This window comes from Brachyhypopomus gauderio, chromosome 21 (genome assembly GCF_052324685.1).
Source record: "Brachyhypopomus gauderio isolate BG-103 chromosome 21, BGAUD_0.2, whole genome shotgun sequence".
Lineage (NCBI taxonomy): Eukaryota > Metazoa > Chordata > Actinopteri > Gymnotiformes > Hypopomidae > Brachyhypopomus > Brachyhypopomus gauderio.
In genome coordinates, this window is record NC_135231.1 from 5,674,063 (window position 1) to 5,818,241 (window position 144,179).

General features: G+C 43.0%; 7 protein-coding genes and 1 long non-coding RNA gene across 21 annotated transcripts in view; 3 read left to right on the plus strand and 5 right to left on the minus strand.

Moving 5' to 3' along the window:
- LOC143485204 (protein kinase C delta type-like) overlaps positions 1–1,924 on the plus strand; it is a 5,373-nt gene extending 3,449 nt beyond the window's left edge. Inside the window, exons 7-12 of one of the 3 annotated variants that reach the window (XM_076984539.1) lie at positions 194–285; positions 407–469; positions 578–716; positions 844–1,032; positions 1,201–1,329; positions 1,490–1,911. In XM_076984539.1, the coding sequence (XP_076840654.1) occupies positions 194–285; positions 407–469; positions 578–716; positions 844–1,032; positions 1,201–1,329; positions 1,490–1,648 (771 nt within the window). In that variant the 3' untranslated portion in view covers positions 1,649–1,911. Of the gene's footprint in view, positions 1–193; positions 286–406; positions 717–843; positions 1,033–1,200; positions 1,330–1,489 lie in introns of all 3 variants that reach the window. The other 2 variants (XM_076984540.1, XM_076984542.1) reach the window with 2 other exon arrangements.
- Positions 1,925–7,995: 6,071 nt separating this feature from the next.
- Positions 7,996–13,442, plus strand: LOC143485046 (protein kinase C delta type-like). 3 transcript variants are annotated; one of them, XM_076984192.1, is made up of 12 exons: positions 7,996–8,161; positions 9,462–9,557; positions 9,800–9,895; positions 10,218–10,295; positions 10,846–10,976; positions 11,226–11,399; positions 11,638–11,729; positions 11,851–11,913; positions 12,022–12,160; positions 12,268–12,456; positions 12,627–12,755; positions 12,917–13,278. In XM_076984192.1, exons 1-12 carry the CDS (start codon positions 7,999–8,001, stop codon positions 13,073–13,075), a joined length of 1,509 nt encoding a protein of 502 aa, XP_076840307.1. In that variant the 5' UTR covers positions 7,996–7,998; the 3' UTR covers positions 13,076–13,278. The 3 variants fall into 3 exon arrangements, with proteins under 3 accessions (XP_076840307.1, XP_076840308.1, XP_076840309.1); XM_076984193.1 differs by lacking the exon at positions 7,996–8,161 and adding an exon at positions 8,686–9,006 and having other exon boundaries at positions 11,851–12,160; positions 12,917–13,442; XM_076984194.1 differs by lacking the exon at positions 7,996–8,161 and adding an exon at positions 8,686–8,953 and having other exon boundaries at positions 9,800–10,295; positions 11,851–12,160.
- A 2,788-nt stretch (positions 13,443–16,230) lies between these two features.
- g0s2 (G0/G1 switch 2) lies at positions 16,231–17,327 on the minus strand. The gene is made up of 2 exons (XM_076983958.1): positions 17,222–17,327; positions 16,231–17,011 (listed from the first exon to the last, which is right to left on the minus strand). Exons 1-2 carry the CDS (start codon positions 17,310–17,312, stop codon positions 16,656–16,658), a joined length of 447 nt encoding a protein of 148 aa, XP_076840073.1. The 5' UTR covers positions 17,313–17,327; the 3' UTR covers positions 16,231–16,655.
- Positions 17,328–20,961: 3,634 nt separating this feature from the next.
- camk1gb (calcium/calmodulin-dependent protein kinase IGb) lies at positions 20,962–32,302 on the minus strand. 6 transcript variants are annotated; one of them, XM_076984199.1, is made up of 14 exons: positions 31,184–31,309; positions 28,715–30,533; positions 28,519–28,630; positions 24,670–24,795; positions 24,484–24,558; positions 24,234–24,372; positions 23,984–24,107; positions 23,816–23,891; positions 23,409–23,521; positions 23,228–23,306; positions 22,884–22,971; positions 22,264–22,610; positions 22,048–22,149; positions 20,962–21,911 (listed from the first exon to the last, which is right to left on the minus strand). In XM_076984199.1, exons 2-13 carry the CDS (start codon positions 28,752–28,754, stop codon positions 22,083–22,085), a joined length of 1,386 nt encoding a protein of 461 aa, XP_076840314.1. In that variant the 5' UTR covers positions 28,755–30,533; positions 31,184–31,309; the 3' UTR covers positions 20,962–21,911; positions 22,048–22,082. The 6 variants fall into 6 exon arrangements, with proteins under 6 accessions (XP_076840314.1, XP_076840312.1, XP_076840315.1 ...); XM_076984197.1 differs by lacking the exons at positions 28,715–30,533; positions 31,184–31,309 and adding an exon at positions 32,123–32,302; XM_076984200.1 differs by lacking the exons at positions 28,715–30,533; positions 31,184–31,309 and adding an exon at positions 31,567–31,729.
- Positions 32,303–35,854: 3,552 nt separating this feature from the next.
- mical1 (microtubule associated monooxygenase, calponin and LIM domain containing 1) lies at positions 35,855–57,353 on the minus strand. Of its 4 annotated transcripts, none has more exons than XM_076983726.1 (25): positions 55,929–55,946; positions 55,136–55,177; positions 50,159–50,461; positions 49,833–50,040; positions 49,527–49,640; positions 49,334–49,429; positions 49,075–49,230; positions 48,847–48,947; positions 48,257–48,514; positions 47,820–47,935; positions 46,485–46,611; positions 46,315–46,402; positions 45,862–46,009; positions 45,344–45,540; positions 44,084–44,178; positions 43,560–43,625; positions 43,044–43,227; positions 42,223–42,317; positions 40,736–41,585; positions 40,207–40,331; positions 39,925–40,032; positions 39,442–39,535; positions 38,856–38,946; positions 38,210–38,283; positions 35,855–38,006 (listed from the first exon to the last, which is right to left on the minus strand). In XM_076983726.1, exons 1-25 carry the CDS (start codon positions 55,929–55,931, stop codon positions 37,804–37,806), a joined length of 3,942 nt encoding a protein of 1,313 aa, XP_076839841.1. In that variant the 5' UTR covers positions 55,932–55,946; the 3' UTR covers positions 35,855–37,803. The 4 variants fall into 4 exon arrangements, with proteins under 4 accessions (XP_076839841.1, XP_076839840.1, XP_076839842.1 ...); XM_076983725.1 differs by having other exon boundaries at positions 35,857–38,006; positions 40,207–40,334; XM_076983727.1 differs by lacking the exons at positions 55,136–55,177; positions 55,929–55,946 and adding an exon at positions 56,861–57,353 and having other exon boundaries at positions 35,858–38,006; positions 40,207–40,334.
- LOC143484802 (uncharacterized) lies at positions 44,128–49,077 on the plus strand. Its single transcript, XR_013122720.1, has 3 exons — positions 44,128–45,154; positions 45,847–46,031; positions 48,244–49,077. It is a non-coding gene; the product is annotated as an uncharacterized LOC143484802 (long non-coding RNA).
- Positions 57,354–57,581: 228 nt separating the features above from the next.
- Positions 57,582–89,638, minus strand: src (v-src avian sarcoma (Schmidt-Ruppin A-2) viral oncogene homolog). 2 transcript variants are annotated; one of them, XM_076983813.1, is made up of 13 exons: positions 89,236–89,638; positions 68,601–68,877; positions 68,030–68,129; positions 65,360–65,377; positions 64,247–64,345; positions 63,239–63,342; positions 62,125–62,274; positions 61,844–61,999; positions 61,506–61,685; positions 61,305–61,381; positions 60,907–61,060; positions 60,645–60,776; positions 57,582–60,478 (listed from the first exon to the last, which is right to left on the minus strand). In XM_076983813.1, exons 2-13 carry the CDS (start codon positions 68,866–68,868, stop codon positions 60,270–60,272), a joined length of 1,647 nt encoding a protein of 548 aa, XP_076839928.1. In that variant the 5' UTR covers positions 68,869–68,877; positions 89,236–89,638; the 3' UTR covers positions 57,582–60,269. The 2 variants fall into 2 exon arrangements, with proteins under 2 accessions (XP_076839928.1, XP_076839929.1); XM_076983814.1 differs by lacking the exon at positions 65,360–65,377 and having other exon boundaries at positions 89,236–89,636.
- A 2,711-nt stretch (positions 89,639–92,349) lies between these two features.
- Positions 92,350–99,076, minus strand: kcng1 (potassium voltage-gated channel, subfamily G, member 1). The gene is made up of 2 exons (XM_076984577.1): positions 98,273–99,076; positions 92,350–93,645 (listed from the first exon to the last, which is right to left on the minus strand). The coding sequence occupies exons 1-2, from the start codon at positions 99,074–99,076 to the stop codon at positions 92,866–92,868; spliced, it is 1,584 nt and encodes a 527-aa protein (XP_076840692.1). The 3' UTR covers positions 92,350–92,865.
- Between the last annotated feature and the right edge of the window lie 45,103 nt (positions 99,077–144,179).

Here is a 144,179-nt window from a genome sequence, read left to right on the forward strand (position 1 = left end):
TCTCAGTCAACAGTAATGGGATGTCCAGCAGGACTCTTTTGTATAGGCAGTAATAAACCACACCAGGCATTGTCACAACTTTTTTTACTGTAACTTATACTTCATGGAATCACTGTAGTATTTAAATGATTGTTGAGTCAGTAATTCCGCTTGTACTCATACCAAAGTGTTTATGGCATTGTCTGCGTGTTAGGAACACTTGTTCTTTGTGATGGAATATTTGAATGGAGGTGACCTGAACTTCCACATAGAGGAGAAAGGACGCTTTGACCTCTACAGAGCCACGTGAGGCAACACACACACACACACACAATGATGTTTTTTTGTATGTCTTATATAAATATAAACGTAGGTGTGTGTAATTATAGTCCGGTCTGATGGCTCCTGGTTTGTTTCTTCCTTCCAGATTCTATGCAGCTGAAATCGTGTGTGGACTGCAGTTCCTTCATGGAAAAAGCATCATCCACAGGTTACACACACAAACAAAGCTAAATGGACATTCTGTACTTTCACCTTTACTGTTCTTGTTTACTAAACCACATTTTTGCCACATTTTTGTATTTCTCTCCTGCATTAGGGATCTCAAGTCGGATAATGTTATGCTAGACAGAGATGGTCATATAAAGATAGCTGATTTTGGCTTGTGTAAAGAAAATGTTTTTGGTGACAATCTTGCCACAACCATCTGTGGGACACCACAGTACATGGCCCCTGAGGTATGAGATCATCAAATGAATTTGACATTGAATGTTCTCACCTGTAGCAATGTCAATGTAATTCAGTATGCCCTCTTGGAGACCAAAGAATGTGTGTGTGTGTGTGTGTGTGTGTGTGTGTGTGTAGATCATTCTGGGTGAGGAGTATTCATTTTCCGTGGACTGGTGGTCATTTGGTGTGCTCGTATACGAGATGCTGATTGGTGATCTTCCATTCGATGGAGATGATGAATATGAACTTTATGAGTCCATCCTTAACGATACACCTCACTTCCCTCACTGGATCACTGTGGATACCAGAGACATGCTAAAACGAGTAAGTATGCACAAAACCACACCTGATGACATTAATAATAGTAATAATAATAATACTTCACAACCAAGACAAACAGAGCTTTGCTATTATGCATTTAGAAAGGAGACACACTGAGATATTTCTATTATAAATAATATTCTTGCTTTTGGTTTTCTTCCATGAACAAAGCTATTTGAGCGAGACCCTTCTCGTAGACTGGGTGTTGTGGGTAACATCAGAGGTCAGTCGTTCTTCAAGTCCGTTGACTGGTCTGCTCTGGAGAGGAGAAAACTTGAACCCCCTTACAAGCCAAAAGTGGTATGAGCTTTCTTTCCATCTCTTACAGTCCTCTCTCATTCCTGTTTTTTAATTTTTTTACTTTTCATACTGTATGCTTATAGAGCAAATTGCAAAAATACAGATACTGAAATGCAGCCTGTTCATCATGTGATTTGCTTCCATTCTCCTCCACCCACAGACATCACCCAATGACTGCAGCAACTTCGACCAGGAGATTTTAAGTGAGGAGCCCCACCTGTCCCAGTGTGAGGAAGGTTCGGTTGACGCAATGGACCAGAGTGCCTTTGCTGGCTTTTCCTTCATGAACCAGAGCATGGAGCATCTCCTGCAGAAGTGATGGTCAACCTGCTCCACGTCCACATTTGTACTGCATCTTTTTCTGCCATGTTATGATTAAACGATACAGCCAGTGTTTTTGTGTGTCACTGACATGTGTCCACTAGCTCCCTCCCTTCTCAAAACAAAACCTGTATTATGGGCATGGATTTTAGAATACACACAAGATCAGGGGTGATTCACAGAGGTGTCAACTGGCCATAACTGCTCCTCCAGGTTATATATTCCATTTTAGGCAATATTTGATAAACCCTTGCCAAATCCATGTAGATTTTTTGTTCCAGTAACCATTCATTATTGTAATTCAAAAACATTAGATAATCGCTCATTGTGTCCATGAACACCACTGATAACACCTTTAGAGTATGGGTATAAATATATAGATTATGTACAGTTGAAGTCAGAACATGCATGTTATACTCTCTTGCTTTGTATTGTGAGTTTGCATGGGTATATCTAATTTAAGCATATGTGCATATGGTGTAAAAAGTTTCATTTTTGTGTGCATAAAGCTTAAAAAGGAAATAAATACAATGCATTTTAAAATCTATTGTAATGACACAAACGCTGAGGCGAGCAGGGTTTAATAGCTGGAGTGTTAACATAGAGGGTACGAGGGTAACTAGGCATACTAATTAAAATACAACTAACACAAATCAAGAACTAACAACCAGACAGGATAACTCGGATAACAAAAGACAACTTACAAGGCAGGAATACACACACAACCAGGATTACCACCACAATGACTTCCAAAGAGGGACTGAAACACAGGGAGTACAAGTACCAAACACATCAAGACAAACTAGAAACACTTGAGCTGAAAGCAAGGAAGGAGGAAAAGACAAGACAAGGTGAAGACACGGACCGGACTCACTGGGGAACGGATCTAAACAAGGTTACACAGAAGACATGGACAGGACTGAAATGTGCCATATTTTGTCAATTGTGATTTTTACACCCCAATCAAAATTTGTCCTCCGCTTTTAACCCATCTGTGCAGTCAGAACACACACACACACACTAGTGATTACTAGGGTGGGCAGCCCTAGCCTGGCACCCGGGGAGCAGTTGGGGTTAGGTGCCTTGCTCAAGGGCACCTCAGTCATGGCCTGTCTGGGAATCAAACCCACGACCCTCCGGTCACAAGACCAGTTCCCTAACCGCCAGGCCATGACTGCCCGTATATATGTGCACTGTGTGAAACTGACTGACTGCAGGGAACACAGACAGGGGTGTGACAGACAGAGGGAAAGCATAGAAACAGGGCGGGATAAACAGACAAGGAAAACACAGGCACATGGAACAGGGGACCGGAGTGACAGCTAGAGAGGGGGGCGTAGCCCTACGTGACATGTATATTAACCATGCATATTTGCACAGGTTAACATTTAAATAAGTGTAAAATCTTTTTGTCTTATACTGTATATGTGTATGGTGTATAGTGGAAAGATATATATATATTTGGTATAGGCTCTCTTGGCTTTAAAGTCAAAGTCAAATTTATTTATATAGCGCTTTTCACAACACACGTTGTCACAAAGCAGCTTTACACTCGTATAGGTCCAGATCCCTAATGAGCAAGCCAAAGGCGACAGTGGCGAGGAAAAACTCCCTATAGCAGACGTACTCAACTGGCGGACCGCGGTCCGGATCCGGACCCGAACGCAGTCCTGTCCGGACCCAATCTCATTCCTGATTAACTGGATACGGACAAAAAAAAAACATATTTATAATTTATGACGGGAGAATTCATTTTAAACCGGAGCATTTATTTCAGGGCTATTGAAAAAACACTCCGTCACGAGTGTTACGTTCAACGCCCCCCCCCGCACAACAATTTACGTTCGCCAACCCCGCCGCCCCGGACCTCAGGTCACAGTTATCTGCCAAAATTGGACCGCGGAAAAATTTAGTTGAGTACCCCTGCCCTATAGGGTGGGGATTAGGAAGAAACCTCGGGAGGACCAAGACTCAAAAGGGAACCCATCCTCCATTGGGCATCCTCCTGTTGGCTCCCTCTGGTGGCCGGTGGTGGTATGGCACTGCGGACAACCCTTACAACTTTAGGGAGGACTTCATGAAATATTCTAATGCTTATACCTCATATTTCCATCACAAAAACAAAAAGCACAACTCCAGGGACATGGGAAAACCCGTAGCATTTGATAAAGTTGTTAAAGGTATAAAAATTAATTTGGGGGTAGACTGCATTATGTTTAACATTTGAAAAGTGTTACCTATTTCCGTAGGATTTACAGAATTTATATTGTTTGCATTTTTGCATAATCAATATAGTGATGAGTACTGGGGACGCAAAAGACACCGAATTGTTTGAACGACCCTATTACTGTCACGCCAGGCCGGCCCAGATCCTCTGGGGAGGAGCCCATCTCACGTCACTGTTCTTGAGCTAATCTGAAGACCACATGAAGTTTGGATGTTTGTATTGTTTGACTGCAAAAAGTTGACGACCTCTTCGCACTATACGCTTCAGCATCCACTGACCCCACTCCATCAGTTTACGTGGGATACCACTTTGTGGCTGAGTTGCTGTTGTTCCCAAACACTTCCATTTTCTTATAGTACAGCGGACAGTTGACTGTGGAATATTTAGGAGTGAGGAAATTTCATGACTGGATTTATTGTACAGATGGTGTCCTATCACAGTTCCACGCTGGAATTCACTGAGCTCAGGAGACTGACCCATTCTTTCACAAATGTTTGTAAAAACATCTGCATAGGTGCTAAATTTTATACATCTGTGGCCATGGAAGTGATTGGAACATCTGATTCCAATAATTTGGATGGGAGAGTGAATACTTTGGGCAATATAGTGTATTTTTCCACATGAGAAATACTGTGCATTGTATTAACATATCTGTTTGCATAGTCAGTTGTTAAGGAAGCAATGAAATTAAGAAAATGAACTTAACTACGCTCTTGCAACCTTAAGACAATGAAATGAATATTATGATTTAACATTTACTTTTTCGTATACACACTGGTTCCTACTACTACTAATTCAGAACCAGTTTGCTTACACAACTGATGAAGGACCTATGTCCAAAATGTCCTGTTTTTTTTAAAGTTTGTGTACTTCACAAATTCTATCATAATCTATCAGAACATATCATGATCAATGATAGGGTGTGTGATGAAGGGTGATGAAGATCAGAGAAACACTGTCTGAAATCTTCTGTTTCTCTGGAAACCTTTAATTCAGTTGGCAAGAAGTAGAAATTAATTGGCTAAATATTTGAGAGTATATTGTAGTACATGTTAAATAGATTTCAGTGTATATGCATTTCTATACTATGAAGTTGTAGAGCTTTTAATCCTTATGGCTAGGTTAGAAATTCAATAGTAAAAATGCACTTTATTAGAATCATTAAAACACATTTTTAACAGATTCAGTTCTCATTGTGTTCCGTACTGTGTTCTACGTGGTTGTGATAATAAAGATCTACTTGACTAAAAGATTGACAGAAAACCGTTTGAGCAATTAAAACGTATTTAGTTGCAATTAGCACACTCTGTAGACACTCAATACATTCACTATAAATAATGTTCACTCAGTAAAAAATCATGACATCACCTTGACAAACTTACAAGTATCCTTTGATAACACAGGGCTTCCAACGCACCCAATATCAGCTGCTCAGCAGCATACGATCCCAACAGACACCTGCCACTTTCTCTCTGTCCGGCTTGCAGTGCAAAGGCAAAAAATTCAAGGTTGCTCTTGTATTTCCCCAGCTAAGTACATGTTGTGGTGCAGCGTGTCTTTAGGAGGCATGTGCTCTGAAGCTCATGCGTCGCTGTCTCAGAGCAGACATCTCCTTGGCTTTGACCTCTGTTTCAGCCTCCATGTCATCCGACTCGGGGATGGCTGTCTCTGGCTCGACAGTCTGCTCCTTCACTGGTACTGGTTCTTCCAGCACTTTCTCCAGCAAGGGTTCTTCCGGTGTAACGACGGTGGTAGGGACGCACACACCGTGTTAGAGAGAGCGAGAGAGAGGTGGAACCAAGTGCCACAATAAATAACAGAACTAAAAGGAGCGCCTGAATAAACACGGACTGCTCAACGCGTAAAAAGAAATAAGGCAAAAACAAGGACGTCAGGGGAAGGAGCTGACTAATAGCAAAAAGGCTATTCAAACAAAAAACCCTTCCCATACGAACAGCAACGGGATAGGAAGGTAAACAGGTTGAGGAAAACTTGAGGGAGGTCAGTGAGGGACGCAGGAGAGGACTTGAAAAAAGACAGAGAAGAGAGATAGGTGGCGAGACACCTAAAGAGGCAAACGCTGCAAAACAGAGTAAGAGAGAGGCTGAGAGCGTAACGGCATAACCACAACGAATCAGCAATGATCTGTCTCCACTGGCTTCCTTAAGAAGCCATGGCAACAGGTGAGACAGATCATTGCTGATTGCGTTGCCGGAGTCTAGGACTGGCTCGGGTGCCCCTTGTGGATGTAGACGGCACGGCATCCGAGCCAGCCCTGACATCCGGATTACGGAAGAGTGAACAGGCAGCCTCCACCAAAAGTTCTATAAAGATTATTATATGCAATCTTCATGTTTGATATTTATATTGTCATTTTTAAAACATTTACCAATCCTTTCTCACATTTCATAAAGAACTCACTTTTTAGCATCTGTGAAGTTGATGTATAATAAACAGGCAATAGAATCGTATCATATTATTAACGAACTAAAACTTTCAGATTTTTCAGGTTTTTTTTTCCTTCCGTCATTGATGTTTATTTATAATATATATATATATATATATATATATATATATATATATATATATATATATATATATATATATATATATATGCCATTTAAAAAAAAAATGAGAACGCCAATGAGATTTCCCGCAGAACGCCACATCTCCACTCATCCAATCACAGCGCACCACCGGATATGGAAACATCATAGAACGCGACCTGTTGAGCCGCCCGGCATTTCTTGTAGCCTACTTTGTTAAAATATATCTCGTTTTTCACTCTCAAAGTCTGCTAAAATGAACGGTTTTGATGGTATAGAGGAGCCTGTTCGTATAGCAGTTATACTATTTATGTTAATAGTTATACTATTTTACTATTTATGTCTGTAACGGGTGCGAGGGAGTCGAGGATGCAAAGACGAGGTGCGTTCAAAGGCTACGTGTATTGAGCTTGACGATGGACACACTCACGGCATCTTGAAACAGCTGTCAATCACACTGAACAGTAAACGCTCACGGCGCATCATAACACCAGTAGAATACACTACACAGTACACACTCACGGCATCTTGAAACAGCTGTCAATCACACTGAACAGTAAATGCTCACGGCGCATCATAACACCAGTAGAATACACTACACAGTACACACTCACGGCATCTTGAAACAGCTGTCAATCACACTGAACAGTAAATGCTCACGGCGCATCATAACACCAGTAGCACACACTAAACAGTACACGCTCACGGCTTGCTGACACGGTTTAACACACACAACTAATGTCACGTTAAATACGAGCACCAAACGATACAAACACACACACTATATACACGTAGCCTAACAAGCACCGCGTGAAACACAAATGTCTAACGAGACAAGTGAACACACACACACACACACACACACACGGACGTACATACAAAGACACGGAGAACATTAACACACGCTCGAAGAGAGGGGTTCAGGGCTGTAGCGTGACAATGTCTTGTTCGTTAATGAAATGTTTTGAAATTTGTGTTTTTAGGCCCAATGGTCAAACTATTATATTAAGATGTACAATTTACAGTTATGTGTTATTGTATTTTGCACATTTTCAGTCAAAATACAAGACAAGGATATACAAGACATTTTGAAAAAAAAACATGGCATGGATTTATTGCGTTTTGCGAAAAAACAAATTGTTTTTTTAAAATAAATCTTTAAATATTAACATCTTGATTTGATTTGTTTGTGTTTTTTAACCTTAGTATGGTATTTGATAGTTTGAAACAGAAAACAGTGGATTTCAGCCTACCACTTTCTTGCTAAAGAAAACATTTTTACTCAAATTAATCAAAATGGATATATAGCGTTTTGGAACCAAACTCTTCATTTGTTTTATATTCTATATTTTAATATATTGTAATAACCTGCTATGGTCTACGTTCAAACTGGCAAAAGCACTTTATCTTGATGCCATGTTTGTTGTAATTGTTTTTTTTTTTTTTTACTTCAATAAAAAAAAAAATTCACATAATTCCACATGACGTCATAATACCTGCTCTGTCGCCATGACAGCGTCATAACAAATGGGGGTCATTGCATGTACAGTATAATTCCATTCAGTCTGTATATCGATGATGAAGTGGAAGGATATTAAAAGGAGTTGTCTCTGGTGTTGGTGCTGTGGAGGCACCCAAGATGAATCTGACACAGAGGAGGAGCCCAGAAGAGACAAAATTAAAAAGAAAAAAAGAAAAAACAAAGGACAACCAAAACAGGAGACCGACAACACCCCAAGTGAGTAAATGAGTACAATGGCAACGACTTATTTGGGGGCATGCAGGGCTTAATTTGAGCCGGAACAGGATCCGGGAAGTCTTTCATTTTGAAGAAATTTTGTCTGCGTTGAACCAATTAATTGAACAAATAATTATATAAAAGACATTTTTTAAACACAAGATCCACATTCAGGCTTCCTAAATCACAATAAGAGCTCTCCCTTTTAGCAATGCCTTTCCGCGTCTCCCCCATAAACCAGTTATACTTTCGCGCGTGATCGTAGCGCGCGACTCCGCCCACCTCGCGCGAACCTCCGCGAACGGCGGACGCGTTTATGAGCGTTTATCCTCTGACCACATGACTTCGCACTATTACAAAGGTATTATGTCTAAATATCTAGTTAGGACAAAACTAGAGTGCTCAATGTACTAAGTTATAATCACTATAACTCCCGAATATCTTCTGTAGCGTCTTTAAACGTGTGCAAACGAGGGGACTCGGAATTTGGCACAACACATGATGGTTTGAAAAAAATTCTCCATCGTGCCTGCTGGTTGCATGTGCTAAATGAAAATGAGCACTTTCTTCTTTGATTTACAACTTTAACTACCACCTGATTAACTTTCTGCTCCACTTTCTGCTGAAGAAACATCTACAGAAAAGCCGCACCTCAGTATAAGTCGCATGGTTCAAAGCGTGAGGGAATAAGTAACGGCTTATAGTCCGGAAAATACGTGTAGCAATCGCGGGGGCTCCGCTGTGGCGTGTCGAGGTCGTTCCGCTCTTCAGCGCTGTGTTTTGCGCTGTTATGTTTGTAGGGTTCATCAGTTTTCAAATTCAAGCACTTGTACAGCAATTTCAAGGTCCATTTTCAATATTTTCCAGCACCTTCAGCTTAATTAAGTTACATATTTATACAAATACACATATGGTCGAAATGATTAGAAATAATTCGTTTTTTGTCACAATAAAAGAGATTAAAAATAATAATAAAAGGTTTTACATTTTTACTGCAACTGTCATGCTATATGATTCATTCACTACTTTAGTGCTACCATTTGAAAACCGATCATGTGAGGTCATGCAAATCTGTATTACATGTAATACTTCGGTGGAGACATTTTTCCAGGATTTTGCTCAGGCTTCCTGGATTGTGTTGATTCTACTAATTTTACCTGGATTGCTAATTAGAAAATCTAGCAAGCTTGAGCAAAATCCTGGTGAGGACTTTTAATCTCTGAACCTGGAATTGACACCACTAGTTATTATCATATAGTACTTAATTAATGTATGTTGAAAAAAACTTTTGTTTTTCCAGAAGAACTTGTGAGTAAAAGTGCTCTGGATGAGGCCTGTGAGGAACTCCTCCACGTTCTCCTGAACGAGACTGAGGACTCTGACAACCCATCTCTAGGTGACTAAGACACATTCATACAGAATCTCAAGCTGCTAACATGTTGGGTTTTAAGACTTGTTTTAAAAATGGGCAGTGAAGGGGCTTGTCTAACATGCAGTGGTAGGTTGTTCCATAATCTAGGAGCAGCGATGGAAAAAGCTCTGTCCCCACTGAGCTTAATTAATTAATTAATTAATTAATTCATACATTAATTAATTAACTTAATTAATGTATGTTGAAAAAAACTTTTGTTTTTCCAGAAGAACTTGTGAGTAAAAGTGCTCTGGATGAGGCCTGTGAGGAACTCCTCCACGTTCTCCTGGACGAGACTGAGGACTCTGACAACCCATCTCTAGGTGACTAAGACACATTCATACAGAATCTCAAGCTGCTAACATGTTGGGTTTTAAGACTTGTTTTAAAAATGGGCAGTGAAGGGGCTTGTCTAACATGCAGTGGTAGGTTGTTCCATAATCTAGGAGCAGCGATGGAAAAAGCTCTATCCCCACTGAGCTTACGCTTTGACCTCGGGACCTCCAGCGACAGCTGACCTGAGGCACCGAGCGGTGGTGTGGGGATGGAGCAGCTTGGCGTAATATAAGCTTATATTAACACAATTAAGATGAAAAACTATTTGTATGGTGAACAAATGTATGATGAAAAAATATTTGAAAAAAGGTTCTCAGGATGATGTCTTCAAGGACCTTGACGACATTCAACTGGACTTCCCTGTGGTGTCTTGCAACCCACCTCTAGGTGAGCAAGAGACATTCTATTGATATCAATGCCTCATAATCCTACATTAACACAGGTTTGATAGAAGTATCTGCCAACAGACTATTGAAAACTCCACCTCCTGCAGCCAAATGTCTTTGGCCGTAAGCATGTCCACCAAGTTCTGCCACTTAACTTCTGGCGTCTCCTGCCACAAGGCATATGGTGTCACATGCATCCCTGTAGGGAAGAGCAGGGCTGGCTTTGTAATTCACTGAATGATGGAAAATATTTATTACAAAAAAAAACTATATGCACTTGAACTTACAACTATTAATATATTTTGATTTAAGCTTCACTTCAAATGTTTCTTCTTGGGGATTGAAGTGTGAGGGTGAGTGAAAGATTACGTGCATGGGTTGGGTTAGAATATGCGTATGTCTTTGTGCTTCTGATTTGTCAAAATGTCCTCAGACTGTGGCATGAATGTTCATCACAAGTGCCAAACTAAAGTGACTAATGTTTGTGGCATCAACCAGAATGTCAGCCAGGTGAGTCTGGATGTGTAAAAATGTACTGTACATCTCTATAGACGCGTCTCCATGTGGCCATCTGTGTGAGGGTTCGAATTCTCGCCCCCCGTCCCGGATCAGCCACCAGACACGCATGACTGCCGAGCACTTCACGTTCCACAAAGTACTGGGCCAGGGAGGCTATGGCAAGGTAGAGTCTTCCCCTTCCTCCACACACGCACTGACTCTGTGTCTCTCTTCGCTTCTCCTGACTATTCACTTATCATTTTTACACGTCTGTCCTTTTGCCCTTCTATTGTTAAATACTATCTCCACAGGAATAGACCAAATAAGCACTATTCCATCAAATCTTCATATTTCATGGGTGTGTGTGTGTGTGTGTGTGTTTTTCTTTCACTCTGGTCTGTTTGTCTATTTCTCTCCCTTGGTCCCTGCTCAGGTTTTTCTGGCTGAACTCAAGTGCAGTGGGGATTGGTTTGCCGTGAAATCCTTGAAGAAAGACAAGGTGCTGAAGGATGATGATGTAGAGGACACCATGGTGGAGAAGCGGGTGCTAGCACTGGCGTGGGACAACCCCTTCCTTACTCACCTTTACTCCACCTTTCAGACCAAGGTAGCAAAAAACAAATGAAAGGTTATATTATACAGTTCCTCCACCTCTCAGTCAACAGTAATGGGATGTCCAGCAGGACTCTTTTGTATAGGCAGTAATAAACCACACCAGGCATTGTCACAACTTTTTTTACTGTAACTTATACTTCATGGAATCACTGTAGTATTTAAATGATTGTTGAGTCAGTAATTCCGCTTGTACTCATACCAAAGTGTTTATGGCATTGTCTGCGTGTTAGGAACACTTGTTCTTTGTGATGGAATATTTGAATGGAGGTGACCTGAACTTCCACATAGAGGAGAAAGGACGCTTTGACCTCTACAGAGCCACGTGAGGCAACACACACACACACACACAATGATGTTTTTTTGTATGTCTTATATAAATATAAACGTAGGTGTGTGTAATTATAGTCCGGTCTGATGGCTCCTGGTTTGTTTCTTCCTTCCAGATTCTATGCAGCTGAAATCGTGTGTGGACTGCAGTTCCTTCATGGAAAAAGCATCATCCACAGGTTACACACACAAACAAAGCTAAATGGACATTCTGTACTTTCACCTTTACTGTTCTTGTTTACTAAACCACATTTTTGCCACATTTTTGTATTTCTCTCCTGCATTAGGGATCTCAAGTCGGATAATGTTATGCTAGACAGAGATGGTCATATAAAGATAGCTGATTTTGGCTTGTGTAAAGAAAATGTTTTTGGTGACAATCTTGCCACAACCATCTGTGGGACACCACAGTACATGGCCCCTGAGGTATGAGATCATCAAATGAATTTGACATTGAATGTTCTCACCTGTAGCAATGTCAATGTAATTCAGTATGCCCTCTTGGAGACCAAAGAATGTGTGTGTGTGTGTAGATCATTCTGGGTGAGGAGTATTCATTTTCCGTGGACTGGTGGTCATTTGGTGTGCTCGTATATGAGATGCTGATTGGTGATCTTCCATTCGATGGAGATGATGAATATGAACTTTATGAGTCCATCCTTAACGACACACCTCACTTCCCTCACTGGATCACTGTGGATACCAGAGACATGCTAAAACGAGTAAGTATGCACAAGACCACACCTGATGACACATTAATAATAGTAATAATAATAATACTTCACAACCAAGACGAACAGAGCTTTGCTATTATGAATTTAGAAAGGAGACACACTGAGATATTTATATTATGAATAATATTCTTGCTTTTGGTTTTCTTCCATGAACAAAGCTATTTGAGCGAGACCCTTCTCGTAGACTGGGTGTTGTGGGTAACATCAGAGGTCAGTCGTTCTTCAAGTCCATTGACTGGTCTGCTCTGGAGAGGAGAAAACTTGAACCCCCTTACAAGCCAAAAGTGGTATGAGCTTTCTTTCCATCTCTTACAGTCCTCTCTCATTCCTGTTTTTTTTATTTTTTTACTTTTCATACTGTATGCTCATAGAGCAAATTGCAAAAATACAGATACTGAAATGCAGCCTGTTCATCATGTGATTTGCTTCCATTCTCCTCCACCCACAGACATCACCCAATGACTGCAGCAACTTCGACCAGGAGATTTTAAGTGAGGAGCCCCACCTGTCCCAGTGTGAGGAAGGTTCGGTTGATGCAATGGACCAGAGTGCCTTTGCTGGCTTTTCCTTCATGAACCAGAGCATGGAGCATCTCCTGCAGAAGTGATGGTCAACCTGCTCCACGTCCACATTTGTACTGCATCTTTTTCTGCCATGTTATGATTAAACGATACAGCCAGTGTTTTTGTGTGTCACTGACATGTGTCCACTAGCTCCCTCCCTTCTCAAAACAAAACCTGTATTATGGGCATGGATTTTAGAATACACCCAAGATCAGGGGTGATTCACAGAGGTGTCAACTGGCCATAACTGCTCCTCCAGGTTATATATTCCATTTTAGGCAATATTTGATACACCCTTGCCAAATCCATGTAGATTTTTTGTTCCAGTAACCATTCATTATTGTAATTCAAAAACATTAGATAATCTCTCATTGTGTCCATGAACACCACTGATAACACCTTTAGAGTATGGGTATAAATATATAGATTATGTACAGTTGAAGTCAGAACATGCATGTTATACTCTCTTGCTTTGTACTGTGAGTTTGCATGGGTATATCTAATTTAAGCGTATGTGCATATGGTGTAAAAAGTTTCATTTTTGTGTGCATAAAGCTTAAAAAGGAAATAAATACAATGCATTTTAAAATCTATTGTAATGACACAAACGCTGAGGCGAGCAGGGTTTAATAGCTGGAGTGTTAACATAGAGGGTACGAGGGTAACTAGGCATACTAATTAAAATACAACTAACACAAATCAAGAACTAACAACCAGACAGGATAACTCGGATAACAAAAGACAACTTACAAGGCAGGAATACACACACAACCAGGATTACCACCACAATGACTTCCAAAGAGGGACTGAAACACAGGGAGTACAAGTACCAAACACATCAAGACCAACTAGAAACACTTGAGCTGAAAGCAAGGAAGGAGGAAAAGACAAGACAAGGTGAAGACACGGACCGGACTCACTGGGGAACGGATCTAAACAAGGTTACACAGAAGACACGGACAGGACTGAAATGTGAAATGTGCCATATTTTGTCAATTGTGATTTTTACACCCCAATCGAAATTTGTCCTCCGCTTTTAACCCATCTGTGCAGTCAGAACACACACACACACACACTAGTGATTACAGAGGGAAAGCATAGAAACAGGGCGGGATAAACAGACAAGGAAAACACAGGCACATGGAACAGGGGACCGGAGTGAGAGCTAGAGAGGGGGGCGTAGCCCTACGTGACATGTATATTAACCATGCATATTTGCACAGGTTAACATTTAAATAAGTGTAAAATCTTTTTGTCTTATACTGTATATGTGTATGGTGTATAGTGGAAAGATATATATATTTGGTATAGGCTCTCTTGGCTTTAAAGTCAAAGTCAAATTTATTTATATAGCGCTTTTCACAACACACGTTGTCACAAAGCAGCTTTACACTCGTATAGGTCCAGATCCCTAATGAGCAAGCCAAAGGCGACAGTGGCGAGGAAAAACTCCCTATAGCAGACGTACTCAACTGGCAGACCACGGTCCGGATCCGGACCCGAACGCAGTCCTGTCCGGACCCAATCTCATTCCTGATTAACTGGATACGGACATATTTATAATTTATGACGGGAGAATTCATTTTAAACCGGAGCATTTATTTCAGGGCTATTGAAAAAACACTCCATCACGAGTGTTACGTTCAACGCCCCCCCCCCCGCACAACAATTTACGTTCGCCAACCCCACCGCCCCGGACCTCAGGTCACAGTTATCTGCCAAAAAAATTTAGTTGAGTACCCCTGCCCTATAGGGTGGGGATTAGGAAGAAACCTCGGGAGGACCAAGACTCAAAAGGGAACCCATCCTCCATTGGGCATCCTCCTGTTGGCTCCCTCTGGTGGCCGGTGGTGGTATGGCACTGCGGACAACCCTTACAACTTTAGGGAGGACTTCATGAAATATTCTAATGCTTATACCTCATATTTCCATCACAAAAACAAAAAGCACAACTCCAGGGACATGGGAAAACCCGTAGCATTTGATAAAGTTGTTAAAGGTATAAAAATTAATTTGGGGGTAGACTGCATTATGTTTAACATTTGAAAAGTGTTACCTATTTCCGTAGGATTTACAGAATTTATATTGTTTGCATTTTTGCATAATCAATATAGTGATGAGTACTGGGGACGCAAAAGACACCGAATTGTTTGAACGACCCTATTACTGTCACGCCAGGCCGGCCCAGATCCTCTGGGGAGGAGCCCATCTCACGTCACTGTTCTTGAGCTAATCTGAAGACCACATGAAGTTTGGATGTTTGTATTGTTTGACTGCAAAAAGTTGACGACCTCTTCGCACTATACGCTTCAGCATCCACTGACCCCACTCCATCAGTTTACGTGGGATACCACTTTGTGGCTGAGTTGCTGTTGTTCCCAAACACTTCCATTTTCTTATAGTACAGCGGACAGTTGACTGTGGAATATTTAGGAGTGAGGAAATTTCATGACTGGATTTGTTGTACAGATGGCGTCCTATCACAGTTCCACGCTGGAATTCACTGAGCTCCTGAGAGCGACCCATTCTTTCACAAACGTTTGTAAAAACATCTGCATAGGTGCTAAATTTTATACATCTGTGGCCATGGAAGTGATTGGAACATCTGATTCCAATAATTTGGATGGGAGAGTGAATACTTTGGGCAATATAGTGTATTTTTCCACATGAGAAATACTGTGCATTGTATTAACATATCTGTTTGCATAGTCAGTTGTTGAGGAACCAATGAAATTAAGAAAATGAACTTAACTACGCTCTTGCAACCTTAAGACCATGAAATGAATATTATGATTTAACATTTACTTTTTCGTATACACACTGGTTCCTACTACTACTAATTCAGAACCAGTTTGCTTACACAACTGATGAAGGACCTATGTCCAAAATGTCCTGTTTTTTTTAAAGTTTGTGTACTTCACAAATTCTATTTATCATGATCAAAATCTATCATAATCTATCAGAATATATCATGATCAATGATAGGGTGTGTGATGAAGGGTGATGAAGATCAGAGAAACACTGTCTGAAATCTTCTGTTTCTCTGGAAACCTTTAATTCAGTTGGCAAGAAGTAGAAATTAATTGGCTAAATATTTGAGAGTATATTGTAGTACATGTTAAATAGATTTCAGTGTATATGCATTTCTATACTATGAAGTTGTAGAGCTTTTAATCCTTATGGCTAGGTTAGAAATTCAATAGTAAAAATGCACTTTATTAGAATCATTAAAACACATTTTTAACAGATTCAGTTCTCATTGTGTTCCGTACTGTGTTCTACGTGGTTGTGATAATAAAGATCTACTTGACTAAAAGATTGACAGAAAACCGTTTGAGCAATTAAAACGTATTTAGTTGCAATTAGCACACTCTGTAGACACTCAATACATTCACTATAAATAATGTTCACTCAGTAAAAAATCATGACATCACCTTGACAAACTTACAAGTATCCTTTGATAACACAGGGCTTCCAACGCACCCAATATCAGCTGCTCAGCAGCATACGATCCCAACAGACACCTGCCACTTTCTCTCTGTCCGGCTTGCAGTGCAAAGGCAAAAAATTCAAGGTTGCTCTTGTATTTCCCCAGCTAAGTACATGTTGTGGTGCAGCGCGCCTTTAGGAGGCATGTGCTCTGAAGCTCATGCGTCGCTGTCTCAGAGCAGACATCTCCTTGGCTTTGACCTCTGTTTCAGCCTCCATGTCATCCGACTCGGGGATGGCTGTCTCTGGCTCGACAGTCTGCTCCTTCACTGGTACTGGTTCTTCCAGCACTTTCTCCAGCAAGGGTTCTTCCGGATTAGGGAAGAGTGAACAGGCAGCCTCCACCACCCCGCTCACTATGCCCAGAAATGCGAAGGTGCTGCCCACCAGGTACACCTTCATGGAGCCCTTCGAGGCTCCGGCACTCAGCATCTCCCTTGCAAATGGCATGATCTCCTGAATAGTCTCCATTTTGCGGTGAGAAGTTACCCCTGTATGGTTGGAAGCAAAGGTTGTAACTATGATAAACCATTTTACTGTTTGGTTAATCAAAATTGTTATTGTTATTTCAAGACTTGTATTTAGTATCAGTATATCATTAAGGAGTTTAAGCTACTCTGAAAGACCACACACATCAGAAATGTTAAAATTAGAATGCAGAAAAAATTGAATCAATTAATCTGTACAGAAAAAGTACTTACTTATGAAATGTAAAGACTTCTGTTTAGTGTATCTGCAGGTGTCAATGCTGAACTCAGTGTAGACTCGCTCCCTATTTAAGGACGGTGGCATTTGTAACCACACCCACTAAAATAAATTATAAAATAAATATATTGCGTGTGTGCAATGTTCCCGGCTTGGTCAGACAGCGTGTGCCAAGTCAGTAAGAGACCTCTGCTCGGGGTGACTTCGTTTATTCATAACGTGACCTGTGTTCCTCCACACTAGAGATCTGCGCGTAACTTATTTTTTAAATCCTGCTCATACTGAAAATAGAGAACATTTGTCCAAATTGTCCCTCTCACATCCCCATAACATTGGAAATGTGACATACTTTATTCATAAATAAATTATCCTAGCGAAGTCAGGCCTTCTGACTTTATAAAGATGTTTTCTGTAGTTCTAAAAAGCCCTGACAAAAGACTGTGTTAAATGTTCCTGCTGACGAATTGGACTCATTTTTCTGTCATCTCCTTCAAATCATAAGTCACTTTCGTGGATTTAGGGGTGAACTACAGTTTTTGTTTCCACCTGGGCACAACATGTCTCCTTCAACAGTGGCACACTACGTCTATAGCGACGGTACACCAACAGCTCCGCTTTTAACCGGCCTGTCTCGCGCATGTAACGGAAACGCAGTCACGCGCCGCAGTCCCGCGGGTTTGCAGTCCTCTAGATCTAGTCCCTGCAGTGCGTAAGCAATGTGCGTATAGCAATTAATCAAATGTTCCACTCGAGAACTTGACGATCCATTACACTGTTGTTAAGGTACTAAACTTGTTCACTAACATTTTTTTGGTAAATATATTGTTTGACCACATTTTATTAGTTCCACATGACAGGAAGTAAACGGAACACTGACCATGCAGCATGGTCCTTAACTTTTTAAAAGCTTGCACCTTTTCTATCTACTATTTACTACTGATAACCTCACCACTACATTCTTGTTCAATAATATACCAGACTGCTGATTTGACACGCCATGTCAGTATTTTAGCTTTTTCCTGATTTATTTTCAGCCTAATGATTGTTTGGTTTTAGGACATTTTTTGAATGCAAGTCTCTATCAAGATTTAGCCATTTTTACATGGGATTCTGTGATTCAACCAAAATAGACTGAAATACCTTTAAATAAAGCAGACATTCTTTACCAACTTTAATTTAACTTACACTTTTGTTTATTTCATATTCAATATGTTGGTGCACAGAGCCAAAACAATATATTGTCACTGTTTCTTCAGGACTGTGCTAGAAATGTTTGTTACACTGTCTTACAATCTCTTAATGATTTCTTACACACATGCTTTTCCATAAAATCCTGTCTACGTTGGAATAATTAATTTGTGTATATACTGCTGTAGGCCTATATCTTTATACTGGCTCTAATATTCCTTTAGGTTATTTGGGGGACTGTGTCCTTAGTGTGTTAAAAGTCCTTTACAGGATTATTTTCAGTGAAACATAATTCATTACAGTCAGAAGTAGTAGAGAGTCGGCCACTGGCCTGATGTGCACCAGTGAACCCTGTTCCACTTGGCCCTCTGACAACAGTCTCAGTACCAATACGCCGTTGAAATGTGAGACAGTATTTTATACTGGGAGCAGCAAAATAGATATATGGCGGTTCCTGGGAAATAAGAACATCATTTTAATACAACAAAGGCAATAGGTACACCAACTATGACCAATTTAATTACCTCTGTAACATGTGAGAATTTCAAAACTTGGTAATATAGTACTCACAGTCCTCACAAAATTCACATATACCTGTTGCAATTTGCATTTGTTTGGAAACAAATGAACTAGCTTATGCTGAGAATGTGGACACCATGTTTCAACTTCTTTGTGCATTATAGCATTTTAACATCAGCCTGGTGTAGTACTTTTGAGACATTTTGCTGACCTTTTTTCAACTGTCTGTGTGACTGTTTTGCGAGGTGAAAGAGGAGGGTGATGTTGAGCAACAGGCTTTGTTTGACTCACTGTAGTCCCAGGTCCTGCTGCGGGGCCAGGGGCCACTCCAGGGACCTCTGACCCATATCTGCAGCTCTGCCCTGTCCCCTGGATGCACAGACAGCATTGGGAAACCCGTTGAGTGCCGCCTGTGTGCAATAGCAAGGCCAGGCAGCACGTAGCAAGATACTAAAGAGCTCCACTGTAAACGGCATTGTTTACAGTGATCAGGCGTTTCTGGTGTTCCTGCATTATTTTAAATTATTGGTAATAATAAATCCTCTTCGGTTAGTGTTCTAGCATTTAAAGGTACTCTACAATCTTTCAAATGCTTTTTGTACCTTGGAATAGATTCCCATGTTAATTATGCTGACATCGCATTTGCCTTTGAGTCGAACACCAGTAAACGGTCACTATGTACAGAGGTCACGTACTGGGTAGCATGAGTTATGGTGGCGTGTACTTGGATATATGAATTCAGATGACAGTGTTGGTAGTTTTGCCTTAATCTTCTTTCCAGTCAGGTGACCCGATGGTAGCCATTTCACCTGCAGACTGCTTGTGGTACACTTGGTATTCAGCAATAACGAGGTCAGACATGTGCCTTTGAATATGCTTACATATTCCCCTGGAAAGCTATGATGTGTAATGCCATTAAAGTACATTTTAAGTGCACCACTTATGGACTGTGGGATGTTCAAATGGCATGCTGATGAGACACTATGCTACTCTGCACCATTATTTCAGGAATAATACTGCTAAACTATCATTATTTGTTTTCTGCCCCATATCATGTTAGACAACAATGTTGCAGCAGAATGTACTTCTTACCAGAAAGAGGTTAGACCACAGTAGCCAGACCTCCCTGCCCTAGAATAATACCACTCCTAGACAAGTGTGCTAATTGGACTTGTACTTGCTCTGGTCTGGTGCCATATTTCTTATATATCTTTTTTCTTCTTCTCTAAATGTGTAACTCTTTAAACAGATAAATTAATTAAAATGAAAAGGAAAAAATGATAAACTATTAAAATACACAACAGTAATAAAGCAGTCAACAAAATCAACAAAGACAAACATTAAGGTGGTGGTGGCTTTGGTATGTCCTCTCATACCACCTCTGGACATTCTATGCTTATTAGGGCCTGGAAACACTTCATAAACTAGATTTGCAATTCCTGAAGGAAATATGAGAGCGCTTGAAAAGTTGTGCCCTGTTCTGACTAAGGTTATGGCTAAGACCCTTGAGTGAGGATGCATCAGGTCTATGCCCTGCCTGGGACCAAGATTTGAGAAGTGTGTGTAGAGTCTAGTGTGTATTAAGCTGTGAATGGTGTGGGAATTTATGTGGTGTGTATGAAGGTGTGTGTGTAGTATGTATTTTGTGTATGATGTGTGTGTGTAGAGTGGGTATGAGAGAGATGTAGGCATGTATGTGTTCCGCCATTCATTCTTATGGGAAGTTTTTTAATTTTTAAACTTAAATTTAAAAGCTACAAATATGATCGACTCTAAAAATAATAGCACAAGTATCAGAGCCGAGACCTTCAACATGCAGTTTGAGTATTTTCAAGCCCTCTAATAAAGGAATAAAAATGTAACAATGTCTGAAAATATTTCTTTTTATAAAAAGTGATGTCTAATATATGCAATGGGAATTTGACAGTTAAGTTCCAACATTTTGTATTAGACGTTATAGGTCCTGAGAAGAACTGTTCACTCAGCATTCACTCAGATTCAAACCTAGCTCCAAAGAAAACTTGCAGAATTGGTTTTTGGGTTTTTATTTGTAAAAGGTTATATAGTATAATGCACGCTGAAATTATTAGTCTACACAAACCTAAACTGTAGCTGGAAGCATGATTGACACTTCATTATAGTAACCTGTTGCAAGAGTGTATTTACAGGTACAGGTACATTGGCAAATTAGATAAGAATTATTTTATGGTGGTAAAAGTACTGGCCAGTTTCATAAAACAGAACACATAAGTCTGCTTGTACAGAATATGTATATATTTGTTATAAAAATAAGGCTTGGCTATAAGGTTAATTAAAATGAGAAAACTACCAGAAAATTAGACAAAATATCTAATTAGGATCTTATAGATAGAATTCCAGCCATTCAGTCTCCCCACCTGGTTTACTGAGAATAGCATCCAGTGACATGTTGAAATATAGCATATATTTATATTTATATGCAAAATATATTAAATAATATATAACATTTTCACTGCACACCATCACAGGCTATGGAAACTGAATATAAATGAGAAAATAATTTTTAAAATATTTTGCATCACCAATACTTTGAAGGTACCCCAAAGGTATGAAGCTTTGGATGACAATGAGTGATATACATGTAATACAGGAATGTGGAGTTACATCAGTTCTGAGGAACAGGCTACTCAAGATAAAATACAAAGTCTCAAGTGATGCCTTGTATCATTCTAGTGAGTTTGTGTGCTTCTAGAGGGATATCGGACATTAAGATGTGTGTGTCTGTGTGTCTGTGCGTGTTTGAGTACTTGAATGTTTGTATGTTCTTGTGTACCTTTCTGTGTTTGTGTGTGTGTGTGTGTGGTGAATTGGAGCCACTCCTCTGAGCCTCTGCAGTAGCAGAATGGGCAACAAGCTACAGGTCTGTAGTCCCGTAAACGTCCCCGTTAGGAAGAGCAGGACATGCCCAGACCAAGCTGCCAGTGAGATACAGACCCCGACCTGCAGAAACACACACAAACACACCGCTCACAACTAGAGCATTTTCAGACAATGTAATATAAGCCTCATATTGATGGTAGCTGCTATTGGAATATGAAGTTAGCACATTGCGATATTGTAATTGTATTCATTTTACCTATTGAATTTAACTCATAATGTCTCTTTCACTGGTCACATGATGGAGCAGACACCTGTCTGAAAGTTTTCACCATTGTGAATTGTGCCTCTCTTTCCATATCTGCCCGTTTGGAAGGAGATGATTTTATTATCACATTAATGAATGAATGGATGATCGACAAACTTTCCAACAAGTTCTTAATATCAGTTCTGATGTAATGGTGAAGGTCCATACCCATTTAGATTAGCTGGTTCAGAATGGTATGCCTGCTTGCCCATCTGGACCGCTGTGTGGGTCCCAGCGTGGCCCACCTCCCTGTGGCTGACCTTCAGGGACAGGTATTGACCTCTCATATCTGCAAGACCAGCTGACAGGCTCATGTGACCTCCAGACAGTAAGCTGTTGGCTTCCAGATTGTCGGCAGCCATGTTCTTGTGCTTGTGTTCTTCGGGGCTAGATGCAGAGGTGACTTTGATGTCTGGCAGCGAAGACGGAGCCTGGATGTGTTTGACAGATGCCTCACAGTGGGCAAGCTGTAGCTTCTTCATGTGGTTGATGGCAGCTGTAGCATTGAACGCTTGCTGGAATACACAATATAGGCATTTGGTTGATATTTAGCCTCAAATGACCTAGCGCAAGATCATGCTAGTTCACAACTAACTGAAACAGGTCTGGACTGGAAAGGCGTGCAAAGGGGACGGCACATGAGACTACCAAATGGCCATCGCTGAAGCAGCATTGTGCAAGCAGACGGTTGGATGAATTATTCCACTGAGAATAGGATGTTGGAGGCAAATTCTAGAACAGTCTAAAGAGGCGAAATCGTAAGATGTCGAGTGTCTTTGGAGGCCTACCTTCCATTTGGACTTGGCAAAGTTCTTTTGCATTTGCATCCTGACAGACGTGTAGATATCCTGGCTTCGGGCTGTGTTTCCCAAGATCCTGCACACAAATCCATAAACATGTCTCCACATTTCTTAACCGGCTTTATCCACGGTGGTAAACAAAGCCTAGTGCCTACTACAGCAGACAAAGACAGCTTGCAACTTGCATTCTCAATATATTGTATTGTTTCGACAATTATATTATAAGTTGAAAATTTGTTAACCTCATACTGCTTAAACATACATGAATACAAGCAAACATTAAAATGGTATATCCTATTTATTAGAGGTAATGAAGTCAATAAAATTCTTACCAAGAATGACTAAGAGCTTGCTCTGCTGTGTAACGCAGTTTGGGATTTTTCTGCATCATGTTGTGGATGAAGTCCTTTGCTAAATAAGTAATAGCATACATGAAATAAATGCAGGCTTGGTGCTACCATTAATGTATCACAGTGACATAAAAATGTTTGCCAAGAGACGACAGGCATATACCAGACTCGGAGATGTCATCCCAGAAGGGAGAGTCAAACTCATACTGGGCTTTCATGATTTTAGAGAAGAGTTGAGTCTCAGACTCCTCGTAGAAAGGGGGATAGCCGCAGAGACTAGAGGAGAAAATTATGCAAGAATACACGTTCAAGTTGTATAGCGACAGTTACACCGCTCATCCACTAGGTGGGGTGCTTTTCACTGTTTACAACATCATGGCAGTAAACACTGGAGACTAAACTGAGTGATCAGTTATTTGCACAGTCCTTCAATTATTAATGAGTCTTTAATCCCTGTTTGTAACTACCGTGCTGCACTGCTGCCAAACCCTGATCTTACACACATCAGTCATATCCTGCACTGAGGGGGGCTAAGCTTTTGAATACAAAAATAAAACACACACTCCTTACAGAATGTAGGTGATGACGCCAACAGACCAGCAGTCCACTGTTTTACTGTACGGTTTCTGAGCCAGAACCTCGGGGGCTGCAGCCAAGAGACATCAGTTGGTTACTTAATGAATAACGAGATGTGGACATTCTAATGGAGATGGGCCTGTAGGCCAAATGTCTGTTTACCCACGTATCCCGGCGTGCCACAGGCTGTGGACATGATGCCGTTATCCTCCATCTTGGAAAGGCCAAAGTCACTGATCATTATTTTGGAGTTCTCTTCCTGACTGTAGTACAACAGATTTTCTGGCTGTGGAGTGAAAACAGATATTCACTAATACAGCAGATCATGCGTCAGACATGACTTGAGCAAACACTGAAGGATATTTGTGTGTGTGTGTGTGTGTGTGTGTTGAGGTCTTTTACTACTCTGTACCTTGAGGTCACGGTGCACTATACCATTCCTGTGCAGATAGCTGACACCCTCCAGAACCTGTCTGATAACTAGACTAGCATCTTTCTCAGAGTACGTGCCCCTGTCCAAGATCCGGTCAAACAACTCACCACCTGAAACACTGGCGGGATAAAAGCATGAAAAAGGAAAGACAAAACTTAGTTAAATAGTTGCTTTGAATATTAAACATTTGCATTTATGCAAATTAACAAATAGCAATGCTACCACTTACAGTTGCATGACGAGATAGTAATGTGTCAGACTTTCATAGAAATCTTCCAACCCCACAACATTCTCATGTTTGATCCTAAGATATTATAATAGAGGGATTTTTATAACAAAAATTGCTGTGATACATTTTGCTAACTATTTATTTTTATAGCCTTTATAGATTTCTATGCAGACTGAGAATTTTTACCTTTGCAGTACAGCGATTTCATTGTCCAGGCTGACATCCCTTTTGTTTTTTTTCTTCACACACTTCATGGCAAAAAGCTTCCCAGTTTTTTTCTCCTTCACCATGAAGACCTCAGAGAAAGCTCCTCTATACAGGGAGGGAGGGAGAGAGAGAGAGAGAGAGAGAGAGAGTAGATTGGTAAAGTCATTTTCTGACACACTTACTGGTATTAATAATATTAATAATAGATCCACTCCATGTTTGCTATTATTTAAATTGCAGAACAGGGTGTCTTCCTGAGAGTAAAACACTTTTTAATGAGAGTGGCCCTTTAAACCCTGCACTCTGCAGCCCTGCATGAAATCTGTTTCATAACATCTAGAACCACTTGTAACTGAAATTTCTTTAAAGCATAAGGACAAAAAAACCCTTAATGCTTGATGGATAATCAAATGCCCATGAATGCTTCAAATGCCCATTCAAACTTCACTGAAAGCGGTCTTTGCACTGCTTCAAGTTTGAAACACTCAAAGTAAATGTTATGAAATATAACAGCACATGTAAAGAAGCATGCTCTGTTATATCACTCATGTGGGAGGAATTGGTAGCTAATCACTTAATGGATGGTTCAATTGTGGAAAAGACGATCAGGCTTAGAATGTCACGGCAGGAGCTTAATTTCTTGTTCTCTGCAGCTTTCCCACTTTCTAAAGCCGTGACCTGGAATAGCTGTCCTAGCACAGGGATTAGGCCTCGAAAGCCCTTACACAACGGAACCAGTAGTGGCACAGGCATTCAGGTGTGGTCTATCCCTTCAACCAGGGCACTCAACTCTCTGGTGCCCCCTGGCTGAAATCACACACTCCAGCAGCTCCTGCTGGATATACTTTATTTCAAACGTTTATTTTATATAAGGAAAAAGAGACCGGGAAAAAGATTTTTTTAACTACTGTAGAATTAATCTGTTAAGCAACCATATTAGGACATGAATTGTGTGTAAAAAGGTACATTCAAATTTTCTTTTTTAAATTCTGCCCTGTTTCACGCTGTCATCCGCCCCTGAACTCCTACATGCGCATGCGATTGTGTAAATGAGACTCAGACAGTGAGGCTCATTTGAGCTTTAACAGCGATCTGACAGTAGGATCAGAGATCATCTGCTAGGCAATGAACTGTATTCACACATGTGGCTCAGTGATATATGGGAATCGTATTATAACATTTTGCATCTCATAAATCCTTCTTGTCAAAATCATTAATTATGCCAAATTTTGAAGCTTTGTTTTGCAATGGTAACCCCCACCACCACTCCACCCCGTTCCCCTGAAGACTTTCCTAAGGGAAAGGGGGATTTGGTGCAGGTTGTTTTTGCTACAGGAAGCCAGTAGTTCATATTCCCTAGGCAAAACATTTCCCACTGATCCATGTTTCCATTTGAACACCAACTAGCAAGAACACCAAGCGGTGAAAAGCATTTCAGAATGTTGTAGTAAGCTAACGAAGGCCACATGCAGAATGCTAATGTTTCACTTCTTGCTACATCGAAATAAAAAAAATTCAGACTAAAATAACATCTCAATCAAAAACATACTAGAAAATATCCATAGAAAAGAGACGTGTGTTGCTGCTCCTGCAGTTTCCATATAGATTATTGCAAAGCTCTCTCCATCCAGTTAACCATTCTGGAGGTCGTCCTTGCCCCTGTCTGCCACGGTGATTAACACGCTCAGGCCATCTAAGTATCAGTCTTAACCTTGTCTAACTCCCACACCCCTGACACCAGCTCCCATTGTACTGTGAAACTGGGTGTTGTGGCTCTCAGTGAGAGAGGGGAAGTTCATCTATGCCCTGCCCCAGACCCCATCACCACCATCACTCCCTGCCCCAGACCCCATCACCACCCTCACTCCCTGCCCCAGACCCCATCACCACCATCACTCCCTGCCCCAGACCCCATCACCACCCTCACCCCCTGCCCCAGACCCCATCACCACCCTCACTCCCTGCCCCAGACCCCATCACCACCCTCACTCCCTGCCCCAGACCCCATCACCACCATCACTCCCTGCCCCAGACCCCATCACCACCCTCACTCCCTGCCCCAGACCCCATCACCACCATCACTCCCTGCCCCAGACCCCATCACCACCCTCACTCCCTGCCCCAGACCCCATCACCACCATCACTCCCTGCCCCAGACCCCATCACCACCCTCACTCCCTGCCCCAGACCCCATCACCACCCTCACTCCCTGCCCCAGACCCCATCACCACCATCACTCCCTGCCCCAGACCCCATCACCACCCTCACTCCCTGCCCCAGACCCCATCACCACCCTCACTCCCTGCCCCAGACCCCATCACCACCATCACTCCCTGCCCCAGACCCCATCACCACCCTCACCCCCTACCCCAGACCCCATCACCACCCTCACCCCCTACCCCAGACCCCATCACCACCCTCACCCCCTGCCCCAGACCCCATCACCACCATCACTCCCTGCCCCAGACCCCATCACCACCCTCACTCCCTGCCCCAGACCCCATCACCACCATCACTCCCTAGAGTTTGGCTGGTATTAATCTGGTGGTGTGGTCTCCCAAGAAAGGCAACAAACGGTTTGTTGCACACAGTTCCTCGGTTTCTGATTGGTCCACCTTGGCCTCCCGCTGACGCCCCCTGACTATCATCACCTGCTCCTGTTCTCCTTCATGTTCTCATTAAGACTCCCCTACATACCCCTGTTTACTTCAGTGGTATGTAGTCTTGCCAGTGTGCTCCTCCTATGTCCCTGTTTTAAAGTTTAACTGTCTATCTTTAATTTCATCCTTATCTAACACACACACACACACACACACACACACACACACACACACACACACACACACACACACACACACACACACACTGTAACGGAAGACAGCTTATCAAAGCAGCCTTGCATGTTTTTCTAAGAATAGAGGGAAATGAGAGACTCACAAGGTGTTTAAAACGCCTGCAGTTTCTCATGATCCCAAATATACAGAACCTGAATTATTAAAAAGTGACAAATATGCAGTCTGTAAATGCATTTAATGAACCTTTGAAAAATATTTATGAGCGCACAGGAAAAAATATTGATGATAACATAGTGTACATTCATTTGATTTCACAAAAAGCTCCAATCCAAACCTCCTCAATGTTACCCAAAGACTAGTCAGGTAATAGTGTTCTCACTTCTGTTGTTACCAATACAGCTTGACACAACAGAAAAACAGAAAGAAGACTAAAGAACATCTAGCAGCTAATTTGCCACTGAATTGGAGCTTATTACCCGCTTAGCCAATGAGAGGCTTGGCTATGGAAAACAATATCCTTATTGGAAATACATTCAAGCTATCCTAGTCTAAGAATTCATTAAAAATTTCCTGACCATCAATATACCTAACAAATATCCTAACAGAGCATTCACTGCTGTGCTTGCATTGTGTTTAATCTAAATATGGAGCTATTTGTGAATTAAACGGTAAACTCTGTGAACTTGAAGGCAATGTGTTTGCTTCTGGAGTCTGTGTACTCGCTGGAGCAAGCATGCCAGATTGGACGAATTACAATCATGTCTAGTAATGTGTCTACAGTAGATGAGATCATACTCAAGTGGTTCTGATGTGTTTATAACATGATACAGCTCCCTAAATGAAGTTCTCAATTTATATTTTCATTATTTACTTATATGCAATAAACTATAAGCTGTATATGAATATTACTCTCTAAAGCTTATCTCAGTAGCTGATACATTGTTATTTTATAGTATACTGTTTAATTTTGTAAGCTAATTATTAAAAAAGTTGATAATTATTAGGTTAAATTTTATGGAAGGACTGTACTTACGATCCCAGCACCTCTAAGAAGTCGAACACTTCTTCGATATTATCGGTGCTCTTCTTCCATTCAAAGTCAGTCTCTTTACGGCCCATTTTAGCGTGAGCTTCTACAGGGATTTCTACAGCACAAGAGAAACATGGCACAAAGAATTATAATGTGATAACACTTGCTGACTCACGTTAAGCAGACAAGTCAAATTCACCTTTGGGAGTAAAGACGAGTCGTAATATTCCTGGAGCCATGAGGCTCAGAGTTCAAACAAGACTCAAAATTCAAATTCTCAGTAAGTATGAATTCAAGGCTAAGTTGTTCTCTGTCGAGTCAATTTCCCAGCCTGAAATGTGATGTAAGCTGTGCAGGTCTGTTCTTCAAACTCATCAAGCAGCTGATGTCAAGTCCAGAAACGCTCCTGTCAGGTGTTGTTTGAACAGCCACAGATAATTCCAGTGTGTCCCACAGGCTATCCAACTGCAGACTTACCCAACACATTACTCAACACTAATTCCAGGAACACTAATTCTAAGACCATTTTAATTTGTTGTCTATTCAGACGCTAAGGGAGAATTTGCTTTAGCCTTTAGGGGCATCGTGACGGGCACCAAGGTTTGTTGTGTTAGATAGAATTAAGTGTCTGAAAAGTGATTTTCTAGCATCAAACACACATTTTAAACAATGTTTGACTATTAATGGCAACCTTTTCATTAAGTTCATAACAAAAAAACCACACTACAATGGTGTGAAGGATGAACGTGTTAGTAAATAATATGCAGTCCATGCGTATGGACACGAGTTAGCCTGTGAACACCTGAAAAGGATTACAAGTCAATAAACATCCCATAAGACTTAAACTCTTTCCCCTTATATAACAGGGTAATGATTCTTGATCTTTAACAGGTACACAAGTATTAACCCACACAGTTCAAGAGGTATGTTACAATTATAGGAGGTCAAAGAAAATGGAATATGGATAATGGAATACTAGCTAATTATTCTCAATCATGTAGATATTCGGTTTGGATAATGTACATATATTATTCTTCACAACACAATAGAAAGCAAATATCCTATATAAGTACAATACTTATCAAATTAATATAATGTTGTGCAACAGGTAACGGCAAATGTAACACTGGTTTACAAGGATTTTGTTTCCTTTATAATTTTGGTGTGCCAGATAGGTATGCTGATTACAAAAATTACATTGAAACCGTCCCATTACATAGGGGTTTTGATAAATGGCATAGGTTCGTATGATCACAGGCCTGTCTGATCATGAGTCTGTCTGATCACAGGTCTGTCTGATCATGGGTCTGTCTGATCACGGGTCTGTCTGATCACGGGTCCGTCTGATCACGGGTCCGTCTGATCATGATCACAACTTCTTTGGTCATACTCCAGCACGCCTGACCTCAGCTATGATCGTTGCCAGCATTGCCTAATTCCAATAGCACTAATGAGTTCTACATAATCTAAATGTTTTTCATTCAATAATTCATTAAAATGAATGAATTAATACTAATTAATTAATTCATACTACCCATACCCATTGGAAATGCAGTTCATATGAAAGAAATGACAGTGATTATATGACATACTGATGTGTGAGTGGGACACATTACAGAGTCACATTACATCAGAACAACCTGACCATCCTGCAAGAAATAGGCTCCAGGATAGAAGAATGTACACCATTGGTGGATCCAAAGAAGATATTTCTTCTGCCACTGCACATCAAACTTGGCCTAATGTAAAAATTTGTAAAGGCAATGAACAAGGAAGGCACAGCATTGGCCAAATGTTTCAGCACATAAGTGCACATGATGAACTTTGAAAGCCTTCTGTCGGGTACGGAATATGTCAGAAGGGCCAGTCACTCTCCACTCTCCACTGGACTTTTTCCGATACAATCTCGGAGCCGTCAGTGATGGACATGGCAAAAGGTTCCAGCAAGATGTTGGCAGGAGGAGACACCAGGGACGTGGAGTCCATCTGGGCTGGGTGATATTGTTGGACTCTGATCCCTGAAGCATCAGACAGTCATTATAAGTGAAAATCTGCAGCAAAACATTTTAAATTTTGTCTCCTGTTGTGGCAAACATAATGTCGATAGATAATGTCGACATTGATAGATAATCGATAATGCAATATTGCCTATTTCTCAGAAACCCTACATGATATAGATATTTTGAGTATAGGCTATATGCATTCAGCACATTAAGATCTATATGAAAAAAACAAAAAGGAAACAAATATTTGATTGGGGAAACAAAAATATTTCCCAAAATTTGTATACCAGTGATAATTTGATTTACAACAGAATGTTGAAATGTTGAAATACTGTGACTACTCACTGATATTTTCTTTTTAACACTTCGTTTAAAGTTGCAGAACTGTGAGCTACGTGTCATTGGACCAGTTCAGCTGGATCACCTCGTTAACGTACACGCTCGTCTTTCCTATAAGCTTTTGTACCATGCAAACCGTCCGTGCATATTTGGACATTTTGCACCCTACCACCACACATAACTACTCATCTGCAACCTCGTCAGGGTCTTCTCAAATAACCAGCAAAAGCGCAAACGGCAAGGTTAGACGGCCAGATTAGAGGCCACCTGCCCCGCACTGGACGGCGCACTATAGCGCATATGTATATTAATTCGTTTGACCTTACCTTCGGGTCGGTAACAACTCCAACACGGTCTTCGTTTCTTACGACAACTACTGAGATTGAGGCAAGGGAAGCAATGGCAGAGAACAGCGCGGCGCCGATGCGCTGATCTCAAGGAGACGGACATCGGTGACGCGTCCGATTAGAAATGCACACATGCCTGTGCAATACTATCCTAGTCGAGGAATCGCCAGGCACTAGAAACTCTCTACACATTAAGGTTATACTGAACGTCAATGACATTCATGCGGATAAGTAAACTAGTAACTGGACGTGCACAATTGCTCTTGCAAAGGAAATATTAGTCCAAGCGTTTACACACTGGAGATGTCCTTATGAATGGGGTGGGAATCAGCTTAGTCATTCTGTCCTGTCCTTTGACTTACCTAGAGACAAGTGCGCTATAAGATGCTCCGCTCGGACTGTCCTGCCAAACACTCGCTGCGGTCTGGACAGATTAGTTTGTGGTGAGGCAGAGAAATAACCACTGCTGTAAATTACACACCCTCATAACTTAAGATGAGAGCACGCCAAACGCCCAGGTGCCTTTACGCTAAAACAGCGTGGCTTCTCATCAGCCAAAGGTCTGTGGACTCCATTATCCTTTATATACATATCCTTAAATCGGTTAAGAAAACCCCTGATGCCACATATTTACTATGTTTGTGTGATTTATTAAGTTGTTTATTTATATTGCTGACTAAGGTAGACCCTTCAACACTTGACAGGTTGTATTCTCAGAAGATGAAAAAGTCTTCTGAACTTATATTAATGGCAAAGTCAAACATTCAAAGGAAGTGCACAGTCATTATGGTAGGAGCATTATCTGGCTGATTACTGATCCGGTCATATTTGTATGCTTCTGGTATGCTGTTTATATGGTGGAATCAATAAAGTACACAGATAAATGAAAGATAAATAAAATACACAGTTATCGCTTACCTTGATAAAAATGTCTTCTGCTAACCACTATTCCACATGTTTGAATAATATATGACCCCATCTCGGCAAAAAGCTTTCTCTTGTAGTATTTATCTCTTCACCAAAAACGGGTCAGCAGGAAATCACAAAGGTTGTGATCCTTCTATCCTTGAAGAGTCTCTGGTGAGGTGAGTCTGCGAGTGAGTGCCTTCCAGACAACGTGTTAATTACAAACCTGTGGTTGATGTTTCCATGGGAAGGAGAGAGGAAACACTGCTGGTGTCCTGGGATGGAGATCTCTAGATAATTCTAGCAATGCTGTCATGCGCAAGTGGGAATAAGAGTGGTTCTAGATATTCCATGTTGACTTGGAAATACAGTTTGTAGGTTTCCTTGGAAAAGTATTTCATTATCTACATTATACTCATAGAGGCTCTGGAAGTAGATTACAGTATTGTAATGAACTGTGAAGTGTCTAACATCCATATTAGAGTGTAAAGTTATTGTACATTTTGATGAACAAAATGATTAATTCTGATATAAATAATAGCTTCAATAACTTAATACTTTTGTATCTTTGCACATCCTTGCCTGTTGTTAGTGGAACAAATCCAGAAAAAAGTTGCAATCTGATAAAATAGCATGTCTGTCATTACCAGTAAAAGGTGTCCTCAAGGATTCAGTCTTGGTCCTATATGGTTCAGCTTCTCATCATCATACTGTATGCTGTAGCAGGCAGAGCCCATTTATACAGATGGCAGCATTTTTTATGGCAGCACAGTTGTTCACAGCACACTTGCAACTTGCCAACCAAATAAGAATCTGTTCTCAAGTAGTTAGCTGGTTCTTGCATAAGGTGTAAGAAATATTTGTAACTGCATTATTTATTACCCTTTGTTATTGTAGTTATTTTTGCAAATACTACTAGGAAGTTGGTCTATTCTATTCATTCATTACTCAACTCTCTCTGGATATTTTGTACTAAACTTTGTGTAAGGGGCTCTTGTGGAATTGCAACTGCTAAGAAGCCCTCAGGACTATGGTCCATCTGAGTGGATCTTAACAGACTAGATTACCCATAGACATTTAGATTATATTTTTATTTTTAAACAGGAGTCACACTCCTACACATCCAAAACAAATGCTTGAAGTATTCATTGCTACACTTAAAAAAACATACATCTTTTCAATTTTTGGATATAATTTAAATGATTATTTGTAAGCAGTGTGCATCCAAAAATGATTCTATATTCCATCAGTAAACACACTTTGTAAAGTCCACTGTCGCTCTACACTAAAAGGGCAGGGCAGTAAGGTATTCAATGTACAGATTAAACAGACTATTCTCTACACACACACACACACACACACACACACACACACACACACACACACACACACACACACACACACACACACACACACAGCTGGGAAAGATTGGCATTTACTATGCAGCTGGAAACTGATGAATCCGCATGTCTCTACCACATGCCTGTATAATAATCTCCAAAGCTAATGTCCCTCTCTGGCGTATAAGTACAGCAAATGTGATTAGCCTTGTGGTGGGATTGGTCAGCAAGACAAAAGCCTTGTGATCAACTATAATACGATTTTAACATGGACACTAGACAGAATGTAATGTTCTGAAAGAGATTATAACTGTTATTGTCATGCCTTTATTATAAACGACTATCATAAATTCAACAGACTGTGAAATATCTCTCCATGTCTTGTAATAGTTTAATGGAGATCTGCAATTAATGAAACTAATATTACTAATAGGCTAATAACCGTGATCATCCACAGGGCTGTTCGACTGCTCCCAGATCTCCCAGACGGTGCTTTTTGTACAGTCACTACTGCAGTACGTAATTAGTGGTGTGCAGATCCTTTAACTCTCACATGCTGCCTCTGTGCTGTGGGCTTTAATATCATGGGAGTGAGGGGGAAGACAGCAGGCTATTTAATATGCAGTCTGCCGGGAGCTAAAAAGTCTTTTATGCCAAGCAAAGGATGAAAAACAAACTGATGATTCTATTATAGTCATTATCATTTCATTTAGTATAGCACCAGAGCACCACAGATGTTTTAAATTTGAGCCCAGAGGAATGCAGATTGATGTATGATGTAGGGTATTGCACAATTCCATGCAGATGTATGCCATCCCAGATAACCACGTGCAGACTTGTTTGATTAGTGTTGGAATTAAACTCTGCAGGTTTGATGCTGGTCATTACAAGCAAGGTAGTGATCTCTAGGACCAGGCCTGGGACCTCCTGATTAAACGTGGCTGCACTCCCAGTACTCATATAACTCTTTCTTTTTTATTCATTTAGTTAGCAGTGGAAACCCACTCTGTATTAATGGTCTTTTCATCATCTAAATCCATCTGGTAACACGCTTATTTGAAAGGTCTTTTTCCAGATTACCTAAGTACGACTTCAGAGTCGCTCACCCTGAATGTACAGTAAGCGTGGTTAACATGGCATAAACTAACATTCTTTTAGCATAGCATTTGGTTCGTGTGTATGCCTGGTCTCCTTGTAATGTTGTCATGGCATGCCCTCTACTGGAGCTGTAGTGCTGTGCAGTTAAATACTGTTTACCACAGTCCCAAAGGTTTTGACCGAACACTTTTAGATGTGCTTCATATATGCGGATACGTAAATCATCTTGAACTGGTTTCTTGAACACGACAATGAGTTCACTGTACTCGAATGGCCTCCACAGTCACCAGATCTCAGTCCAATAGAGCACCTTTGGGATGTGGTGGAACGGGAGATTCACATCATGGATGTGCAGCCGACAAATCTGCAGCAACTGTGTGATGCTATCGTCTCAATATGGACCAGACACTCTGAGGAATGTTTCCAGTACCTTGTTGAATCTATGCCATGAAGGATTAAGGCAGTTCTGAAGGCAAAGGGTGGACTAGCAAGGTGTACCTAATAAAGTGGCCGGTGAGTTTACATGATCAGCACTTAACAATGCAACCCTAACGATGTCATCAGCAGCACAAAAACACTACTACCAGCATTATGCTAATAACCGTGATCATCCACAGGGCTGTTCGACATCTCCCAGATGGTGCTTTTTGTACAGTCACTACTGCAGTACGTAATTAGTTGTGTGCAGTGGTGTGCAGACCCACACTCGCATGCTGCCTCTGTGCTGTGGGCATGTGAGGGGTAAGACAGCAGGCTATTTAATATGCAGGCTGCTGGGAACTTAAAGGTCACCCTGAGCTCACCATGTAGAGGAGAGCAAACAGACTGAGCTGATACTGTTTGGAGTTGTAATTTGGGAAAATGTATTAAATTAACGTCATTTTAACAAATGAAATTCCCATCTGGCCGATACTGGCTGCAGAGGTGGTTTCGCGTTACATCAGCTCAGACGATATTAGGACAACTGAGCTCAGTTTGTGTATAGGCTACTACAGAAAATGGGTTAATAGTTAGACCTGCACTAGATCGCTTGCTTTTCTTTATTTTAGATTATTTTGAATGCTTGGGTCAACACGAACACACACAGAAAACTTGCTTGGCATTGATTGGTTAAAATGTTCTAGACACCATTTTAATTTGTAGTACAAAATTCGATTCTTGGGCTTGTATGGTTAGTACTAACCATAAATAACAAGGGATATTAATTTATTAATGCAGCTTTAATACCAGCACCATTAATATATTTATATTTTATTAATATATATGACACAGACTTTCCAACAAAATAACAGACATAAAACTCACATTATAAGGTCTATAGTGGAGGAGAGAACAGGTATGGGTATGAATATACAGCATTGGGCATCAGTAATAACTATATGAGCTCTAGTTCTTGATCTACCTTAATCTTCTCTAAAAGTACAATGATCAATCACCTCATGATGCTGTGTCGGCAGTATTGGGCCCTGTTAATAACAACGAGACTCCTCAGTCTCACCTCCTCCCATGGCTTTCCATTCTGATCTAATCGCGGCAATTCACCAATACGACATCCAGTTGTCAGAGTCAGCATTTGAGACCGCCTTGCTCACAAGGAAGAGAGCGCTTCATCCAGACCGAGATCCAACTTACCGAGCCTTCCTGCCATCTGTGTCATCCTCCATGTTGTCATTTATATACTATGCATTTTACTTGATCTCCCATGATAAAACGGCACAACCCCTTAGCGGCACAGCGCACGCAGGAAACCACGACTCTTCCAATTCACACAGCTAGAATTTGCAGCAATTCCTTAACAAATATTACAAAAGATTCAAGGTATATGGATTTTTTTATTCAACAAAAAATATTTACCTCACAGGTATACAATAAAGATAATGGAAGCATTTTTGGAGAATAATTTATAAACCATCTACTCATGTAAAGCCAGCAGGAATAGTATTAATCATGTTAGGGTAAACTGGATTAGACATAGGAATGGCGTTCAATAACAACACAAAAGGTGGTAGCTTTGTCCATCTTCTACATCAGTTGTTAGCCAGTTTAGCCTCCTGTATGTTTTAGGTTATAACAGTATAAGCTCAGCTATGAATGTCATAGACACAATGAACTCTTGAGTAACCATGAGCAAAGCTAATAGCATTCTGCAGCGCTGTCCTTCAGCCAAAATCATACTGGCACACCATAATGACAAAGCCATGCACAGCCACCGTTTATGCATCAAAGACCAATCCAGCTACATGCCATATCTTTCATATACTGTATTTATTGTTTTTACAACAACACTGTGCATTTCCACAGTAAAAAAAAAGACAATGGAAAATACCCCCCCCAACAAAAACACTACATCTCCATATTGTCCTGCTGAAGCACACCGCTTCACCACAGGTCATCTGCAGTCCTCACTCCATAAGCTGTATGATCTAATCCAACATTTGTAAGCCCGTCTTCCCATGGACACACAGCTATGCTATTTAATGGATGTTGACTCCGATATGGAATATCATATCGGTCCAGATCATGTTACCAAACCCTGAGTTTCAAGACCACCTCACTGTGATGATGATGATGACAAATTATATTTTACATGACGTAAGGAGTATACTCTGATGTGACAAAGATTAACAAACACGTTTAACTCGTATTTCTTTAACAGTGTTTGCATGTATGTTTTTTTACTATGACATGGTATCAATGAGCAGCAGCAAATGGAATCAAATACCACCTCCAACAGATAAAACATTATAAAGAATTTTTATAATGCCACTATTAACCTTCTGAACATTGTTGTGCTTTGCAGACAACCCTGATAAATATGAGAGATATAATAGAGGGAAACAAGCTCAACCCTCCCTTTCAGGAACTTACAGTGTGGGATGGACATGGTGGAACCATCACTGTCCCAAAGTCCAGCTCTCTGATGCAGTGTCCGGTACACAATGTGCGCAGGGGTTTAGCTACAACAAGAAGACCCCACTGGTGTCTCTTTAGGCTGTGACAGGGCAGTGAAGGCTGGGGTGGTCTTATTAGAAGTTCCAGATCTTTCCGGTACGATCCGTCATAGGTAGCCTCAGCACTGTATGGTTTGAACCACACCGTGTACTGTCAATGTTCTAACCTGAGCGTGTCCATGTGCACACAGTAACGAGCCCCACCTCATGGGCTTAGAAGTCTTTGGTTTTGCAGTGTAAGAGTGTTGGCAGAAGGCTGTGTGTGGGGTGTGTGTGTGTGTGTGTGTGTGATGTGCGTGCTCCCTCATGCCCAGTGTACCTGAGCTCCTGAAGCAGAGCACCTCCTGGACTCCACAACCGAGGAGCCCAGCTGCTCCTCCTCACTCATCTCCTTAAGTCTCTTCTCCTCCAGGAAGGCCACAAGAGAGTTCCTCATATCCACCACATCCAGCATCTTCTGCAAGATCTGCTCCTCCTCCGCCTGCTGCTCTGCCGTCTTCTCAGAGTCTACACACACACACACACACACACACACACACTTTGAAGCATTTTGGCACGTAGGTGTACCACACAACAGGTCTTGCCTACTGCAAAAAGTGCTCGAGCGTGTAATCAGATTCCGAAAGCACAAATCACGACACGAGCGGTAAAAACTCCACTCGTACTCCGCAAACACAAGTGTGAAGAACGGGAGGTGGCTCGGCCCGTACCGTCTGTCTCCATGCAGTGGCGCAGCTCCAGCTCCAGCACGCACTGCTGATCCTCCAGCTCCAGTTGTCTGGACCTGCGCACCAACGGCAGACATCACAGGCGGCTTGTCGCGTACGCTGCCGCGGCAACACCACGACGATGTGCTGGGCGATGTGTGTAGTATCGTGTGTGCGGAGGCAGGGGTTTGGGGGTTGAGCCACCATTACAGATTGCAAATTTATGCTGAACGCACTCCATTTCAAAGGGTCTTAAATGCAACCTGCCAGCTCCCGTATTCAGCGTAATAAGTGTATATATTCAAAGACACTCAGAACAAAAGGTTGCCAGTGGCAACAGCGGAGAACAAGATGGCATGGATTTCATTATTGCAGAAATGACCGCCGTCCCCACCAGTCACCACGCCACACTGATATCATGAACAATTTCAGTTCAAATCCCTCACTAAAATAAAATTACATCCCAGTAAGATCTGAATAAAACTTTTATAACTGCTGATTATATTAACCACATCCGGTTCGACAGATGTCTCCAAACCTGAGAAGCACACGGCAAGTCTACAGGTGTTTACAGCACACGGCAAGTCTACAGGTGTTTACAGCACACGGCAAGTCTACAGGTGTTTACAGCACACGGTTCACAACTTACGCCACCATGAGATCTGACTCCTCAGAAACCAGCGCGTTTTTCTGTTGGACCAGATCAATCCACTGGTCTATCATCACAGAACCATCAGAACCTTAGAGAGAAGCACAGACATGTATGTAGCGAGGACAGTATGGAGGGAGATGCAGTTAGTCACCACATCGCTTTGGTAACTGGTTAATCAGTACTCCTCTGACTTACCCTATGGGAACAGGCGGTGAACAGATGGTGAAAACCAAATATTTCAATTGGTGATAAACTCTCTAAATAATAACCACGGGATGTCTGGCATATTAGATTCAGTAGCCGAAGCAAATGGTTCAGATACTAGGACCATTTTTTTGGATATGAAACTCTTACAGGTGACAAAGCGCATGCATGACCTTCAAGAAGATGGAGACTTTTGGTCTTTTTTTTTTGGTCTTGATAACCATGGAATTCCATATTAGCGCTTGAAAAGCACAAATGAACTGCACATGAACTTAGTCATGTGCAGTGGATCAAAAACACTCGAGTGTAGTGTTATATGTATATATATATGTATATATATAGTTATATGTAGTGAAAGTGTAGTGAAGCCAGCTCATACCAGGTTCTCCTCTGAGAGATCTCTCCAGCACCACTCCCTTCTCCTCCAGGTCCTTAAACGTCACCTCGATCTCCTCCAGCCTCCGCTGGATAGACTGCAGACCCAACCCACCAGCCATCAGAGGCATTAGTGAGAGAAATTACTGGTGCAAGACTATACATAATTAGCATAACCTAGTCTAGGTGATGTTGGAGCACTGATCTAGGAACAGTTTTGGTCACAGATTCTACCAAAGTCCAAAGGTGAGGTGTGTGGGAGAGCAGAGCAGTAGCACTATTTTCGCTCCACGACACTCCGTACATGTGAGTCCAGGTGTTAAATACTGCTGCAGGGTGAATCTAATCTTAGTTGGTCAGCACTGGCAAAGTGCCAGAAAAAACAGAGAAGAGAAAAAAAATAAAAAGAGAGGAAAAGGAGACCACGGCAGGGGTTAAATAAATGTACAGGAACGTGTCGACACGTGCAGGGGGCGTGACCTCCGACCTGAGCTTTGCGGAAACGCTGCATCTCGCTCATCTTGGCCCTTCGCTCCAGAGTCCTCATCTTCATCAGCTCCTGTCTCTCTGCTTCCGACAGCTTCAGCTGCACAGCCTGGACCCAGGAAAACGGTTCAGAGCATTCAGGCCCAAACAAGCCCGGGGGGCTTGAAGTTCTACATTCAGCTGGTGCCTCGTTGGAGGGAGCTTTTCATCTCAAGGGCTTAAATACAACTCCACCTTCTCAGTGGGACGTGTGTGCGAGTGCCGTTTTGTTCCAGCGTCTAACCTGGCCGTCTACGTAATGATCCACAGACACAAGATTCTCTTCATTCGCTCCGTTCTCTTCATCATCCTCATCATCAACGGCATCGGTTTCATCCTCTTCCTCCTCGGAATCTGGCTGAGGTGACACTGCTAATAATCCAATCATAAGCATCCGTCAACAGAGATGCCACACTCCATTTATAAGGGGTCACAACACTGCAGAGGCTGGGCATTTTACAGCCTCAATACAGTTTTTGTAGCCTATCCACAATTTGGCAAATCTTTGGTTACATAGGTGTGGTAAAGGATGACTTACTCTAAAGATCATTTAATGGGAACTGGAGGAGAAAAATTTCCTATAGGATTACATTTTTTACCGTTTCTTCTAGTTCATTTATCATGAAATCTTCCCAACATGTAATATGGCTGATTAATAAAAATTAAATGTGTAATGCGTACTTATTAAGTTTGCTTATGACAACCCGGCTTTGAACGAAACGTGCTTTTCTTATCAATGAAAAGCCACAACAGCTTGAAGGACGTGGTCCTACCTACGCGATGGACCTTCAGGACGCTGAATCGTTGCTGCAGACGTGGCGAGGACAGGTTCCAGGGGGAGAACTTGGATCTCACCCGGCCCTGCAGGCTCTGAGCAGACTGCTGGGGCTCACCCTTCCTTCGAAAACACCGCCGGTTCTTCTTATCACGAATATGGCCGCCGCCACCGCTCCAGTAGCCCTCCTCCTCCCCGCCGTCGTGGGGTTTGGAGGACGAGGAGGTGGAGGCGGCCGACGACGACGCCGGTGTCTCCGGGTCAGAGTCCTGGCTGAAGCTCAGGTTCACCAGCTGGGTCTTCTCCTCGCTAGTGAGCTGGAGCTTCCGCAGTGACTGCTTGGGTCTGGAGTCGGCCTGCCCGGGAGAACTGCCGAGCTCGGCCTGGGAGGGCGGGCTTCCGGGCTCCGCCCCGTGGCCCACGGCCAGGGTGGGGTCAAACACGGTTGAGGGTACCACGTTGTGGATAGTGCGGGGTTTAGGGACTGGGGTGGTCGACCGGGAGCCACGAGGGGCCGGCACGGGGGCGGCAGTGGGAAAAAAGGGCTCCGCGCCATCTTGTAGGCGATCAGCCTCACTCACGGGTAACTGCCAATCACCACACAGTGCTGACGGTTTTCCAGGATTTCTGGGTTCCTGGTCACCATTGGCTGCGAGTTGCTTCTCTTGGTCGGCGTGAGAGTTGGGCTCTGTCATTTCAACACAGTCTGGGTCTATAGAGATTTTATAGGAGCCCTTTCTCCTCACAGAGCGGCGCGTCTGAAGAGGCTCGTTCACCTCTTTTTCTTCATCGTTTTCATTTTTACTCTCATTACTTTTCTCCTCCTCGCTGTGCGTGCTCCCACCATCCTGTATGAATAGCAATTAAAAACAGACCTAAAGGTACTTCGACATTGCGTCAATAATGCTTAATAGGTTTGTCATTACCAAACCTTTAGAATAATTTGGGAATTATGAGGGAATTATTACAACAATTATGTGCACTGTGCTGTAAAAAGCATGCTTGTGAAATACACACAGTATTGCTTCAGCTTTGAAGGATCTTGTGATGAAAGAAATTCAGTGCTACAGGCAACTGATCCACTTCTTCTTGAGCCACTTTGCATACGCACACATGCAATATCTCTCTCTCTCTCTCTCTCTCTCTCTCTCTTTCTTTCTTTCTCCCTCAAGTGCTCTCAACTGGTGCTAGATTACACAATCATCAGCAAAACAAAGCCCATCATTGCCCAAAAAAACAACCCAACTGTTTCCTCCACTGTCACTAACTGAACTGGTGGCCTGTCAAATTGGCCCTTATTGCAGAAGCCATGCTTTCCTTCCGGTTCCTTCCGGTTCCTTCTGGGTTTCACTTCAGGGCAACTCCCCCAGAAAGATGCACAACATACATACATTCACATTACCCCAGTCAACACCGTGATGCAAATACAGTGCACTGCCATCGCACCTTAATGCATAGCACAACTAACTTTGGCGAGATCCATACCTGCGTGCCCATGGCCCGATCTGCTTGTACCGGCTCGGACTTTTCCTCCCCGTTCTCCTCCATGGCTTCAGAATGCTGCTCACAGAAGAACTTTCCTGTGAAAAAAGGGTTAGACGGCAAACGGTGAAAGACCCGCCTGCATCGCAAGGCCCTGGCGAGCTTGATGGGGAATCTGTATTCGTTTTTCATCTCTGCGGTGAATAATTTAGCTAGTCCCGTTTTATTCCGAGAGATAGAATGAGGCTCTACAGGCTAAACAGCTGTTGAGGAACAATGGGGATGTTTGGCACACAATGGTGTCTACAAGCTAAAGCATTAACTCGGGGTGTTGGTACGTACTGCTCCAAAACAGCATGCTGCATTTCAAGCATTTGTATATGCATTAGTGTGAATCTGGAATCCATATTTCCCAGATACATTTCCTCTTCTGCAGTAAATCAATAGATATATTCTGCTTTTTCACATGGATAATAATCATACACAGTAAAATCTTCTTTTCACAGTAATATCAAATCAGCTGATCTCAGTTGTGTTTGGCCTTTAGCACACGTGTAGCACATGTGAACCCAACACCACCATAACCCAGGGCGCTTTAGGCGAGGTGTATGCTGGCATGTTCATACATATCGCAGTCGAGCCAAACGTTACGGACATCTCTGCAGTACAATATTTCCTTCTTGTTCGAGCCTGGCTGGCTCCAAAAACAACATTAACCCAGCAATCCTAGGTACCATATACCCAGCACAGGCCCGCATCAGTATTACAGTACTGTAACGCTAGTAGTAAGGCTTGTGGTTCGTCTACGGAGGGCGGGGGCTCACCTGTGTCGGAGTGGAAGGCGTAGCCACCCTGACGCAGCGTGACCCCGCACTGCTGGCAGGTGAAGCAGCCGCGGTGGAAGAACTTGCCCTCGGCGCTGCCCCGCTCCACCACGTACAGGTGCTTGTGGCAGAAGTAGCACATTTCGCTGGTGCCAGCCTCCGTGGCGGGGGCAGAGGGGGCGGGCTACGGGCACAAACATGCGTGGCACGGTCACACCGCGTCGGGGGGGGGGGGGGGGGTGTGGGGTTGGCGCCACACAGACTCCACAGTAAGAAACACTAAGGCAGGGACGCACACGCATGGCTGTGGCGAACCGTATTTATCAAAAGAACCCGTTTGCGGAGAGGTCGTCCCCGTGCAGGTACGTCACGCATAATCATGAGCATCATCTCCGTCTGAGCCACCCGGCGGGCAATGGAGATAGAACAAGAGTGGCTAGCGCTGTGGCTAACGCTCGTCTGCGGCTACACGCGCGTCCGCCTCGCTGAGGGGGGAGACGACGTCGCGCTACTCACGCGTTGGCTGTCATCTTCCGCCCTCATGTTTTGTTCCCTTTCTTCTTTCTCAGCTGCCAGCCGCTCCTGAGGGGTGCAAGTCACATGACCTTGTTTACCACTCATGTTACGCAACCGGGCCAAAAATACACAATTTGTCTCACGGCCTGCTGTTGTTTGGAGGCATTGGTTGGGGGGTCGGAAAAATAATTGTGGGCAATCACTCACTGCATCGTTTATTTTCATTCCTCCCCCCATCCTCTCCGACTCCCCCTTCCCTTCTAGCCCTTTCATTTCCCCTTTTGTGCCTTACCCAACAGCAGTATGAGGTAATTGGCAATTGCAAAACGTGAATGCGCGTAATGAGGCTGTTGAAAGGTGCCTGCTCTCTAACTGCCCATTGTAACACTGCTGGATCAAAAGCACTTCACGCTGAGCTCGGTTCCGCCGAGCCCCGGCCGCCCAACACCTCTGGGAAGCCCGCAGCCCAGTTAGCACAAGAGCCGGAGGTGGGTGACCTGGCGGGGAAGGGGGAGGGGACCCACCTTGCGCCTCTGGAGAGAGTTGTGCTTGAGCTTGTTCAGGAAGAAGACAGCAGATCGGGCTCTGGCCAGGGACGCCGACTTGGAATTGGACCGCTCTGTGGAGGACAGAAGATAGCACATGAAAATTAGCTCCCCCCCAGAACCCGGCTCTCCAACGGGTTCACGTTACCAGAAGCCATCTAGTGGGTGAATTGGACTCTCCAGAATATGAGCTGCAAGATGAGTACAGTAAAGCAAAGACAATTCTAGCAGGTAAACGTAAAAAAAATAATAAAAATTACTTCGACTGGAAATAAAATTCAATAGATTCTGAAATACATCAATCCAATTTAAACTAAAACACACTACTAGAAGGAACATTTTAATGTGATAAAAAAAAGTTTTATATTGAATATTGAATGCATCACCGCAACATTCAAAGAGTATTACTACATGACATATGCCCCATGTACTCAAACCTTTGTTTATATGTCCAGCATACATACGGGAAATTCTTTACACCTCACGTTTTCTTCTAAATAAATAAATTAATTAACAGAACAAGCAACAAAACGGCATCCGCATTCAATAATGGGCTCGAGGCGACTGGAGAAAACAGCCCATGGTGACAGGCAGCATCCTGTTTCCCGCAACACACACATCCACACGAGCGTCTGCTCGCCCTGTCTGCACATCTGGCCGAGAGTCCCCTCCCTAGCAAACGCAGCATCAGAACCCCCGAAAGACGCAGCCAGTCCATCACCCAGCCTCCGAATACTCCTCCTGCTCCCCTAATACCTTTTCCCCCCCGCGACGTCTGCTAGACCTCCCCCAGATTGGGATTAGCGCGCGGATGTGGGCTGCGGCCGGGCTGGGAGAGATCCCCGCCCTTAGCCCCAGAGACTCATTCCTCTCCCCAGCTGTGTGTCGCCTGGTGCCGTGTGACTGAAGCAGCTCCGAGCTCCAGAGAGCAGAGTCGAGTAACGGAGCACTGCCCATTTACAGCAGAGCAGTCTGGGAAAGGGCTCTTAAAGGGACAGCAGCACTACGACCAGGATCTGCCTCCCATCACAACTACTGCTGCTTGGAAAGGTACGGGCTACATAGTACTAATTAAAATCATGCAAAATGAACAAAGTAATGCGAATAACAAAGTCGTACATTTGCATATGCACATACACGCATGAACTGTTGTGTAACAATATGAGGAACATCACTAAATATATTCAGTAGAGGTTAGTTATGGGGAATGTGCAAAGCAGAGTATAGATTTCTGTTTACCTGTCGGTGGTGGCGTCTGAGTAAAGGCGTTGTGGACCTGGGTGAGGTAGAGCACCACAGACAGCTGGTCAATCTCCTTGCTGGACGCCAAGTCACTGGCAGACATGATTGGCTCGATGCCAAACTCTCTCTGGAGAATATAGAACGCCAGCTGGTTGTTGTCCACTGCTGTGTTCTTGTCCAGAGAGGACATGTCTCTGTGAAATGACACAGGTGAGCAAAAAAAATAAAAAAGGTGAATGGTGCCAGATGTTGGAGCCTGGGCCTTTACAAAACTAAAGTACCAGAGATAGCAAGTTGGCATAAATGACCATAAGTGACCCAAAACTATCTGTGCTTCTAAAATTCTGCACAAATTCTGCACTTTTGACATCAATATAATAACTGACATATACGACACGGCGATCCTGGTTTGTCTGCAATGCTTTCAAGCTGTAGCACCACTTTCAGATGTCTAACAGTAATATCAATGTCTTGATCAACATGACCATGTTGAAATGTAGTGGAAGGAGCCTTACATGAGACTGGGTCTGAAGTGGTGGATCAGAGCACAGAGAGCCAATCCGGACCTCCAGGACTGACTGAAGTCCTTCACCTCGACCCTACCGCACCAAGCCGTGTGCTGCTGACACCAGCTCATCAGGTCTGCCATGCGTGTCAGGGAGTCTACACACAACACAAGCTAAAGGTGTGACTACTATCAATTGATGAATACGTTTGTAAAATTAACTAGTACTATGGAGGCAACTTATATGCCTGAAATATGGCAGCAGGATCAATTGAACCTTTAAGAAAACTGCTATAGTTTAAAAGGATGTAAAGTCGGGCAAAGGCAAAAAATTTTAATCACATAGTATGATAAACACTGAAAACTATATTGTAATATAAGCTATATTCCATTCCTGTGTCTACCCATTTATAGAAGGTCCTAAAGTCTTCAAATGAGACTGTGGTTGTAACATCTCTCTGACCTTGTTTTTTTGAAGGAAAAGGGCCTTTCTTCTTTTTTGCCAACACGCTGCCATCCGAATGACTGTCAACATCATACAGATGTTTCACCTACAGAACACACACCAGCACACACTTTTAACTTGATAAGAAACTATAGGAAGGAACAAATAAATGTGGTTCTTTAGCTTACTTGCTTGGGCTTGATGGAGAACATATTGACGTTGCGGTAACGTGATCGGGGATTGATGCTGTACGTAGAGTAGTTCTTACTGGTGTTCTCTGGAGTGGTCTGCGATAGCAACTGATAAACACTTTCCCTGTTTTATTCAAAGAGGGAGGAGCACATGGGAGGATTCAGCCCATTTCCTCCCAGACAAGGAGGAACAAACCCAGGCTCACCGCATACTGAACCAACATACATACTGCACCACCATGCATACTGCACCACCATGCATACTGCACCAACCTGCATACCACATACTGCACCAACAGACATACTGCATACTGCACCAACATACATACTGCACCTACATACTAGGGTTGGGCGATGTCTCCTGTTTACAGTGAAACATCGCGGTGGACGATGATATCATGGGGGGGGGGGGGGGGGGGGGGGGGGGGGGGGGCTCGTGATACTATATAAAAACATAATGATTATAAAATAAACCTAGTGTAAAAAAAGCTATATGGTGATAATTCTACCCAGGCTTTAATGTGTAAGGAGATAAAAAAAACCTTCCACTGCCTTTGAATGGCCCAGAGCAGGTTTCCGCTAATGGCATGCTTTCGCTGAAGTTGAACGTCATACTTCGGCTGACAATGAACAAGTTTCCTGACGCACAATGAGCAGGCTTATTCTATTAGCGTGAATAACATGAAATGTTTAAAATTAATACAGACATGTAGAAAAAAACGAAGACAAGCTATAACCTAGATATAAATAATAATATCCTAATAATAAAAAATAGAATAATAACAGAATAATATAATAATATGCCAATTAGGCATATTTGTAGTAGTAGGGTATTTGTATTCCCTGACTCTAATTCATATAAGTCTTATACCTGATTTGATCATTTTACGTACAATCCCTGCTAAAGTTTTAGGTGAAGGAGACCTAAAGAAGGTCAGTGTTTGTGGTAAAACAAAAAAGTGGGCGTGGCATCGCAATGGTTACCATACATCGCGATGGTGGGTCATAAAAGGGTCATAGGCACAACCCTACTACATACGTACCGCATACCGCACCAACATGCATACCGCACCAACGTGCATACCGCACCAACGTGCATCCTGCATTCTTCTCTACAATACCAAACTGTTCTAAAACTTTTACTGTTTTACTGTTTTTTGGCCTGGAAATCTATATTTGAGCGACAAATTATTATATTCTTTTCAATGGGCTGCACAGACACAATCTACAAAAGCAGGCTTTAAATGGAAGGATTATTTACTAAAGTAATTAGAACCATTAGCAGAGGCCATTTGCATGTAGTGTGGTGTGTTGAGTGTTAGGGGGCGCTACCTCTCGGCGAGAAGCTGCAGGTGGGGCACTCCTTTTGCCCAGCTCCGCACCATCCACGCCGTGTCAAAGGCAGCCAGGAAGCCGCGGGCAATGCCTGTACCCAGGGGCCAAAACGGCTACGGACAACAGCAACATCGTGAACGACCGGCTCCGCCCCTTACAAGTGTCGCCCATCCACTCATGGCTTATGTGCAATCATGCTTATTTAGTTTTAACAAAGTACGTCTTGACTGATCGAGTATGCTTGCCAAACACAATGGGGACCACTGTGAATCTGATTTTTGTAACAATGTAACAAAGACATATTTATTTAGGCTTTCAAGGATTAAGGCTTGTTTGGAGTAGTATGATGGTGTTTTCTGCAGTGTGTGTGTGTGTGTGTGTGTGTGTGTGTGTGTGTGTGTGTGTGTGTGTGTGTGTCCAGGTGCATCACACACCTCCACTAGGCAGTCTCCGACCAGGCCGATGAGAATCTTGTGACCGTAGCGCTCCCTCACCATCGAGGCGTTCTCAGCGCGGTGCATGCTGGTGAAGTCGAACGCGGCCACGTCCGGCTGGCCCTTGTGGTCCAACGCAAAGTCCAGTTTGGGCAGCTGGCCCCCGGTCGAGAAGTGAGCCGCGTCGTGCGCATACTGTAGCAAAGCCTCCTGGCTAACGTTAGCAGGAGCCAATAGCTGTGCAGCCTCCCCATAGTCCTGAACCGTGGAGAGGAGCAAATGGGGAACCTGTGACACCGCACCAATCTAAACCACCACTAGATAAAGCCATCACGCTGAGAGCACCACAAAAATAACCAAGCTGAGAAATACAGTTTTTCCAAATAAAGAAAATATGACTGCAGGAAAGAGCCACCCATCAGTCATCATAAGTGACTATATCTCTCATTAACATCCCTGGCTGTCAGAAGCCAGATGTCACTCCATCTTAAGGTACTTTGCCATAAAAGTTATTACATAAGAGTGTCTGCTAAATGTCCTAAGTGTAAATGTAAATCTAATCTGCTGTGGTGTGTGTGTGTTGTTCTTACCTGTTTAATGACCCCTTTCTTCAAAAGGCTGTGCTTCTTGGCAGTCATAACAAAGTAGTGAGTGTCATCTTTATAGTAGACAATATTCTCAAGATCAATGCCTGATAATGAGAAAAACAGAAGAGTAACAACGTTACCTCATTGGCTGTAACAGAGACATGCGGGTACGTGTTTGTGTACATGTCTGTGTGAGAGGGTAGGTACGCCGTGTGAATCCTTTCCCCATACCCCTTTCTGTGTGGAGATTCTGGAAGAACTTCTGGTTGTAGATTCGGGCCACACCACTAATCTCCTGCACCTGGGCTTCAGCTGCGCTGTGGTGGTTGATGAAGTTTGCAGTGATCCCGATGGCCAATTTCCCTCTCAGCTCCTTTATCTTAAAGCCTTAAACACAGACACAAGAATTCTGGGTAATATGAATCAAGCAGCACATTCCATCGGAATCTGCAGACTTTAAAATGTGCAGTGGGTGTGCGGACTGGTCTACCATCAGGAACAAATCTCCCTCCGCCCGCAGAGATGAAGACGTCAAAGCGATACGAGGCAACAGGGTGGGACGGGGGGTGAAGCGAGGCCGTCCAGCCTGGAAGAGAGAGACAGTTAGCCGACCCGGGTCCCAACGAGGCGTCCCGATGGTTCTCAGCACACAAGCACAGAGCAGAGGCCCAAGCACTGCCTACCTGTGGCCCCGGACTCCTGGGGCTCCACGAGGCCCTTGAAGGTCACTCCCATGTGAACCTCGACCCCCAGAAGCAAAACCAGTTTCAGTAGGATCAGTTGCAGCTGACGGATGCCTGCACACACATATCTGAATGCTAACCATCGCACACGTCTTACCACACAAACCACTGCACACCTACATAAAACACATAAATTAACACCCATGTAATACAGAGACGCATTTGGCAAAGAGCTGCCCATATTTTGTGTAAATGATGGAAAATGTATTTGGGATTCAAGAGGAAGAAAGACTAAGAGGAACCCACTGATGTGGTCGAGAGAGCCAGAGCAGAACCGGCCGTAGAACTTTTTTGCGCCAAGGTTGCGTAGGTCACGGATGGTGTAGGGCCACAGGTGCAGAACGTTGTTCCTAGAGAAGGACCTTCTCTTGTCCAGCAGGACAACCCGCGCACCGAGCAAGGCCAGTTCGATGGCGGTCCGGAGCCCACACGGACCTGCTCCCAGCACTAAACACTGAGAGACCGGACAACACAAAGGCAATGGACACCAAGAGCCAGAGATGGGAGCAGCATGGCTGCAATAAAAGTGGCAGGACTAAGCGTATTGGTTCAAAGCTTCGGCAGGATCGTACCTCCGTCGTGGCGCAGGGCTTGCCCTGTTCGTAGTCAGGGTGGGAAGCCCTCTTGTCAATTTTCTGCCACAGCTCTTTAGCTTTCCAGAAGTTGAGTTTCTCTTTTAGCCTGCCGTAGAAGTGCCGGTAGTCCTTGGGGTCCACCTCTAGATGGCGACAGAGGTCAGCGAAGGTCTGCCGAACATCCTTGCACGTCTGAGCGGCCACAAAGTTTTCGAACAAGGCATGAGCCTGGTTGACATTCTTCTGCTGGTCAGCCATGCTGACAGGGTGCTGGGCTGGGCCTACCAGCCTCTGAACTGTCTGGAGGAGAAGAACAGAGAGAGAGAGAGAGAGACATCACATTAGCGTTAGCATATGGATATATGCTATACTGCCTACATGTGTAATGACAATAACATTGAATCCAATCTAATCTAATATTAACACTTGTTTAGTGGCATGTTAACAGGGTTTAACGTCGTCCTGTTAAGGTCTAGTTTCAAAATCAAAATGATCAGTATGGAAAATAACGGCCATGCTGAATAACCATTCTGTGACCTAGGCCATCTTGTCTGTCTTTTTCATTCTTAAATAAAGACATTACTTACACAAAATTATTTTAATCTTTCATCTATACACTTTACATGTATAATATGAACCCTCAGTACATTGATTTTTAAGTTTTAGTTCCTAGATTATTTCAATCTTTCATTTTGACACCCATGTGTAATTTGTTCTTCTTAATTTTTAATGCTTTTCATTTCATTTCAAATTAGTAGATGTATCTATACAATATTTTTTTTCCCCTAAGGTAACAGATTTCAGCATGAAAGCCTATTATTTAACAGTTATGTGAAGCACTTTGAACTGTCATTGTGCTATGTAAACAGGCTCGTCTTGACTTGCCTATGAATTGTTTCAAGGCTTTGTCTGATTTGGTCAAACCCAATTTAATATTGTAGTATACACATTTTTTAGTTTTATTCCCCTGTCCCTAAACACAACCACCATGTTTTCTAAATCTTCTTTTTCCTGGACCTTTGAACTGTGGGACAAAGACATGGCAGAAATCATAATCATCATAGCACTACACATCGTAAAACTACACATAAATGGCCCTACCGGCTTCTCTGAGCACCTTCACAAAGGGCGCAAAGATTCAGAAGTTCAAAGGTAAAGTTCCCATAATTGTACTGAACTGCACAGTGTTTTCTATCCAAACAGATTTTATCTGTAGCCACCAGTTTACTACATGACGTTAAAAACGTAAACCGTCCTTTAGCGTACATAGGTCATGAGTACATGGCTCTGACAAATGATGCTGTCTTCTTCTGTCTGAAGATTTCTCAGAGGGCATCTAAAAAAAAAAACTTCAAATTTGAACTGCAAATACGCACTGTCATATACAAGTTCCCTAAACAATTTGTTTTTATCATGTTCAGAACAAGTTCCCTAGTGGCTGTACTCAACGTTCAGAACGATGAATTTGCAAAACGCCGACAGCTAGTTTGCACATGTGGTGTAAGCGCCTGCGATCGCAGGGATCCAGCGCCTCCCAGCCCTACGCATAAAGCAGGTTAGGACATGAACTGGAACAGCTTTGGTCACCACATCTCTGCTCAGGCTGAAAGAGACAGCCCGAATCTCTGTAAACAATGCTACGTTCTTGGTGTACGATGAACCTACCTGTGATGTCGACAACTGCACAGATCTGCACGAATCACCCAATGGCTGAACGCCGGCAAACCTTCCTGCTTAAATCTCTTCCATCTCCACTTCCTGTCCATGATTAGTTTGGCATAAAACAGCAGGGGCTCCAATGATTGGCCCTCTGTGCTGGTTTATTATTCTCTTAAGCTAATATAAGCTGGAAAGAATCAGCAGGAGGTGGGGGAAGATAAGAGGTCTCTTATGAGTAATGAACCAGAGAGGGCAGCTGCTTTTCCATGGAAACAAAATTAGACTTGTCCAGTAACCCCGTTTAGTGTTGACCTGATGCAGGAAAGCATGCCACATATAACCAAACGGTCACAGCAAAGACACAGACAGGTAGTGTTGAGATGGTCCGAGTGCCTTGTGCTTTAATCCTGGCTTTGTGTCATTACGTAGCACATCCATACTCCCATCCATTAAATAAGATCAGACAAGAAACTGAACAAGAATAGCAAAAATGCTTTCGGTGCTTTCAAATACAAGAAGTTCTCCAGAACGTCTGTTGTTAGATGTTTTGTTTGGGGTCAATAATGCTGGTTTGTAAGAGGCAGTGTTCTGTACTTGGAAAAAATATACCTCACCCCTTCTGGCAACACACAGCAAATGTCCGGAAAAGCTTTCTTCAAACTTACTAACCCAGGACTCCTATACACCCTCTTCAGTACAGATGCCAATTTACCAGGAGTTTAAAACCAGACACAAGAAGGCTATTCTAGATGACAGAGAGTCTGATGACCGAGATAGTGGGAAGTGTCAACATCACCAGTCCTAGTCAGCATCACACAGTTCTGCCTATCAAGCACAAGCTGCAATAAATAATAATAATCTCAAAATAAACATTATTTAGGATAAGGTTAAAACAACCAATAAACACTGCTCTATGTAACAAATACATGCAGGAAATATGGGGTGGAATGTGCACTTGTGGCACTGTAGGTACTCCAGTTAAAATAAATTACCAGTGGAAAATGAACCGTGTGTGAACAACACACAATCTGCTGCCCCCTGAGATCAAAGATTCTCATTTGCTGCGCTGCAAATCCAGCTAGCTTTAAAAAGTGGCCTGTTGAGGGTGGTCCATTTGACTTGCGGGTTGACCATGTTGGACATTTGGTCAGTGAAGGTGAACGGTCATTTGTTCCTATCTGCACTCCGATTACCATTAACACCCACGACATGTGGGTGATGTTGTTAACAGCTCAGAGTCAACAAAATATGGGGCGTGTGCTGCTTACTTCAGCTGCAAGGCACATGGTTTGCAGCTGTGTGCACATAACTGGTCAATCAAAATTTTCCAGATTTCCTTTAGACAGCTTATAGCATTGCCTTTGAAGTGGTACAGGCCCTTCTTAGTATTATTAATTCCATGTTTTTATTTTACAAGTTACATTTATATAGCGCCTTTCACAAGCCCACGGACGGTTTACATAAAAAACAAACAAAAAAAAAAAAACTATAAGGAAACTATAAGACTATAAGTAAAAGTAGGAAACAAAAAGAAAGTTTTGAGTTGAGATTTGAAGGAGGAAAAGGTAGAACAGTTGTGAAGGATCAGATTTAATGTGTGGGACAGCTAGCAGAGCAGCATGTGTGGATCTACAGGGGCCAGGGAGACAATAAACCTGAATGAGTTCAGCAAGATAAACCAGAGTTAGACCACGGAGGGCCTTGGAAGTGAGAATAAAGATTTTATCATTTATCCTGAGCAGGTAAGCAGTGCAGCTGATGCAGGACTGGTGTGATATGTGCAGAATGATTCATAGATGTAAGGACTCAAACCTCAGAGTTGGGGATGTATTAAAGACAGTTTAATTAATAACTTCAGAAATGCACTAAGTGTGTGACCAGAGACTATAGGAGCGAGAGAGCTGATCCGAATATCATCTGCATAGCAGTGAAAGTCAAGGCAATATTTCCTAAGGATCTAGTCTATTAGAGACATGTACAGTATAAACAGAAGGGGTCCAAGAATAGAGTCCTTTGGTACACCTTGAGCAACAGGTGCAATGGCAAAACCTGATGAACAAAACCAGTTTAAACAAAACCATTTCCCAAAAGTCCAAACTCTCAGTTGTCTCTGGGGTGAGGTTGTCTTATTAGTAGTCTTTACAGCATGCAATAAAAACGTATTGCTTTTATCATTTTTAAAAAGAGCTATAAAAATTTAATTTGTTCCTCATCTTGCGCCTTTCGGTTTTGCTCAGTGTTTTTTTTGGTTTTCACCTGGTAACATTAAAAGCACAAGATGAAAGAACAGAAGTCACTTTTCTACATGTTGCCTCTATTGCGCGAGGTACCTACATCCCAGTGGTCAACATCTACAGCATTCTCTACTTGGGACATATGAAGTATTTGATTATATGAACAGGAGGTGTGGTTGCACCCCTTTACACCTGCTTGAAATCTGTGTTTCTGTCATTTACAGGTTCAAGGTTCTTTACCTTTAGGTTAAATATAATCTAAAACATCATAAATATCAGCTAGAACAGAAACAGGGACCAGAATACCTGGATATGTAATAAACGACTTAAATCTGATGCTTTTTACATATGGCTTTCCCATATCCTTTATTCTGTTTGTGTGTGTCCTGATGTGTAAGACTGATGGAACTTCTCAAGTTCAAGATGCAGGCTACTCAACTGACTCATAAGGCTGGTGAGCATGAGCAGTAGAGGAAGGAAATGTGATGCACATGGAAATATTTAATGTGCATGTGTGAGAGAGTCTGATGGACTAGGACATAACTACACAATCAAATAGGAGCATACATCTGCCCTCCTCTTTGTGTACAGTGGAAGGACTCTTGGAACCTAAGGTGCAATGCACCACATTTCACTTTCATCACACCTTTTGCAAATAATGAATTGAAGCTCATGTTAACAAAGAAAGCAGCTAAATGTCGTAGACTCGCTATAATGTAACAGTTCTACTCAAGTCCTCTAATTCCTTCAGCCCTTACTTACATCATATAGACTTCAGTACATATTTTAGTGCTTTCTTGCCACTTAAGTTAGAACAAACCACAAGGCTGCCACAATATAACTAGTTACACATCTACTCGTCTCAGTAATCCAATACGTAATCCTCCCCTACCTCATAGAAACCTTATTTGGAAGAAAGGGTTATGATAGAAAAAACTGAATCAACTGCAGTGGACTGCGTTTCATACCGATAACCCTTCTATGCTTCCTTTCATCCCATTTACACACAGAGCTAATTTAGTATTAACTTTTTACTTTGCTACGGTGTTCATATTTCTTGCTCAGACATAAATGTACTCACATATAGACTTCCAGCTTTTTGATGTGAATGATAGCCAAGAAGCTGTTAGAGGAAGAGGCCAAGAAAACAGATTCAACATTCAGAGTAAACAGTAGTCCTTGTCCATTTTGTGTTCCTGTTCTTAACTGCTTAAATAGAAAACCTTTGGTTAAAACATAACCTGTTCAAATGCTCATGCAAACGACTGAGACAGGCCCTTAGTGGCACAGCCCCACTATTTGGGCCAGGGGGGAGAGGATGGGGGTTATTGTCTACCTAAACGAGGCCTTTATATATGCTATTGTGTAGTCTATTTAAAGCCCTTTGCCCTGTTCGTACAAGTGTAGTGTTTTGACACCTAACGCTGCTTCTGTGAAGAAACCAATGGGGCACTGAATGAGAAGACGATGAATGACAATGTTGATGAATTAACGACCTCAGGAATATTAAGTGTCTGGAAAATCTTTGGGCCTCATTCTGGACGTACTGGGGAAAAGTTACGCCGAGGCCAGCATTCATGATCCAGATATGCAGACTGGCGCGGCCTGGTCTAACAGCCGTCCGTGAGCGCGCACTGCATGTGCATGTCATACGTGCACGAGCGTGGCTCCTCCTGCACGGACACTTCACATCTGCCGTTACCGCAGACGGAAGAGTGTTTTACACAGTTTTCGGCTAGTTTTGAATGCTAAATAGTTAGTTGGGAAGGTGCTACCTGGCTGGTACATGCTTTAATTAGCAGGTCAGTGATAGGAAGTAAATGCACACGTTTTCTCTCGCAAAAATAACGTAATCGGTGGTTAAAAGTACGCACCATACGTTCGCCATTTGACTGAGTTGTTCATTCAAGCAGTGGCCTGAGAAGTTCATTAAGGATGACAAAGTCGGATGACTCGGGCACATTAAAGTTTTTTTTAAACAACGTGGAACTACAAACCAATACGAGAGTAAAACACACTCACCAAATACAAGAGCGCCAAGGAACTGAGACAATCCGCCCAAACCAATCAATGAGATCTTCAAACTTCCGCAATAACGTTGCTACATCTTCCTTAAAACACAAATACTCCGATTTGATCTGCGGTACGGAGCAGTCACACAAGATGCCGATTGCTTATCGTTTCTTGTTAAGAAAATGCAGCAACAACTTGTTGCTTCTACAGGGAAGTAGTTAACAATTTATTAAAGTGCACTGTACATGCGTGAACACAAATATGTTACTGAAATCCTGAAAAATTATTCGAAGGTTTCGCGAGTATTTAATCAATGTAATCGGGGAAATTTCATTCGATTAATCGACAAAGCATCGACAAATAAAAAGATTCGAAACAACGAAAAGTGACCTAAATTTACAAACAAATCTTAACAGTTACACCTGCTTAGGCGACACACCCCAGTTTTAAGAGATTTTTAATGTAGCTGACCAGATTGTGTGCGATGTGACTTGCATCTTGGAGGGACTGGAAGCATTTACATTTCATTTAGTCAACAGGATATTTATTAGGCTACTCGCCATTTATAATCTCAACGTCACTTATGTCAACACCAGCAGCTAATATAAATACAGGCTACACAACACGCCAACGTTGTTATCAACATGTTTGTAACATTAATGTTCTTCTATGCCTGACTCAGGAGAGAAAATACAACCTGGCTGAAAAATACCACAACGTGTCGACACAGGTAACGCCACCCGAATGGCTGCCACACGTTTCTGTTAGAACCTCGTCCGAGTCGTGGACCTACCTAACTCTGAACTCGATTCCTTATATCCCACAAGCAAAACGCCACCTGTCTTCGAGATGTTCTCCTTTCGTCGGCGCATCAGCGTGTAATCATGATCGTTCAGCTCCAACTCTTTCGTGCCTCCACAATCTTCCGCTCTCAGGGCAACCTTTAAAGCCTTGCATGCACGTCACATACAGTAAGTTATACCGGTATCCGTCAGCAGTGTAAACTGCTACAAAACCCTTAGTTACTACTGATACGTCCATAACCTGCTTAATTCACTAAAAAACATACTCGACACATGGAACATATAGTTCAGATCTTTGACAGGTCGATTATAACATATATATTGTCCCCTATCATAACACCCATGACTCGTGCTTACTTCAGACAATAAACGTAGTATAAGACCTTCTGTATTAAATAGCTATAGGCTATGGATATGATGTCCAATTAAACGCTGCAATGTAGCGTACTTCTTAATGAATTAACGAATGAAGGACGGCATGTAACCGACTTCCGAAAGGCTGCTGTGGTTTTTAAGTTTTCAGTTTCATAAGTCAGTAAAAAAGAAACTTTTGCAAGGATCCAGTGCCCCCTAGAGGCCAAACACAAAGCAATACAAAGTGGTATTAAGTGCTGGTTTAATCAGCAGTGCATGCTCGTGATGGTCAGCATGGGGATACAGTACACTTCTACACATCAGCGTTGTGTTTAAAAACACTCATTCATCCTTAAATCCAAACTTTAAAAATGTAGTTTATTGCACTTACAAAAGATAACAACATATATATTTTAAGTATTCTTCTTGCAAAGTCGTCTTCTTAATTTGAAACCAGTCATTGCAGAACTGTACAATATCATGTAAGCAAAAGAAGAAGAGGAAAACAGTTAAAAAAGCAAAGCCAGGAGTGGAGATTGCATAGGCTGGTTGCACCAACAGGTGAAATGTTTACAGAAAAGAAAACGGTGTGTAGGTTCAACCATTGGAGATCATTGATGCTTTTTTCATGCAGTTCCTCACTAGAATGTAACTCGAACCACAATCGCCAAGCCTAACAATACATTAATTACACCTACGATCCATGAGAGAGACCACGCTGTCACCTCTGGAATGGTCTTACATGACCAACAAGTAAAAGGAGCAATTACCAAAGAATAACTTACAGGAAACTAAAGCAAAACAATAAAACTTGAAGGGTCAAGAGTACAACAATAACAACTAACAAAAAAAGCAGGAAAAAGACCAATTATGAGGGGGAAATATAGTGAGATTGGTACAACTGCCATAACATCTCTTAGGTATGTTTGATACCAAACAGCTTCTGAAGGATCAGTCATATTAGGTCACTGTTTCAGACTCTAAGTGAGTCTCATCCTATTCTCCCAATTAATTCTCAAACAGTCCAAGATTTGAATGGAAATCTGGAGAACCATTCCATTATGCTTGAGGATGATCATAATGTTAAAGAAAATTAATAAATAGAATATTTACAGTAGGCTAAGTGGTATGCAGAAAAAAAGGTATTTACAGTAACCTGACCAGTTTCACAAGATTTGTCCTCTACCAGCAATACTACCACTCAAATGTCATTACAACTGTAGACCGTGTGAAGTGCGTCAGAGAGCACCAGTTTATGCTAGTTCACCTACTCTTCACAGTTCTGATTACCATAATTATGACAAAAAAATCCTACGATTCTTACAAGCCTCAATTTTATATATAAGCTTTGTTTTTACAATATTTTCCCTCCTGTAACAAAACAGGGAAAATATATAAGAGGAATGTAATTCTTCTTTTCGATTATTTATTATATTTTTTTATTATATATGTGATTTGAGATCTGGTAACCTAGCCAACGACAAATGTGAAATACAACGTGCAAGGTTTCCAGGCAAAGTTCTTACAGATTCCTTTCGTTGATATGTGTTTAGTACCAAAGTGTTCTACAGCCCTGCAGTACAGTGTATGGTTGTTTGAGGTGTTAATGCCCACTGTGTTATAACTAATCAGCAGGACACTGCAACACCCCAGAGTAAGGTCAACATATTCACTGTTTTTCACGTGTGCAGGCTTAAGCTAAGAGCAGTCAGCAAATATGAGAATCTGTTAAAATGCCAAAAATGATGTACACAAAGATGAATGCCCAGAGCTTAGCATTTGGAGATTTGAGTCACTTATTCAAAACACAACAGTGATATTTATACCTCACAATTCAAATTTAATTATAAAGCACACCCACCCGTTTTGATGATACCAAAAGATCACATTAATAAAAATACACTTTATATATAATAAAATGTTACAAAAAAGTTTCCACTATTGGCACATACAGTATAATCACAAGACTATACAGTTGTCCCCATGTTAGAGACTTTATCAGTAGTTTTGTTTTGGGTCATATCAGGAAAAAAAATTATTCAGTAATGTCAGAAAAGTAGAATGAGAGCAATAAATGAAAAAGTCAGGGAGAGATTTCTGAAACTACAGTCCATCCATTTTGCCTCCACGTGACTTGTGACATTTTGTCTTCTCTAGCATCACGTGACGGTGTTCTGTCTATAACAAAGCCCCATCACTGTGATGTCATCACTGTGATGTCATCACATGACGGTGTTGTCTGCCACAAAGCTTCATCACTGTGATGTCATCCATCATCTCAAAATAAAATACAGCCACTATTTTTGACAGCCCCTTTTTTCCAGTTAATCCAGGCTTCAGGAAGGGGAAAAACGTACCTTATCTTCTTTCAAAAAGTGGCATGAAATACTTTGAGGAGTTATGTTAGACGAGACCCTGGATGAATTTTGGAAGACAGCAAGAATTTATAAGCCTACCCCTCTCATCGGGTCTCAAATGTTTCTTTTCAAGTCAGTCTCATACAGCGAACAGTTAACTTCCTGTGGCTGTCCGACAGTGGCAGTCTTGTCTCATTCGCCAGCTTTCTGCCCTGTGAGACCACAGTTGGCAGGAAGGAACCATGGGCTCCTTGATGAAGGTTGGGGACTCCCAGCCCTGTCTGCCGGGGTACAGAGGGTGGGGGGAGGGAGCGCTTAATAGGATTGGAGCAAGGGGTGGAGGGGTGGGGCATTAGCAAGGATGAGTGACAGATCTAGAGCATCCTGGAAAGGAGTTCAAGACAGTTGAGGCAGTAGCACAACGTCAGCGGCTAAAGACGAATTGTTAACTGATCTATAAAAGGAGCTCAGGAAATAAGAAGTGACATGGTGCATCCATCCATTGTTTTTTTGTCTTTTTGTTTTGTTTATTTGGGGAAGAGATGTTCTGCAAGAATATATATGGCTAATACAAAAAAAACCCCAGTTTTCTTTCTCCTAGAACTGTGCAACTGAGCTGTCACTCTTTAAAGAATATGTGCCTCCACCCTCTGCTCTCTTGAGCCCACGCTGGCTTCCTGGGCTCCCTCTAGAGGTTCTCCCCTGGCTGGTACTGTGGCTCGGTGGAGGTGAAGTAGTCCTCCAGGAAGCCCTGCAGGTACTCGAAGGTGGGGCGCTCCTCAGGTTCCTTCCTCCAGCAGGTGAGCATAAGCTCGTGCAGAGAGTCAGGGCACTCGGGCGGACACGGCATCCTGTAGCCACGCTCCACCTGGTCCAGCACCTCCCGGTTCACCATCCCTGAGAGTGTCAACAGAGGAGAGGCAGGTCGTGAGGTGTGATGTGGCCACCACAGAGTTCCCACTTCCAAAATGTAGCGAGAACCCCTGCTGAATTGTAATTGTAATTAATATTAATGAATTAATTAAATATGTAATATGGTTTCATTCCCTCGGGCACAACGGACCTGGATACGGCACCCTGCCTTTAGTAGCTAGCTCGGTCAGCAAAACCCCGAAAGACCAAACATCAGATTTGATGGTGAATCGACCGTAGAGAGCAGCTTCCGGTGCCGTCCACTTTATAGGAAACTTGGCACCTGTTTCAAGGAAGAGATGGTGTGTGTGATGGGGCCACATGCTAACAGGAGCAATTATATATAACATTTCAGAAATTCCCAGAAAGAGAGAGACCGAGAGAGAGATAGAGACCTTCCTTGTTGTGCTCACCCTGTCTGGCGGTATATTCATTGTCCTCTATGAGGCGTGCAAGGCCAAAGTCGGCCACTTTACACACCAGGTTGTCCCCCACCAGGATGTTGGCAGCTCGGAGGTCTCGGTGCACGTAGTTCATTCTCTCCACATATGCCATGCCAGAAGCGATCTGAGGACAACACGACCCCAGACGCAGCACACCAAACACACCGAGATGAGCTTGCGCACGCAGCCTCATTCCTGTGGCCATCTACGACTCGCTCGTGTTTCAGCACACGACACGGTTATGGGATGTGGGTCACATGCAATTATTTATTAGCAGCTGTTCGGCTAAAATCAAAGCCCACAGGACGAGCGACATATTGACGCGGTGATTTAATAATCGTAACAAACGTGGGTGGAGTGTCACACACCTGGGCAGCCATGTCCACCAGCTGAGGCAACCGCAACAACTTCCCCATGTCGCCTTTCAAGAAGTCGAGGAGACTTCCTGTGTTGAACCACATTAAAACATCAGCCTCGCATTTACCCGTGTTTGCTTCATGGGAGCATTTCACAGTTTAATCAGCTTCTGTCCGCAGCTCGGGGAAGGACAGCGGCAGGAAGTGCCTCACCTTGACCCATGTACTCCGTGACGATGTAGATGGGCTCCTCAGACACCACGGCGTAGAGCTGCACCAGCTTCTCGTGTCGGAGTTTCTTCATGACCTGGGCCTCCTGCAGGAAGGCCTCGGGGGACATCGTGCCCGGCTTCAGGGTCTTTATAGCCACGCGGGTCGTCCCGTTCCAAGTGCCTGCCCAGAGCGGAGAGGGGGTGGTGGGGTGATGTTGGGTTGCCATCTTTTGCGGAATGCCACTTTACGCCAAGTGCTGCATCTCTTAGGCCAAGTGAGACTGCATCTCTTGACCGGTCTTGCATCTTGAAGCAGATGTATGATGAGAGTGTTCTTACCCATCCAGACCTCTCCAAAGCAGCCCTGACCCAGTTTCACATCCAGCCGCAGGGACTCACGGGGGATCTCCCAGGCATCCCGAGCCAAGCCCTGAGTCTGGGGCTTCAGCACTGGGCACACGTCGGTCAGGCAGTGGCACAAGCCATCAGCGTGCTCTGGGGGTGGGGTGGGGTAGGGTGGGTATTGGGGAGAGAGAGAGAGGGAGGGATTTGGTTTATCTCAATTTGGTTTATCTCAGCGTGTTGGGGGGGAAGGCGTGTTGGGGGAGGAGCTGACTCACTATGGTAATGGCTGACCAGCTGCTGCAGGACGCTGAACTGTGTACGGGACGTGATGTAGAAGCCACCACTGTCCAACTTGCGGATCTTGTAATGTTTCACATTCAGCCCCTTCACGTTGTCGTAGTCCAGCACAGACAGACAGTACGCGCCTGCAGGAGGAACGGAGACAGGAACGAGACCCTTAAGATCTGCCACACCACACAAGCTGAAAATAGGTTAGATTGAAGCCCCAACACTTAATAGAAAGAGACCACTGGGACCTGTTGAGCAATTTTAAAAAGACACTTGTTACATGCTTAACAAAATGTTGTATTGGTCACAAAATACTTTGTAAAAATACATGCATCACTCTAAAAGAGCCAGTAGGGGGCAGTATTCCAACAACGAAGTTCTATAGTTTTGTCTACCAGACCACACACACTGGCTCAGCCATTCATGTCTTATGGTTTCATGACGCCTGCCTCATTTTAATTTCCTGAATATCACCCCATATGTTTCTTACTCATTCTCCCTCTTCGTCTTTCTGTCATTTCTGATGGTATAAACTGGGTATAAAATGGCTGCTGCTGCTTCTGATGACGTGTTGCCCCACTTCTCCCACACTTGTGCGTTGTGTCTCCTCCTTTGTTCACCTTCAACATTCCCCTCCTACTCCTTTTAATTTAGGCCTCTCAGTCACAAAGCGCAACCATACACCCACACCAAAGCACCCCCCCCCCCACACACACACACACACACACACACACACACGGGTAGAGTCAAGCAGCAACATGCTGACAATATGCGAACAGGATCTTTTATGAGAACCGTTGCCCCTAGCACCCGGGACTTCTTCAGAAGCGAGAATAAAGCTTTGTTTAAACCTGTGATCTGCGTACTGTGGTATGTGTTTCTACATTCGGCCTATATATACACACACTGTTTGAGCCACACTGATTCTTGCTACTAGGATTATATACTGAAAAGGTAAGACATATGTGATGATTACGCTAAAACATTCACTAATACTTTCTGTCAGGAAATCTAAAAATACATATATGCAAACACGTGTGAGTGGGTAAGTGGTTGGAAGGCTTTTTGTGGATTTTTTTTGTGCAAGGGATGTTTATTCACCTTTGGTGGTCTCACTCTCTCGAACCAGGAAAGTCCCCCTTCTGTTCTCAAGATTCAAGAGCAATCGTTCAGAGTCTCGACGGGTTATTTTCCCAAAGTACCACCTAACAGCAACACGGACGAGAGAGTTAGATTAAATGTTGAGAATGTGTGTGTCCAAGCAGCACAGGGCAGGCAAGAGTCACGGAGAGAGCGATCACCTGGCCTTACCTTCTCTACACAGTCAGGCTGATATCTGGCAAGACAAAGCTGGGTAAAGTGAGACATTACAGCAAAGGCTTTTGTCTGAGAGAACCCGTGTTTGTCTCTGAGAGAACCCGTATTTGTCTCCCCGTGCACGTGAGACAGACTAGAAGTGTAAGGTGTAAAGTGTAGGATTACTGGCACTTCTGCATAGTACTGCCTCGTGTGCCAGGAGACACGGACACATCGGAAATCAGTGACTCCCTCTGTGGAGCTCTAATGGTCTGCATGGTGATGAACAAGCCTGATCCGATCATTTTGGACACTTTCAAAACTTTGTGCTGTTAAAGCAGTTCATGTGTGGTGAAGCGGGTTCAGAGGAAGCATGCAACTTCAGTCAGTGCAACATACACAGACATACACAGACACAGACACACACATTCAATGTGTATGTGTGCGTGTGTGTTTGTGTGTGTGTATGGAGTGAAAAGGCAAGTAATCTCGGGACACTGAGTAATGGATGAGTGGGTGGTGAGGACTCGGCCTTCAGGGAGAACTCTCTGCCATAAAGGAGGATGTGACAGCTCATGGAGCAAAGAACGAGACAAGCCTTCATGGAGAGAAACACTGTGTGCAGGTCAAGACGTTCAGCTGAATAAAGCTTAAAAACAGACTTGAGGAGGGAGTTGAAGAATGATGGGGAATGTACAGAACCAGGAAAGGCACTAAATACCAAACAGGGTACAGTACAACAGGGGAGGTGAGGGGAGAGATGGAGGGGAGGTGAGAGATGGAGGTGAGGGGAGGGGAGAGAACGATCTTTACTCTTCAGCCTGGATGGAGTCCGATGGAGCGACATAGTTGCTGGGGATGTAACCACTTTGTCCTGTGGTGAGGGAGCGGGCCAGCCACCAGTCTCCTTCCCTAAAAGACAAAGACGCGCACACACACACACGCACGCACGCACGCACGCACACACACACACACACACACACACACACACACACACACACACACACACACACACACACACACACACACACACACACACACACACACACACACACACACACACACACCAAAAAGTTGTAGTTTTTACAGGCTCACTTCAACACCCTTTCATCACTCTATGGTAAAGCCAGAATTCTTAATGCTGGATTATTGCTACTTATCAGGGTCACATAGTTTAACACCACTGACTGGTCTCATGGAAACTCTTACCTGAAATGAACTATAATGTGTCTAAAAGGAGAAACAACCCTTTGTTTGAAATCGATCAATCTCTGCAGATGCTGAGCAGACGTATTAAAAGCCTGAGCGAGTTTCTCCCTCCCTCACTGAAGTAATAACGCTGGCGTCTTTACACCACCCAGACATGCTGAGTCAACACGCAACCTCACAAACCCAGAACTCCCTGCTGTCTCCTTAACACTCTGACATTACAACGTGAACACTGAGGGGACACACACACAGACACTTGTCTGAACACGCATAACCCACATGCAGCATTCATTCACAGCATGCTACCTGAAAGGCATTAATGTACGGATTATTTATGGAAGGGTACCGAAACAGTTAATCTTGATGACGTGTGGATATCAAGCAACACTGACAAACAAATTCAGTGCTGGATTCCAAACCTTCTGAATCAGAATGGGGTTGGAAAAAAGTGAAAAAGATGAAAAATTAAAACTTGGGGACTACAATTGTGCAAATGGGAGTGAAATGAAGACACAGAAGGAGCAGAGCGTGGACGTGAAGGACAAAGTGAAGATGACTGCGCCTGGTCCAGTTTTCCAGGAGACAGGAAACTATTTTTGTCCAACGCTCTCAGGAAGCCTAGACAGATCTCTGGTGGACAGGCAAATGATGTGAGAGGCCCGCGTGAAGGCCACGAGGGTGACGGGAGACAGGAGGGACAGGACAACGTCCACTAACCTGCAGTTCAGCTTTCTCCTATATTACACAGCGACCGCATGGGACAGGAGAAACAGAGGAAAGAGGTGTGAAAAGAGTTCAGGGTTAAGAAAGTGTGCACAGCAGGAATTAGTGCACAAACCATGTAAACACAACAACTAATTCAATTCATGGACACATTCAATTAGGGCTCCATTTTAGCTGTTATTTAAGATTTTGGAGAAAACGGATTGCTGTAACCAAACACTGAATACTGAAGAGTGACATCAGTAAGGATCCGTTCTATATTTTTATTAACTCAAATTAAAGCCTAAACACACACACACACACACACACACACACACACACAAACGGTGCTCTTTTCTAATGACAGTACCACACTGCTCCAGGAAGTGATGGTCGCAGCACACAGGCAGAGAGGGCCTGGCCCACGCCCCCAGACCGGCAGTGGAGGCGAACACACAGCTGAGCTTTAGAGAACAGGAGGCTCAAAAAAGCAGCGGGAAAAAAGGCATATCCCACAAATCTAGAGCCTTCTGAGGGGAGCCTGTTCCTATGGTTACCAGTAAGGGGGGTGGGTGCTTAATGTGGCCCAGCATCCAGTGCACACAGCCAGAACCCAGACAGGCGAGTGTGTGCGTGAGTATGTGTGTGTGCGTGAGTATGTATGCGTGTGTGTGTGTGTGTGTGTGTGTGTGTGTGTGTGTGTGTGTGCGTACACATGGGGCAAAAGGTGGGCGTGTTTATGATTACAAATGTGCAAATGGGGCAAGGTGGGTGTTATGAATAAGTGTATCACTATGTGTTTGGGGTGGAGGTGGGTGTTATGAATAAGTGTATCACTATGTGTTTAGGGTGGAGGTGGAGGTTATGAATAAGTGTATCACTATGTGTTTGGGGTGGAGGTGGGTGTTATGAATAAGTGTATCACTATGTGTTTGGGGTGGAGGTGGAGGTTATGAATAAGTGTATCATTATGTGTTTGGGATGGAGGTGGTTGTTATGAATAAGTGTATCACTATGTGTTTGGGGTGGAGGTGGGTGTTATGAATAAGTGTATCATTATGTGTTTGGGATGGAGGTGGTTGTTATGAATAAGTGTATCACTATGTGTTTGGGGTGGAGGTGGGTGTTATGAATAAGTGTATCACTATGTGTTTGGGGTGGAGGTGGTTGTTATGAATAAGTGTATCACTATGTGTTTGGGGTGGAGGTGGGTGTTATGAATAAGTGTATCACTATGTGTTTAGGGTGGAGGTGGGTGTTATGAATAAGTGTATCACTATGTGTTTGGGGTGGAGGTGGGTGTTATGAATAAGTGTATCACTATGTGTTTGGGGTGGAGGTGGGTGTTATGAATAAGTGTATCACTATGTGTTTAGGGTGGAGGTGGAGGTTATGAATAAGTGTATCACTATGTGTTTGGGGTGGAGGTGGTTGTTATGAATAAGTGTATCACTATGTGTTTGGGGTGGAGGTGGGTGTTATGAATAAGTGTATCACTATGTGTTTAGGGTGGAGGTGGGTGTTATGAATAAGTGTATCACTATGTGTTTGGGGTGGAGGTGGGTGTTATGAATAAGTGTATCACTATGTGTTTGGGGTGGAGGTGGGTGTTATGAATAAGTGTATCACTATGTGTTTAGGGTGGAGGTGGAGGTTATGAATAAGTGTATCACTATGTGTTTGGGGTGGAGGTGGGTGTTATGAATAAGTGTATCACTATGTGTTTGGGGTGGAGGTGGGTGTTATGAATAAGTGTATCATTATGTGTTTGGGGTGGAGGTGGGTGTTATGAATAAGTGTATCACTATGTGTTTGGGGTGGAGGTGGAGGTTATGAATAAGTGTATCATTATGTGTTTGGGGTGGAGGTGGGTGTTATGAATAAGTGTATCACTATGTGTTTAGGGTGGAGGTGGAGGTTATGAATAAGTGTATCATTATGTGTTTGGGGTGGAGGTGGTTGTTATGAATAAGTGTATCACTATGTGTTTGGGTGGAGGTGGAGGTTATGAATAAGTGTATCACTATGTGTTTAGGGTGGAGGTGGTTGTTATGAATAAGTGTATCACTATGTGTTTGGGTGGAGGTGGAGGTTATGAATAAGTGTATCATTATGTGTTTGGGTGGAGGTGGGTGTTATGAATAAGTGTATCACTATGTGTTTGGGGTGGAGGTTATGAATAAGTTTATCACTATGTGTTTGGGGTGGATGTGGAGGTTATGAATAAGTGTATCACTATGTGTTTGGGGTGGAGGTGGGTGTTATGAATAAGTGTATCACTATGTGTTTGGGTGGAGGTGGGTGTTATGAATAAGTGTATCACTATGTGTTTGGGGTGGAGGTTATGAATAAGTGTATCACTATGTGTTTGGGTGGAGGTGGAGGTTATGAATAAGTGTATCACTATGTGTTTGGGTGGAGGTGGGTGTTATGAATAAGTGTATCACTATGTGTTTGGGGTGGAGGTTATGAATAAGTTTATCACTATGTGTTTGGGGTGGATGTGGAGGTTATGAATAAGTGTATCACTATGTGTTTGGGGTGGAGGTGGGTGTTATGAATAAGTGTATCACTATGTGTTTGGGGTGGAGGTTATGAATAAGTGTATCACTATGTGTTTGGGGTGGAGGTGGGTGTTATGAATAAGTGTATCATTATGTGTGAGGCCACATGTGCTTTTCTTACGTGTTGTTGACGATCTGAAGCCGCTCTCCTTTCCTGAATGACAGATCGGAGGCCGTGCGTGACTCATAGTCATACAACGCCACAAACGTAGTCACGCCTCCTACAGGGAGAAGATCAATCGCAAGCAGACTCGCTTTGATCAAATGTCACTCTCACAACCTAATGACAAGTTTCATCTTCCCATTATAAACATTATTCAATTATCATCAACAACCAAAAGCACTCTCCTGGTAATAATGCAGGCACGACTATTCTGTAATAGTGGGTTTTATTTCAAATGTCCTGGTTCTGATAGAAACACAAATGCAGTGCCATACGTTCATCAGCTGGTTCTGAACTCTGCGGTGATTGGTGTTCTGAACTCTGCACTGATTGGTGTTCTGAACTCTGCACTGATTGGTGTTCTGAACTCTGCACTGATTGGTGTTCTGAACTCTGCACTGATTGGTGTTCTGAACTCTGCAGGGATTGGTGTTCTGAACTCTGCAGGGATTGGTGCACTGCTCGGTCCGTGCTAGCCCTCGTAGGCCCTCAGGTGTCTGCCGACTCAAGCAGAAGGAGCAGCACCTACCTGCTGCCAGCGCGCTCCAGTGGGGGGAGGTGCCGCCGCTCATGGAGGAGTCCACTCCTCCGAAAGGGGTGAGCTCGGTGCTGTTGGCGATGGGCTGTCCGCTGCGCTGGCCCTCCCCTGCCGGGTGCCGGACAGGCGTGAGGGTCTGCTGGGACGGGTTGAGGTGGTGCCCTCCGGTGCTCCCCCCTCCGCCGCACGGACCCGTGGTTCCGTCCACGCTGCGGGAGCGCTGGCCCAAATCTCTGGGTTTGCTCTTAGTTGCCCCCATGGCTTTAGCCTATAGACACACATGCATGGAATGACACACTGGCAAAACATACTAGTGAAAATACGGAATGTGTTTATACATGAAACAATAACACTGCAAGATGTTTAGAAGCACGTATTACAAATGTTATCTATTGAACAGCTTAAATATGATTTAAGCAGATATTTCTTTCAGATAAAAATAACATTATATTATATAATTGAATGACTGAAATTGAACGCTTCCTTTTGACTTTGTGATGTTGCTTTCAAATGAATAAAACTGAATTCGTGTGAACCACCAAATAATGAACAAAAAATAAATCAATTATGCCTCCAGAATCCAACTCAAACCATATTCACACTGTCGTGCCATTATAATAATGAATGAACACTCTGTGTACATACATCTCAAGGCAAGACTGTAAAAGGACAACGGACAGATAAGGAAGTAATGGGCCATGGTGTGTGAGACCTCTAGCAGTTCCGGGTTGTGTTCAATACAGCCCTGCCATACTGTAAAATCTGCCAGCTGCTTCCTCTCACACTGACAGGTGCTGCAATCAGATCCTCACGCTGTTCTTTTTCTCCTCCTCACAAGCGCACACACACACACACACACACACACACACACACACACACACACACACACAATCCCTATAGCATGTGCATTCCATCACATAATAAGACGGTGGTCTGCAACTCAAACTGCAAACACAGACACATGTACAAATGCACAGATGCATGCACACGTGTGTGCGCATCACACACTCTCTCTCTCTGTCACACACACACACACACACACACACACACCGCCCCCTCACTTCATTTTCCCTGGCCTCTTCACTCAAGCAGTGTTCATCACTTGCTGTCAGTTCAAGTCCCTGCTTGCCAGAGGGACTGTAGTCCCAGGAGGCGCGGGACGTGACCTCTCAGGACCTGCAGCTGAGTGGCAGCTCCGTGCCTTCCTCCACCTTCCCTTACTGGAAACAGTGCAGGCCCAGCCGCCTAGAATCAACGCCAGCACAGCAGAGTAAAGGCAGGTCTGGGCGCAGCTACACACACACACACACACGCCGTCCAGACAAATGGAACTGCAGTCAGAGTGTTACACTACTGGAGCAGTCGTGATGGTTTTACTATTCACCAGCATTTTGCCTTTGACTACTGTTCTTTATTTAAACGCAACTTCTAAAATGAGCTACATTTGATCTAGAATCACCTTTACTTCTCGAGAGGAACGTCCATAAGAATAAATAATAAATAAGCTCCATCCTGTGATTAACATGGGTTACATGCGGGTGATTGAGTTACACATAAAAGTAAATGCTGCTCGTTATTTTCTGACTAGCTTAAATATGTTGAGTGTTAAACGGTCATAAAACGGTCATAAAACATTAAATGGTCACATGAAACTGCATAACAAAGAATACTATTTTGGCTGCAAATTCAGTAGCTAAATATGGAATAGATAAAAAAATTACAATCATCATCACCCTTTTTATTAATAATAATAAAGTATATTAACTAAATAGTAGTTTTATAGCTTCGTTAATTTTAGTGGACATCGATTTGCAGTCGAGTTCAGTATATTTTCTGCATCACTGTCCTTAGTTCAAGCTACTTTTAACCATAACAATCTAGATCACAGGATCTTAAAGGGGTAATCCCCTTCTTTAACCTCATTATTCCTGAAAAGGTGTCGACGCTTTAATCCGTAGCTTACTGTACACAGCAATTGATATCACTGTAAATATGTAAGGATGGAGAAACACTGTAGAGCGGAGGCCAAAACCCACAATGGCCAAATTAGCATTTTTTATTCAACCATATGCTCACCATCTTAATAATTCATTGACTATGTAATCTCCCTGGAACATTTGCATGTGACCCGCACTGAGGGAAAACACCACCCGTCCACATCACGGCGCACAGCTGCAGTCTGGTGCAGCACCGTCCGGGGCAGGTGGAGGTACGTAGAGGGCAGTCCTGGCCTCCTGAAACGGAGGCGCGCTGGTTCACCTCGCGCGCACGCGCTCGGCCCCGTCTGCCTGCGGAGACCGTGTGCTCGTGCACGGCTGCAGCTGGGACGGAGCTTCACGCGCACGTTTGGCATGCAAACCGCGACGGAGACGTAGGCTGTGTTCGAAATAGACTACTACATACTGGATACTGCATACTGGACTCAGTATATACTGGATACTGCATACTGGTCCTCATAGTAGTATGCAGTACAGTTTCCAGTATGCGACAAAAGCAAAGCACACTACGGGGTCACGTGAACGTAGCGTTGCATGATGGGATGCAGTACACCACGAAGATAGCTCTGTTCGCGTACTGGAATATTTTGCGGAAGTAGTAGGTCATCCGGGTATGTTTCGCGTACTGGAAATTTTAATTTTGGTCACATACTGCATACGACATACTGATTTGGGGCTCGATCAGTACGCCAGTAGTATGTAGTAGACTATTTCGAACACAGCCCTTGTGTGTAGAGCACCGGCGCGTCGCAAAGCTTAAGTCTGCTACTAGAGGGTTGATCAGATCATGCATTTTCACGGGATTTAACATTAAACGGAACGGGGGGAAAAAAAACTGCACACGGGTGAATGCAGCTAAATGCGCAGTCTTAGAAAGGCATTTCGCCTGCACGGATTTAGATTCCTACACAAGGCGCTGCTCTATGAACGTATTTCATTATGTTTTCAATTTAAGTTTGGAGGAGGGGATCGTTACGTTAATCCACACTCCTATCAGGACCTCATATATCTCAAGCTTCGCACACACGGGGCTTATTTGCGTGCCTCTAATCTGAGGACAAGATAGAGTGGCCTCCCACGTCCCTTCTTTAATCAGCTTCTGGTTACCAAGTGCATAAGGAAGTTAGTCATTTGAGAGCTTTATCTCAGTGACGCACTGTGCGAGCCCAGGGAAAAACATTCTGCTGAGCTTGCATTTTTGGGAATCATTAAAGAGCAATAAGTTTTAAATTCCTGACACACGCAGCCTCTCAGCAGCGTTAAGTGATGCGCTGTCAGCTAACCCAGAGGGGCATGGGGAGAATGCAGAGGAAATCGGAGCCGTGGCTTTGTGCCGCCTGTCAGGCGGGACAGGGCCTCCGTCGCGTGTGGGAGCGTCCTGGGAGACGAGAGCACAGGGGCCTCCTCTCTCTTGTCTTCAGGCTGAGGAAATTCCTGCGGATCAGACGCGCTACTGGCACGGATCGTCTGTCAGCCAGCTGGAGCGTCATGGCTCCAGGCTCCGGTTTCGGGGGCTGTGGGGTGCGGGGGCATGTTTCTCAGGTGCCGTGACAGGCAGCCATCAGGATTGTGGGGAAGGGGGTGTGTAAGGGGTGTGGGGAGATGCTCAGACACTTATTCATGTACACATGGACAGAGTGACACACATGGACAGAGTGTGACACACATGGACAAGGAATACAGTCATGCCAGAATAGAAAGAAAGGAACACACCCATACAATGGCTCCGACTATTTCCCACACACACACACACACACACACACACTTTATTATTTCCTTCACACACGCACACATATTTTATTAATTCCTACACCTACACACACACACACACACACACACACACACACACACACACACACACACACACACACCCCTAATTCCAATAATTTGGATTTGTGTGCGAATACTTTTGGCAATATAGTGTATTTGGTGCCTAATGTATCATAGCGTATGTACTAAGACCACGCCTGGAGACATGCAGTGTATTTTAAAGCTTTCTGTTAGTGGAGTCTCCATTAGTAAAGGTGACATTTATGCACATAGTCTAGGAAACAGCTTCATTATTGTTTTCTGACTCACAACAAAGCAAATATGGACCCTGATATTAATAATAAGGTTCTCTATGAAGCAGAACGTCCTTTTCTTTAATTTGACCTAAGCCTAAACAAAGTCCTGCCTTGCCCTTTTCAAAATATGTCGCACAGACGGGTTAGACACACAAAGTGCATTCAGGGCACAGCTGCAGCTAGCATGCTGCTAAAGCTAACAGACAGGTCTGCCGCTGCATACAATTGCGGTAAACACATGCTCTCAGTGCAGCCAATCAGAGGCCAGGGATGGGTGGGGATTTGCTTAATTATTCAAGAGATGAGCCAGAGGATCATAAATCCCCCATAATTCCCAAGAGCTTTGGCAGTAGTTTCAGCTGAACAGAAATAGTCCATCAGGATTTCATTTGTTTGTTTGTTCATTTCTCCCCATATTTTTTAAATGTGTATATTTGCGTCATGTTACAAGATGAAATTGGTCAGAGGGCAACAAATAGAATATCACACTTTCCATACACACCCATTTTTCAAAGCAGTGCTTTCATTTCTCGCTCTTAGCAATACAGAGATGATGGTGGGCTTGTTTGATCGGTTTCTGCAACTGTCACCATTTTGAAGGCAAGAATGTTGGCAGGCCTTGTTATTTAATATGGGCACATTAAAACCAAGTGACCCCAACCACTAAACCATATCTCGAGCTGATCATAGTTCTTGCAAAAAAATAAAAAGTATTTCTTTATACAGTGTTGTTCAAGTGCTTTTTAAGGTGTCTCGCACAACACACGCATAGATAAACACACACACGCACGCACCCACCCACACAAACACTCAGAAATGCACACAGGCAGAACACAGGCACACCAAAGTGCCACTTGGACTCCCTTAGCCTGAGTACACTGGGCCTGTGGCATCTTGAGTAGGACAGACCAGCACCAGCACCAGCACCAGCACCAGCACCAGCACTCGTCCCAGTCCCAACCAGGGCAGCAGGTGCCAGGCTGCTGCAGATAGCCATCTAGTCTCTTGCATTTGCATGGGCCGACATCAAATGTCGCGCTGGGCGTAGATAAGCCCCCGCCGCACAATCTGTCCGGTGGTGGCCGAGTTGGAGGAAACATGGATGAAAAGCCCTTCCAGTGTCCCGTGCCTCTTTACAGCGGATCTGAGGGGGGATGTGGGCCGGCGGGGGAGGGGCGCGAGCAGGCTGGCGGGGGAGGGGCGCGAGCAGGCTGGCGGGGGAGGGGCGCGAGCAGGCTGGCGGGGGAGGGGCGCGGGCCGGCGGGGGAGGGGCGCGAGCAGGCTGGCGGGGGAGGGGCGCGGGCCGGCGGGGGAGGGGCGTGGGAGGGGCGCAGGCTGGCGGGGGGAGGGGCGCAGGCTGGTGGGGGGAGGGGCGCAGGCCGGCGGGGGAGGGGCGAGGGCCGGCGGGGGGAGGGGCGCGGGCCGGCGGGGGGGAGGGGCGCGGGCCGGCGGGGGGAGGGGCGCGGGGAGGATGAAACGGCGACAGTAGTGCGCAGTTGGCGAGTGGGGCTTGTGTTACATTACTCACTGTTTAGCCTGAAGCTTAGCGTGGCATGCTATAATGGGTCTTACACATATCTGGGCCAACAGGATACGCTATAAACACACAGAATGGACGATAGGAGAACGCCAGCCTTGAGAGACGAGGGCTAGCCTACTTGTTGACCATTACCCAAACTGCTCGGGCCACTAAATGGATGCTGGGAGTAAAAACTAAGGGTGAGAGTGTGGGCACGGGACACGGCCTTATCTTGAAGTTCAGGCTGCCACGACAGGGAGGGAGAGGAGGGGGCGTCGATCTGCGTCACTGCACGGCAGTCTAATCCAAGCTCTTGTTCTTAAGTGAGATTATCAACATCATTTTCATAATCACATACAGCAATGCTGTGATGACGTTCCATCTGGGGCACGGCAAAATACACGAGGGCGAAACTGCCGGAGGACGGAGTCCAGCGGTCGGGTGCGACCGGAGCGCTATGCTTCTGGTACAGCTTGTATAGGAAGGAGACGGGAATGGTAAACAGACAGCATGTTATGCGCATAACATGGTGACATCGTGTGATTTGAAATGATAGATTTGCATGCAACCATGATTTCATTCATAAATTAATGTTCGCACACGTTATACTGAAGCAACTGTTGTCACGCTCAGTTGTACCGGCCTTTGGATCAACAGTTGTGCAAACGTGCTATATAAGTAAATGTAACTTCCTTGTTATATTGACAGCCAAACATAACAGGATTCGACCAACAGAAAAGCTTTTGAGTTTACAAGAAAACAGAGAAAACTCCCCTACAAATTAAAACTGGCACTACAGCATCAACACATCTCATACATCTACATGTACATACATCTGATACATTTAAATCTGATATTCATTAACTGGATTTACTAAATAATCTTCTATTTATGAGGGATGTTTTGAGTTACACTGGTGTGATATTGCAGTTAACACCTGCTATCCATATATAGTGCCATTCGATCATGCTTCATCAACCCTCTTCCTGATGGAGGTGTTCCAAACAGAAAAGGAGACACTGCTGTTGACAACCACATCCATGTCCCACTCACTGTGGACAGGTGTGTGGAGAGACCCAGATCAAGGTGTATTTACACCGTCACCCAGGGAAACGCGACAGAGAGCATGACTCCAGCTTTCTGTTTACATACTGGCTGCCTTCAAAACAAACACATCGATGACGGGGAGCAGGGCCGTGCGGACTCCGATCTCAGGCACCGTTTAGTCATTAATCTGAGGCGGAAAATAATGGTGTAAGCAAGCAAGGCCATGACGTTCTCGCAGACCGCACCATATCATTATTCTCCGAGGTTTCTAGAGAATACAAACTGATTGGCAGAGTGCTTGTGGACACAAGTTGAATTACGACGATGTGTATGGAAAAACACGCTGAACTAACCCAAAGTGATCTGAACGCCATTTCGACACTGGCGCGAAGTAACGCTACAGGCAGCACCGTGCGGTCGACAGCAGCGTCCGTGTGACGGGCGAAAAGCCGAACTGTCCGGCCCACGAGGTCAGCTGTGCCGAGAGGCGTCGCGGTCCGCGTTTACTCCGGCTGACATAAGCGGGTCAGGGGTCAGCATGGAAGAGATCCCTCGCATTCCAGGAGGTGAAGGGATATGAGACCCCGGGCTACGGGAGGTGGAGCAGGGATCGCGGTAAACACTCGCGCTCCTTGGCCACCAGACACTGTTTAGCACGGACACAAACGAGGAGGCTGCAGTCAAGCAGCAGAAGACCTGCAGGTCTGGAGACGCACATTCCATCCCTATCCAGCGCGCGCATTCTTAGCTCACTGCATCACCGGAGGATTATGAAGACTCCACGTCCCCCTTTCACACATATTTTCGTCTCAAAACATATAGTTGCAAGCCAAAAATTATTTGAGATCTCACATTAGAATGAAGCCACACTGTTCTCATAAAAAAAAAAATAAAAAAAAACGTAACAAATTTTCCATGGAAATTTTGTTATGTGCAGCTAATATGGCATAAATTCTGATGGCTTATACATTGCATGTGACTGCTGACAGAAAAATACATAACAGCCAGAGATCCAAGCTTCACAGAGTTTCTGCAAATATTCTGTACTTCACTGGCCACTGACAAACATAAAATCTTGCAGGCTTTATGGGCGATATCTAGGCCACTCGGTATGCTGGAAGCCCATGTAGGGACATGATCTTCTCTCCAGAGTGTCCATCAGTGAACACAGGCCAAAGAGGCCGTTATTCCAACGCTTCCATCACGCTCCAACTCAATGAGCCGCACATGTATTGCTGCATTTGCAAGCAAATGAACGCACATCAAATCACTCACTCACTCACGCTTGGTCTTACCCCACCCTTCCCAACCTCAACATGGTGCAAATCTCTGCCACTCGCTCAGCGAAGAACCTCACTCGGATGCCGCTACCAGAGCGAAGTGGCTCTTCGCCTGTGAGGATCAATATTCCAATCACGGCAATCGATTTGATCAATGGAAAGGAAGAGGGCTGGTGCAGTTTCATCAATATATGCAAAGTGGATGGTATATAATGCGATAATATCTAATGCGATGGTATCTAATTGTAGGCATGAATGGATAGCACCAAATTTAACAACAGGGTGTGGAAAATGGATGAAATCAAAGCCTATATTTCAATTTTGTAATCCTGGGAAAATTAGTATGGGTGACATCACTGAATGCCTGATCTTCAGCCAGATGAAAGCATGACAGTGCACCTATCTGTTCTACATCAGGAAGGCAATACCAAACACCAGGAGCAGGAGAACCTGAAAGAACGCTTAATGGCTAACTAAGCTTGCTATTGCTCAACAGTAGGAAACTACATAAAATATATAACAGTCAGTACACTGTGCTTTTGTATTTCCCTGAGCCTTGCTTAAAGAAACTTTACATACTAAAGTACTTTTTACTGCACCAAAATATCACCAGAGAGAGGTCACAAATAAAAACAAATTCCTTTGTGGTGATAGTGAAGTCTTCAGTTCAGGGACATGCATTTGAGGTTTTCAAATTCTGATTAGAGCAGTATGGCAAATAAAAAAAAACACTTTGATAAGGTTAAGGTCAACATTTAAACATTTAAATGACCGTGGGACCAAGAATGGTTCCCAAACTCTGTCTGGAAAATGTGCTTCTCTTGTTGAGGAATTAAAAGGAAGTGGAGGTTATGATTCACAAGCACCACAGGAGTCACTCACCACACCAGCTGCCTGATAGTCCGTTATACCAAGAAACCATGAAATATCAAATTAACCTGAGATGTCTGAGGAATCCAAAAATACCTCAACACAAATGTAAACTGGTCACAGACAGACCTGTAATAGACATGTGTCAAGGGGTAATGGTCAGATTTACATTCCAAACCATCTCCAGCGGTGCCAGGATGTTATCCAGGATGTAAAAATGTGCAGGACATAAAACGTTCAGAGACCCTCCTGGCCTCTCTCTGAATTCATTACCTGTATGACCAAGAAAATAGAGCAGTGCTCCGGCATATTCCGGCTAATAATAAATGGCCTGGTTTACTACAGTCCTCTACTCAACCACAAAACAACGTTAGTCAGACGCACCGGTAAAAGTCCCAAGCCATCATCTGTAAATAATCATACTAGTGCTGTTCCTCTTCATCTAAATATGGTCATGGCGTGTCCAGAGACTGCTGATCAGTGGTCATGTGTATTAGAGGGGGGTAAGGAGCTGAGAACTGAAAGGGCAGAAGAAGGCGGAGGGTTAGAAGTAGGAAGATAATCCCCAGTGTTTTGCCTTCTGCTCTTCTCAAGTTCTCTCTGAACCCCACTGAAGACGTCCCTGGGGTTAAAAAAAGGGAGGGGGGTCCATTACATTTCTTGAAATGGCATGAAGGAAAGAGACCCCCCCCCCCCGATACATGTGACTCATTAGACCCTCCCCCCCCAATACACGTGACTCATTAGACCCCCCCCCCCCCCCGATACACGTGACTCATTAGAGCCCCACAATACACGTGACTCATTAGACGCCCCCCCATAACACGTGACTCATTAGAGCCCCACGATACACGTGACTCATTAGACCCCCCCCTGATACATGTGACTCATTAAACCCCCCCCCCTGATACACGTGACTCATTAGACCCCCCCGATACACGTGACTCATTAGACCCCCCCGATACACGTGACTCATTAGACCCCCCCGATACACGTGACGACATTAGACCCCCCCGATACACGTGACTCATTAGAGCCCCATGATACACGTGACTCATTAGAGCCCCACGATACACGTGACTCATTAGACCCTCCGATACACGTGACTCATTAGACCCCCCCGATACACGTGACTCATTAGACCCCCCCGATACACGTGACTCATTAGACCCCCCCCGATACACGTGACTCATTAGAGCCCCACGATACACGTGACTCATTAGAGCCCCACGATACACGTGACTCATTAGACCCCCCCCCCGATACACGTGACTCATTAGAGCCCCACGATACACGTGACTCATTAGACCCTCCGATACACGTGACTCATTAGACCCCCCCGATACACGTGACTCATTAGACCCCCCCGATACACGTGACTCATTAGAGCCCCACGATACACGTGACTCATTAGACCCCCCCCGATACACGTGACTCATTAGAGCCCCACGATACACGTGACTCATTAGACCCTCCGATACACGTGACTCATTAGACCCCCCCCCCCCCGATACACGTGACTCATTAGACCCCCCGATACACGTGACTCATTAGACCCTTAGATACACGTGACTCATTAGACCCCCCCATACACGTTACTCATTAGACCCCCCCTCCCCGATACACGTGACTCATTAGACCCCCTCTCCCCGATACACGTGACTCATTAGACCCCCCCTCCCCGATACACGTGACTCATTAGACCCCCTCTCCCCGATACACGTGACTCATTAGACCCCCCCCCCGATACACGTGACTCATTAGACCCCCCGATACACGTGACTCATTAGACCCCCCCGATACACGTGACTCATTAGACCCCCCACGATACACGTGACTCATTAGAGCCCCACGATACACGTGACTCATTAGACCCCCCCCCGATACACGTGACTCATTAGAGCCCCACGATACACGTGACTCATTAGACCCTCCGATACACGTGAATCATTAGACCCCCCGATACACGTGACTCATTAGACCCCCCCGATACACGTGACTCATTAGAGCCCCACGATACACGTGACTCATTAGACCCCCCCCGATACACGTGACTCATTAGAGCCCCACGATACACGTGACTCATTAGACCCTCCGATACACGTGACTCATTAGACCCCCCCGATACACGTGACTCATTAGAGCCCCACGATACACGTGACTCATTAGAGCCCCACGATACACGTGACTCATTAGACCCTCTGATACACGTGACTAATTAGAGCCCCCCAATACACGTGACTCATTAGACCCCCCCCTGATACACGTGACTCATTAGACCCCCCCCCCCCCCCCGATACACGTGACTCATTAGACCCCCCCGATACACGTGACTCATTAGACCCTCAGATACACGTGACTCATTAGACCCCCCGATACACGTGACTCATTAGACCCCCCCTCCCCGATACACGTGACTCATTAGACCCCCCCTCCCCGATACACGTGACTCATTAGACCCCCCCTCCCCGATACACGTGACTCATTAGACCCCCCCCCCCCGATACACGTGACTCATTAGACCCTCAGATACACGTGACTCATTAATGGGTTCAATTTTGCAACATGGCCAAAAGAAAAGCCAGGTACATTGAGATGGTGAATAACTCCCAGTAACCCCTGCTCAGGAATGCCGAGCTGGCCAAAAAAGACGAGTCCCGACATCTCTCACACACACACACTCCCCTCACACACACACACTCCCCTCACACACACGCCCACAGATGATCTGCCAGCAGTGTTCAGTGGCAGCCTGCACCAGCCTGGGCCGCAGGGCATGAATCTTCCCCAAAGGTCTCCCACTGCACCTTTCAACTCTGCGTCTCCTGTCAGCGAGCAACAAACAGGGTGTCTCGTGTTGTCGAGGGAGACGCGAACAGCAAGCGTGAAAGTGCAGGGACGGGCCCCTCACCGACGCCGCTTCCCCCACCATCGCCATGGCAGCACGTGAGCGCGTGTCAGCTGACTGCAGGTCGTCATCATGGAAACATTATTAGTCTGCGACCTCTGGACTTCCTCTGAACAGAAGAGGAAATGAACTAGATACCACTGGGATCCCGTCTACACATAATATATTAAATCTATGGAAACATACGGAGGGGGGTGCGGTGTGCACACAGCACGAGATATTGATATGGAATTCATCAGCTGTGCTTTTAACCTGCTGAGACTTGAATGGGCTCTTTGAGTAAGAACTTTACAAGCAAGGCTGAGGTCTGAAATGTGTGTAGCGTACGGATGTGTGGAGGACACTACGGCCTATCAGGTATAAAAGCAGTTTTAAGAGCAGCTCATACAGCCAGTGTGCGTGTAGTCCGTGTTCTCCAGAACTCTCCAGATCCATCCTGAAGGAGAAGCACCATTTGCTGGAACATTCCAGCTGCCCCAACACGCAAGGAACATGCACCAGCCGCACCCAGCGAGGCAGCGTGTAAGAGGGACAGACAGTACAGACCTGGCATCACACCCCTCTACCACAGCAACAAGAAGACCGACCAGTTAAACAAAAGCAACACACCATGACCCATAAGGGGAAACTGTCTAATGTAATGTGGGGAGCTGCAGTCAAATACCCAAATGATGAGGTCCTCCTGAGTGACGTGTCCGGTCACGTATGGTCACCACACTCAACCACCTCACTCCCCCAGTATTTTCATACCAGTTTAGGTTGCCAACCAAACAGTTACTCGGTTTCCATTGTCGTTCAGGCTGTTCTTTGAATATGCAAATGACCCTGTGATTTGCCACAGAGAGTCCAGCTTCCTTCAAGCTGACATCTTACTGATAGATTTTAGTCTTACGCACCAGAGACAGATTCACAATTGTAGTGAAGTACACAAGATTTCCTGAGAAACAGGCAATTTTGGACAAATACATTTGCATATATTATTTACTTTTACTACAAAATTACTCAGTGTGATCAGCACAAAAATGTGGATGAAAGGTTTGATATTTGAAAATACCTGTTTAGTATTTGGAACTACAGAAAAGCAAGTGAGTACATCTCATGTCAATTCCTTCCAAAAGATTCCCTCCAATCTTGTCCCTTCCATTGAAGCACATGTTCAAATGACAGTAAGTTTTGATCTGCTGATCAGACGTTCAATGTTTACTAGTTGTCTATTGTGAAACAATCCCAATTACTGATGAATCCAAGATTGAGATCTGGGGCAGTAACAGGTGAGTTAATGTGAGGATAAATAAATACCACAAAGCATCAGCAGCAAAGCATGATGTGGGTATATTCAGGTCCTGAGCACATTGCCTATGCTGATAGACACCTGTACAGAATCTTGACAAAGGAGCACCAGCAGGTGTTCTCAGATTAAAATACAAATTGCATTTCATTTGGAAAGCAAGGTCCCAGAGTCTGGAGGAAGAGTGGAGAGGCACACAGTCCAAGCTGCTTGAGGCCTTGTGTGAAGTTTCCACAAACAGTGATGGTTTGGGCAGCCATGTCATCTGCTGGTGCAGGTCCACTGTGTTATATCAAGACTAAAGTCAGTGCAGCCGTCTTTGTGCACTTCATGTTTCCCTCTGCCGACAACCTTTGTGGAGATGGAAAATTCATTTTGGCACCTGTCCACACTGCCAAAAGTACCAGTACCTGGTTTAATAACCACAGTACTGCTTGATTGGCCAGCAAACTTGGCTGACCTAAAGTCCAAAGAGAATCTATAGGGTATTGTGTCTCTCATCTTCCTCTTGACCAGACCCAACAACACAGGTGAGCTGAAGGCTGCTATCAAAGCAACCTGGGCTTCCATAACTCCTCAGCAGGGCCACAGACTGAATTGCCTCCACGCCACGCCACATTGATGCAGTAATTCATGCAAAAGGAGCCCCGACCAAATATTGAGTGCATTTTACTGTACATGCATTTCAGCAGGCCAACAATTCGGAATTAAAAATATTTTTTTCAGTTGGTCTTATATAATACTCTAATTTTCTGAGAAAATGATTTTGGATTTTCATTGGCTGTAAGCCATAACCATCAACATTAACAGAAATAAACACTCTGTCATGAATCTATATAATATACCCTCATCTGCCACTTTATTAGGTACACCTGTCCAACTGCTCATTAACGCAAATGTCGAATCAGTCAGTCATGACATGGCCAAGACGATCTGCTGTAGTTCAGCATCAGAATGGGGAAGAAAGGTGATTTAAGTGACTTTGAACGTGGCATAGTTGTTGGTGCCAACAGTCTGGTCTGAGCATTTCAAAAACTGCTGATCTACTGAGATTTACAGAGAATGGTCCGAAAAAGAGAAAATATCCAATGAGCAGAAGTTCTGTGGGCGCAAATGCCTTGTTGATGTCAGAGGTCAGAGGAGAATGGCCAGACTGGTTCGAGCTGATAGAACGGCAACAGTAACTCAAATAACCAGTCGTTACAACCGAGCCATGAGGAAGGGTATCTCTGAATGCACAACACGTCGAACCTTGAGGTGGATGGGCTACAGCAGCAGAAGACCACGCCAGGTGACACTCCTGTCAGCTAAGAACAGGAAACTGAGGCTACAATTCACACAGGCTCACCAAAATTGGACAATAGAAGATTGGAAAAACGTTGCCTGGTCTGATGAGTCTCAATTTCTGCTGCGAGATTCAGATGGTAGGGTCCGAATTTGGCGTCAACAACATGAAAGCATGGAGCCATCCTGCCTTGTATCAACGGTTCAGGCTGGTGGTTGTGGTGCAATGGTGTGGGGGATATTTTACTGGCACACACTGGGCTCATAAGTACCAATTCAGCATACCTGAATATTGTTGCTGACCATGTCCATCCCTTTATGACTATAGTGTACCCATCTTCTGATGGCTACTTCCAGCAGGATAATGTGCCATGTCATAAAGCACAAATCATCTCAGACCGGTTTCTTGAACACGACAATGAGTTCACTGTACTCAAATGGCCTCCACAGTCACCAGATCGCAACTCAATAGAGCACCTCTGGGATGTGGTGGAACGGGAGATTCACATCATGGATGTGCAGCCGACAAATCTGTAGCAACTGCGTGATGCTATCATGTCATTATGGACCAGACTCTCTGAGGAATGTTTCCAGTACCTTGTTGAATCTATGCCATGAAGGATTAAGGCAGTTCTGAAGGCAAAGGGTGGACCAACCCGGTACTAGCAAGGTGAACCCTAATAAAGTGGCCAGTGAGTGTATGCATTTCACTTTTTGTATTGAATTTACTTTTTGATGATATTCTAATTTATTGAGATGCACAAGTAGATAACTACATCCACCTCCTAGAACTTGAGAAGCAATTTGCTTGCCAAGCTGATGAAGGTCTGAAGCTTTGCATACTTCACTATAATTGAATCTCTCCCTCACTCCATTTATTATAGACACACACACACATGCAGACACGATACTTAGTGCATATGTGTGTTACAGCTTTTCATGCTGTGCACCTGGGACAACCCAACATACAGTGCAGCACTGTTTATTGTATTGTCGATACAATACATACAATACAAAAGTATAATGGTAATGCAGTGTGCATCAAACTGGAAAAGGTTGATGGACAATAATACGTTCAAGTGAAGCTCCCTTGACAAGATTTACACCAATCCGTCTCACCACCATTCTGATTGACTTCTGCATTGCGCACCAATCCGTCTCACCACCATTCTGATTGACTTCTGCATTGCGCACCAATCCGTCTCACCACCATTCTGATTGACTTCTGCATTGCGCACCAATCCGTCTCACCACCATTCTGATTGACTTCTGCATTGCGCACCAATCCGTCTCACCACCATTCTGATTGACTTCTGCATTGCGCACCAATCCGTCTCACCACCATTCTGATTGACTTCTGCATTGCGCACCAAGCTGTCTCACCACCATTCTGATTGACTTCTGAATTCCTGAGTATTCCTAAAGGATTTTGAGCTGTCTAAACCTCTGGAGAAGAGACTGAAGGAGTCCATTAAAAGACTGACCAAGGTGTAGGTTGATAACACATTTAATATTAATAAGGTCATATAATGAGAAGGACATGGGTATCTTCAGCTACTCTTTAGCTGGGATAAACTGAGCGAGAACGATCTCTTGTACACCTCCGGTCTTTACAAAACCACTTCAGTTTCCCATGCAGGAGGATGTGAAATTAAACGTGTTCAAATTTCATGTCTTTCAAATCCCTGTTTGCATCTTGTGTAGGCACAAAGACAAAGGTGACAGTGAATGACTGGCGGTGGTGAGAGGAGTGAGTTTCATCCACACCACAAAGACCATGTGAAGAGGCGAGCGCTCATCCAGATACTAGTTTGCATCTAAAGTGAATCAAGGATTCATACATTCATACAAAATAAATAATTTAAAACATTAAAAGGAGAAGAAAGAAAAGAAAGTTCATTGTTCTTTATGTAGCTGAGAGACACGTTACATCTTTAAAAGTCACCATAAATGGTGAACAAAGGACAAAGGCCAGCAGCATCACATACTCCACTAACTGTGCTGTTAAAGACCTTGGCTTCAAATGCCCAACAACCCAGACAGGACACATCTCCGATTTAAAACAAGACGTACACTTTTGTTTTTTAACCAGACATCATCCAGTAGTATGCAGTGGTAGTATGTACAAAATGTAAGGTAAGGTAGTATGTAAGATGTAAACCTCCACAGCACAACATATCCACATTTAAACTTATGATCAACAATATACTATTGCAGAGAATGATTGACAATATTTTTACAACCTCTAGCATATTTGAAATGTATTTAGCACAAATGATCTGATCTGGACGATTTCATAATTTACATAATCCATATTGAGAACTGTTGACAGTTCCCACTCCATTGTCCATTGCATTGTTTTCCTCAATACGTTCAATCCTGTCAATATACACACAATGACCTGCCTTTGATATAACCTTTAAAAGCCTCATAACTTGAATTTATTTAAGCTCAATAACGAACTCGGGGGTCCATATTTCTGCAGGGCGGTAAAACAGGAAGAATCCCTGTCGCACTAAATACCATTTGCCCATTTTTCATGTCACCCTGGGGCAGGAGAGGTAGGAGAAAAATCCATGCTCAAAGAAAGCAGAGAACAGTAGAGGAATTGAGATGAGATGTAGAGCATCTCTGGCCCCTCTCCTCCACCAAGCTGACAGGAAGTGGCCTGAACTCTGAGAAGACAGAGACGCCCTGTGTTCATTGGAATGAATCGATGTCATGCCGCCCATTCAAATGGCCCAAGTACGTCTTACAAATGCAGAACGTCGGATAAGAGCTCTGTGTGGTCATCCTCTTAATCCTGGTGACTGAGAAAGGTTTTTTTTTTTTTTTTTTTTGCAGGCCTTAAGCAAGCTAATTAAACAACCTCTCATTCTGCAAAGGCAAGCGCGTTCACACTGATTTCCGATTAGTAATTAACCAGATATTCTTTCTTGGCGGATACAGAGGCACATTTAATGCTGCCTTCACCATTGCCTGCTAAAGGTGAACAGGATGTAGAGAGCAGAACCAGCACTGTGAACAGGCAAGCACTCCGTCTGGGATGAAACCCACATTCAAAAGAACCAACATCAATGCCTAGTATGACTACCACAGGAAACTGAATGTGGTGATGAGCAGTAGACACTCTACATCCAGGATGGGAAGATGAAGAAACGTCACGGTGTACCGTGAAAACAGGTGGCTTTTCCCCAGTCAGCCAAGTGTCCTTGAGAATCACAGGGAACTAATTAGGAACAGAAGTGGGCCAGTGTGACAGAATATGATGAGGCAGATATACACAGCACCAGAACTGAGGTGCCGACACTCTGGAATGTTTAATGAGTTCTCCGGGAGTCCACAGCGATCGTCTCCTCAAAAGCAGGGGTCCATCAGGAAACGTAGAACACGCGGACAAAGCCAAAGCCATTCGGAGCTGTAATAGCTGAAGCCTTTTGTCTGTTACGCATCTTTCAAATCGGGGACCAGTGTACAGTTCAGATAGTTCGAGTGCCAAGAAAGCGCTGTGTTTCAGCATTACGCTTGAACACCACACCCATGCATCGAGGCAATGGAAATGTTTTCAGACAGTTATCAGTATGGCATTCAGTGAGGTAGCCACACAGTTTGAAGCAAAGATCACTCACAGGGATCCTACTGATGTCTATTACTCAAGACATATACTGACACGAATCTGAAAATGAATGACGCAAATGGCACCAGCCTGTGCCAATTGGAAGCCTTTTCAAAACCACATAATTTGGTCATATAGCGTAGATACATTTTATCAACATATCTCAAAAGAGACTCCATATGGGACTCAAAGCTCTGATATTTCTCTCGTGAGTGTCCTCTGTCTCCATCACTCACTGACTCTCTCTCGCGCTCTCTCACACACACACACACACACACACACACACACACACACACACACACACACACACACACACACAGATTTCAAAAGACGAAGCTACTTTTAATGGTGTGCCAGATCTCAAACCAGCTCAGGGAAACAACAAAGTCATTGACAGCACAGTGTAAAGCCCAGTGTACGAGTCCACACAGACAGAGAGCCCCAGTGTGCTGTGGACAAAACTTCAGTACATCAGCACGCTACCAATTAACAGGAATAGCGCCTTCCAACATTGCTTTGCCAGTGATCTAATTCTACAGTCAGTGTAATCGTGCATATGTGGATTTGCTCTGAGGCCTTTGCAGAATTCCAAGAGGTATTAGCTAAGTCTACTTGATAAGCTTTTTGCTTCCATTTTGACATATCCACAGTGAGGCAATATAGAGGTTTATTTAAATGTCAAAATTTCACCTAAAGAGTCTGCAGGAAAAAAAAGATAGTCTAAGATGACTATCTAAATCGCTGACCACTTCCAGGGTGCCCTATTGAACGGCTCTACAAAGGTATGCTCAAAATTGTATTAAACACTTTTGTTTAATCTGCATCTTTAAAAATGACTTCTAGACGTGGAATTTAGATGCACATTAGATGCACATCCCTTTTAAAGTCAGGCATGCAGCTTCTGTTCTTATTTACATTGTGAACCCATACGCTGACCTTTGCAGGTGTGCTTTTGCATGTTCCGCGAGTGTAGACACGAAGAGACTCCCAGACGGAGGAGAAAGGGTTTGGGTCTGGCTGGCGGCTGGACGTTCCCACCCTGAAAGGCGTGTGTGTGCGCTTGTTCTTTAGGACGGGGTGACACCATGCGAGTATCATCATACATCGGGGTTTTTTTTGGTATTGTTGTGCTGCAATTTCTAGAATATCAATCTTGTTTTGGGCGTTTTTTAAACATCTCAACATATACACACACAAAACACATACAACTAGTTCCACATTGCCAGAGTTCATACTGGACTAAAATGGACATTCAACTGTTCAACTAGCACCGTAAAGGGCAAATAAAGGACATGGGACCAATAACACATAAACCAAGATGATCAAGATGTTTGTAGGTTTGTAATCAGAGTTGAATTGTGATCATCCTAAAAGGGGAACAGCAGCAACCAGGTGGCGTTTGGCTACAATAAGCCGCTTGTTTGCACTGTATCTGCAGTGACTGTGTTACTGACTGACTGTGGTAATGCAGATCTCTACAGACAACAGCCCGGCCTAGAGGGAGATTCAACAATGCAAGATAATGCTGAGCATCTGGGACACGGGTGTGCACAAGTGCATGTACATGCATGTGCACAAGCCTGTGTGTGTGTGTGTGTGTGTGTATGTGTTGACACAGAGTGGCAATATAAATGCACCTTGCATTATAATAACAGTAGATAAATATTTGATCTATGACAACACAGTGTCAAAAAGAGGGTAGGCTATTTATTACTGCACTAATATTCCATTTATCTAACCATCCAATGATGCTCATCAGAAACATTACGATCCCACTCATGATCCCACTTTGATTTAGTTCTTTAGGTCAACTAAACACTTCAACTGAATCAAATGACAACCCAAATCTGCAGTTTTAACTGGTTAAGTGGTTCGATAAATTGGGAAAAGTAGAACCAACGTTGATTTTGGAAAAACAAAAGCAATGAGTAACTCTGTAACTCAGTATTCATACTGCAGAAATGCATTTTTCCATACAGGAAAACCCCTCAACTACAAGCCTATGTTATGCAAAACCCCTTGTAGATCAAAGTTATTGCTGTTTCTTCTCCTCATTTAAAACCTTAAGACGGTCTTCTTCGTGCTAAATTACACATTCTACTCATGGTTCTGTAGTGATCAACAGAAAGCCTGAACAAACGCTTTAGTGTGCTGCCCTTAGGAAAACCAAAAGATAGTGTACAATTATCAGGCTGACATGAACAAACGATTTGGTGTTCCAGATGTTAAGGATCTTTAAAAATAGAATGAAGGGCGCCTCGGGGCGAGCCCAGTGTTGGGTTCCGAGTGGCGGAACCATAATCCCGAGTGTTTGACACCCGCAGACAGCAACACAGGACAGAAGTTGTTGCAGAGACCCAGGACACTGGCTGGTTCACAGACTTTAAGGGCAAGAAGCTTGCGGGTAATCCACATATTTAGTAAGAACAGTATTTCAAATACGGATGCGAAGCCAGAAATGAAACCAGAAATTAAGATGGTCGTAAAAAAGATTCTGCCTTATAGTATATTAGTGGTATTGATTTTGAACTCGGATATTAGACTAATCCTGATTATATTATTCTTAAACCACACGACATTGAGTGGGCTAGTCAAGAACAACCTGGTTCACCTCAGTTAATCTGGGTCTATGCAGGCATTACCGAACTGGTGAGATCTCATCTGACCCACTGTCGTGTCCTACTAGCTGTTTTGTTGAAGTGGGTCCGTAATCTCCACGAAAACACGAAACAAAATAGCGATTATACTCACCTCGGCGTCTCTCCTTTGTCGAACGGGTTGTGTTGATATATTTGGCAGGAGCAACAACAGCAGAACTCAGATTCCCATTGTCAAAAATCTACTGTGAAAAGGGACATTAAACGAGGCTCGTTTATGGAGATAAGTGAAGAGGTGAGAGATCCATTCAGTGCACTGGAGGGGCGGGTTAGTGAGGTCATGTCGGGGATCGCCCGAGAATCCGCGCTGCCTTCATGCTCAAAATGTGACAATATTTTGCAATAAAGGGGCGACCCAGTGCTCGGAAAAAAAACAGAAAAGAAGCCTGAGAATGTTATGAGCTAATGTGTACAAACACGCCTGGACTCGCCTCCGTTGGTGAGGAACAACATTAAGACAAGGGGGAAATCAAGCCCATTCTACCAATGAGGAAATCTGGAGAAAGTAGGGTGTGTGGTAATTTGACATAAGAGAGGTGTTGTATCTCATTGGTGTGTTCGTCGAGCGGTCGTTCCTTCTACGGAATGCAGGGGGCGATAAAAACAACTCTGTCCTGTCTGGACGGACTGACGAGGAAAGATGGGTTTTTCTGATTCATTGTTTCACTTATTAGATTATTTTTTAACAGTTGTGGTCTTGTTTAAATTGTGTTAAAGGTTCCGGAAGGTGTATAAATTATTACTTTTTAAAGGCCTGAGCAAATGGGCATGTGCAGTGTGTACAGTGCACACTGAACACTTCTAATTATTGATTTAGACTGCAAAAACTGGACTGTGTCAACCACGTAAGGCCAACAGAGTCACTTTTCAGTCAGATATCACTTACACCGAAGAAACCCCAGTCAATAGTCTTTTCCAAAACCTTCTAGTCTTTACCAACAGGGGGCACTCTGACTCCACAGATATTTGCCAACCACACATGCCAGGCACAGCCCTAATTAATAAATATTAGTCAACATGAACTATGAAATCACCTGGCTGATTCTCACAGGGAAAAAACGTTGTAATATTGCATCTAGCTAGAACGAGACATGCTCTTGGAAGAGACCAGTGGCCAACGTAGGGACAAGCAAATGAAAAATGAAAAGAAAAATAAATAAATATGGAAAGGTATTCCTGTCTATTGAACAAGCACTTCTACAATCACAGCTGCTAGATTTAACATCATCTCCTTGGTAATGGTATTACTATATTGACCACAGGGGCAGTCATGGCCTGGCGGTTAGGGAACTGGTCTTGTGACCGGAGGGTCGTGGGTTCGATTCCCAGACAGGCCATGACTGAGGTGCCCTTGAGCAAGGCACCTAACCCCAACTGCTCCCCGGGCGCCGGGCTAGGGCTGCCCACCGCTCTGGGTACGTTTGATCCACAGCCCCCTAGTAATCACTAGTGTGTGTGTGTGTGTGTTCTGACTGCACAGATGGGTTAAAAGCAGAGGACAAATTTCGATTGGGGTGTAAAAATCACAATTGACAAAAATATGGCACATTTACACAGCAGACTGATTGGTTTATTAGATAGTTTTCATAGGAAATAATCTATTTGTTCTTGCACCCTCTGCTGGTGTAAACGAATGATTGCTTTAACTGGTTAACTGGTTTCAGTAACCGAGTACGTCTTCGGCCACCGCCCAATCCACAATCCTTCCATGCCTCCAACTGGGAGGAGACCCAGGAAACGCTGGAGAGATTATATCACTCAGCTGTCCTGGGAACTCCTCGGTATCCCCCAGAAGAGCTAGAAGAGGTGGCTGGGGAGAGGGAAACCTGGGCCTCCTGGCTTAGGCTGGATGGATGGATGGATGGATGGATGGATGGTTAACTGGTCACTGAACAGCAAATACCACTAATGAGCCTAACCCGCTGCTGGGACGAACCCTGTCTCTTTCCACTGATGAGCAGAGAACACCGTGAGACTGGTTGAGATATCCATGATTACAGCAGGACTTTAAGGTAACCGGGATACCTTCTTTTGTGACTGGAGCACTCCGAGGTCATTGTGACTTCTGTGGCATGGTAGGAGACGGGGGGAATTGTGTCTCCTCACTCAAAACGTTTCAGTGTTAAATATGTTCAGTTATTTATTAATTTTTCACGTTTCTCAACGTTGTTCTTCAGAGCCACAAGATGGTCCACATTTCGCTCTAAACACACATAACAAAAGCCTTGCCATGATGAGAAAGAGGGGGCGCTCTACTGGGAGAAGGATGAGAGATTCACTCGTGTGTGGCTTCGTCTGACAGTATGGAACTTCACTCCACCTGTTCCAGCTATCCCGACTGGGCTCAACAGCTCACTACGTCAGACGATGTTCATTACGTCGAGAGCGCGCTCCCGCGTCTGGCGTGCACGCGTGGTCGATACGTCACCTCTCAGGCCTCTAAAACACAGGTGCTCTTCCCTGGTGAATTCCCCTAAGTGCATCTGGTGGGGAAAACAAATGGAAAGACATTTCATAAAACAAGCAAAACATAATGATAGGGGAAACGTTGCCAGTTTTCCGGCCAAAACGTCATCTCTGTGGGATTCAAAAGGATAAGCTGATATGCTTCAACATCTGTTTTGCCATTTCAGAAAATAGATGGAAAATTGCTTGTTAAGAAGTTTATGGTAAACTCTGAAAACTTCTCCAAAGTTCTAAAAGTAATTTGATATGTCATGGGAATATATGTTTCTCCAGAGCACTTTTTCTGTATCATTACAATGAAAATGATCATATTTAGAGTTCTAGTTATTTTCTTAGATTCGTTAAATGGAAACATTACATAGAAGACTATAATGTCTTTATATTGGACTTTTACTAGCTAATTATCCCGAGAAGTGTCCCCTGGATGTACATGCTCATATGCATATACTGGAACCATCATTCATTAGATGACAGCCTCATCCTGACTTATGAGTTATTTATTTTGATTTTCTATCACAATGCTGCGCTCTGGTGTTCAAATGAGGGAGAAAAAACTTTGGACAGGGTAATCTACAAACACTAAATAAACTGACCTGACATTTCCGTGCAAAATAATAATAAAAAAATCTACGACCACAGAAAAGTACTTATCTTTGTGTTTTTGAACATTTTTATTTCCGACAAGTAATGTTTTATGTTATTTGTAAAGAGTCAAAGAAATTGCACCAAAGCCAAAGAAAAATTCATTTATTGTCAGTATTCTAACAAAATTGACATTACATAATTACTCGCAAAAAGAGAGAATAATTTCAAATCAAAGTTGTGAATGACGGCATTCTGGCAACTTCACAACAATAATGTAAAGACTTACAGTCATCTGAATTTGTAAAATATCTGTGCTAACCATTTTAGATGTACCTAAACTCATGCATTAAAGTCGTCAACAATTTGGAAATAATTTATTGAAGGAAATACATACAAACACTGTAGAATACAGTTCCCTGTGTGTTGTAAGCGCTTAAGAAACTAAATGTATTATCATTTATTTATTATTAGCGTTAGGACTCGGGGGCAAAGTTCTCCCTCACTCACAGGAAGGATATAAATGAGACACTGACGCTATTTATAACATGCGTTCTTATTTGGAGTTCAAATTGTTACACTAAGCTTCAAAGGTGACGTCTTAATTAAGCTTTGATAAAGCGGTTTCTCTAACCACGGGTGTCCTCGTCATCAGTATTGCCCGATGATTCCGTTGTCAGTCGTCCGTGTCCCGCGGATCAGATGAGGCGCTGGGGAAGAGCACGTCACTTTCGAGTGACATGTCGCTCCCCAGACCTGCCATGCGGCTGCGCAACAGAAAGTGTGTCCGTCGCTGCAACAGACGCTGTTGCTCCTGCTTCAGTTCCACGTAGGACCTTGAGAAGGTGTGGAAGATTGACGTCACGGGGAAGGCCATGAGAAGGATCCCGCTGAGAATGCTGCTCAGCGCGACCACCTGACCGGGGATGCTGTGCGGCACCATGTCGCCATACCCCACCGTGGTCATGGTAATCACCGCCCACCAGTACGTGGCCGGGATGCTACTGAACTCCTGCGTGGCCGCCATCTCGTTCTCGATAAGGTAGAGGAGAGGCGAAAACAGCGCGATGGCCACGCACAGGAAGAGGAGCAACAAGCCGAATTCGCGCGTGCAGCGGCGTGCCGTGAGTCCGAGAGTTTGGAGTCCGAGCGAGTGCCTCGCCAGCCGCATCACGTAAAGGATGCGCAGAGCGCGCAGCACGCGCAGCACGAGCCCTACTTTGTCCAGGTAGCTGCTCCCGGAGCCCAGGCGCTTCTCGCCCGAGGAGGTGCTGTCCACCACCAGCGTGATGTAGTAGGGCAAGATCGCCACGACGTCGATCAGGTTGAGCGGGCGCCGCAGGAAGGCCAGCTTACTGCGGTCTTGAATAAACCTGAGCGTGAATTCCAGTGAGAACCAGGCCACGCACACCGTCTCCACGATGAAGATGTTGTAGCACATCTGAGAACACTTTCCCTAAGACAGACAATAAGAGTGATTAGTATTTGATCACCTAATTAAAGTGTTTCTAATTAATTAAAACCACAATTATAAAGTGATTCACATATCACATCATTATTATACATAGGTTATATTGCACGATTGATGAGTTCAAACAATCCAAGTTTGCTATTTAAAACTAGCGAATCTAACTAGGAATCATGTCCAAATCGAATCCATAGTCCCACAGGAGTGCAGCAGTAATCGTTTTATGAAGATCTTTAATGATAAGATTCATAATATTAGGGGAAAATAAATTAGTCATGCTATCTCAGACCCTGTAAAAGTACAAATGCACTCTGGTAGCTGACTGGTCAGCTCTGGTGCTATTTTAGAGTTCTTTTCCCCAATCGGTTGTGAGAAGCTTATTTCCTTGGTAAATTCTTCCAAACCCTCCACATGTATACTGGATGCTGTACCAACTCGCCTACTCAAAGAACTACTGTATAGTAATAAAGAACCTTTGTTCACTATAATTAACTCTTCTCTGAACTTAGGCGACACCACCTAATCATTTAAACTTGCAGTCATTAAGCTACTAATTAAAAAACCCTGGTCTTAATCACCATGTGATCACCACCAACTATAGGTCAATGTTTAATCTATCCTTTATTCCCAAAGTTTTAGAGAAAACAACTATACATTTTTTACACAGAGAACACGTTCTTGAGTTATTTCAGTCTGGATTTAGACCCCACCACATCACTAAAGCGTTGATGAATAAAGTAGTATATGATCTCTTAATATCCTCTGATAGAGGACATGTTTCTTTTCTTGTAAGCTTAGACCCTAGTGCTTCGACATCATTGATCACAACATTCTACAGGATAGACACTCATTGGCATTAGAGATCACAAAAGTAAAATATTGTCAAATATGATGTCCCACAAGGATCTATATTAGGCCCCATATTAATCTCATTATATATGCTAGCACTACGCACAGTCATTCGTAGGCATGGTATTCGCTTCCATTGATATGAAGATGATCCTCAGTTGTATATATCTTTTAATCCAGATGATGTCAATACTGCTCCCAAAATTGAGAACTGCATCCAGGAAAAAAACTGGATGGCATCTAATGTTCTTCTTCTAAATTCTGAGAAGACTGAGGTGTTGCTTCTTGAACCAAAAGCTGCAAGAAGCAATTTTTCTAATCCTCTTACCCTAGATGGTTTTTCAGTAACACCTAAATCTACAGCAAACGGGCCGCAACGGAGGCGCCCGGGGGCCGCAAATGGCCCGCGGGCCGTATGTTGTGCCTGCTCTGAACTCCCTAAAGAAAGTCCAACTTGTACAGAATGCTGCAGCCAGACTCCTAACTAGGGCTTGTGCTGGCTTCCGGTTATATATCAAATTGATTCTAAAATTCTTCTGTTGATCTACAAGGCATTTAATCATTTTCACTGGCTCACATCCTCTGTTGACCACAGCATTTTATATTTCACCAGAAGATGGCAGTATATACTGCAGTCCCATATCCCATCACAGGCAGACACCCGACCCCTCCCCACGGAATGGCAGGCTGAATGGATGCCCCCCACACGTGCTCACCTCAACAAATCTGGCCCTCACTACAAAAAAATAAAAATAAAAATGAGCAAGACTACAGCTGGAGTCAGAGCCTTCTCCTTTAGAGCCTCTCAGTCATTGAGTCTTCTGGTAATCTGAGATGTTGACGCTGTCATCCAGTCATGTCATGTGTTCACTCTAGTTGTGATAATGATTTAGGTGTAAAACAAAAGATCAGTGAGCCCATCATGACTGTGGTCACCTCCAGGCCCCTTTAGTTATGCTGCTGTAGAAATAGAACTATAAAAACTGACTTCTACGAGCTTGGCCGGCCCATGGAGGATGGGTTCCCTTTTATGTCTTGGTCCTCCCACGGTTTTTTCCTAATCCCACCTAGGGAGTTTCTCTCTGCCACTGTCACCCCTGGCTTGTTCATTAGGGATCTGGACACATGCGCTGCTTTGTGACAACATGTGTTCTTTGCTTCTCTGGAAACAGTGTACAGTGTATAGTGTGTGTGTGTGTGTGTGTGCGTGTGTGTGTGTGTGCGTGTGTGTATATTATTGGTGGGCCGATAACTAATGCCGATAATGGCCCACCACTAATAAAAATTATATATATATATATATATATATATATATATATATATATATATATATATATATATATATATATATATATATTAGTAGTGGCGTTAACAGAGTTAAGAGTCTCTACTCTACTCATCGACTCAGCTGATCTCATAGGTTTTCTCTGGGATTCAGGTCTGGAGAAGGTGTAGTCCACTCCATCTGAAGAACAGCACTGAGGCCCACTGGTCCCTCCTCCAGCGTAAATGCTCCCTGGCCCATGCAAGACGATGACACCTGTACCTGTTGGCGTGGTCAGGTACCTTTGCAGGTCGTCTAGCACGCAGACCACTCTGATGTAAATGGATTCGAATTGTCTGACATGACACGTGGGTGCCTCTCACATCCCTGAAATGTGTTTGGGGTTGTGTGGCACCTGCTGATGACACTCTGACCCTCTAACCTCAGTGACTACTTCCGTCTGAGAACAATCCTGGTTCTGTCGATTAATTATTAGGTGTCATCTTGGTTTCATTTTGTCAGAATGTGAACAGCATTCTGTGAATTTATTGGTCGATTCATGGATCAAACACCTGTTGCGAATTTAGCTGTTAAGCTCCTTGTTAGAAAACACTCCAGGGCTCTGTTCGAAATAGCCTACTACATACTACTGACGTACTGATCGAGCCCCAAATCAGTATGCCGTATGCAGTATGTGTCCAAAATGAAAATTTCCAGTACGCGAAACATACCCGCATGACCTACTACTTCGGCAAAATATTCCAGTACGTGAACAGAGCTATCTTCGTGGTGTACTGCATCCCATCATGCAACGCTACGTTCACGTGACCCCGTAGTATGCTTTGCTTTTGTCGCATACTGGAAACTGTACTGCATACTACTACGAGGTCCAGTATGCAGTATCCAGTATGTAGTAGGCTATTTCGAACAGAGCCCTGGTTTCCCCTCCAGGATTTAGGCAGCTAGCCTTTAGATTTTGTAGCTGCAATGCTGAGCAGAGACCAGCAGAGGGAAGCAAAACCACACCAGACAAGCGCCACACAGAGCTTCTCAACCACTTCACATTCCCAATGTTTCCCATGAGTCTCTGGACTGCTGCTAATTGTTGCACACGGGCTCCTTCGCTGTGCTCCCCCTGTTACAGATCTGGTTGTCTCTACGCGCAGTAAATCCTGCCATTAATGCCTGTGTCTGCAAATTGTACTTCTCTGGAAAGTGATGAATGTGTTGTTTTGCTCTAGCGTCTGCGGATGGGATGATTATTGCTTTGTGAATGCTAGCAATGACAAAGCATATTGAAATTCTAACAAGGTTTCCAAAGGTGAGGATGGAAGTATCGTTATTAACCGCCCTGCGGCACAGGCAAACCACCTTGTGTATAAGTGTATGTTTCAGATAATGCATTTTGTCTCCCTGTCCTGCAGTAAATTGCAGCTGGCCTGTCTTGACGAAGTCATTGCATCCTAGAAGAGCCGTTGGTTTCCACCCAGACACACTGCATTATGAAACGCATCCCCACAAAGGCGGAAATAGCTTAAGTGGTGCTGAGGAGACAGACGCATGCATAAACAAGGCGCATTTATCAAAATTGCTGTCAAAAGTCCACGTGTTGATGAACTTTCTGGGGCGTCATTTTTTTCAAATATTGGATATTGCGCAAGCTTCAGCATATTCTGTTAAACTGAGTCATCTGAGCGCACATAAAACACTTCAGGCCATTTGATATTTTTCTTGTGCAGCTCAGAATGTTTGTTGTTTGTATTATACTTAAATTTAAGCTCACAATGGATGTATATCATGAAAAAAGTTGTTTATATCCAGAGATGCCTTAGGCCTCTCTCTCTCTCCCTCTCTCTCTATATATATATAGTAGCCCATAGTGATGGTAGCAGGGGCCATTTGTACAGGTCTGGTTTGAATTTTGATTTTGATCATTATAGAATGTGGACAGCTGCTTCAAAGGCAGTGCGATGTTGGTTAAGATTATAATTGAAAATTATGTGTCCTGCTTAGCAGAGGGTGTCTACATTAATAAGTCCTGTGACTGATGCCACCCCAGATAACGAACCTCTAAATTCAATGAACAAAAGAGGTTGCGAAATGTGTGAGTCAGTCTAACAGCAACACATTAGTTCTGGTTTTAAGATCATCTGTCTTCTTACAAAGTGCCCGATTTGGTACAGTATCCATATTTTTAGAAAGGCCTGATGTGGAAGATTTGTTCAGTATTGCTTTTTATATATTGATACGACACATTAGCTGTGGGTATATAGTTATAAAGGCTGACTGTTTCAAATGTCAGATAAGCCATGAGTCTAGTTTGAGTCAATTTAAAATGAGCTTTGATTACATAAGAGATACATATTGATTCTAGCAGGCATCATTTGTACGGCTCTCAACTGATAATCAAATCGTGCAGGCTGTGGTCTCTCCAAAAAGTCACCTAAAGTTGAAAACCACGGATCGATCCTGTAGCAGTTTCAACGAGCCATGCTCACTCACCTCTTCCTCTTCCTCCCTCATAGCGGGCATGGTGCTGATGGAGAGGTTCACCGCCGTGATGGTGACGAACAACACCGAGAGACAGGCGAAGATCTTGCCGGGCAGTCCTGAGTGCGGCTTCTCCACCATGTCCCTGAGCTTGACCATGCAGCGGGCCAGGCGCGACCCGCCACGCCCGCCCTCACTCTGCTTGTCGGTGTCCTCCTCTTCCTCGTCCTCTTCCTCCTCCGCGGCGGCGCGCTCCAGCTCGTCGCACTCCTCGGCCCGCTGAAGCAGGCGGCGCCGGCAGCACCACTCCAGGTTCTCCTCGGGCACGCCCCAGTAGAGCAGCTCGTCCCGGAAGGACAGCGCGCAGGTGTCGCGGAGCGCCCGCAGCCGCCCGGCCCGCAGGAACGTCAGGATGGCGCGGAAGGCGCACGGGCTGCGGTCGAAGAAGAACTCGTTGCGCGCCACGTCGTAGTCGTCGCAGACGCGCATGATCTCGTCGAAGCTGCTGCACAGACGCAGGCGGCCCAGACGGGACAGCGGGAACTCGTCCAGCGTGCTCCACGGCAGGCGGTACCGCAGGCCGCCCACGTTGATGATGGCGTGCGGGTGCTGCCCGCCGGGCTGGGCCGTGCCCAGGACGGTCGAGCGGGACGCCTGGTCGGCAGGGGGAGACGCCAGGAGCCGCTGGGCCCGCTTGTAGTAGATGCCCTTGAGGGCCTCCGGCTCTGGGACAGGCGGCGGGTTTAGGGAAGTGTCCGATGTGCAGCTAAGCGCGCTGTAGTCATAGTCAGAGCCATCGCCAGCCAGTAAAGTCATCTTTCACCCATCCAGGACAGCTCACATGCCAGCCAGCCAGCCCTGACCTGCACAACAGCACAGCTCGTCTCATTCAACTGAAAACGCTTGCACATATACGCCTCATAGATTGACACATTTATGCCTGTAGAGCAGTTTCTATTTTCTTTAACATTAATTTGTTTCATACTATAAAAAAGGCTTCAATGAAAGACCAAGTTTCTTTGGTCCCATAATACCCACTATTTGAATGATCCAATAATTATATTTTCATGGTGGTTGATCTTGTATTAAATTCATTCATTCATCCATGATTGTGAATATACAAAGAAAAACCTGTATGTGAGCTTTTACCTGTTCACCCGCAGGTACGAGTTCTTACAGTGTCAATACAGCAAAGCCTCACTGTTTAATTAAGCCCATTCATTTCAGTCCCTTTACGCCAAAGTCCTAATGGTACTCAATTAACACCTCCAGAGTTCAGTCTCTCTGGATACAAATTAAGACTGTAAGAGTAATTTCTGCTGTGTGCAAGTGCCATAGCTTGTGCCATATGTTCAGTCTTTACCCATATGCAGCAGTTGAAATTATGCTAGGATATGTGTGCAGCACCGTATACATTAGCATAATGCTCACTTGAAGGGAACCAGTCAGAGTAGAATTTGTGATGATCTATTCAGTCCACTAAACAGATGTTTCAAAGAAACATGACATTTTCAGTAGCCTGTAATTTTACAGATACTGAGCAATTTTACACCAGATGCTAAAAACTATAATTTTCAACAACTCTCAGACTTCTTGTGTGCTGTTTCCTCTCAGTGGGGGTGTGGCTTTCACAGAGCCGTTCATGTCTTTGTTTGAATGATCAGAAATGTCAATATCTATGTGTTCTGTGTGATCATTTAAAATTGTTTTAATAAAAAATAAATGTATTATAAATAAATATGTTAACAGAAGCTAATAAATAGTGCAGAGAATCGAATAAATAGTGCGGAGATGTCCCTATTAAGATTTTTGTAAATAGCCTTTTCATAACACATTCAAGGTCTTCTCACAGAACTGAGGTGTTCAACACACCAGACCAGTCTCCCAGTATATTTCCATTGTCAAGGAATGAGTGCTACTCTCCAGTGAAACTCTAATTACGCAGCCATGGAGCAAACACCTAATGGTATTACAATGAGTGCTTGGCCTCAGATGAGTGCACGAAAAACCCCTTTTATAATGGCCACCACTGCCTCACTAACACAATCACTAATGGCTTTTTAGGTTGCAAGCTATGACTCAACAAATATGAAGTCTATAAAATAGAACTTCTCCGATTTAAAATAACAATAATTATTTTTTTTGTTATAAATTATTATTAATATTATCTAAAATTAGCTACAAAGGGCCAACAGGTTGTGTGAAAGTCAGCACTTGTTGCTGAGGGTTCATGAAGGGTTGGCACAGGGGGAGAATTCTTCTATTTCAGGAGCTTCCTTTATTTCCCTCCCCCTCGTGGGAGTGTGGGCATGGTTGTGGTTGTGTTCACTGTTTGCTGGTCGGGTGCCACAGGGAGTGGTTCCTATCAGGCAGAAACAATTAGTGTTGCAGTAACCAGGGCCTTTTCACCAGTGGTGCTGGCCTTTAGATCTAGCCAGGAATCACATCCATACATATATGAGCGCCACATTACAGCTGCACTGGAGCATTAAACATACCCTGTTGTACAAAGGCTGATAAACTTTTGAAAGTGACATTTATAGATTTGCAGGATCTAAGTGCAATTATGTTTGCAAATTAGAATATACCAGGATCAACTAAAATGCACATGCTTCAGGCTTCATTTGGCTTACATTTCTGTTTATATTTATACCTTTGCTTGCATCCCACCTGAAATTAACCACATTCAACAGTCATAAACACATTATTGTGTATACATCTTCATCTTACGAGCGAGGGAATGCATTGCTCGCGGCCGCAGCGCCACTGAATCCACTGGCCTGTGTCCAAACTAATTAAATCAATTACTGTGATTAAGACGCCGTACGTTCACAAGTCACAAATTAGTGCCTGTGCCCCCTGTGCGCTCGCGCTCCAATCAGAACTCAAGATGGGGGTCTCGGCTGGCTAAAACCAGGGCGCGAATGCGTCACCGGATGCTTATTAAGCACCTGCACTGCCAGACACTGGCTGATAATGATTACGCTTGGTCTTTTTGTTTCCGGCTCTGTCAGATGAAGGTCCCACGCTGCTGGGGAGGGTCCGCTGGCGGGAATAATGAAGTGGGAGAGGGGTCTTCGCCGGCACGGTGCCCTGATGCGCGCGGTGAAGGCGCGAGCGGAACGAGAAGGGATCTCTGCTGCAGCCTTGATAAAGAGACCCGGTATAACCAAGCCGTTGAATAGGTTTTGCAGTAGTGAACGTGCAGTTGTCAGATTTTTTTGCATAAGGCATTTGTTGTGCGCGTTGAGTATGTGGTCGTTGTATGGAAGGAAAATCTTACCAATAAAGGTGTTGCAATAAATGAAAATTCTAACCACATTTGCCATTTCTTTTCCACACAAAAATGAAAACTGCAAATGACTCGCGCTTGAGTAGAAAGTCAAACTGCAAATGTCGCTATTTCATTTCAGTTTTCATTATGCCATAACAAGTGTTTCTCGTATTGGACGAGAAACACTTGTTTTTATCGCCATAATTGTTGCACGTTTATGTCAAAGAAAAAAGTGGGTAGATGTTTCTGACGCAGATTAAGAACCTTTTTCTGTGTGCAACAGTGTTAACACAGCTTTGCTCCAGGGTTTATTCTCCAGATTGCTTGACTCGCGGAATTGATTCCGTCTGAACCGGGACAAGCATGCCTTCCAACCCTACTCTAGTATTCTTCAAAACAACTGCACAAATCGACATCACAAATGACTCAGTGTTTATAGCACCGTCTCACACAAGTCAGACACTACCTGCCGTTTACCCAAAATGCAATTGGCGTTGCTGAAATTACTGGTTGATGTAAAACTGTTTTGAAGATGCTTATGGTTTTCAGCCGTCCAGATGGTTAAGTATTTAACTCGTATGTAAATGTAGGCTGGTCTTTGCCAGTGATTTGGGGGTCTGGCTATTTGACATTCAAAGAGCAGTGGACGGAATGATTACGGGTTTCCTTACCCACTGACATTTATAAGCCTGTGCCTGTTTCTCTGTGTTAAAGTGTCAGTGCTGTTAGAAATTCATTAAACTCGTTAAATGTGTGATGTGATTAAATTCTACGAAATTCATTCTTTGTATGTGAACTGTGCTGGGGTGGAATGTGTATGTGGGGTGTGATGGGGTGGGAGCTTGGGGGGGGGGGGGGGGCTAAAGCCCCCTAGCACCAGCCCTAATTACACTTATCAGGTTATTGCAACATCTGGGAAAATTTGGCAGGATACACGTCTGTAATGATTTTATTAGTATTCATCCAGCGATCATAGTCATAACAGGTAGGTCAATGGCAAGGGGCAGGCAGTGAAATTCAAGGCATAAGCACATTCCGAATCCAATGACACCAGCACAGAAGATAAAAAGGGGCAGTGCATGGGAAAGAGGACTTCTATCCAAACAACCAGGACACCACAGCTTACAGTGCAGCCAAAGAGTACAGCTAGAACAACTCAAAAGTTGTATATCGATACATATGAACAGAATCTCTTGAGTGCAAAGCACTGACTGGCAATAAACTAGCAGGGAGTCTGCATGTCACAGCTGTCAAAGACAATTAACCAGGCCTCAGCCGTGTTCAACCATCAGTCTGAAGTAAAGAAAATCCTAATCGTTCACAAATTTCTGTCAAGTAAGCCAAATCTTCATGTCAGACTTGACTCACTGAGTTAAACATTAAACTTTGGCTCATTGAGTTAGACATAACTGTCCATTATAATGTTGTTGTCTGTTTTTTGTTGCCATATTTGAAGCTAAAATGCTATCTATTTGGCGGCCAGGCGAGCACCATCCTGTTTCTGCCCGTTTCTGAGAACACTTGGCAACCCTGGTCCACCCTCTCCCACGTTTCTCCTGCTCTCCTCTGGTGCCTCCCACCCACCCGTCTCCGCTGCCTTGTTTTGCATCTCAGATCTTTTATTTCTCTTGGCTTGACTCTGCTCTCCCCTCTTCTGCCCACCGAAGTGCCCTTTCCCTCTGGGGGCTCCTCCAGGAACTTGGCTTTAGGCTGGAGGACACTGTTCCTCTCTCACACTGAGGTATGGGCTCGTCTGAAGATGCCTATCATTCCTCTCTAAGTAGCCTTGATAAGATTCAACTTACATACATACATACATACATACATACACCACACACACACACACACACACACACACACACACACACCCAGCAGATAATAAATCCTGTATTTCTAAAGTAGGGGTCTGAAAATGCCTGCAGCCAAAATCAGGACCTTTGCCTATACTAATACTGGCAGATAAAGAAAGTGCAGATAAAGAAAAAAAAACAGTTTTTAGTCCTTTGTGGGTGGACTTAATGAATCAGTACATATATTAAAACAAAGATCTTCCATCCTATAATTGTCTGTTCAGCCATCACCATATTCACTGCGGGCAAAGGAGCATTTGAACTTTATTTAACCTTTGCCACAATACTGATTCTCCTGCAGGTTGATTCCATATGGACTCATAACACAAATGTTCTGTGTACTGCCGAGTTCATTAGTTTATATACCTTCATAAAAGATTAACATTAGTGTAGATAACTGAAAATGTGATGATGCATAAATCAATGCATACATAAATAAAATATTATTCAAATATATAATGAAAGATCAACTTTAGAGTTCATTAGAATTTATTAGTATTGCTGCGTGCAATAAACAGGCATTTTAAACAATGAAACAATATATCTAAGGTTATATGCAGAATGCTCTTTTGATTCTTGCAATCTTGGATTCTTTTGGAATCAGCCTTTTTGGACAAATGAGCAAACCCTTGGGCTGTAGCAGCTCTGCACAGTGGTGTTGAAGTACATGATGTTGTCCTAGCTTGTCTAAACAGTCAATAGTTGATCTTCACATATTTCAGGTAGTGCTGTCAATTCTAGGTGCCGCGATTAAAAGTCCTCACCAGGATTTTGCTCAAGCTTGCTAGATTTTCTAATTAGCAAGCCAGGTAAAATTAGTGAAATCAACACAATCCAGGAAGCCTGAGCAAAATCCTGGTGAGGACTTTTAATCGCGGCACCTGGAATTGACAGCACTAATTTCAGGCTTATAATTACCTACATTTCTGATCTTGACACATTTTGTAGTTGTTGCTGTTGTTGTTTTGACTCAACATATTGTATGCATGAGGCTGAGTGTATAGGCAGTGTATAGTTGTTTTTGTTTTATAGTAAAAAGTGTATCATGAATAAAGCACCATTGTATTTATAAATATAAGTGCAATTGCGAAAAAGTTCAAGTTACTGAAATCACACACACACACACACACACACACACACACACACACACACACACACACACACACACACACACACACACACACACACACACACACACACCCCATGTCAGTTAAGCTCTTGTTGTATGCATCCTATCAGGGTTAGACCTAGCAGAATTCAACAAGGCTACCTAAGAGGCATCTGTTCAAAATGGAGATCAATGAATCATACTGAGCACATCTTATTTCGCTCTTCTTTTTCTCTCTCTGCTGTATTTTCATACTTTCAAATATAGATTATAGGGATGCTCTCATCCAGACCTCAACTTGAATTACATAAGGATTGCATAAGATTTTAGCCACCAACTGTATGCATTACCACAAATGATTATCCATTTATTGTCCATCTTCATTGTACAATGCAGGCGTGGGGCCAGTGAGCTCTTAGCTTTCTCTGCGGTAACGCTCCATTATGTCAAAGTACTTCCAGGAATCAAGAGCACCGTGGTCTGTGGAGGAACACAGTGCCTCAAGAGTGATGTCGTTCATGCTGGCCGAGCGTTTGAGATAATCTCTTCATCAGCTCGCCACAGCAGACATCTGAGGGATGGCGTGGAGGAAGACACGCACAGGCAGGACAAGAAAAGAAGACATAGGGAGATGCTGAGCAGAACAAAGCCATGTTCTGCTTTGGGTAGGTGGAGCACCTACAGCACCAGTTCCTATAAAACTTCAAAGGGGTGTGGTAGGAGTGGTTGAGTCCTGTGGATATAGTGAGGAATGGTTGAGTCCTGTGGGTGTGGTAGGAATGGTTGAGTCCTGTGGATATAGTGAGGAATGGTTGGGTCTCGTGGGTGTGATGATCAGTAATATTTGGAGGGAAGGCTGTGGGTATACATTTGTCCCCAGTGCGAACCTACAGAGGTCTTCAAACCAATCTGCCATATAACTGTATCCTTTCAAACTTGTTAACTCAGTAATCATTTACTGACTGTAGTGACATTTCTAAGAAGCTACTGTATGTAAGGGGGTAGTGTGCACATTTAAGAACACGCCAATATTAAAATTCAAATTGAACAAGGGAGATGTGACTGAGCGTGTTGAAACACGCAGATCATTGTTCTACCTTAAACATCATGATGAAATGTGAAGGCCTAAGCCATCTAAGAACAGTGAGCAGTAATGTGCACTGGACATAAAGGTAGCAAACATCATTTGCTAAGATCATTAATCATTAAGATAAGCTTTAAGACAAATAATCAGCATAGCGTTTATGGGCATGGACCTTTATAAGCTTGCAAGAAAAGTTATGACTGAATATCATCGTTTGCTTGGCAAATGTATTTAAAAGGTGCATACATGTAGGGAGTTTTACAGGTGTAAGAACACAAACGTTGTAGTTTAAATCAAATTCAACACTGCCTCCATCACAAGGTGGCCACATGTCCTCACAGACATGTTGAACAACACTGTGTAGGCATCAATCTGCTCATAAAAGTCAAGAAAGAAGCAGTCCTTACATTGTCCTGGTTCTATATAGCCACAGACGAAAGCTCAGGTGGCAGTTTTCTTGGGTTTTATCTGTCATATGCTGCCATATGCAGTGTGTGTATACAGATAAGTCAGCAGACATTTGCCAGTTTTTTCTCAGGAGAGCTGAACTACGATCAACAAGCTCAAAAACCCTGATTCTACTCGGCTCCATGTCTGTGACTCAGTTCGAAGTAAACTCGTTGTCATCTCACTTATTTCCATACTTGAAATTCATGATGTGAAAACTGTAATCTTCTTTAAGTATATATGAGTATATATGAGTATATATGAACTCCCAGGGAGGGGACCTGTTGACAATTAATACCCTTTTAAAATTAGACATGCTCCTACATTTATACTAGTACAAAAAGTAACTGCAAGATCCTTTAGGTAAATACCAGTGTTTATTGTTGAATCTACACCAAAGATTCAGAGATTATCGAGATTTAGATATACTTTCTGATGCAAGCATAGAGCTCAGTTGGACAAAGCATGAAGTTAATTTCCCCTGTCTTATGGTCACCCAGAAAGACCTTGATAAGAAGAACAGAGTCAGTGTTCATTGTTCATTCAGTGTATATGCTATTGATCTGATTTAATACACCTCTTACAGATGAGATTAACTTACTGTTCAGAGGAACAGTAAAAGTGCTTCTGAGATCTTTCTTACCAAAGAAGTAACCAGCTGCATATGACGTGAATAAGAATGTTTACAGCCTTCTGACTTGAAGTCTATTTTTGCAGTGTTCATTTATTTTTAGTTACAAAACCTTAGAATTTTCCACTTTCACTGGATTCATGTCATATAAGAAGGACAAATAACATTAAACTATTAAGTACCAATCGTCAAGACATTCTTGAAATGTAATTACATATTTATCTTGTGAACTTGTGTATCATACCAGCTTGGCAGCCCTTTACCAAGGGGACCAGGAAGAAAACAACATTCAAAATATTTGTAAATCACTAGTACCAGGCCGATCAAATGTTGTGTTTTCTTCTTTTCCCACCTGGGGCTACTTTTATTAATCAATGTAGAGATAAATACAGTCATAACTATGTAATACGGAAAACCTGCATCACCAAGTGCAACGTGTCTGATTTTAATCACATATATGGTATTTATGTATTTTTGAGGTACAAGCTGATTGTAGTACAATAATAGGTGGTTGCATTAAATGGCGTGTTTAAGATCATGTTAGGTTTAAAGGATTAGGATTATTACTGACTACAACAATGTCCTCTTGTGAAGTCTTGTGATTCAGTTCATAATGTCTCCTGATAAATTATGACTTAAAACACAATTAGTGAGAACAATCATTTTTAAAAATCCATCTTAGAAAGAGCTCTCTTGTTACTTGTGTGTCTGTGTGTAATTCTCTTTGAAAACATTTTATGAATAAAATTTGAACTAAATGAATTAATAGATCAGACTAAACAAGATAAATTCAGTTCTCACATAATGGTGTGCTCATGTTTATCATTAGATCATCTGTAGAGCTTAGACATAGTGTAATGAAAAGGTCAAGAGAGCAGACTCACACTTTCCTTCATTCGTAAAACAGTCCGCAGACCTGTACACTACACTTTCTTCAGACTACACATACAAACAAATACCAGTATGCCTCACGAGAAAGCAACACAAAATCACAGCATTCTGACTTAACCAAATTAAAATTTAGCTGGAACGGTTTTACAACAGTAATGTGATTTTTTCAAACTGAAAGCCCACCCATGAGAGCAAGAATAGTTGAACATACTTACAGCAGTTTCGGATTAGTTCACGTGCATCTGATCATGATGTTTAGAAATGTCAGTGGAGGAGGCGCAGAGAAAAACGCTGGGGGCCAGGAGGAGAGGAGCCTTGAGACGGTCGTGAGACACTCAGGAGACTAACAAGAGTTGAACCAGAGGTATGCAGAAGATACAGGACCTGCGGTTCCGAGCTCCAACTCCGCCTCATCTGTGAAGCAGCTCTGCGCTTCTGTAGTGGCTACGAACACACTGAACAAGAGCAACAGGCTACAGCGACCTCCTCCTCTCCGACTTCATTCTCACACACGCACGCGCACTCACACACACACACACACACACACTCACACACACACCCTCAGCTCTGACATCAGTGGTGGGATGTGCCATTATTCCAAGCGCTTTGGAGAGAAATCCATAGCAACCAGCCTGCAGCCAGAGGAGGATTCCCTCCTCCAAACAGGGCTAATCACTGCAGGTTTTTCCGAGCCTCTGGTTGATATATGTTGCAATGTGGAGCTGTCTGGATTGCTTTTTTCTGCTCAGAGAACAAACCTGTCCAGTTTGAGATGTTCCTCACATTCTCTATCATATCGGCTCATTGCGAAGTGTGTGATGGGAGCATGCATGAGGTTGTTTTACTCTCCTGCAAAGGAAGAACCCATGAGCTAAAATTCATGTAATCCTCAAAGAGATTTGCTTGCTACCAGACAATCCCACCAGGTATACTTTAACACTGGGTTTTTTTTTAAGTGTTTGCTGTAGAACTGTGAGAAAAATGTTTTTATCCCTAATAATGTTTGTGGATTTTCTGCTACAGGAAAACAGTCACTTGTTTGTTATCTGAATATATATTCCTTTTTTTCTTTCAAAGGTTTGGTGACCTTCAGGTGATGAATGATGAATAATTCTTGCATTTATATTCAAAAGAAAAAGCTTTACATAGCATGACAAAGACTTTTATTACAGATTCATTTACCACAGTTTATATTAATATCTTTGATATATTGTCTTTTTACCCGTTTTGTATGTTGGTAATTTTTACTCATTCAGCCACATTGAATATTATCCTCCTTATTTAAGTAATCATAAATACATTTTAAAAGATTGTTGTAGCATTGTTGTAGTATTCTATAGTATTTTAGTATTTGTGCTTGGGAGCATGCCAACGCGTGCAGAGAGAAGGAGAGGCAATGCTGGTAACATTTGGAGATCATTGATGTTTAGTATGCTCAGCACATACAGCCATTTGCTTTCAGGTGTTATCACCAAAATACAGCTCTGTCTGCATTAGTCACCATTATTTCCTACAGAACCCCCTGCCTTACAGAGCATTTGTACTAGCTGTCTGCTTCCAGACTGTGGACTCTGAAAGTCAATTGACACCAATTACATTTACTTCAAGGCTAACAAGTCTTTCAATAGGATCCACTGAACTCTTGTCTCTGTAATGACTTAAGCTAGGAAGAATCAAGAAGAGAAAGTTGCAGTAACATTAGTATGAGAAAATCATATTGGTATATCACAGTGAATTATCTCAGTTCCAAATAATTGCAGCTGGTGCCATATGTATCAAAAATTCAGAGTCCCGGAACTGAGACCCAATAAGACTCTGATAATTTATGAGGCCATCAAGACTAATGCTTGAATAGTAAGGGCAAAATTGAGCTTTATTACACACATTGACCTTTATTACACCATCAGTCATTATCTGCTGTTCCACATTAACAACATCAACAACAACAACAACAATAATAATAATGCGGTCCCAGCAGTGATCTAAACAATGAATATATTGTGAATGTCTGTTCTCTGGAGCTTCACAGCTTTCAGACCACCCAGTCTTTAACATATCTGGTCTATGGAATGATAGGGTGAACAGCAGAACCAGAGATACTGTATTTTAATTGGAACGATATTTGCCTTGTTACTTGAATTGGAGGTTTTAGCTATTTGATATTCAGCAGCATTTGGGGTATTAGCTCCTTATTTTAGTCCGATCTTCTAATCTGTTAATCTGCAGTTGCTCAAATACAGAGCTGATGCAGCTCCTGCTGTTTTCGTCTGTGTTGCCCACGAGGCGTTCAGGAACACGGGGCAGGGCAGATCAAGGAAGCCCCTGCACTCTCTTGTTGCTGTGGTGAACCACCACTGATGTTAACCAATGTTGCTGTACATGTCATTTTGAGTCACCTAGAAAAAAATACTTCAGACTTGACTTGAAACTCGTCCCTGATGCCACTCGACTCGGACTGTTCCTATATAACTTGTAAACGACAGGAGTGGTTAAATGGCTAACACTACAGACACTACAGCCAAAACCATGGCAACCCTCCTTTGTTTACATATGATACATCACTAAAAAGTTATTATTATTATTATTATTATTATTATTATTATTATTATTATTATTTACATAATAATAATTATGTAATAATTTTATTATTCTGAGATCACCCCTTATGCACAAATGAACTTTACACCTTCCACATATACTACAGTTATAAGGTCCATCTGTCTTTAAGGGCATTTGAGCAGCATACAGTCGCCAGCTTTAATCCATTTGTTGCTATGCGCTCTGGTCATTCAGACAACACACCTCTGCTCCATTCATCACTCATTCTACACACAGGGCAACCGGTCATGGAACGCTCTTTTGTTGTCATGCCAATCTCAGTACTGCAGTGTTGACATGGTAGTGGTCCTGTGGTGGTTTTTGTGCTGGTGTAAGTGCATTAGCCATGGCAGTGTTACTGGGGTTCCAACATCACAAAAACGAGTAACACATTTCCAGGATTGAGCAGACACTCCAGAACAACTGACATATGTCAGTAGCAGCAGCTGTGCTTATTCGTGTGTTTTGTTCTACCTGCTGTATTAGGTGAGGTACGGGACTGCACGTTCCCTAACAGCAGATCACCGCACGTGCACGTTGTGCGTGACTACATTCCCTTCTCTGAACCCTTTGACAGATTCTCTGCTTCCAAATAGCTGCAATCAAACGTGCTGTCACACAAATGCTCCTGCAACATGGTCCTGCGATTATGGGCTGGGATGAGCATAAGGACCATAAGCAGTGGTATCATAAACAATATCAGTGAGACAGCAACACCCCCCCCCCCCCCAAGAGCCCCCCTTAGGTGGCAGTGGTATTGCAAGCGGCTTTTGTTTATATTTTCATCTTTTGTGGCATGTAATCTTGCCACACCTCCCTCACGCAGTTGTATGTTGTACCTCATTTGCCTTTGATTTGTTGCCATGACGCTGTCAGTCATTGTAACGTTGGCTTTTGCGGTGAGTGTTAGTTTATGTTCAGTTTCCGCTTTCATTCATTTCCTTAGGCTGACTGGCATTGCTCTTTTAACCCTGCACACTGCATGCCCATAACAACCACTAAGAAACCACCGAGGAATCCCAAGGGACCTATTGATTTTCTCTAGTCAAAGATTAAAGGTTTTTCTTCCATTTGCAATTAATATTCATAATGGCTTGATAAAAGCATATAATTTATCATGAGAAGTAGTGGTTAAAAAATTGATGCAACATGATCTCAGGATGCATTCAAACAAGTTTGTATAAATGCTGTGCCACAGTAAACAGACCACAGTAGGATAACATACTGTGCCATTTTATATTGAATGTGGAAACGGACCTCAGGCACACCGGTCATGTGAGTAAATCCATTTATCTAGCATAGCAAATCACCAAAGGAGACATGATATCTCAAAACAATGCAATGTTTTTTCTTTGCATACATCAATTCAAAAGACAAACACTCTCCCTGTGGACAGGAGACCTGGCCTAGCCCAGCTCTGCTCATTCTAGCTACCACTCTAGCCCACCGCAGAAACTCAGATGGAGGGCAGACAGGGAGAAATACCCATTCCTTTTACGTCAGTCTATATATGGACCAACCACTACAAATAAAGCCAAGAAGTTCACTTAACTTTGAAGGTCTGAAGTGGACTCACAATAGGAGAATGACCCTACTAAGAAGAAAACACAGGGGCAGGATCACCAGAGAACACTGCGCCCATGCCAAGCCTTAAACACATTTAGAGACCCTGCAGGAATCACACTTTAGATATCTCAGTGAAAAAAATATTACAGAAAAAATGGCATTATTTCAAGATTTAAAGGAAAAAATATAAATCATTAGGAAATAATTAAACAAAAAGGCCCAGATAAAAGCCATTAATTAATTCAATTATTAAGTCATGTACTGAACCATTTAATAGAATTCAGGGGGTGGGGTTGGTTATTGGAAACTACCCCAGGACAGGGTACCAATCCTTCACAGGGGATTAAGAAATTCACTAAATTAAAACGACACTTAGTCCTAGGGGATTATAGACTCAAAAAATTATCTTCAGACAATGTTGTTTAACTTGTTCATCTTTAAAAAGTAAAATATACATCAACATAATTATATCAAATGCTCCTCAGAATATTGACTTCACAATTTCCCACCCTGTTGTGAGTGAGATCTGCATCTCAACATTTCAATGTTAGCTGAGCCAGTTCCCTCCCTGGTGTGAAAGGGTCCTAAAGTGGTTACTGGCTTCATGTATGGGGACTGCACTCAGTTTCATGGTTTCCCATTCAACCTTTGAAACAAATAAAAAGAACAGATTACACACCCAACCTAACAAAACACAGTGTCAGTAAGACTTTCAAACCCAAACCTGTACGTTCTTGGCCACAGCAGAATCAGCGTCATAGCTTGTGTGTTCTTTGTCTTCCCACACAGAACCATGTAATCACATCTGAAACTCATTCCTCAGTTTGGAAGATTAGTACCTTCTACTGGGCAAAGAATCTTCTGATTCCAAATTATACAAAAATAATACAACTTAATTTGAAGACTTAAGACCCTCATTTTTATGTCTACGTTAATAATAATTAAAATAATGCATTTTTTAAATTGTAATTCTAGACACCACTTCTCACACATACAATATCACCATAATTTATGCACCTGGAGGATAGCTATGAAATTTCACTACAGCTTGAAACTTGTTCTTGGCACACTGCATTTAAAGACCCATCTGTTGTATTTACTTGCTAGAGGAAGTTTTTTATGTTTTAAAAAAGCATTGCATTGAATATATGACTAAGTTTCTAAGAGTGAAATCGAACTTATTTTAGGTTACATTTTGATGCGAAAGTATTCTTAACAGTTCCACCACTACTTAAATTTTATTACTAAATGCATTTATATCTGTAATCTGCAAAAATGGTGTTCTGCAGCCTCACTGGTGACCACAATCATATTTCTCAAACTGCTGTTTTGACTGTCATGGCTTGACAAGCACAAAACAGACTTCATGACACACTTAAACCATATGTTTAAACACGATAAAGCGATATTGAGAAGCATCAGCTATTGCTGCCATGTTGTGATGTGATTCAGCTGGACTTTGGCCACCTTCTGCTCACTGCATGTTTAACCATGTGATCGACAGGCAACAGAGATCTCAAAGCGCATATACAGCAGGCAGTCTGGCGTGACGATGGACAAACGTGAGTTCCCGTGTCAGGTGTGTTGGGGGGTGGGGTGGGGGGGGTGGTTATCTGTGAGGGCTGTCATCCCTCCTTCTCCCCCTGCTAAACAGCACTAATGTGTTTTGGAAGTCAAAACTCGTTACGGAGGCCGGTGTAAGGCTCTGAGATTGCCAGTATCATCACACTTCAGCACACGCGCCCACGTCCCCTTATAATTTCACACCTTTCATTTTGCATGGAAAAGAAAATGGCAATCAAGTTAATGCTTCATTTCCCATCATTAAATGAAAAAAAAACAAGTGTGTGGTAACGTTGGACATCAGCGTTGGACAGGACAAAATGACAGCCCCCAAATAGAGACTGCAGCTCTGAATGCAAGAGTGGCAATTGCTACTAGATTATGTTAGAGACTGGTTCAAGTTTAGTTTTTGATTCCCAACTCCATTCACGTATTATTTTGTTACTATCACTCATTATATATCATTATACAGTGGTGGGAGGCACGGCCCTAAACAGAACAGCCACAAGGTTAATATTGTACGGCTTGACACCTATACTATGAGAAATGTCTGGAACATGTGGTGCATATTTCAATCAAAACTTATTTTTATAGCGCTTTTTACAACAGTTGTTGTCACAAAGCTTTACAAGTGTCCGAGTCCACGCTCTCTAAGCCAAGGGTGACAGTGGCAAGAAAAAACTCCCTAAGAGCATGAGGAAGAAACATTGAGAGGAACCAAAACTCGGGGGGGGGGGACCATCATTTTCTGGCCGATGCCGGTCACCATGACATCAATAATTCGAGAGATACATAAACAAAGAAGTGATAGAAATGATAAATAATTCTAATCTGTGTGTATTTATATATATGTGTTCTGTATGTAATTCTTATTCTTACATGGGGGAGTTTGGGGTGTTCGGGGAATTCGGGGAGTTTTTCCTTGCCACTGTCGCCCCTGGCTTGCTCACTGGGGGCTAGGACTCGGACACTTGTAAAGCTGCTTTGTAACAACAACTGTTGTAAAAAGCGCTATATAAATACATTTTTGATTGACTGATTAATTGAGAAGTAAAGGCCTTTTCAGCGGATCCTCAGTCTTCTTGAAATGTAAGTCTCCTACCATTATTATTTTGTTACTGCATACTGCTGAACCTGCTGCAGAATTGCTGAAAACATTTATAAAGTCTGAGTAGGGCCCTGGCGGTCTGTACACATTAGTCAGTGAGAATGAATTCTTATTTGTAGCCGGATTAGTTATATTAATAGACAGTAATATTTCTAGTCACGAACTTCCTCAGAGTGGCACTTGAAGAAAATGATTGCTGTATGAAAACAGTGTCACGTAGGGCTACGCCCCCCCCCCCCCCCTCCTTCTAGCTGTCACTCCGGTTTCCCTGTTCCTCGTGTCTGTGTTGTTCCCTGCTCCTTGATCCCACCCAGCTTGTCTGTTTTTATGGTTCCCCCCCCCCCCCCCATCTGCCACGCCCGTGTCATCAGTGTCTCCACCTTTGTGTAGTTTAGTTCTGTGTTTTATAGTCCCTGTGTTCCCCTTGCCAGTGATGATCGGTTGTTTTGTTCATTTGTGCTCATTTTGAGACCGTTTGTGAGTATTGTTCTTTGTTAAGTCGTGCTTTCTTTCTAGTGTTCTTCTCGAATTCTCCTTGTGTGTTGCCATGCCTGTTTACCTGTCTTATTCGGATTGCCCTCCCGTTATGACCCGTGCCTGTTTCTACGATCACGAATATGGAATCTTCTAGCTCCACAGCGCGAGCTGCATTACAATTAGCATGTAAATACTGAGACCGCAGGGGACTGCAGGTTTGAGAGTGTGCACATGCTGCATAGCAGAGACCTCCATGGCCCTTCTGGAGACCTCCATGGCCCTTCTGGAGACCTCCAGGGCCCTCTGGAGACCTCCAGGGCCCTCTGGCAGTGCAGCGCGGTGTGGCCAGGCAGATATCCAGCACCTGCCAGTCTCGGCCCTGCAGAGAGCTGAGACAAATGCTCTTTTGATGGACGTCTTGGGATGGAGCTCAGAAATGAAATGAAATGAAATGTGCCATATTTTGTCAATTGTGATTTTTACACCCCAATCGAAATTTGTCCTCCGCTTTTAACCCATCTGTGCAGTCAGAACACACACACACACTAGTGATTACTAGGGGGCTGTGGATCACACGTGCCCAGAGCGGTGGGCAGCCCTAGCCCGGCGCCCGGGGAGCAGTTGGGGTTAGGTGCCTTGCTCAAGGGCACCTCAGTCATGACCTGTCTGGGAATCGAACCCACGACCCTCCGGTCACAAGACCAGTTCCCTAACCGCCAGGCCATGACTGCCCACTCAGCGTGGCAAATGGGCTCTCTGAAGCCCTAAAAAGCTGAAGGAGCTGCTGGTAGGATGAGAGAACTAAAGTCGATACCTGTCACATTCACAAAACCTTGGATATTGTTTTAAAATCAGAATGTAAGGAACATTGTCCCAGTTTGGATAGTCTTACAGTAGCATTTGGCTATTGGTTTACTTTTTGCACTGTTTTAATCAATCAGCCAAGAGCCGTCTGAGACTTCCGAAAGGTTTCATTAGAAATCACAGCACAAGCTGGGTTTACAAACATTCAGGTTTCAATATTTATGTGTATTTGAAGCATAAAAACAATATTTTGTTCATATTTCTCAGAACAAATACCCTTTCCCAAGGGCAAAAGACCCAATGGTGACTCTGCTGGTAGCAGAAAACCAAATGACATTATAATTGTGGCCAAGTCCTGTGTCCACTCTTATTCCAGCATACTTGAAAATGTCACTGGAGATAAGATAGCACCCTGCATCTCCTGCACAACTGGGTCACCGCAAGTACTCTCACGCTCGTGCTCAAGTGTGTTCACATCTAGTAATAGAACAAAAGCCCTGACCACCAGAAAGAGCAAATACATGTTTATATAGACCCTGGACAAAAAACACTGGTAATGAGAGTCTAGTATGACACGCCATACCAAAACCATGTTGATGTTCCATCTCAGGAAATGAGGGCTTGAAGTAGTGCCTGAATAGAAGCTAATTCAATTTGCCCATGCTGCACATGCCAGGTTGACTGTTTGTGCCTGTCTGAGGGGCCATTTAAGGAATATAGTCAGTGGAGAAGAAGAAAATAAAGAGATACAAAAGCGAATGTCTCCCACTCTGCTATTTTCCAACAAAGGGAGACAACCTGAGGCATCGCTACTTTGGTATTTCTTCAGTATTCCCCACTGAACCATGTTCCAAGAGATAAAAAACAGTGATCCATGCAAGCAAGTCACAATGGCAGTGATAAAGAACCATCACACAGCAGGCGTAAAGCTTTCAAGAAGATGAGATGGCTGCACGGAACCGTGTGTCTCCCACACTGCTGTCGTATAATAAATGTAAGCTGTCGCTGTTCGTATTTACCTATAATTACATATGCCAAAAAAATTAAATAAAAATGTCATGGTTTGTTATGGTTATGTACATTCAAAAGCACGTGCTGAAATTATCGAGAGTCAGGACATGCCGCTCAATTTATCATTTATCAAAAATGACTTCCTCCATGCTATTACACAGCATGCCTCTAGACTTCTATAGGCAGTAGTACACAGCCTTCCGTCTGTGCCTGAATGTGTTGCTGATCCATTCAATCAGAACAAACACTCTCCAACCACTTTCTGATTACCCAGCATGCACCCACACTCATAAGTCTCTTGGGTAGGTATGCCCATCTTTCAGCTGCAATATAACAATATACATGTAAATTCGCAATTATTACTGTTGACCGTTATGTACAATAAGTTAGTCACCTTCTCCAGTGCTGACTGGTCTGTGTCTGGCCATAGTGCGACTATTGTTTAGATAGTACTCAGGAGGACACAACGCAGAAGTGACACTGACATGTTAACAGCATGTTTGTGATTGTTGCACAACAGCGGTCCTGCTGGAGTTTTTTTATGTGTCAACATCACTGCCAGATAAAGAGCAGTGTGATGCCCACAAATATACTGCATGTGGTCAGAAAGTGACGTCCATGAGATGCAAAATGTCCACTGCATACAAATCTTTCTTAATGAATTGACGGTGTACGGCATTTGTGTATTTTGATTCCTTAAGTATTAATATTTTATCACATTGTTTGTTTTCTAGAAGTAATCTTTGACACACAGTATAGATCCACACACTCCCTAACGCTGTGGGCTCACAGGTAGTGCCTTGCACCTTCACCTGAAGGCAGCACATTCAACAAAGAAGAAGAAAAACATGTTTTCTGTCATAGCAGCCATTACCAGTTGCCACAGCTGAGGTGAAGATTTCTCACAAGCACGTGTTAAACTCATACGAAATAATGGAGAGGTTTTTCAACCAGTCCCTCCACCTTTCCAGCAAGGCTGTTGTCTGATTTATTTATTTATTTACTGTCTGGCGTATAACAGAATTTAACCCTGATGATGATCTCAGCTGCTTAATGTAGCACCAGGCCCCTACAACACTGGGTTACTTGATCTGGTCATTAATCCTGATCTGGGCATTTTCAGGGTTTTTTTTTAAGCAGACTGATTCAAAACAGTGTCAAACAGACATTTTTAAATAACGTTTAACTGAAAATCATCTGCCCATAAACACTATCAAACCCTATTTGATATTCAGGGATGAACATCTTAACATGCAAAAGCATTTCATTTTAAGACGTTTACCTCTATCTTTATTTCTGTCATTACCTGTCTTTGGTTGCTCTATTTTAGAAAGAGACAGAGAAGAAGAAAATGTATTGCTTGGTTGCTTTTTAATAATAAAAAAAATCTGAAAAAGTTTCGTTTTCAATATTAAGGTTGTATCTATGACTACGATTACTAATGCCCAACTAAGTGTCAACTACAACAAAAGAAGATCTCACCCTTTTCTGTCCATCCATGTGCACCAGTACAGAAGAGAAATGTAATTTTTCCAGAGTGAAGGAGAGGGCATATACCAATAAATCCCAGACAAATACAGTTGTGTTTAATGGGCCCGAAATCATTGGATTTGCAGTGAGACGTGACTTTTCAGCTGGGCAGCATCTCACTACCATCTCTCACCACTGATCAATAATTGACTGAAATGAGCTGATGTGGAAAAGAATTAGCCTTCTCACTGGGACCTTTTAAAAGGGCATATCGACATGTGCACTTTTACATGAAAGTTGGGCCATCTGAGGACACAGTGTCCTGGAGCTCCTCTTTTCGAAAGGTCCTCTGACAGTAGTTTTAAAGTCACTTCATGCCAGCCCTACACTGAGATAATGAAACAACAAAGCTGTCATTACCACTCGGGACATGGGGATGGGAAAAGACTTGGGTTTACAGGAACTCTTTTGACACCCAAGGAGCAGTTCTAAAATGACTTGCGCCAGAAGACACAGAATGCAAGTTATTAGATTATATTTCACATTAGTGTAAGTTTTAGCAGAAGAGGAGAGAGGATGTGCCCTCAGGAGGTGGGTGTGTGTGTTTGTCTTATAATCACATTATACATTATTGCATAAAGGGGTGACTACCAGGAATGGGTGGTAGGAAAGAATGTGGATTCACCCAGACAAAAAAAATATTCGTCATATTACAGTATTCATCTTTTATTTTTAGCAAAAGGGAGAAAAGCATATCTACAAAGATTTTTGACCATATGATGATATAGAGAGATATAACAGGTTCAGGTGCACAGGTGTAGACATCATTTCTTGGTGGTATCAAATTTGCTTTAGCTGATATTGCCAGAAAGGGATTACCAGCTAAGGAAAGTAAAAAAAAAATGCTATTTCTTAAGTCGGAGCCTGCCTGAGTCATGGGAGCAGGGTAGGGATGAGAATAATCTGGACAGGATTGCATGGTGTTCACACAGAGGAATCACACATCATCTGAGGGAGTGAGAGAGCGAGTAGATCAGGAAGAAACCTGCAGCTAACAAGACAATGTGCATTATGTACACATTCTGTATTTTAATGGAAATTAAAATTCACTGGACTCTAAGCAAAAAGAGAAATATCCTGTTAGGAACAACACTCAGTCCCCCTCTTGAATTGATTAACTTCACCTGTCTCTCGTTTTCCACTCCCCTTTCCTTGGCTATATCTTCGTTAGCTCCTCATCTCTGGGTTGCGGAGTATTGCCGACTCATGCCGCGTATCGAGCGTTCTCACTGCCTTGCTGACTACCCGTGCCCTGATCTCTGCTTTATCCCCAGACCTCAATTCATATCTAGCCCCTTTGTACCTTCTGGACTCTGCTTTTCTGGCGTGACCCTGGACTGGCCTGAAACACCCAACAACACTTCAGAGGGCTGTGTTGTTGTTGCCGCTCGGCGACTCCCTCCTCCTGAGTGTATGCACATTTCAATGAAAGCATTTGCATCCTTCTCTGCCTGGTTATTACGTTACACCTCTATGCCCTGCGATTCCATTCGTTTCTTTGTGAAATCCTTTGGTTTTTCCTGTTAATGGAGCCAGCCGTGCTTGAACTTCAAATGTGGTTTATGGAAGGTCTATCACAGCGTCAAACTATTTTAGAAGATTATTTACCTGAATGACATTCACATACAATAATGTGAAGAGATGTTGTCTGTGACAAATTTATCTTTCAGGAATTTAAAATATTTTTTATGAGAGGAAACCACGTTTACTATGTATATAAACAACTACGTGTGATTGTACTCATCTTTTGAACACAGTGAACACTTTGTTTACCTAGTTTAGTCTGGTGCCAAAGGCATAACTTTCTCCATGAACTACTGAAACATTGTTGGTGGCTGAGTGTCTGTAGCGTCTGCTGAATTCCAAAGGTGAGAGCACACTTGATATTCAGAGAAGACTTTGACAGAATAAAACAGTGTGTCAGAATCAATTAGCACTCAGAGGCTGTAATAGCTGCAGATTGGAAGATTGCAGTCATAACCTGCTGTAGACTGGCAGTTTTCTGTTGTCAGGAACATTGTTAAATATAAAAGGTCAAGGAACAATGTGTGTCAGCCCCCAAACCCTCTCTTTGGGCGTTTGTGTGTAGTTTTATCTGTTTATGTATATAGTTCTTTTGGTGTGGTTTGTGTGTCCGTTGCACCTGTTGAATTGTTATCATTATTTGTTGAACTTGTTCCTTGTTTATTTGTAGGCATTTAATGTGTGTTGATGTTGTGCCTGTTGCTCATCTTTGTTTGATCTGTTGTGATTGTTATATGTTTTTGCTAAGTGCAAAATCCAGTCCTGAATAAAATGCAGGTGTTTAAAACTGGCTACGCCTCGGTGTCTGCACCCTTTCTCACCCTCGTTACAATATGTCTAACAAGATTTCTCCCACGATAACAAAAAGAAGGAAATGGGTCATATAGTTCCTATGAAGTTTCTGTAATGCTATCAGTCTGGAAATCTGTTTGATGTTGAGGTCGTGATGGCCTGTTGACATCATTCAATAATAATTCAATTAAATGTACATAAAAACATGCTCTGGGTTTTCTTTTTCCGAGGGACTTCTTTTCTTTTGCATCATTTCGTCTACCCTTCACATGAGCTTCCCACAGTCAGAAAAACAACCTGCAATGCTTGAATTTATGCCATTATCAAAGTCAAAGGCTGACACTGGAGTCCTGCATTGGCTATGTTTGTCGAAGTCACCCCTCCTCCTCCTCCTCACAGTTTACTGTACAGCAGGGGAGTCAAGCTTCATTTCCACCTAGGCCACATTGTCAATTTTTTTCTTTTCCTCCATGAGATCAGTGGCTGTAATCCACTATTAAGCTATTAAGTAATAAAATTAATGATACCATTAAATGCCGAGGTAGAGGCATTGATGTAACCATGCACATATGTATTTGAATAGCAAGTTTAGCACCTAGCAACAAAGGATATGAGTAAAACGTCATACAAACACTGAAGCACACCTAACAGGACAAAGGTGAGTGACCAGTACACATTATATACTACTAAATCAGTGAGAAACAACTCATAATGCAACATAGTGCAACACATAACGGTAATGAGATGAGGAACAGGTGTGATGAATGAACACACATAGAACCAAACATAGAAACACACACACAGACACAGATAGACTCAAGGGAGGAGTCGGGGTGGACCATGACAGTAACGTTCGGACTCAGTGGGCATGGACACGTGATAAAGAGCGATATTTATTGACTAAAGAAAGACTAGACCTCAAGAAACAAAAATACCACTTGGTGACCAAGGACAACATGGCACGAGGACGAGATGTATAAACTAGGGAAGAGAATATTAGCAACAACCAAAATGCCAGGGAAAATACACAGGACATAAACTACAATGAAGTCAGGACACGAATGTACTAATGTATTGGCCTTGTTGGAACCTTTCCCACTTTCCTCTGAATTAAACACCCCCACACAAGAACTCACAGATGCCGGGATGAGTTTAGCCCATTTTTATATGGCATGTGTGAAACTGTAAAAAATCACTGCAGTTCATATACTTCAGCATACACATAAATACATAATAATTATGAATTCAGACCCAATACAAACCGCAAAGTGATGAAGATGAAGTGAAATGACGAATTAGGCAACAAAACCCTCAACAATTCCCCAATACATGGATTAACTGCTTACATGTACTGGTTAAGTGATTATTATATGTTTTAACATAATTTTAGCTAAAAAAAAAAACTCACAGGGAATGCCTTTTTGAACTTGACACAGCTACACACACAAATCAGCATCTGAATCACTCTGCTCTACTGTCTATGACATCATGGTCTGCACAGTTGCTTCCTGTGTCCTTCTTAAAGGGCCAGTGAGCAATTAGACTAATGGTGGGACCAGAACAACTACACTTAAGTAGACCTAAACGCTGAGTAATGGATTCAAAATAAACCAAGACTAATACCGGGAAACTCTAAGAATGACTAGAAAGCAATTAGGGGTGCGTAAACCTGAAAGGGAGCCAAGGGGATCTGGTAAGCTTCCGTAATGAGGTAAGGGCAGAGACCGCAGACAATGAACTAGACACTGGACAAGAGGGAACGTTATGGAACAGAGGATAATAAACTGGGACGAGGCTAGAAAAACCACCAGGGAGGGAAGGACTAGGAGGACTTGACAGGACTAGACACCAACCCAAATGTATCTATTTACTATACAGTCAGTTTCATACTTTCAAACAGTGTATGGAATGTTGGCAAATTTCTTTATTTATCTTTAAAAAAGGCTTTCATTTCCAACCATCGATCCATTCACAACCGCTTGTCCGGGTCGCAGGGGCAGTAGCCTAAGCAAAGAGGCCAAGGTTTCCTTATCCCCAGCCATCTCTTCCAGCTCTTCTGGGGGGATAATGAGGCGTTCCCTGAACAGCCAAAATATATAATCTCTCCAGTGTGTAAGGGATCTTCCCCAGTGTCTCCTCCCAGTTGGACATACCCAGACATGCCTAGGGGGGATCTGGAATGCCAAACCAACCAAACTAGCTCCTCTCTACACAGAGGAGCAGCCACTTTACTCCAAGTTTCCGACAACACGACTACAAATCGATCATCGAACTGTGACCTAAGGTGTCCTGGTGCCAGGTGCACTTTTGGCCCCATTTGTGGTCAAACATGGTGCTTGCTATGGACAGACTGTGATGAGCACAGACGTCCAATAACAGAACACCACTCCGGTTCAGATCAGAGAGGCCTTTCCTCCCAATCATGCCCTTCCATCTCCTACTGCCATTGCCCATGTGAGCACTGAATTTCCCCAGCTGATCAATGGAATCCCCAGAAGGGGCATCTTCCAGCATCCCGTCCAAAGACTCCAAGAATGCCACCTACTCCAAACTGCCATTTGGTGCATAAGCACAAACAACAGTCAGAGCCCATTCCCCAACCCAAAAGTGCAGGGGAGCAACACTCCTGCCCTCCACCTTTCACCATGGGCAACTCCAGAAAGGAATAAAGTCCAGCTTGTCTTGAGAAGATTGGTTCCAGAACCCAAACTGTGTGTTGATGTGAGCCCAACTATATCTAGTTGGTATCTCTCAGACTCACGCAGCAGTTCAGGCTCCTTTCCAACCAGAGTGGTCACATTCTATCTCCCAAAAGCCAGTGTAGGGGTTTTAGTTATGAGATTTAACTAACCTACCTGCTTGCCTACAACCAAGGACGGAAATATGTGCAGAAGAAGGATTTACCTGCATAAAACTTCTGATAAAATATCTGACTCCAAATTATAGTTGGTAAGAATCTAAAAGAACTCACTTCTCAAATAGATCAGTGCAAGTGATAGAATATACCTAACCAACTTTATAAGGTACATTGATATAGATAATAGCCTGCTTTGTCAGAGGTTTATCATAAACATGCGTAGCAGATGGGATACTTAGAGGGAATTGGTATTAGCATTGATTTACCTTTTAACTGATACTAATAATGAGCTCATCAGGCCCAGTATAGCTATAATCAAGGAAGACTGTGGCTACACAATTAACCAGATTTATTCAATAACCAACAAAATATAAAACAATAACATAACCATACTAGATTAAATAACCATAATCATACCTAATGGAAACAGATACCAACCGGTGCAGGCTGCCTCACGGAGAAGAACCCAGAAGAGGATGAAAGAGAGAGAGCAAGACCCCAGAGGAACACTGTAAAAAATTTCCATGTAAAATTACAGTAATTTACTGGCAGCAGTTTCACCAGTATTATACCCTATTTTTACAGTACGGATACTGTAATTACAATTACAGCATAATACTGTAAACACAATCTACACAATATTACTGTTTTTTTTAAACCTACAGCAATTTACTGTTAATTTCTGTTACAGCTAACAGAACTCTGTATACAAAAACAACAGCTCAAAGGGCAGCGGTAGCTCAGTGGTTAAGATGTTGGTGTTGCAATCCAAAGGTCCTGAGTTCGAATCCCCCCCTCCTCCTAGCTGCCACTGCTGAGCCCCTGAGCAAGACCCTTAACCATCAATGGCTGGGTTTATATTTATGGCATTTGGCAGACACCCTTATCCAGAGCAACTTATATTTTAATCTCATTTTTTATACAAGTGAGCAATTGCGGGTTAAGGGCCTTGCTCAGGGGCACCTCAGTCATGGCCTAAGGTCTGGGAATCGAACCCACGACCCTCCGGTCACAAGACCAGTTCCCTAACCACCAGGCCATGACTGCCCTTATATAAAATTCTAGCCTAAGTATTTTTCTAATATTTTTTGTTAGCTTCGTACGGTTAGCTAAAAACTTAGATTAGGTTTTCAGGTCCACGATGTAACTTACACCACAATGCAGTGTTACAACTGCTAAAATACTCAAGCAAGTAGAAAAAAATAGGGAAAAAATTCAGGATTTTCTAATCTCCCAGCAGCCATTGCTAATTACAGTTAATTACTGTAATTAGGAAATGCTCAAAAGGGGGCGCTCGAATTACAGCAAAGATACCCACAATGCTTATCAGTTCACAGCAACTTCCTGTATATGAAGTATACAGTAGTTTATTGTCAGATTTTCCCTGTAAATTTATAGTCCTGTTAAAGAACAGTAAATTACCAATTTTCTGTTTGTATTAACAGTAGAGTGCTGTTTTCAAAAATAACAGGTTAATACTGTTGGAATTCTGCTGTAAATTAACATCCCCCAGCATCTCAAAGGGACAGCAGTCACAAAAACCAGGTTAACCAATGGGAATCAGGTTGTAAAGACAACAGAGTACATTTGCATACAGAGTGCATTCCATACAGGACTGCCACCTTTGGGGTGAAGTCTACAAACCTTCTCAGGGAGTGATGGAACTCTTACCCTGTTAGCATAATCTCTCCCAGCACACAACAAGCTGCAAAATGAGACTAAACATGCCACACAAACACACTGATATAACTAAAATACAAATGGTCAGTTTTATCCCATTGCTATGGGAACCTCTTGAGGTAACCCACCATTTGTTGCCCCCCATGGTTTTATGGAGGAACACCAGATCCTGCATCCCCCACAGGAACAGATCCGAGCACTCCTACACCAGCTTCAGTAACTGAGGATCAGAACGCCTCAGGCTAAGCCTGGTCAGGCCCCATGGGTACAGAACCAGCCACCAGGCGCTCACCAAGGAACCACTTCCCCAGGCCCGGGTGAGACCCAGGTAACCCTGATCCGGGCAAGGGTATCTGGGTCCTGACATTTGTAAATTCCATAGGGGTTTTTATGGATCACTATTTGTCTGGCCCATCACTTAGGACCAATTTGCCTTGGGAGACCCTACCAATAGCATTGCCCCCGACAACCTAGCTAGGATCATGCAGACACACAAACCCCTCCACCATGATAAGGTGATCCACGGAGGAGGGCTTTCATTTCCTGTGTCGAAAACAGCAAACTTATTGAGCCATCAGTGACCATGCACTGTAGTTTTATGTGATCTGTTCCTGGATTGCAAAGCTACAGCTGTCCACTCTGAAATTCCATGGTTGCCATTGGTTCATAGAGTGCTATTTCTGTTGAATTACAGCATTTTACACCTCTGCCTGGCTTGGTGTGAGGGGGGAGGAGGAGGGGGGTGTAACAAGTAACTTAAAAAGTGACAAACCAATGCCTTCGAAGTGACTTACAGCTGTTCTAAAGAATAGTTCACTTGGAGCTGAAAACATGAATACCTCACTTGCTGTGAATGGTCACCTAATGAGAGAGGGCAATACGCAACACAACAGACACCTGCTGAACACTAGCATGCTAAGTTAAGCTAAGCTAATATGAAATATGTCCTTTTCACTTTGGTGAAACTGAAGCAGTCATGGACTATTTCTTTAGTGGATATTATAGGGGGAGTATCTTTCCTTTTGCTGCTGAGGCAGAGCCTGAGGCTGCTGAGGCTTTTTGCTGCTGAGTGAGCTGTCCTACAATATGCATTTTCTCTGACTTAAGTGCATTTTCACTTGACTAATGGAAAAATGTCCACAAGTGGGTGCATATTTGCATATTTGTGAGTCCATATTCTTGCATATTCAAATTTCATATTTGCATGAATCTAGTTCATGGTTTGCACAGCATGGCTAGCACTGATGACAATCAACACGTGTATGGCATTAGAACTTGCTATCTGGTAATGTGGGATGTTTATGACAATGTTACATGCAAACCCGAGATGATAATAACATACATATACATATAATACACAGTAACGTATGTATTAGCTAGCTATGTAAAGAAAATCATAAAAAAATAAACTTTAATGAATATAGCTTTTAAAAAATAAAGTGATTTGGTCAATAGCCTAGCTATGTTATAATTACTATATTGTCTCAAGGGTAACAATATAGATTTATATTGGAGTGACAACCTCCATATTTCCCTATTGCAGAAGTGCATATTGCATCAAGGGATTCACAGTCTGTTTACACCCTCCAACCTACAAACCCCCACCCACCCCCACCCCCCCACCCACACTTAGTTCGAGAGCTCTGGCTCACCCACATGAAATCCACCAGCACATCATTCCCACTCTTGATCTCTCTCACCTGTTCCTGATCCCAGACTTACTGTCTTTATATACATCATCGCTCCTTCAAATCTTTGTGCAGTCTCTTCTGTGCCATACCGCGCTTCTGGGCCATTTCTGTTCATTCGCTTTTGCCCACTTTATATTGTTTGTCCAGTTTACTGATCTCTTGGGTAGTATGTTCTATTTTAGTCTGTTTGTTCATGTTTGACCTTTACCTCTTTGATGCTGTTTTCTGGATTTGCTCTTGGGATGTATTTGCCTGTCCTGAGGAACATTTCTTTCTTGCTCGAGCACATGTATCCAGTTCTTCTATTTGTGACAGATATCTAAGGGAACTTATGTTAAACATTTATTGTTGACAATAGCTATAACTATCATTTGCAAAGATCACAGTGGACCGATGTTTCTGGCACTCTAGGCTGTAGGTTAGTTTGCAAGATAGGACTCCAGACAGGGTCATATTTCTCAGCAAGAAGACCCAGAAAATCACCCAAATACCATTCCTCAGATTTTTCCAAGTGTTTCAGATGTCGTGTTAACACTTGCATAACAAGTAAGCACAACGGATGGTGGTCTAGTGAACTTAGACTTGTCTAGCTGGCTTGTTGTAGGTAGTTGCACAATACACTAATCTGAGTTAATGCTGATATTTGTGTGACAGTGATAGAAGTGGTCATGCATTATGATTGATATAGATTCAACCCTTACAACATTGTGCTCAAAGGAACATGTTGCGTAATATATATATATTTCCACTGTGTGCCTATATATGCTGGATATATATATATATATATATATATATATATATATATATATATATATATATATATATATATATATATATATATATATATATATATATTTGTGTGAGCCACATTAGATTAGGTACTATAGGCTTTGACTTTGACTGTTGCCTTACAGTAATCTGTTGCATAATCAGTGAGTGGTTATTTATGCATATAAAATAATAATCCATATTTGACACGCAGTATAATTCTCTACTGTACTCCACAAGAATGTAATGTGGTCCTATTTATATAAAAAAAAAGCATATTCATGGAAAATGAATGAGAAACAGGTTTCCCTTAATAGGAAATGTAGCATTCTTGTATTCATTAGATATTTTACAATGCGTTAAATTGCTATATCATTAAAATTATTTTGCTTGAGTGCACAAGAGCTCTGGGCTAGAGGAACACAGGCAACAGGCCAGCTGCTCCCCTGAGGCAGGTGAGTGTGTGTGTGTGTGTGTGTGTGTGTGTGTGTGTGTGTGTGTGTGTGTGTGTGTGTGTGTGTATGTGTGTGTGTTTGGACCACTGGACACTACAGCCTTAGACTCTTGCACTCATCATTTAGGAAATAAAGGTCAAAATTGGGACAGGTGACACAAATAACACAGACACACACATACAACACTACAGAACATAGACGGAAGTACATAAACATGGATGAACGTATACACGCACACACAGAAATGCCCAAAGGGAGGAGTCGGGGGCTGTACCGTGACAGACCAGCCCACCAGGGGCTGCTCCACCAGGGGCTGCTCCACCAGGGGCTGCTCCACCACGGCCTGCTCCACCACGGCCTGCTCCACCAGGGCCTGTTCCACCAGGGCCTGCTCCACCAGGGGCTGCTCCACCAGGGCCTGTTCCACCAGGGGCTGCTCCACCAGGGCCTGCTCCACCAGGGGCTGCTCCACCCAGAGTGCCCAGCACCAGCAGCTCGGCCCCAGATCTGCAACAAAGACCAGGACTAGAGCTACTGGCATTAGGAAACTCCAGGACCAGCCCCCCCCCCCCCTCCCCCCCTGGGGGAGAGTTCACCAATGAACCAGCCTAAAACTGCCTCCCAAGCAGGGGACAACAAAGACGGGACAAACACTGGGACGGGCACGGTCACAGGGACAAACACTGGGACGGGCACGGTCACAGGGACAAACACTGGGACGGGCACAGGGACAAACACTGGGACGGGCACAGGGACAAACACTGGGACGGGCACAGGGACAAACACTGGGACGGGCACAGGGACAAACACTGGGACGGGCACGGTCACAGGGACAAACAGCTACATTCAATCTAAAGCGAAGAAGACGGAACAATGGGTTGGGAACAAGCACAGAGATAGACACGCACATAAAACAGACACAGGCACGGTGATGAAGGAGCTACCAGGACGCCACGCTGGAACCCCCTCGTCCAGCAGGGGGAGCAGCTCTGGAAACAAAGGAAGGAAGGAATGAAGGAAGCGCTCCAGGACTGGGAGCAGATGGTGGAGCGCGCTCCGCCTTTGTGTGCCCTCTCAGTGTGCGCCTCCACCTCTCCGTCTGGTCCCTTGCGATGCCCCTCCCGGGCGACAGGAGGCTGTTTGGTGGTCTCTGGCTCCCTCCCCTCCTTGGGTGCCTAGTTGGCTATCCTCCTTAGATCGGACCGCCCTTAGATCGGACCGCCCTACCCGTGGGCAGCCTGCTCTTGTCGTTAGGGCTGTACTTCCCTTTAGGCATCCATGGATTTGATCTGTCGTACTGTACGATGGGTAAGGCAGGATGTCGAGACGAAAGCAGCGCGAAATAAATAACACGTATAACAAGTAACACATGACAACGAGACGAGGGACAGGTGACACGAATAACACACACACACACAAACCCACACACACACACACACAGACAACACTACAGAACATACACAGAAGTAAACAAACATAGACGAACGTACACACGCACATACAGACAGGGAGGAGTCGGGGACTGTACCGTGACAAGGAATGTTTCTGTCTTTTGATAATTAATTATGATGTCATATCGGTACTAATTCTATTAGATTGACCTTAATGCCTTCTTGCTGTTCGCTAAGTTACATGACCTTTAAACAAAGCACTTAGTGCAAAAAAAATATCTGATGCTTAGAACAGAAATGTAAAATTTGAAGGTTGCTCACTAACGTATCACTGTCACTCCTGTAATACACGTGTAGTATGTAAGCTTGACTCACTCAAAACAGTAGTACAGTATGATTTAAGAAACAAATCTCAACAGTGTATGGTGTAATGAAATTCCAATTCCTTCACAATCTGCTTCTCACCTGCTGGTGGCTGAATTCTTAGAGATGAGCTGACAGAAAAGGCTGAGTGGATCCTCTTTTCCACCCAGAGTTGTTAATTGTACTGTTGCTATGGACCCACGGCCACGCGTTTCCTGCTCGGGCCCCTGGAGGAACAATAGCAGGTTGACCTCGCTACTCTCCCGCTCACAGCCAGTATGCTAATATTAGCACACTGATATGCTGTTGGGCCCCAACCTCCGCAAGATGACGCTTTTTTTCCTTCCCATTAATGCAACAACTGTTGCCAAATTCTATCTGCAGAGAATAAGACGCTTTTATAGAATGTGTGTAATACACAAACATCTTTTAAGGACATTATGTTAAGTTATATGGAGATTAGATATGCCAACAAAGTTTGCCTGTTATCAAGCAATATGCAGTCATATATTTCTGTTATGCATTAATGCAATACACTTTGGACTGTTTGGAGTTGTGAATCACTAACAGCAGCAGAAATCTAAAATGTCCATCCAACACAGACCACGCCAATCAACCACCCACTCTAAACATTACTGATAGTGGGGTTTGGGGAGGACATAGATCATGGTGGTTGGGGGAGAACTGGAGGTGTACTTGGCAGGGAAGCCTGTGTGGACCAGAATGGAGCGATGGTCACCCGACATCATGCTGAGCCCCTCCGCCATGGGAGAAGCCAATAGCGGGGCTGTGCTGCTGGCAGAAAGGCATGCTGGGGGCCAGACTGGTTCCCAGCCTGGTAGGTAGGGCTGCTGATAAGACAGGCTGTCCTACGACTTAGAAAAACTAATCTGTGGAAGTCAAATTGAACAAATCAGTTTCAGTCCTTGACAGAGGATTTTTGAGCTTAGATTTCTTGCCAATGTTGTCTCTGCTTTGCACAGCAATCTCACTATCTTGCTGGTAATGGGTAAAGGCAGTTTTCAGATGTTACCCTTCACAAAGACATAACAGCACATGACAAGCCTCATGTGTGTGGAAAAAATGGCAGTGCTGGACACTCAAAGATTCCACTGAGCCTCTGAGGAGTTTTTAAACTCTCAACCTGCTGGGTGTCCTTCAAGGTCACAGTGTTGACCTTCTCCTGATGCTTAGCAGTTCAAATCTTTATTGGGGTCTTGTCCACTGCCCACTGGGAGAACCGGTGGTTTTGTTTTCTTATGGAACAGGGCAAGCACTCTATCTAAACAGGAAAGAAGACGAGAGTGAGGAAGGGAGAGATAAAATAAGAGAAAGAGGGATTAAAAGAGACATAACAAGAAAATACACTGAAGAAACCCAAGAAGCCATGAAGATGTGTAGTTTGAGGCTTCAAAGGGGAGGCAGACAATAGTTCACTTGCAGTTGAACACTTGATTGTGTGCTTGGGCCTGGTGTGAAAGCCTCATCAACACGGCTGATTGCACCATGGGGAATAAGGTCTGACTGAGGCTATGCTGAGGCTCCCTCAGTATGAGAAAACTCACTTGGCATACAGGCAAAATTTCACAAAACATAACAAAATGACTACCACTGTCAAATTGTGCATTAAGATTGATACAAAGGACAGATGAAAAAATCCAGTTCTTGCATACTGGAGGTTCATAACACGTGGATCAGCTAATGGTTAGTGGTAATATATTTAAAGGATGATTTCTACCTCCAGAAAAGTATATGTATACATTCACATTTTAACTGTCAAGGCTAAGAAAGCATCATAAAATGTAACAGAATGTTGGCACAGATGGTTCTGCAGTTCATGGTGGATTTTGTCTTTAGTAAAAAAAAAAACAACAAATAGAATATAGGCTACATCTAAAATTATGCATTTGCAAGGCAAATGTAATTTTACCAGCTGTGAATTTCAGTAATGCAAATACCATGATTTCAGCTAGGACAGTTCAGCTAGGATACCTGCTGCTTGGAGCAGGGACTACAACCTGGCAACAAGTGAAATGTAAATTGATAATGATAATGACACTGATATAGATATTAAAGACGTTTTAGGAGATTCTACTAATCCTGGGGGTAAGAGTGGACATCCCTGGCCAGGATACAATGAAATGTGGTACATATGACCAGGATACAATGAAATGTGGTACATGTGGCCAGGATACAATGAAATGTAACTTGAGCACACACTGAAAACTACAAACCATGAACATGAAACTAAATATTGTGATAATGAAACGAAAATGAGAACATTTTATCTACAATAAGAAGTTAGTTCCCACAGAAAACCAGAAATGCAGGAGAATCAAAGGAAATTAAACAACTGACAATGATGCAGAGTGAGGATTCACATAACACAACACATGGGTGAAGAAAGCAACCAAGGCAAAACCACATGGCATACATCACCAAGGGAAGCAGAAAATCGTTTTTTTTTTGTAGATGCTAAGACCCAATTTCTGAAAGTATGTCTCCTTTTGTCAAAACCTAACACATTGCATCCAATGAAACACACACAACAGGAAAAACATCTCACACTTTTGGAAAAAGCAAACACTACAACCAAAACTCTTGCAACTCCATATTACAAAACCATATTACATAATGCAACCAAACTCACACATATCAGATGATTAGCCTTCCCCATATGACAACTACACACTGATGGAACAAATGGAAAACACTACATGTGTTTTAGTGTTCAGTTTGTAGTCTACTGTAATGGTCTGTCAGAGGTCTCACATATACATGAATATTCACATATATATAGATTATTTCTGCATATTCAGTACATCCATCCATCCATCCATCCATCCATTTTCTTCCACTCATCCGGGTTCGGGTCATAAGGGCTGTATCCTAAGCAAAGAGGCCCAGGTTTCCTTTGGTACATTTACACCAAGTAAAACACAATTACAAGAGGAAGGTTTTTTTGGTTTAGCATGAAAACATGCTGTATATACTGTAAACACATGGACAACAAAAACAAACCTACAAAATAGCCTCAAGCTTCCTCCATCGCCTGCTGAATGGATTTGCGTCGGTGGGGTTGGCGACCACCTCCATGCCAAAAAGAACTCAACAGTAATGGAGAGTTTGGTGGAGGTGAAGCACAACAAACCGTGGCTGTTCAGTGATCCAGTTTGTACTTGAGCAGCCCGGTGCATATTTATGTTGTCCCAGACGACAACAAACCTGGACTGTTCTGGTTCATCCCCCTGGTGATGGAGAATGAGTATGTTGTGCTCAGTGTTGAAGAAGGTGATGATGTGCACAATGTTGTAGGGACCAAGAGTGGCATGATGATGAACACCACCGTTCTGGCAAATGGTTGCACGCATTGTGTGATGCTGCCATACTGCCAGGGACTCTGACAATGGTACAGTGTCCTATGATGTTCATTACAGTATTGTACAACAGTATGAAATAAGCATCATGTTGCCAATGCTGTTTGGCACAGGACAGTGGACTATCAGTGAGTAAATAGTAGAGCATTTCACACTGTCACTGGACCAGTCCAGATAGACTCACTGAATGGATGTTGCTGATGGTGACATTGTCAGTAATGATGTGCTGTTGTAGTTGTTGGAAACGTATGCAGTTGTTTGCTCTGACCATATTGATGATGGTCTCTTTCTGTTCTGAGGTGGATAGTTGACTTCGCCCCCCAGCAAGGGGTAGTCTAGTGCAAAAACATGATGTACGTAGTATGTATAGATAGGTCTGCTTAACTATTCTCATTTTGAAATGTCTGGATGATGCTACAATGTAGCAGCACAGATTACGCTGGACCCTTTACCTCAGAAAACTCAACGCATGCTTGACCACATGGTCAACCAGAGTGGCTCTGATCTCATCCATTATGGTTGCTCATCCTCTTCCTCATTCTCGTACTCTTCATCGTCATCTCTATGCAGTATTGAACTCCATTGATGTGCAAACCAAGATTTGCAACTTGTGGCCTCTTTATAGGGATTAGGCTTTGATGTCTAAATATTTGTAAAAATGAGCAAGTGTTGTAACGTGTGAGGACTGGGTTTGGATTTTGGTAGGTGAGTGTAGCAGTGTTTCCCAAAACAAACACATGGTTTTTTATTTTGAATGCTGTGTCTTATGTGAACAACCGTTCACAAAAGTGTGTTTTAGAATTTAAATGAGTGTAAGGCAGAGAAGGCAGGTTTAGAGCACCAGGTCAATAGATAGGCTACATGGGTTAGTTGTTTCCAAAAATGTGCTGTAAGTACCACTTTTTGGGTCTTTGCAGCTGCAAAAACTGTAAGGTTTCAAATGAAGCATAAACTGAAAGCATGTATTTATTCCACACACAGTAGTCCTGAGACTTGAAAGCACAGAAATAGAGAACACATACAATAATGTTTTCCTAGACTAATTAGGGAATTCTTGTTTGGCGTAGAAATTAAGTAGATTTGTTTAAAGTGTAACACTGTTTCTATGGATACAGTATTGTTGCTATGTGACCGAGAGCGGAAAAAACACGTGGCATGTGGTGTGCACTTAGAACAGCACATGCACTCGACACTTGCAAAATGTGTCTCAATCTGTGATCCATCTGATTACAGTATCATACTGACAATCACTCCCAGCAATATTGCTGTCTGTGAAACATCCAAAAGCCACAAGACTATCACTCCTATCAGTGAAAAGCATCCATTAATAGAAAACCTATTACATGCACAGTCTGCACAGATTAATACTGTCATTGAAAGGTTAGTAAAAGCCTGTCTTGTAGAGGAATAAACATAATAACAGATCACTAGAAAATCGGTGAACATAATCCACACTGGGTTTAAACCAGCATAAGCCATGGAATCTCCCACTATGTGAGTCACCAGTATTGTTATAGTTGCTAATATTCAAAATATTGAATCCACTTACAAGATCACTTAGACCTCTATATGTGGGAGTGTTTTTTGGATATTTCGAGCATGGAAATGTCAGTTGGGTGTGTCCTTATTGTTACACACACTCTCCGGACACATTTTGTTAGGTACACCTGTACAACTGATCATTAACGCTAATGTCGAATCAGCCAATCACATGGCAGCAACTCAATGCATTTAGATATGTAGACATGGCCAAGACAAACTGTTGTAGTTAAAACCGAACATCAGAATGGGGAAGAAAGTTGATTTAAGTGACTTTGAACATGGCATGGTTGTTGGTGCCAGACGGGCTGGTCTGAGTATTTCAGAAACTGCTGATCTACTGGGATTTTCACACACAACCATCTCTAGGGTTTACAGGGAATGGTCCAAAAAGAGAAATGATCCACTGAGTGGGAGTTCTGTGGGTGCAAACGCCTTATTGATGCCAGAGGTCAGAGGAGAATGACCTGACTGGTTTGAGCTGATAGAACAGCTACAGTAACTCAAATAACCAGTCGTTACAACTGAGGCATGCAGAAGAGCATCTCTGAACGCACAACACGTTGAACTGTGAGGCAGATGGGCTACAGTAGCAGAAGACCACATCGAGTGCCACTCCTGTCAGCTAAGAACAGTAGACTGATGCTACAATTTGCACAGGCTCACCAAAATAGGACAATATAAGATGAGTCTCGATTTCTGCTTAGAAATTCGGTGGTAGGGTCAAAATTTTGACGTCAACAACATGAAAGCATGGATTCATCCTGCCTTGTATCAACGGTTCAGGCTGGTGGTGGTGGTGCAATCGTGTGGGGGATATTTTCCTAGCACACACTGGACCCATTAGTACCAATTGAGCATCGTGTCAACGCCAAACAGCCTACCTGAGTATTGTTGCTGACCATGTCCATCCCTTTATGACCACAGTGTACCCATCTTCTGATGGCTACTTCCAGTAGGTCAACACACCATGTCATAAAGCGTAAATCATCATTTGTATTTATGTAATGTTCCAACAATACAAATTGCATTGTAGTGTTCTGTTTGCTGAAGTTCAGTATTAGCACAATAAATGACGAAAGTTCAGACATTTGCTGCCTCTACCCTACTCTGGAGACCATATGCAGTCTCTTCTCTCTCCACACACCAGGCGTCCAATCACATTCACAGTCAAGAGCAGCAGAGCCAGGCCTTCTGCGGTGCACAACCAAGCACTGGAACGACTGAATATTTATAATTAATGGGGACATGCACCAGTTGACCCAGTATGATGTGTTCACTCCCACTGTTACACGCTGGGAGGATCAGAAGGGTCTGGCTTCAGAAAGAATGAAAGACAGAGAAAGAGGGAGAGACAGGGAGAGACAAAGAGAGAGAGAAGGAGAGACAGAGAGAGAGGGAGAAACACATAGACAGGGACAAAGAGAAGGAAAGGGAAAGACAGGAAAAGTGTCTTATATTCTGCAGTGCATTAATCAACATGGCTACCGCAGTGTGTTTACAATCCTTTCCCAGACCACAAAGTGAGACCAGAACATTGTGGCAGCTCAGGCCTGACTCTCAGAGGTCTTGAGGTTGCTTGCGAATGCTAATTTTGAGAAACGGGATAAAGAATGCACTAAGAACTTTATCAATTGGCCAGATTTCTATAGAGGACCACAGTGTGTTAGGAACTATTGTGACACTGATGTTCAAAGTACGCGGTCACAACCTTATCAGACACAAACTTGATAACCACACAACAAGTCATAACAATGATGCACAACATCATTTAATGAGTCACTCTGCACTGGGTGTCCTGTTCTAAAATAAACAAGCTTTGTTGGCGAGTTAGGATATATCTCCCAGCGAGAAACAAATTTCACATATGCTTTAAACATATACAGAGGACGAGTGAGATAGAGACAGACAGAGAGAATACACAGGAAATGTTTCCTAAATCTTGATTTTATCAATCAGGTTATTTACAGCATTTTCTCTCTCTCTCCCTCCTCCCTTCCTCTCTCACACACACAAACACCTGCAAACACGAAAATGCAATACCACAGTAATGCTGGCTCTGTGTAAATTGCATCTTGTACGAGTTTGTCAGGAGCTTTGAAAAACAAAGAGGCGCGGGTTGTCAGGTGTTGACACATGGATGTATGACACATGGAGTATAAAAAGACTTCAAGAACTGAGCAGATCTTAGACCACACACTATGGCCAAAGAACTGCTGTCTTGTTAGGTGGCTCTGATGGAGGCTGTAGAGCTCTGTAGGGAAACCTATACCTGAATCTAAGACCTATAGAGATCACCTTTGACCTCTGGCTTTGCATGTCTATATACACACGTTCTCTTTTCACATCGCAAGATTAGCTCTCTTTAAAAAGAAATGATTGAAAAAACATTATCATTTACTGACTCCAAGCTTTGCAATATAGCCGCACACTCGTCAGTATTATGCTTGTCAACTTTCCATTCTTTAAATGATTTGTAGAAACAGAACTTAAGAAAAAAAATAGGATTAATATTTTCCTATCCTACTGTACATCCTTATTAAGAGCTTATTGATTGTGGGCAAGTAAGGAACCAGTTCCAGATTATTTGGGATGGTGCTAATTACACACAGTAAAGGAGGTAGTAACAAAAATTGGAGTGTGTAATTAATGTTCTCTCTCGCTTCACTGAGTCTAATCAGTGGCTGTGTGTGTGTGTGTGTGTGTGTGTGTGTGTGTGTGTGTGTGTGTGTGTGTATATGTGTGTGTGTGTGTGTGTGTGTGTGTGTGTGTGTGTGTGTGTGTGTGTGTGTGTGTGCGGGTTTGCTGTTGCTGGTCCAGGACTGTGAATGACTGGGCATGACAGAGCATAATTTGAGCATCATGGACGTGTGTGATTTGGGCAACTTACATTTGGTTCTGTTCAGCTGCATGACCTTCAGTCCACTGGAATCTTACATATTTTTATCAAAAGCCATTTGTAAAGGCATGTTTGTTAAAGTTCACACACTCATGATCACCCAATTTCAAATAATTACATTTTTAAATAATGTAATAGATGTGTGTGTGTGTGTGTGTGTGTGTGTGTGTGTGGGTGTGTGTGTGTGTGTGTGTGTGTGTGTGTGTGTGTGTGTGGTGCTGAAAGTGGTGTCAGGGTTCAGTGATCACAGCACAGATGGCTCCATCATAGCAGCACATGGAAAGTGTGTAAAGATCACTAACTCTCCTTGCACAAGTGCCTGAGATGTTTACATTATAGTTCAGAACACAGAGTATCACCATTCTGCACATGTAAGACTGCACGGCCATGCCAGGATAAAATCTGACCAATAAAACATAACTATATATTTGAATGGAGACTCCACCATTTTATCTCTCTATGGTCATGCCAGTGAATTAGTATTCATGGTTAAATCTGAGACTTTGAGGCTTTTTTATACAAATCCACAAGGTGGACACATGCCGCCAGTGGAAGTAGATGGATCCGAACGTGTCTCACAGTTGAGTAAGGTGCACAGAGTTCTTAACCTTTACAGATATTAGAAGCTGCTTTTGACATATCAGCTGCAAGGATTTCTGTCCTTCCTCCTCCTTGGGGGCTAATTGGACAGTTCTGACCATGCTGCCAGAATGGGTTGAACATGCTAGCTGACAGAAGAGCACATATTTGTTTTGTCAGAAGAAACTCAGTGGAATAGATGATTAATGGTGCTCCACTCAGTGAAGACGTGAAGGACCGACTCATGTGTCATCTCATGGTGGTCTCGTGTTTTATTCCAGCCAGGCTTTCATTACCATTAAAGGATGAATGGTAAGGCTAAGCAGTGGTGTTAAGTAAGAAACATCATAGTGTTAAAGCAGTAATTACCCTGACGGTGACACGTTGATAGCACAAGGGGTCTTATCTCGTTCTCAGCTGCCTCTTATTTTAGGTTGAGACAGATTTCTGTCTTAAAGTCTGGTTTAAGCTTTCAGATTGCTTGGGAGATGTATTAAGTATGTGGCTTCATGCTAACCACATTACACCTTATTACTAAGTGATATATGTTATGTTATTTTGTAAACCAATCAGCAAGATTCTTGTGAAATATGTGTGTCAACCATGACCGTCAATAATTATATACTTCAATGTTTATATTTTATTATACTACTAAAATACTACTACTAATAGTAATAATAGATAATAACATGCATATCCTTATATATAATATACAGTGTTGCAATGACAAATATTACAATTAGACTGGACAACTTACAAATGACTCCTGTATAAAATAATTTGACTTTGTTCACAAAGGTCTTACCAATTCTGAAATTAGTATTATTAGTACTTGTTAGTACTCATCTACTTACTCACTAACTAACTAGCCTCCCTGCTGAATTCTTTGAGCTCAGTCCAGCGACACATCCAAATCCTCTCAGCTCAACACAACGTCGAGGTTCATTTTCTCCTTCTTGTGTGTTTGTCCTACATGGCCGTTTGCCATTTCCCACCGCCTGAAGAAAATCGACAACCAGCTGGGTTTGTTGATGAGGGAATTAAAGCCGTGCAGGGCCCGGCGTGAGGGAGGGATCACCATGCCATCAAGAAAACTCACTCTGGTCGGAATTCAGTGGCCTGGTCCAGAGAGAAGCCCAGTACAAAGCCTGAGATAATGAAGAGATGCCCGTAACTGCTGCTGGATTTGGCTGGACTTAGAAACAAAGCCAGGATTTGTTAAAAGAATACACACTGAGGATGGCTACACAAATTACAGCAGTATACATTCTGCTGCAGTAGGTATGAACATCAAACACAGGCAAAAACCTTAACATTTTCCACAAAGAAACACACATATGGGGCACATGCTCTCTGCAGCTGCCCTCTGGATATCACACTGCAGTCGAAGTAGAAAATTAATTAACTCTTGATATCAGAGGACAGTGAGGATGTGACTGCAATCAAACAGCATCTGGCAAACCGGTCAGAAGTGGGAAAGTCAATATAGGGAGTATTTGATGGAAGCTGTGGCAATAGGCAAAGATGAGATTTGGAGATTATAATTTTTATTTGGCCTGGCTTTATTTTGGCATGCCTTTATTTTGTTCCTTATATAATAAAACTCTTTTATATAAGGAATGGAATAATCTAAAGCCTACCATTGTCTGATCTTAACACAAATAAGATGTACATAAAGGCTTCATGCAGTGGCAAAACTATATATCACTTAGCATCCCCTCAAATCTTAGCTGGTGGTATCTGTATTGTGTCCCCCAGCAAGAAGCTGAAACATGAGCTCACAAGAAGCCTCTGTAAATGGTCAATGGCAAGAGGATGGATGAATAGTGAAGAAAAAGAATGAGTCAACTAGACAAGTCTACTTTCCATAGGCCACTATCCCATAAATTCCCCTGACATGTAGCTAATACTGTATCTCTCATTACCATTAATCTCAGCACACACATCTCATATAAGCAAGCACGCTGGAATGTTAACCAAAGCTACACAGAAAAAGTCCTCAGGCTTGCACATTAGAACAATGGGACTCAGCGTGGGGCTTTGTCTGAAAGTGAAGGCTGCTGCCGTAGTGCTTGCCGCGTACACCATCTCAAGAGTCATAGTCTTAAAAGGCAAAATGTGAAGATATGAAGGTTCCTGCAAATGAAACACGTTTGTTACATGCTTGGAAGGCATTATTACATCATGATGTCACCAGAATACCAACAGCTGATTGCCAACTGGTGGAGTTGCTTTAAATTACTGGAAAAAAAACCTTGGAAACTAACTTTAGGTGAATATTGCACTTTTAAACACCAAGTATAGCTAGAATAATGTTACAAACGTGGGTTACACTAGGTTTGCTACATTAGTCCAAATAATTAAAACAGTCAGAGATTACTGCAAAAACATCGATTACACTCCTGATTTTGACTCAGAAATAAACTAGAGCTTCCATTTAGTAAGAATCACTTCCATTTAAGAAACTTCACAGGGCACAGAAAAATAACTGCAGCTTCCACATGATTATAAGATATCTAAGGCAGTAAAGAACACATCTACACGGCCTTCAAAAATTTCTATGAGATATAAGTATTTTATGCAAATCTCAGATTATGCCAGTGCTAGGTCTCTTCCTGCCCCAGAAGGCAGCGTCTGTTATGTTTCACAGACCGCCTGAGTCAGGCAGTGATGCAGAAAGTCTGTTATTGGCCTCTAGGCACTGCAGCAGAAAGAGTCTTTAATAGAGCAGCCAGTGTAACTGTATTTATATCTATTAGATCTTTCCATAGTTAAGCTAATGACTGTTCCACTGAAAAGCACATTTCAATTAACATTCATTTAACGTACTCTCTCATACGCCGTATTACATAAAGCACACAGAGTCAGACCAGAAGATAAATAAACAGTAGGTGGGTGTAAGAACATAGGCAGTGGGAGATGATATTCGGACTTCTATAAAAAGAGTAGCATTACAAATATTTCATAAACTAGTAAAACACAGTGGATGTTTGTCTATAGGGAAAAATTATCTAATCTAAAACAAAAAACAACCAGATGGCCACAGTGCAGACTGTCTAAATATAGAGACATGCCTGAAATTAGATTCAATGTGGACCAAAGGGCACATCTTTTATTATTTTTTTATTAACAATAATAATAATAATTTCCACATAGTTCAGCAATGTAGCATAAGGGAATTTTATGAAAAAATGATTTTGATTTAAAAGACAAAAGAAGAAACTACATTTTAGAGCTACCTTTACTGTCAAAATCAGAATGCATCATGCTCTTAGTTCATCTCCCTCTGCTGGCTGTGTGGGTAAACGTCAAGTTAGGCATTACTTGATGTTTGGGCAGCAGTGGGAATGAATAACGTATACTACTACATCTCTATACCTAGAACGTTTAAAGGGACCATGGTAAAACACCTCCACTTCACCATGCAGAAAGATAATAATTGTACACAAAGCAATAAAATTAATAAATGATGCACACAGATAGTTAATGTTTACTTCTGTTCTCACTTTACACTGTACATTGTTTTTTATTTTAAACAAATGGTATTCCTTGTATATCAAATTTCAAATGAAAAGTCCATGTGTAGCAAATACCTGTTAATGCAGAGATGTTATCTATGTAGTAATAAATTATGACTAAATATTAGTTGCATCTGCTTTTCAATTTTATATGGATTGACTAGTTCAAATAAAGTCATGATAAACAAATGGATTCATCTTGCACAGATTACACTGATTTCCTTCTCACAATTACATTGGACTCATCATTAAGTATTGACTCCAGCAGTTTATGTTATATGTAGTATTATTGTAATCCTTGACTATCAAAACACAGGGGTAAACATTTCTGTGTGTTTGCTTCAGGAGACATGATGCAAAATATATATTTCAATTATGGTGTAAAAAAATTTAAACGGCAGAGCCCATACAAACCGCACAAGGCATTTTTGTGATTTCTCAATTTCTTAAAATGTTTGTGTACCATGTTTCATGCTTTTATGAAGTGGACACACCACCTGGACTATTAGCATTTTATTCATGTGAACGTCAAACCAGTTGTAGCGAGTTGAAGTTTCCCACTGGGAATTGGAACACCAGAGTGTACACCGATATGATTTAATTTTCAGGTATAATATTTGTAATAGAGTCTTGAAGATATTTTGCCACTCATGCAAATGGCTTCATTAGTTTGACTGCCAGAGAACTACTCTCCACTCAGATGAACTAACGATTGATGTTCAAGAATATAATATAGGTCCAGTCACCTTAAGTGCTGGTACACTTGCATTACTGCAACTAGCCTAGATTCTAGACAGTCCTTTGATAAGGGATGTAGTTGTTAAGGACAGCTCAGTAAAAATCTCATCATGCAGAAAGCCTGTGAGCACGTTCTCACTATGCAGGAGCTGGAGAAACACTCAGCCCTTGTACCTTCAATATGTACTAATGGGCACCCCTAAAAGGCCCTCTGAGAGTTTCATCTTACTAGTGGATATTTTTAGGTGAACCTGGGTTTAATGGAGCACCGTGAACCTCCACACTACATACCTCCACAGTACTGAAAAAATAACAAATTACATTCACCAGTTACATAATTACAGGCAGAGATGCTGGGTGTTCCAGAGCAGCCCCAGGCCACTGTTAGTGAATGAATGCACAGACAGCAGGCTACTGAACACAGGGAGTTCAGCGGCGCAAACCTGATAATCTGCATCATTAGCATGAACATTCATCTTGAAGGAAAAAACAAACCAGCCCCCCCCCCGAAAAACCAGGTTTAAAAAAGGAATCAGTAGCTTATAGGACACAGACCATTCAGGGTTCAGAACACAGGTTCAGAAATGCTCAAATGAACTGGCAAAAAGTGGAATGTGATCTTTCCTAATGAGCTCCGATGAGTCCCTGAGTGAGTTGCAGGTGTGTGTGATCAGTAGGGAGGTGCCAGGGAGAAGTAGGAGATGCCATTTGGCAACACCTGGAACACAAGTTCCATCCTGCTGTTCCATGACACCATCATTAATCTCATTTAATTGTAGTTAGCATCTGCCCAGAAGCTTTCTCAGCCAGTGTAGATAAGATTGGAGTTTTTGGATACCTTAAATCTACTAAGGTATTACTTAGTGTGATTACAATAAAGAAGACAAAGGCACAAGTGCTGAATTTCAGGTGTTTACATCATCACCATCATCTCATGACACTTTACAACTCTGTTACTAATTATCAGTCATGGATCTGTGGCACCGGGGGCGTCATGGAGCGACGAGGAGGTGGATGCAAATGCTGGGAACAGTGAGAAATCCCCAATCACCCTGAATAGAGGCAGCCAGGGTCAGATCAGATAAGGACTTAGACATGATAACACAATAAACAAACAACAGGGCTGTAGTACAAAGATCAGCACAGACGTGACAAAACACAGGGCTTAAATACACAGCTAACAAGGAAACTAACAAGACACACATGAAACGGCTAACGATGGGGCGGGGTTACAGATTATTAGGCGGGGACAAACGTGCATGGAAAAACACTGGGTAACAAACACAGAGACATGACTGACAGGTGGGAGGGGCTAGACATGACAGGATGAGCAAAACTAACATAATAAACTCCATTTTATGAGTTGGATAATCTGTGGATTAACATGTTAGTGGATTAGCCAGCTTTGATAAAGATGAGAATTAATACAACAACTAATTTCTGTGGATAATTATTTTAACAAATAATTAGGAATGATGAGTGATGATTGGTGAGTGATGAGTGATGAGAGCTGAGGTGAAGAGTGGTGAGTGATGATGATTGAGTTATGAGTAATGAGGAGTGATGAATGCTGAGTGATGAATGATGAGGTGATGGGGTGATGAATGATGAGGTGATGGGGTGATGAGGCGATGAGTAATGACGTGATGAGGCGATGGCTGATGAGGTGATGAGTGATGAGGTGATGAGTGATAAGTGATGAGGTAATAAGGTGATGACTGATGGGTGGAGGTGATGTAGTGGTGAGTGATAAGTGATGAGGTGATGAGTGATGAGGTGATGAATGATGAGTGATGAGGTGATGAG

What these genes read in the sequence shown, in the direction of transcription:
- mical1 (XM_076983725.1), bottom strand. An exon ending in AAAAAGCTGGAAGTCTATAT is followed by an intron (nt 50,462 to 55,135) that starts GTGAGTACATTT and finishes CTTCTCCTCCAG; the next exon opens with ACAGTTCAGAGGCTGGTAGG. An exon ending in ATCTCTCAGAGGAGAACCTG is followed by an intron (nt 38,947 to 39,441) that starts GTATGAGCTGGC and finishes CTTCTCTCTAAG; the next exon opens with GTTCTGATGGTTCTGTGATG.
- kcng1 (XM_076984577.1), bottom strand. Translation starts at nt 99,076, where the DNA reads ATGACTTTACTGGCTGGCGATGGCTCTGACTATGACTACAGCGCGCTT. An exon ending in TGAGGGAGGAAGAGGAAGAG is followed by an intron (nt 93,646 to 98,272) that starts GTGAGTGAGCAT and finishes TGTCTGTCTTAG; the next exon opens with GGAAAGTGTTCTCAGATGTG.
- g0s2 (XM_076983958.1), bottom strand. Translation starts at nt 17,312, where the DNA reads ATGCCACCGTCCTTAAATAGGGAGCGAGTCTACACTGAGTTCAGCATT. An exon ending in GAAGTCTTTACATTTCATAA is followed by an intron (nt 17,012 to 17,221) that starts GTAAGTACTTTT and finishes CCAACCATACAG; the next exon opens with GGGTAACTTCTCACCGCAAA.
- src (XM_076983813.1), bottom strand. Translation starts at nt 68,868, where the DNA reads ATGGGGGCAACTAAGAGCAAACCCAGAGATTTGGGCCAGCGCTCCCGC. An exon ending in AGAGAGTGAGACCACCAAAG is followed by an intron (nt 62,275 to 63,238) that starts GTGAATAAACAT and finishes TTCCTCCTGCAG; the next exon opens with GCGCGTACTGTCTGTCTGTG. An exon ending in CTTTGGAGAGGTCTGGATGG is followed by an intron (nt 61,686 to 61,843) that starts GTAAGAACACTC and finishes CGCTCTGGGCAG; the next exon opens with GCACTTGGAACGGGACGACC.
- LOC143485046 (XM_076984192.1), top strand. Translation starts at nt 7,999, where the DNA reads ATGATGAAGTGGAAGGATATTAAAAGGAGTTGTCTCTGGTGTTGGTGC. An exon ending in TTTGACCTCTACAGAGCCAC is followed by an intron (nt 11,730 to 11,850) that starts GTGAGGCAACAC and finishes TCTTCCTTCCAG; the next exon opens with ATTCTATGCAGCTGAAATCG. An exon ending in GGAAAAAGCATCATCCACAG is followed by an intron (nt 11,914 to 12,021) that starts GTTACACACACA and finishes CTCCTGCATTAG; the next exon opens with GGATCTCAAGTCGGATAATG.
- camk1gb (XM_076984195.1), bottom strand. Translation starts at nt 31,307, where the DNA reads ATGTCCGTCTCCTTGAGATCAGCGCATCGGCGCCGCGCTGTTCTCTGC. An exon ending in GGCGTCATCACCTACATTCT is followed by an intron (nt 23,522 to 23,815) that starts GTAAGGAGTGTG and finishes TTTCTCCTCTAG; the next exon opens with TCTCTGCGGCTATCCCCCTT. An exon ending in GGATGACATCTCCGAGTCTG is followed by an intron (nt 23,307 to 23,408) that starts GTATATGCCTGT and finishes TTACTTATTTAG; the next exon opens with CAAAGGACTTCATCCACAAC.